A 121,754-nucleotide genomic window follows, 5' to 3' on the forward strand; every position below is an offset into this window, starting at 1 on the left:
GGAGGCACTCTTGTTTTGAGTTTAATTTTCTTTTCTACAAATTTTTTTTCTCTCCTAGTTGTATAACTACAATAGTCTCCTTATACAATCACTTCATTTATACCTCAAAAGAAGCCTTGCCTATTTGTGCAAAATTTCTTTTTGGAGGGCTTATGGCTCAAATCTTTCTGATTTGAGTCTTCTTTTGCAGCCAACTCTTGATTTCTACAAAAATGGCAAAAAGGAAACTACAATTGTTGGTGCTGATGTTGCCAAGTTGAAGAATACCATGGAATCTCTCTACAGGTAATTTCTAAGTGGACTAAGTTTAACTTTGCTTATGCTTCTGTATGTCAGTGACTGCTGGGTAAGTTCATTATTGCCTGTCCGTGAACCAAACTTTATGTATTTAGCACTAGTTGTTACCTTATGATATTTATATCTTTTCATATATCTATGCTTTGCCTCAAGGAACTTACACAGCCCGTGATTTCTATGGTCTCCATATCGGTCTTTCTTTAACCCAAAACTTTCTATATACCATTGGAGTGCTTGAAGGAAGTAATTTAAACTTGATCAATTTTATGTCTATATTTGATGCTGCTATGACTTTTTATTCCTTACAAGAGGATAAAAGAGTTGGAAATATTTAAATCTTATTTGATTATAGCTTTAAACCCCCCCCCCCCTCTTTTCTTTTGAGAATGATTAAGGCCTCTAACTCAAATGTTATTGAAAGCAGTTCCTATCCTGGTAGATTTGCATTGACTTATTTTACCACACTCGATAATTTGTCAAAATTCAGTTTGAAGGGGTGGGTGTGGTTGGAAATCTGGTTTCTGCTGAATCTAACCAACTGATACATTAGTGGGTTCGTGTAAATGGACCGAAAAGAGGGATCAATTTTAGGTTTTGGGCAAAGTTCAAAAAAGTCTCCCAACCATATAGGTCCCCTAACAATTTTACTTCTCAATCGGGTCCCCATAGTTTCATAAATTCTCTATTGAATCTCTTTTCCTTAATGGATTCCATCCAAAGGCAATCTATTTAATACTTTCCTATAAAAACTTATCAAGAGCTTATATGAAGAACTTAAATGAGAATTTTAAATGCTTCATGGATCCAATTGAGACCTTACGGCAGAAATGGCATTTGTCTAAGGGTACTTTCTTATTTTTATTTTCAGGGAGGATTAAGGGAAGGTGCCTAAATAAAAGGATTGGTATTGCAAATGGATCGTGAAGGTGTCTAGACGGTGGTGGTTATGCGGTTCTCTCTCTAGAAAAGTATTTAAGATGCTTTTGCCAGGCCTCTTGTCTCAGAAATTATTTTGCTGAGCTTAATGATCCGTTGGTAGAATATGCTGTGAAAAGACTTCGAGATGATCTGCCCATGCTTGTGGATGGGACTAACTAAAAAAATGAATACCAGAAAACGAACACATGTTATGCTTCTATAGCACGTATGTTTTTTATTCCTGGATTTGTTTTAATAAATTTACCTTGGTCCTTATTTTTTATTTTTCTTATAAAAAAGTCCTTGATTGAAAGTTTTTGTCATCATATTTTACAACAAATACAATTTAGTTCCTCAATTTGTTTTTTTCAATTAAATTCTTACATGTCAACTTATAAAACTTATTTAAATTCTCAAAATTATTAAAAAATATTCGCATACATGATCAATTAATCCAAACAAATAAAAACTATCAGGTATTGAGCTATTATTTAGAGATAGAATTCATTCCTATAATATCACATATTTATCAAGAAATATGTTTTTCCTTTTTTAATTCTGTCTTGATTTTCTTAGGTTAAACTTAGAGAAATAAATGTTTTTAACAAAAGAAAACAGAAGGAAAAATATAATAATAGATATTGATATCATACAAAATAAAATATTTATTTTTAAATGGGTATATCTATTTAAATTCACTTAATTTTTATCTGATCTATCAACCCATTTAAAATTTTTTGACTGATTTTGATCCGTTTTATAATTTAACATGTAGGGATGTAATTAAGAAAATGAAATCAAGGAATAAATTATATTTACTATGACAAAAAAAATTTCAATTAAGAACCTTTTTATTATAAAAAAGAAATATAAGGATCAAAGTAGTTTTTTAAAAAACATTAAGGACCAAGACATACATCAATGAAAAGTTCATGCTATAGGAACATACCACGTGTCAATAAATACACATCAACTAATAGAAGGTCTGAACGTACAAGGATGATATTAAGAAAGATTTTCTTGACCCTTCCTTCATTTGAGTGCGATAACATTTTACCTCTGTGTTTTTCAGAATTGCTCTTTATATACCAATTTAACGTAAGATTTAAATTTTAATAAAAAAGAAAAAGAAAAACCTCTTGCATATAATATAGCAACTAAATACCAAAACACATGATAGATGTCATTCTCTTATTAGCTTCTCGAGTTTTCTTTTCTCCCTCTCTGTAAAATGATTACAGCAAACAAAATCCAACACAAATCAGAAGAAATCGAATTACCCAACTTTTCAAGTAATCTTCTCCACAAAAACCAATTTCTTACACTAAGCTCGTCAATCCCGAATGACCAAAGCCCTAAAAACGCAATTGTTGCCTAATTGTTTCGGTTAAATCATAATATTTTAGAATATCCAACACCTTTTACGATTTGTAAATGAATTATTGTTGTTTTTTTTTCAAAATCCTAAAAAATTATCAAATTTTCGTATCTTCTAATTAATATTCTCATGATAGATTTAAACCCTGATTTTTTAATCTTTAATTAACTTTTATTTAACCTTTAATTGATTGTTTGCAAGATAAAAAGCCAAATTTTATCATACACCATGGAAGTGACACCTACATCTTAAAAAAAATATGCACTGGCTATACATGGCACATAAACTTATTATTCATGTGAAAAACAAGCATTCGATGGTGACCAAAAGGGATTTCAAATTCAAGATGATGAAGGTAATGAAATTTTTAATGATGTTTCCATTACGAAGATGTTGTCTTTGCATGAAGATGTTGAAGTCATACAATTATACATGCATGCAGACTCTAAATACTACTTAGATAAACCTAATGATGGTAAACCTCGTATTTTAACAATTATGATGATGATATTAATAGGAAAAACAATGTAGTGTTTTTAGTTAATGAAGATGTTATGGGTAAAGATAATAAGAATGCTAATTTGGGGTGTGAGGTTGATGATGATGTCATTATTGATATATAGGGTGATGTTAATGAAGATAAGTATGATGGTGATGGTGAGAGTTTGGATGATGATTATATTCCATCGGACGATGAGGGTTTGAATTTGAAAAGAAAGACGAGGATGAATGTATTAACAACACTCATAGTTATAATGATTTTGTATTAGAGAATAAATTAAATTATGACTTTTATTTTGAGAATGAATGGATACTGAGTAGTGATGATGATAATATTAATTTAAGGAACAAATTTAATAATAGTGAAGATGAAAACAATAGGGTAAATAGATTAACCTTCTAAATACAAATGTTGATTTAAGATTTCAATTGATGGGTCCATAGATTTTTGAAGTGTCAAATACTCAATGATTTATTTCACTTGAGAGAATATAAAGTTAAGCATAGTTATTATTAAAAAACATTGAAAAAAAAACAATTAATTAAAATGAAAAAAAGGTGCATATTATTTAGATAGTGGTTGCACATTGGGGAGTTATGTTTTTGCTTGTTATCTGGTAGCAAAACTATTATGATTAGGTCATTAAAAGGTAAATATAGTTGTCTTAGGTTAACCATCATTAAAGCAACTAACTCTACATGGATAGCTAAAAAATTGCTACCCCCTTGTTAATGTTTATCCTAACATATCCAATAAAGCTTTCAAGATCATTCTAGATAACAAGTTTGAAATAAAACTACAACTAATGCAGTGGTTAAGGGCTAGAAAAAAAAAAAACTAAGGAATTTGTAAAAGTTAGTCATAAGATGTCTTATAAAAACTTGCCTAGATATGTTTAGTCATTAAAAAGAAATCTTAAGGTTTGACCCTAATTCTAATGTTGATATCTATTTATCTTGAAAGGTATAAAGATTCTATATTTGCTAGAAATCTTTGAAGGATGACTTTGTAAGTGGTTATAGATCTTTTATGAGAATTAATGGTTTATATTTAAAGAGTCTTTATATAAGAGTGTTCTTGATAATAGAATGGATTATTTTCAATTACATATGTTATTATAAAGGTTGAAAATAATGCTTTGTATGGCTCTCAATCAAAACTTGAATCAACTACAAACCATGCAATGAATATTTATGCTAATTTTATAAAAAAAGAATTTCATAGCATAGAGCTCAAAATTAGATTTCAGGTGCATCTATGTCATTTACATACCTTAACTACTACAATTATACAAAGAATATTGGTGATATTGACAATAATGTTGTTAATTGCTTGAAGAACATCCCTTCTAAAACTTGGATAAGATAATTATTTGAGCTTAAAATAAAAGTTAAAAATACAACAAATAATATGGCTGAATCAATCATTATTGAGTTGGGAAGCATACCGATTGTGATATTATTCTAAAAGATTAGATTGATGTTTAGGTTGCATGATAGATTTGCTAAAGTTATTAGTTGGAAGACTAAAAGTACTCATTATACGAGGAACTAGGTGAAAAAAAGAAAAAGAATTGAGAATGTATCATTTGTTAAATAAAAAAAATCTTTAAAAAACATATAAAAGTTTCATCTAATATTCAAAAATAAAATAAAATACATAGATGAATTAACCAATTATCATTTGACGAAAGGTTTGAATTTCAATAGACAACAAAACAAGAAACTCCTATGCTATTAGGCTTCCTATTCAGGTCCGTGAGATTTAATGTCGGGATAAAATCTTGTGAACATGAATAATTTACCTTGAAGAACATTAAGAAAATTCATTTACCGGGAGGTGGAAGAGACTGATGCTAGGAATCAATCAACAAGCTGCCGCAACTCCAGATTTGGTCTCAATTTTCAACAAGGGATCTTCATCGTGTGTGTGTGGGGGGGGGGGGGGGGGGGGGGGCGCGGGGAAAGCCTGTAAGGTGGTGGAGTAGGGTGTAGGGTCAAAGGGAGGGTAGAAAAAGGGAGACCGGTGGTCAAAGAAATGGGACAATGATAGGCTCTGGAATATCTGGTGTCAGGTCCCTTTCCACACTCTCCTGCTTAGCAAGAGTACACAGAGAGTGCCCATCATCTGCATTTGTATCGTGCAATGCCAAGATCAAGAAAATCTTAAATAAAACAAACACTACTCCGGCTGTTAGTGGTGGTGGCCGGTGGGCTTTTGGACCCTTCCTCCCTCTCTTTATCTGAGCATCCTTTTCCTGTCACTCCTTTATTACCATCATGTCTACGCTGATGCAGTTAATTATTGGACGTGCCTCAAAATATATTAATATATATTTTTTATTTTTTAAAAATTTATTTCTAATATTCATATATCAAAATAATTTAAAAACATAGAAAATAACTTGAGATTAAAAAAAACTAACCACGATACTAATTAAACGCCGCCGGCGTGGTGTTGTGAGGTGGTAAACACCGTGGTGCTAACTGAGGAACAGGTTCCGCGGATGCCTCAATTATGCACTCGACACCCTTCTCAGTGCCAAGCTCTTTTATCCCAACCTCTCACTTACTGTGCTGGCCATTACTTAATGGTCAATTACACTAAAAACTGGGTATGACTCGGCTATGAAGTATGAACAGCTTTTTTCTTCTTTTATTTATTTATTTAGGAAACAATGCTTGCAATTTACAAAACATTTTGATATTAGATTGATCTCTGATTTTGCAAGTGTTTTTCTTATTATAAAATTTAAGATAGTTTTTTTTTCCATGATCACTATCTATGTAACATTTTACCTCCATTACAGCCATAGTATAGATTTTATCAAACTTGGAATTTAGGAAATAAAAGAATAATTCTCGTAACCAAGAAAGAAACGAATCCTAGTTAGATTTAAATGACGAGAAGATCAAGAAAGATTAAAACGTTAAATAAAAAGACAAATTATTAAAATATTATCGCTAGAAATTATTAAAAACTCGATTGATTTTGTGTTTTAAAAATATTTTAAAAAAAAATTAATATTTTTTTTAAATTAATATTTTTTTTGATATTTTTAGATTATTTTAATTTACTAATATTAAAAATAATTTTAACAAAATAAAAATTATTATTTTAATATATTTTCAAACACCAAACACAATTACTATCACACTATCCAACCAACCAGTATCACACTATCAAACATCAACTACGGCCACAGAATAAGCCGCCGGGAGAAAGAGAGAGGTGTTCTCGTTGGGCATGGCAGCAACAAGTTGCACAGCCGATCGAGGACGATAGGGATGTGTATTTATTGAGATTAGACTAAACCCTGCAACTCTCTTCCTTTCTTGCAAATTGCGTTGTCCCATCTCAGAATTCTGCAGTGCTTCATGGGGGAGGCTGGCTCTGCTTCCCTCTTTGTTATTGCTTTTTGGAACATTTCAATCATTAGGAACTTGAAGGGCTTGGCATCCTTGTAATTCTCATTTTCTCTGAAAATGGCACCTAATTTACAAAAAAAAAAAAAAAGGGTATCCAACTGCGGATGCCAAAATCTACCCATATTATCAGTCTCGTTTGAAGCTGGAGATTATTCCCTCGTCTCCTCTTGCTTTTGATGATCTGATGATGCAAAAGAAAAGGGTGGAAAGACCTTTCTTAGTTGTGGTTAAGTTAGAAGATAATGTTAATAGCATCGATTAAATCTTGTTACTGCTGGATAACTGTATGTTTTAAGAGATTAGAAAACTCTAATTACTAAATCAAGGAAGGAGGGAAAACTAAGTGGGGCATGGAGATTTTTGGAACCTACAATGTTTGACACGTGTCCGTTCGATAGAGGAATTACCCTTGCTCGAAAACAAAATGAATAAGGGAATTGTCAACGTGGACAGACTTGAATTATATTTTATTTTCAGTCCTTACTATAAGTCTAATTATTTTCAATTTATTTTAAATATAAGATCGCTTTTCAATCTATCACTTGATTGGATCGTTTCATCAAACTTTATAGAAACACCCTCGTATAAAAGACTTATATATAAAAAAAATAACCATGAAAAAAATCAACACTAAATTTTTTAATAATTTAGAAAAATAGAGCGTTAAGCTTTCCAGCAATTCTGTTATTGGTTTTCACAGGCTCAACGATGATATGCATATTTGTTTTTGTATTTTACAAGTTTTTTTAAAAAGTTTTGATTTTTTTTATTTTTTACTTTAAATTAATATTTTTTTAAAATAAAAAACAGACAATGTTAAGTAAATTAACGGTCATCGGTCATATCAAGTGGGGTTCCATACATTAATTGAAATGCTGGTCAAAAAGGTATCATGTTCATGCATTCCTCCATGTTCTTTTGGAAACTATCTTTTGTTTGATGCCCGCGCGAGGCCTTCTATTCCTAACCAAACCCTTGTGGTGCTGGACTTTACATGCATACATACATGTATGCATGCACGCATTTACTATGTATACGTACGTATGTACGCATATACTATGTGTATTTGTAATGAGTACTGAGAGAGTTTGTATGAAGCAGGAACTTTCCAGGAAGCAGCGAAACAAGAGAAGAGACACAAAGGCAATAAATAAGCAGGAAGAACCATTGGGTAAAGCGGTGTAACCAGTTACAACTGCACTCTTTACTGACTTTGGAACGTGCACATCCAGAAAACCAACAATCTACTCTGTTTGCTGTGTTCGATACTGTTATGAACTATGTAGTTGCTGTTATAAAATTATAATTCTTTTAATTAAGATTTTATGATATAGTTTTTCATGTAATTAATTTATAATATGTATTGATTAATTAAATATATTTAAATTTATGATAATTAAAGCAAAACTATCACGCCACTCTGAACAAAAAAGAAAAAGAAAACGGATACTAAGGGTGTCGACTGTCGAGTGCATGACTTGTTTTCACCCTGTGACGCAGTGACTTTGAAAGTTCATTGCTGATGGGAGCATCCCAAGAAGGGTAAGGTAACCTCTCCTATACACTCACGAGCCTCGCAGTTATCGGCAATATGAAAGTTTTGAGATTATTATTTAGATAAAATATTTATTATAATACATCAAAGATGAGATTATTTTAGTCTCGGTTAATGTTAGAAAAAAAGCCATGTGATCCTTTGAGTTAATTGAATTATATATATATAGTGAGGTGGAAGACTAAATTGATGCCATGATATTATCAAATTATCACATTTGGTTCAAATTCAATTATATGTTACATAAAGGGATAGATTCTTCATAGGTAGAATTAAATCACCACATTAATTATCTATATATTAAATCACTGTAATTCCTATAATACTAATTAAAATGATAGTTAATTAAGTCATTCCATGCCTCAAGAAATTAGCACATGGACCTCGAACTAAATCTATCAGACCCTAGGCTAAGCCCTAAACTAGGAGGGTGTTTGGGTGGGAGGTGTAGTTATTTTTTTAAAAAAAGCTACCACACCTCTTACTAAAAAAACATGTATATTTGCTTTTAGAAAGTGTAGTGTGTACTTTAAAAGGGTGGTACTTAAAAAAAAAAAAGCTAACACACACCCTAGAACACTTAAATTAGCACGTAATAACACGTGTTTGAATTACATCATTACCTCAATGAAGCCTAGACATGGAGGTTTTCGAGTGGAAAGGAAACACCGGTTCGTTTCATATTAATGTTTTGTTTGGTCTTAAATAAAAAATAATAATAAAATATTATTTTAATATATTTTCAAACAATTTTTTTTTTAAAAAACAACAAAATACACGATTGACTGACCAGAGGGAAGAGCCGACATATGAGGCATGCTATGGTCATATACAAGCAGGAAATACGAAAGAAAATGGAATTGAAATGGTGGGCAAAATTGAATCGACTGTGCAGTGGCAGGGGATCATCAGTAGGGGGCTGCAATCGTAGAATATTATTATATATTTTGTATGGGAGTTTAGCCACGACGTATATAATATAACTGCTTCCTTCCAATCATGACTGGGCACCCAAAGAGAAAATAACGGATGCCCCTTGTCCTGTATATAAAACGGCAACTGCACTGCCTATATTCTCTGCTCGTGGAAAGCTGGGAACTCAATGCAATGGGACAGCCCATGTGAGATATTCCATCTCAGTCTCTGATCCGTCCATCTAGTATGTATGTATATGTGACCATGATCATATATATATATATATATATATATATATATATATATATATATATATATATATATATATGTGTGTGTGTGGGGGGGGGGGGGGTTATAAACCATGCAAACTCCATTGATCACATGTGGCACCACATTATAGTGTTTTTAGAATATAATTGTGGTTGCTTGTAAAAATATTTTTTATTCAGAAATATATTAAAATAATTTTTTTATTTTTTAAAAATAATTTTTGATGTCAATGCTTCAAAATGATCTAAAAATATAAAAAAATATTAATTTAAAATAAAAAAATAAAAAAAATTTAAATTTTTTTTAAAATATTTTTAATACATAAAAACAAATAGAAACATAAAAAAAAAAAATTCATCCATCGGGCAGGCATGCATCATCACCTGAGATATTTACAATGAATATAGACAATTTCTTGTTTTCCTTTTGTTAAGCATTTTAATTACGAGTGTGAAGACATCCTATCTAGGGATAACTTACGCTTGACCCATCTTTCTAGAAGCTTTCGATCAAGTTGAGGTACTAACAAATTATTTAACTCGTGTTTTGTTGTAAATCTGGTAATTTTGTTAGAAAATAAATATAATCTTATTAAATGTGTGTTTTTTTTATTTCTTATTATAAATTAAAAGACTTATTCATGCATTTAATTAAATACATCATAAATAAATTATATGTGTCAATAAATATAAAAAATAAATTGTTAAGGTGTTTATTCAACTTATCTCGATGCAAGTCGTTTTCTAACGCAAAAGAATTAATTTGTAGGTGTTATTAACGTGTTTTTAACATCAAGTAAAGAATATAACCGTGATTTAAAAAGTTGGTCCTTATATATAATCAAATATAGTAAATATCATGTGTATTAATAAAAACATGTGAGGTCTCAAGCTAATTTTTAAGGTAACTGAAGAATAGAATATAATAAAGATCATTTCTATAGTACTTGTATAGTGATTTTTCAAAAAACAATATAAAGAAAAAAATAACAAATTATAAAAGATCAAAGATACCAATAACAAAAATGATATAGATAGTTGAAGTATAGAATAATAATTCAAAGTGTAAAAAACAAAATATAAAAAAGCTTTTAAAAAAACTCAAAATTACAATTTTGCCACCATTACATAAATTGTTTTGGTAAAATTTACAATTATATCATTTCTACAAAAACACCATTTCCAATAATTATTAATTTCTCCATTAACAATGTATTCAATGACATTTTTTATTGCTTGTGAACTATATTAACCACGAGGGTCGAGGCAAAACGAGACGTATTGTCAATTTGATTTATCATTTTACAAGCAAGAATTATCTATCAGTTTGATTTTACTATTAGTATTGATGAAAACTTTCTCTTAAAAAAATTATTTTCTTGTGTTTTTAACCAAAAGTTTCGTATGTCCTCATGAAAATTCAATTCATTTTTTTATAAAAAAAAAACTTCAAATTTTTTAAAGTATAAAATTATTTTTTAATTTTAAAAAAATAAAAACTCCACAAATTATAAAAAATATAAAATAAACCAGAATTATATTAACTCTTTTAGAAGTCATAAATAAGGATAATCTTAGTTTGATTCTCAAAACTTTTGCATATGTGATTCCTCAATCTATTCTTAGTTAGGTGCCATGGACTCAACCATTAAAGTATTTTAAGAATTATATTAAGACTGAGCATATAAATTTATATGATTTTTTTTAGATAATTTATAATTTTATTAATATTTATTTTTCTTTTAAAAAAACAAGAATGCTTCTTGACCTCAAAAGTTTTCGAAATTACTTTTTACAGTAGACTGGATTTTTATTAGCACGTATGAGGATTAATATTTCTGTAAGGGTCGTTGGTCAATGATAGCGATCAAATTAAATGAAAGTATGACACGATAGTACAGCTCCAATAGTTAACGGCCAAAAGATTGCCGTTAAACCGTTAACAATCCAATTAATGAATCGGTGGCTATGCTTCGGTGGCCCCCTTCAATTTAAACCAAACACTCCCCATCCCTACAGATCACTTCCATTCGTGACTTTTTCTTTCTTCATGACATATGTCCTCATTGAGTGTCGGTGACGACGGTGACTTACCCCCTTCGTCCCCTTTTGTCTGGTGCACGCTCGATTTTTTATTCACGGATGGAAATATCATTTATCATCTCATGTGTGTTTGAGAGTGTAATTATAATTATTTTTTAAAGTATTTTTTATTTAAAAATATATTAAAATAATATTTTTTAATTATTTTTAAATTAAAATATATAAACGATTCAAAAACACTAAAAAAATATTAATTTTACATAAAAAAATTCAAAATTTTTAGGAACACGGGTTAGACCGCGTTCTCAAACGGTCCCGAATTCATACGCGATATGTGATTTCAAAAATATCTCGTGTGTATATATATATATATATAACATTTAAAAAATTGAATATTTTTTAAATACACCATCCTGATATGAGAAATATATCCTTGAAATCGTTTTAAAAAAATTAATATTGATTAACTTGTAAGTCGGTCTAGAAATAAAAATACTCTTATCATTAAAAAAAAATGTTAACAAGATAGGCATGAACTGTTAGGATCTGAATTAACAATACATAATATTAGTTTGATTAATTAATTAAGTGATCTGAAGTTTGAATCTTAACTCTTCATTTATTTAATGATTAAATTAAAAAAGCATTCTCTTGAATTCAACCCACAATCTGCAATCTTCAATGGACAAAGTAAAATCAGAGATGAAAAGGATGCAGGAGTCCACTCGTTGCGACAAAATTTGAAATGTACATGCAATGTTTTCTTCGTGACACAGTTAATTTGGTCAGGAAATAATTTTGCTGTCTGCATGGAGGTGTAGTAACTGGGGAGCGGTGACAGGGAAGGGGAGGCCATATGCCCTCACCCCATCTTACTTCTAATTTTTTGGGGACTGAATTAACCCTTGCTTCTAATTTTATGGCTGAATCTTTAGATAAACATCATCAAAACAACACTCCTCTTAATTTTACGTTGGAAATACGATGCAGAAATTTTACTTTGGAAATACGATGCAAACCATAAATGTGTTTTTAATATATTAATATTAAAAATATATTTTTAATTTTTTTAATTTTAATATATTTTTAAATAAAAAATACTATGACACTATTACTACTGCAATCTTAAATACATTCTAAACCTAGTTATACTTACTGGTCAATCAAATAATCTCTTGGCCTGATTCCTGACTGATTCGGGTTATAAGTAAATCAAATTTGATTTAATTTGATTGATACATCAATTCATAATGAAGTTGTGTGTGAATAAAACTTGTTTTGACTTTTATATATATATATATATATTAAATGAGTCACTTTAATATTAAAAAAATTAAATTCGAGTGACTCAAATTAACTAGAATTGAATCTTTAACCCATACCTTGAATTAAATCTTTGTGAGACAATACTGAAAGATATAATGGATTGAATATATAGGTGTATGCATTGAATGAATGAGGCGGGGGTGCGATAGGCTGTAGAATTAGAGCTTGTTTGGCAGTGTAGTTGCAGATGTTTTTCAAATAACTTTTCGTGTTAAAATGCATGCCAATGATTTTTTTTTATTTTTTAAAAATTATTTTTGACATCAGCACATCAAAACGATCCAAAACGTACAAACCATATTAAATTTTAACAAAAAAAATTTCAAATTTTTTAGGAATGAGAGTTGAACCGCGTTCCCAAACGTTCCCTTAGTAGGATAACAAGTATGGGTAACCAAAAAAAAAAAACTTGGATAGAGTTGTTTGTTTTTGTATTTTAAAAATATTTTTTTAAAAAATTGAATTTTATTTTATTTTTTAAAATTATTTTAATTTAAAAATATTAAAAATAATTTTTAAAATTTAAACAATATTATTTTAATATATTTATAAATAAAAAATATTTTAAAAAATAACCTCCTACTACCTATTAAAAAAAGACAACAATACTACTTGTTGATTAGTTTAGGGGTTGCGGTAGGTGTTAGTAGGTGTCGTGTTTTTTTTTGTCCTCACACCGTCTTTTTGTCTGTTAGAAACTTGAAATTCAACAGTACCAAAATCATCCACTGGCTGCCCCCCCCCCCCTCTCGTACGAATCACGCATGAGATGACCTCCTGTTCTGCCTCTAACATGCGCCCTTTGCGTACCTCACCCCGAGAATTGTACTATACTACTATTTTGCTAGCTAGTGTCCAAAAATGTTTTATTTGTTTTTCTTTTAAATCATTTTCGTACTTCATTTTCTCAAAATTTAAAAAACATCGGAGCACTATATATTCCCAAATCAAAATAACCTAAAACCCTTCCATACCTTGAAGCACTGATTTTCCCCCCCTTTATCTGAAAGCTTTACACTGAATTTTAAAAGCATTCAAGTCTTTTTTTTTATGGTTCATTTATTATTTTTAAATTGATCTAAAAAAAATAAATATTTTCTTATCTACAATCAAATAACCATCTTAATTGCATAATAAAAAATCACTTTATAAATAGTGGTATGATTTGTCACTTGTGGATTTTTTGTAAAAAGTTTATTTATTTTTAATTTTGTAATTGAATTCTAATTTATTAAATATTATATTTTTTAATTTGGTTCTTATTTTTTTTTATTTCTATTTTTTTACGTGCCTTGGTATTTTTATAAAAACTTTATTGATTTTCAATTTCACCTTTCAATTCAAATTGAAGGTATTATGTTTTTTAATTTGATTATTATTATTTTGATTTTTAATTTTTTTGGCTCTTTTATAAAAGTTATTATTCTTTTAAATTTTACCCTTTAATTAAAAACATTTTTATGTCAATTTTAATCCTTATCTTTTTGTTCTTTTATTGAATTGTTTTTTTTTTAATTTCACCATTCGATTAGTATATAAATTTATTTTTATCCTTATTTTTTAATTGTTATTTTTAAAATTCTTTTGTATAATTGAAATTCTCTTTTCAATTTTATCATTCAATACATGATTGATTAATAATTGAATTTCATGATTTTTCCAGATTGGATACTTTAGATCTAATAACTTGAAAGTTAACTCAAGTTTTTTTTTTAAAAAAAAAAACTTTATAATCCTTTTTATTTTTTTATTGGGTTATTTCAATCATATGATCTAAGTCACGAGTTTAGTGAGATATTCAAGCTTGACTTATCCTTAATTAACATGGTTATGAATTTATTATGAATAATTTTTTATGTTATTTTTCTGATTCTATTTTAAAATCTAAACATCACTTTTTATATAAAATATTGTCCACAAACCGCGACACCAATCCCGTTCCTTGATTATCCATGACTTTGATCAAGTTCTATCTCAAAAAAAAAAAAAAAAAAAAAAAAAACCATCGCGTGCAGTGATAATGAAGATATGAAAAGTAAGAAAATCACAATCGGATACAATATATGGAATCAGCATACATGTATATAAATGTATACGTACAGATTCCATTACATGGATGCAAAATTGGTGGGGTGGAGAGCGTAGCTCGCCTAGATTTCAGATAGAAATCCAGTCTCTCTACAACCACCTAAAGTCAGCAATGGAATGCCCAGGCAAATTCCTACCCTAAAAACGATTACCAAAAAAAAAAACATGGAGGTAAATTCCTAAGTAAACATTCCATGCAATTGCCTAAGCCTTGCTAGCTAGCTATACTGATTGGTTTAATACCATGACCAACTTTAGTACCATAGCATTCCAGATAGTTATGAACCCTTTTTTTTTTTTGTCTAATTTAAGAGAGAGGAGCCCTGTGAGGAGATCCCTTTCGCCTGCTGCTCAAGGAGAAGAAATTCCCCTGAAGGAAGCCATTTTTTTCCTTCTTTTTCAGGACCTCGGGTTCATGTGCAGTTCCTGAGCTGCCCATGATGTCACTGGAGCACGATGATCCTCTGTATTGTAATGGGTTCTCAAGAATGGAGCTCGGGGTGATTTGACCTTCATCATCGATAATCTCGGAGCTGTCCATCCTCAATCCCTCAAATTGGGAAAATGCAAAATCAGATTCATCAATCCTGTAGAGAATAGCAGAGAGATCCTCCCCCTGATCCACCAGGTGATTAACCTGCATTGTGTGTACCTTTTCTAAGTCGATGAGCATGAAGGTCAAAAGAGAGAAGGAAAAAAAACATAAAAAGGGAAACGCGACATAAATGAACGTATACTATAGAGGTAGTAAAATTTACTTGCTGCAACTCCCAAGAAACAAAGTGCTATAATCTGGATAATTCTACAGGAGACAGCTAAAACCCACAAACCTAACAGGGAAGCTGAAAGCACATCCACTTAGAGGGGGGGAGAGAGAGAGAGAGAGAGTTTAGTTAAGATCACCCCCAGGCCCCAACTACTCCCTTTTTGGCATTCCTAGTGCAACCAAATCAATGTAGTAATTACTCCCTTTTCAAAAAACCCTTTTCAAAAAAAAAAACTCCTGTCATAGAAAAAAGACCTTTATAGTGTATATACATTTACAAACTTGGGAAAACCCGCAAGATTAAAACTAACTAATCAAAGAAATTAAAATGGACCTTGCACGAGAGAGAACAGAAGTGGAATGGGTCTTGGAGTATCCTGTCACAAGTGAAGCAATTGTTGGCTGAACCCTTACAAGACCTTGACTGTGGTCTCTGATTCAGAAATATCACCTTGGCATTGTTTATTGTATAGGGCTGTCAAACAAATAAGAACAGCTGATATCATAATCTCTCTCTTCTCTTTTTCAACCTAAAGATCGCTGGATTATCTTCAAGATTTATAATTACCTGAATATAAGAACAGTCAATGAGCTTCTCAAGATCCCCCAAGCGAACCACATCATGGTAAACGTATCTCCTTACCTGTTACATGCATGGTATCTAATTACGCCAATAATTAGTTCCATCTAAAGCTTATTAATAGATAGGAATTAATTAGCCACTATATTGTCATCCAATTAAGCCCTTTATATTGAATTCTACGCATGGAGTCAAAGATCACTAACAACGAGTGCCTATACGAACTATAATTGATGAAGCACAGGATAATGTTGGGAAGGCAATGGGCATCTTGGGGTAGATAACTGTAATTATTTCATGAAAGTGATGTAAGCTTTTACCCCACCCACCATTACCAACTTAAATTCTAGGTGAAACCTCTTTCCTCATAAGAAAAAACGAATAGCTAAGTAAAATAGTAAATGAGTTGAGCAGAGAATAAATTATGAACTTGGGTTTTTTATTCTAGAAATATATATAAATAATATAACGAACAAGAAAATGAACAGTAAAAAATATGGTCAAACTTTCGCTTTCTTGAAAGCAACAGGTGAGGAAGCTTTGCAGAGGAAATGGATAGAAAAGAAATCTTCCACATATGGGAAACAAACCAAATCAGAAAGGTGGGAATCAAGGGAGACAAGACAATCCATTTATGGAACATCATCAAAACTAAAATAAATAAGGTAAAGTTTAATTACATAATCAATCTTAGGAAAATCTTGATAGAAAGGAAATACGCTTAAGAGGATCTTGGATTCATGGACGACATCCATTGGTGGAATCATACAAAAGAAAGAAAATTTCCGAAAAGAAATTAAAATAAATGTTCAATTTGCTCAATGTGCTAGACCTACAAAAAGGAAATTGACCTGGATTTTTAGCTAGCTTGTTTTTATTCTAAAACTTTTAGCTGGTTGGTTTCAGAAGATTTTTTATATGTACATGTATGGAGGGGGGGGGGGGGGGGGAGTGAGAGAGAGAGATGAACTACATACATGGGAATATGAACAATAACTAAATAATGAGAAATAGAAAATAGAAAGACATGCCAATAATATTCAAAAGAAAATCTATGAAGTTCTTTGAAAACAAATTTAGTAGATAAAGAAAAGTCCACAATTGTACGTATACAATACAAAACTTCAAACCCAGATTTCATGTAAGGGAGAAGAAACATGACACCTAAAAAGAATTTTAAGATTTCTGAATTGCTTTCAAAAAATTCTCAAGAACCCATCAAATAATCCAGGGCGAGTATGGTTCAAAAGAAGACTCAAGTAATTCAAGGTGGCAAGTCAAGAAAAACTGTGCAAAAGTTAGAAAAATACAACTGGTAAAAAGGATAGTTCAAAATTGTATGTGAATCACATGGGTGTAATTGACTGTGTAAGGAAATTATAAACACAGAGAAGATTCCACTTTCACATGAAAAAAATCAGGACCAAAAAAAAAAAAGTGAAGAGAAATAACAGAAGAAATTTTAAATACCCACCGAGGAATCAAGGATATGTTTTTTCTCAAAAGGAAATCAAAGCCCTAAAAAAGTTCAGATTTAGAGTAAAAGGTACAATTATATGTGTAAGAAAGACATGCATATAGATATATACAAGGAATTCTGATAGCTAGCTATGGAGAAGAAGTAATAAATTGTGTACCTGGAGGAGGGGATGAGAGCGATGAGAAGGAAGGCAGTGAGGGCAGATACTAAGGCAACAGAGCAAGCAAAAGACGTTCTTCTCATTCTTTCTGCGATTCTCGTGGACCCCACAACCTCCAAAGAATGTCTCTGCCATCAATCCTTCAAGCCATGCAGGCTTCATACTATTACTCATCATCATCATTTCATCACCACCTCCATTTCTACTTCTTGATGATGTATTATGATTATGATTATTATAATAGTACCTTTTCTCCTCACCACCTCTAGCTCTACCTTTTTTGGAACTTGTAATTCAATATGGAGACTGATGATCTTGATAAAAACAAAACAACAAAAAAAAATAAAGATGAGTAGAGAAATTTTAATTAAAATACATATAAAGAGCTCCCTTCAAATTCTTGGAGAAAACCTACACATGATTCTAGTAGCTCACTGTGAAATGAAATGTAAGTGGTATAGGTGTGTGCATATCTTCTCCTCTATTTAAATTCAGCAGCTTCCAGAATTATTGTCGTTTCTAGCTAGAGCGAGAGAGAGGAGGGAGATAAAATGAGGGGAATTCACAAAAGTTAAAAACTTTTTGAGATGTGTTTGGGTACTGTGCATAGGAGAGAGAGTGTGTGAGTGCTTGTGTGTTTCTGAGAGAGGGAGGATGTGTCCTTTTAGGGCTGAGTCACTAGTCAAAGAGAAAATTGGCTATAGAGAGATCAGATGCCCCAATTACAGTAAAAGATTTGAGGTCTTCTGAAAGCTAGAAAGAGAATCAAAATAACTAAAAAGAAAAATTGAGAAAATTGGAGGATGATGAGGTGTGTGGTGGGGAGTGGTGTAGATGGCGGGAAGACGGCCCACCAATCTGTACCTTGTCTTCTTTTCTTCTGCCTAGTGCATCAAGGGTGAGGAAAAAAATTAAAAAAAAAAAGAAAATAAAAAAAATCGAATCATTAAAAAAATCATTAGAATATTTAAAAGAATATTCAGTTTGATTCAGTTTTGATCTTGTAAGTCTAAATTAAAAAACTAAACCGAACTGAATATTTTAAAAAAACCAAATAAAAAAAAACCGAAATTAAGCTCATTAGAAAGTAAAAGACAAAACCCAAAAAACAATATAGTTTTTGGTTTTTAATATAAAATAACCGAACCAAAACTAAACCAAACCAAACCAAACAGAACCAGAACCGGTCGGTTGGGTTTTGGTTTTTAATATAAAATAACCGAACTGAACCAAAACCGGTCGGTTGGAACTGGTTTCGGTTTGGTTTTGGTTTTATTTTTTATATTTTATAAAATTTTAGTTTAGTTGTTTTTATAGTTAAAAACCAAACCGAACAAAAAATAATCACCCTTATAATACCTATAATAAAACTTGTATTCAAATGCTCCAAGCATAAGCGGGAGCACCCAACCCCAATCGCACCATTCTTACCCACATTATCATAGTTTTATAAGACCTGGTTCAAGTTGTGAATTGGCTGGGTTAATTCATAAATAGGTAAATTAAATTTTTTTTTAATATTAAAATAACAATATTTGAGGTTTTTTTAATTTAAAAAAATTATCTTGGTAAAAATATCGGTGGGTCACCGGCCTAGCAAGGTTCTATAAGTATGCACATTTAAGATGATAATTTAATCTCAATCTAATGGATATTGATCCAACTTGAATAAATAATTAATTTTTTGGACTTGATGGATAATAGATAAGATATATATATTGTCAAACCCGACTTGAAACCTACCTGAAACTAACCCAATATATATATATATATATATATATATATATATATATATATATATATATATATATATATATATTCAAACTTTAAATATATAAATTAACTATTAATAAACAATAATAAATAATATATACTAATTGGATACCCGAAACCTGATGGATAATTTATGAATATCTAATTTTTTTAAAAAATAACCAAAAATAACACATAGATTTATGGATATATATCTAATTATGAAATCTAATCATGAGACCATGATAAACTCATAGAAAATAAAATAAAATAAAATAACTAATAAAACTCAATTTCCAATTAACCCAATGGTGAATGATGAAATTGAAAAAAAAATTAAAAAAAATACAAAAAAACATCACGGGTCAACTCTAGTTAACTCGTTAAACCCAAAAAATATATCATGAGATCGAGATAACCTCATAAAAAGTAAACAAAAAAATGACCTAAGTCAACTTGGGTTAAACTACCAAACCCACGACTCAAGTTAACCCGAGTTAAATTACCAAACTCATGACTGAGGTCATGAGGGTGAAATAACCCTATAGAAATCAAATGAAAACAAATTATAAAACATAATTTTCAATAAACCCAAAGTTAAAGAATGAGATTTAAAAAAAAATTAATTTTAAAAGAAGACTAAAAAAATAACTTGAGTTAAATTGCCAAAACCATGTCTCGGTTCATAAGACCATGATAACTTCATAGGAAGCAAACCAAATAAATCAAGAAATCTAATTTTCAATCAATAAAATATTCAAGGATAAAATTGAAAAAACAATATCAATTAAAAAAACAAAAAAAAACCTGAATAAACCAGGTTAACCAGCCAAACTCGTGATGCAGTTCATGAGGCTCGAATAACCTCATTAAAACCAACTCGAAACAAATCATGCAGTCTAATGCCTAAAAAATCAAATGTTGATTCATGAAATTAAAAACACAAAAAAATACATAAGGCACAATTAAAATGAATAGTGTTTTTGTGAGGTGGTGCATAGTGAAAACACCATTTCTTTTAGTGTTTTACTAGATTTGTGGACCGCGCTTCGCCACAAGTAGGTAAAGAATTTCTTTGGCATGAAAAAAATGCCAAGAAAAAATATTTAAAACCCAAGTCATCGAACCAATTGGTAATTTAAATAATATAAAAAAATATTAAAAAAATAAATAAAATGACAAAAAATGATAACAAAAAAGATAAAAAAAAATCCCCGACATGAGCTTATTTGGAGTATAAAAAACCCAATTTTTAAGGGTGAAAAAAAAAGCTAGAAAAAAAACCTTGTTAAAATGGGCCAACTCACAAATTTCGTGATAATTGACATAAGATTAAGATACTTTCGTAGAAAGAAAAACATTAAAAAAAAAAGAACCACTTGAAAGGAAAGGGAAAAAAAACACGAAGATCAATTTTCAATTCATCAAATGAAAAAAATATCAATTTTAAAAAGTTACAAAAAAATGAGGATTAAATTTGATAGAAAAAAACTCATGGAGGATGAAATTGTAAAATATTTGAAAAATCATCCAACACAAAACAAATAGCAATAAAAAGAATAGAGAGTGGATTTGAAAGATAAAAAAAATGAAGAGGGCAAAATTGAAAAACATTTGTGATTTTATGACACAAACGTGTTTTATTTTTTTTTAAAATGTGACTCGAGACATAAAAATGATCGAGGAAAGAAGGCTGATATATGGACAAAAAAAGTGAAACGACAAAAAATACATGGTTAAAAAAATCATATAGAAGGCAAATACAAAAAAAAAAAAAAGCTTAATCAATAATGATAAAACTGAAAAAAATATCAGTTTTAAAAAAGAGAAAAAAAAAACCCGAGAAAACTTGGGTGAACCTTTTAAACCTAAACAAAGGTCTCAAATTTGCAATCCACTAAATCCTAGACTTGAGCTGAATCAAAAATCTCAATTCCTAACCAATTTAATTTTGATTAACCAAAGTAAATCCAACAATTAAAAAACCCAAGAAAACCTAGTTCATTTTCAAAATAAGTGAAAAAACCTAATTTTTTTATTTATTTCAAATAAAACAAATAGTAATCAAAAGAATGAGAATTAAATTCAAAAAAATAAAAATAAAAATAAAAATGGATGAAACAAGAAAAGAATTCTAACCTTATAATTTTTTTTAAAAAATCATTTTAAATATCTAAGGAAGGGATAAAAAAAATAATTTTAAAGAATTAGGCAAAAAAAACCCAAAAAATAACGATAAACAAAAAGGACCCGAGATAACCGGGTCATTTTCAAGACAAACAAAAAATTCCACGAAAAGAAAACTAAAACAAAAGGAACCCAATCTTCAATTGAATAAAAATTAAATGATGAAACAATAAAATACAATTAGGTTAGGCGAAGGAAAAAACACTTAGCATGCTCAGGCAAACATCCTAAACTTAGTCAAATCCTAAAAATTAGCAACTCGTGAAACTTTGGATTCAGGTTCAATGAAAATTATGAACCAATTTAAAAAAATTGTCAAGGCAAAAAAATTGGCAATCAAAAGAATAAGGATTAAATTGGATAGAAAAAAAAATCAAAGGAGAGTGAAATCGTAAAACAAAATCAATTTAAAAAATGATTTAAAACAAAAAGATTACAATAAAAAGAATTTGGACCAAATTGAAAGATGATTTTTTTCGAGAAAGATGAAATTGAAAAGGCATACAAATTTTATAAATTAATCAAGATACAAAAAATAAATCAAAGGGCTGTTCTTGAATTTTTAAGACGCTAGCGCGAAAATCTTGGTGGAGAGAGAGAGAAAGGGGGGGGGGGAAGAAATGGTCGCTAGCGCCAAACCATCATGAATCTTGAAACATGCCTTTTCTCATCAGGTCAGGGGCATCGAGACCTTTTAAATGCCGTCCCTGAAGGCGGTGTTTGGTTGCTAGACATCCCAACACGCTGTAATGGTTCTCCACACACTAGTGCGTGCCACACAGACACCAACAATTTTTTTTAATTATATTTAATATATTTTAATTAGGAAAACCCCCGCTAAATAACCTTCTAATCTACAATAAAATCAATGTAAAATGATAAAAAAAAAGTCATTGTGAGAGAGTTAAGTTGATTTTGTCTTTAAGGGCATCAAAGAAATTACACTATTTTTTAAAAAAATTTTAAAAACAAAAACATCCATGAGTAATAGGCATTATCTTTTTTTTTTTATTCTAGGGTTAAATTATATTTTTACTATGCAAAAAAATGAAATAACCAATTTAACCTCATATAATTTGTATAAAATAATTGTGTTATGGTGAAAAGACCATCTTACCCCAATATTTTGTTGAAAGGTTTTTTTTGTTGAGCCAAGACCAATTTTATAAAATCATTATTTTAATGAATAATAATATGAATCTTGTGCTACAATAATGTCTCTTTCACCTTTAGTGTTTTTTTAATTAATTAATTAATAATTATTATTATCTTGCAATTAACATAACCAAGCAAAAAATGCCAGCAGTTGACCTGTGAATTGTTTGTTTATTTCGAGCTTATTTGATATTGTGGTAATATTTATTTTTCAAAGTGCTTTTCGTTTAAATTTTTATCAAAATAATATTTTTTTTAAAAATTATTTTTGATATTATCACATTACAATGATTTGAAAATACCAAAATAATTAATTTAAAGCAAAAAAATAAAATAAAAATTAATTTTTTTCAAATACACTTTCAAAACACAAAAATAAATATGTTATAAAGATTTTTTCCATTAAACTTTGAGAAACTTTCTTGAAACTTAGGATATGATTGGTTTTTATGATGACACTAACATGTAATGATTATTTCGAAGGGACAAAACTAATAAAATAAAATTTGAAAAAGAATTTGGAACAAAACCCATATATGTTATATATCTCCGCAAGTAATGTCCTAAAAAAAATGAAGACTAAAACTTAAATTATTATACAATATTGAAAGAGATTAGGCTTTTTTTGTTTACACTCTCTCACAAAACATTGTGAACTGGAGTAATGTTCTTTTTTAAAAAATTTAATTTAGTTTTTAAATTTTTATTTTATGTGATTTAGCCCTTTGGAACCTAAATTAGCTCCTGATTGTATATTTTTTAAGGAGGGAGGGTTGAATTGAAAAATAAAGAACTAAAGTAAAAAATGTGGGAAGAATAAGGGGTGTATTTAAAGTTTGTCGTTGAAGTTCATTTTCATCCCCTATCTTTTTGAGATATTAGGTTATCGGTCCCAGTAATTTTCATACATTGAGGGTGGCATGCCAAAAAGTTCTCATAGAGAGAGAGGGAGAGAAAAATCTTGGTAACGAACTTTATTTTCATTATTTTTCGGTCTTTTTTTGATTGGAGGAGAGAGAGGAGGCGCTAAATTGTGGTGTAGACAGAGAAAATTATCGTTGGTGTCGATTTCAACCACCAAAACGGTTGTTCTTTGTGTTAAATGGTTCCATAAGATGAGGGATGTTACAATTATTAATTTTTTTGTTACCATGAAAACACCTAAAAAACAGAATTAGACTTGGGAGGAGTTTTGGGTTTTAGGTTGATTTTGGGTTTTGGACCGGTTTTTTGTGTTTTTAGAGGCCATAGATTGGTTTAACAAGGTTCTTAGGGTGTTTCCTAAGTGTTTTGGGTCAAAAATGAGTTGAGAATGATTTTGTGGATAAACAAAAGAACCCTGTTTTTTCCTAACACACTAGTGGCCGAATTTTGAGCCTAGCAGACGACATGTCATTTTTTTTGGAAATGGTTGAGGCGGATGACGAGATTAAAAAAATAAAAGACTCGCGCGTGAGCCGTAGTTTCATGGGCCAAGTGCTATGATTTGTTTTTTTAATTTTATATAGATTAATTGTTTTTTGAAAATAATTATTTTTTTATAAGATTTATAATATGTGCAACATTGCATGATTATTTTTTGTCTTTTATTTAACATTGTTTTTTATTAATTTTTTTGTTGCCTTATATTTTTATAATATTATTAAATTAATCAAGATTTAACTCGGTTATCAAATTTTTCTTGCTTCTTTAAAAACATAAGCATTTCCTGAACTTTTTTCTTTTCAGTTTAAAAAAATTAGAGATCAGATGTTTTATGAATAGTGTACAAGTAAGATCATTCAGATATTTTATGAATATTTTATAAATATATTTTTATAATATAGAAAAGTGTTCATCCTTTGCATTAAATCGTTATTGTTTTTTCCTTTTTTATTTTTTGTCAATTTCTTATTTTTTAATTATATTATTAAATTAACCGAGTTTATTATCATTATCCAATTCAATGACCAGAATTTTAATTTTTTTTTTGTTTTTAAAAAATATTTGCATCATTTTGATATTTTTTTTACTATAAAAAAAATAAATAAACCTGTAGCGTAACACATGCCACCTAGCTACCAGTGTACTATTAAAAAAAAAAACAATGTTACAGGGTAGATACTATATATGCTATTAGTATCTATATATTTTTCTGTGGCATCAAGGAAACATTAATTATCCACAATTTAATTTATAAAAATCGACCTCACGATATTTGATATAATTAAACAGTTGAATTGGTTAGCATGTAACAGAATTTGATTTTCGTGATGATATTGTAAATCCATCAAATTAATATTTATTTTTAAGTACATTTTGGACATAGTAATTCATTTCAGGCTACAATTTAATATCAAGAAAATAAGCCTATTATAACAATAAAAGAAAGATAAAATTGTTTTAAATGTTTTCTATTATATTTAATGTTAATTTAACGGTCACGCCAATATTTATTTGATGGAATCTTATAAAAATGCTTTATAAAAAAATTAAAAATTCTCACATTCAAATATTCAAATAACAACAGAAAAATTCAAATAGAAAAAAAAAATCAAAAAGTTTATATCAACAATATGTAATAATCTTTATATATATATATATATATATATATATATATATATATATAAAAGATTGGGTGGTTTTTTGGGCATTTTGGTGTATCTTGTAGTATTTTCCTTTTTATTTATTTATTCAAAAGGAAATATTAGTAGTTGTTTTTATAATATACAGACGCTGTAGAAATAATAAATTAAATTTTTTTTTATAAAGTTCTAATAATTATAGATATAGAAGAATCTGTTTTTTTCCCCATCAAAATTTCAATAACTTGTATTGAATTTTTTCGAAGAACGAAGACAGCCACTAGAATATCTAAAGCAAAAGCTTGCTGGCTTCTACTGATCTATCCTAGTGAAGATCCTACTGAGAATTAGTCTTGTCTACTTTTTCCAAGACTTGTTGTGTGCTGCAACTTGCTGACAGTAACCAATAGGAATTGGGCAAAATCTTTGTGAGGGAGAGATGCTTTTTCTCTCTGGGAAAGCGCATTTACAAAAAGCAAGGAAGACAGTGGATTATCAAGTAAGCATAACCCATGTCCACAGTTCACCAATCATCTCAACACAACCATCCACTGAGGCCTCTTGTTCCCTGGTGTGTTATGTACCGCCTACTGTGTGCCCTTCCCCTCTCTACCTTCTCCCTTTCGATCCCCCATACTTGCCTTTCAATTTCCCCAACTTCTCATTCCCTTCTTCATGGCTCAAATTTCACCATCTCCCACACTCAGTCCCACCATGAGCACCCCTCCATGTCAAGATCAATCCCAGGAACCAACCATGGATTTCAATGTAATGGTCATTGTTGCTGCAATGATATGTGCCTTGGTTTGTGCTTTGGGCCTCAATTCCATGTTACAATGTGTATTTCAGTGCACAAGACGAGCAGTAACTGAACCAGCAGAGTGGATATCTTCTCGTAGACGGAACTCTGGCTTAAAGAAGAAAGAAATGGTAGCTTTGCCAACTTCAACTTATGCTCATCAAGGTTCACCATCATCAGCTTCAGGTTGTGCCATTTGCCTAGCGGACTTCACCGACGGTGATAAAATAAGGGTCTTGCCTAAATGCAACCATAGGTTTCATGCCGATTGCATTGACAAGTGGCTGCTCTCTCACTCTTCATGCCCTACTTGTCGTCATAGGCTCAAGTCCAATGAATCAGTGCCTTCTCTAGAGCAGATAGTCACTGCCTAATCAAATAAGAAATGAGCAAATGTTTTTTTTTTACAGAGCAAGTGTTTTTATTTGATATTATATGTTTCTCCTATTTCCTTGTTTTTTTTTTAATTTACATGGGTGTCTTGGTCAGTTTGAGTATACATCGACTAATTTTATGGGTCCTGAAGTTAACGACCATATAAATCTCTAGTGGCCCTGAAATTTATGGAACTCGAACTGTGGATCTTTGAAGAGTAAACTCAAACCCTCACCAGTTGAGTTACATTCTAATCTAGTTTCTAGTAAGAAATTAGTAAGTGTTGTTTCTTTGATATTCGCTTATCAACCTTGTGGCCTCATAACAACACTCCATTTCAATGAAAAGAAATCTAGTCTTGATAGAGATGTGAGCCGTATAACAAGAAAAAACTGAAAAAAATTTGATTTTTATTTATTTATTTATTTTTAAGAATATATAAATGATGGCCATCAAACAAGGATGGAACTAATTAAAAGGTGCTTAATTTGTTTAACTTTATTAGATGTTTATCCGCTATATCCCATCCTTCCAATTTCACACACACACACACACACACATATATTTCTTTCTATTAGCAAACGAAGCGCATCACTTCCCAAATGAGTCAAATTTGAAACTCATTATTTTAAGAAGGAAAATGCAATCTCGAAGTTGGGTTGGACAATTTGTTGCAGAAAAAGATACCATGAAAACTACCTCCACCTTCTATGTGTGAAGGACGTGCAATTACGATGCCTTTCGATATTATGATACCAACGCCTATAGAACAATATAAAGCAAGCAATTATAGCAGCAGAGGGCAACAAGGACCAGATTGTTTTTCTTCTGTTTGTCTAGTGGAGTGTTGATGTAGTATCATTTTGTTGTTGCACGTGTAAGGAATCCATCTCCACCACCTACTTTGCTCGCATTCAGTTCCACTTGCTAATTTGAATGAAAGGATTCTGTGGACGTGGTGAAAATGCAAATCATTTGAAACATTGAGGTAGGTTACCACTGGCACTACCTTTCTTGGCTTCAATTGACCAACAGTGCAATCCATGCTGATGATGTTCTTAATGCTTAGACATCCCAAGAAAGTAAAATCTGAATGAGGTGTGGCAACAGCAGCCGCGGCAGTGGCAGCGGAGCAATGCTCACAGTTCCTCCATAGTCTGTTAATAGACGGGTATTTATAACATAAGAAATAAAACATCATTTTAGTTTCAAAACCATGTTTTATCATTTAGATGCAAAATCAAGTTCAAGATTTTGATGCTTTGGAAAAATAAAAAGGAAGACAAGGGTGTCGTGTTTAAATGCACCCTAGTTTAACACGGAGGGTCCAGCTCAAATTATGGACTGCACGCATTTTGCAATCAATGTTTCATCTCCCAAGCTGAAATCGTCTACCTACTTCTTCAAAAACACCATAACTAAGTATCAATGCCCATCAATAGTAGTAAAATAAACAAAGAAGCTCTTAATTTGTCCTAGTCACTGTATTCTTCACCAGTGTCATCATCGTAGTAGTACTCATCACTATCACCATCGTATCTATCATACATAAGACCTATCAACTGCCGCTTTGTCAGTTTCTCTTGAATTCGCTCTCTGATAGCTGTTCCCTGATAGAAATGCACACCAAACGTGGCATGAGCATAGAAAGAGAGATGATAAATGCACATACAGACCACCACCCACTTAGTTCAGGCCAGGAAGGAAGACTGACCATTTTATGACAACGTTCTTCGAACATTTCAAGAAATCCAGCAACCAATCTATCAGCATTCTCCACCCACTCATTCCGATGCACACGGGCAGTTTTAGCAACTACTTGTATCTGCCGGATCAGAGCAGAACATATCAATCCAATTATAATGGGACATCTGCCAAGTGGTAATAATGCATATAATTGATTTCGAGTTATCTTCTACTGAATGAGAAGTAGAGCACAAACTTAATGGTAGCATCTCGCAAGAATACCAATTGGCTAGGCCTCCTCATCTTTAAGCTAAACCACCCCACTGGAAAAGCTAGGGTGTGTTTCCTAGGAGAAGCAAAACTTAAAAGAGGGATAGGGGGCAGGTGAGGGGTGAGTGAGTCTGGCTCCCAGGGCCGAAGTTGCTGACCAACTGGCATCATTTACAATAATAACTTGCATCATGCGTTTCCAAGAGGTATGCCAGCGTAATAAACAGATGGTTCAGTATAACAGGATTTTGCTTACAAAACACTTCTAATACTGATCTTAATAGCAATATGTACATGCTTAATAAAGTAGCTGGCTACTGTATAGTCTAATCTTAATCCAAATTACCAAACTGCTTCAACAATTAATTTTGAACATCAGACCTCAGCGGGATGGAAAGTGAGCAAAGATTGAAGTCGGATACTTTTGGACTAAAACATTAGTTCTAAATGGCAAAGCAACTTAACGTTAGGAACCCTTGCGCACAGGTGAAGCAAAAAAAATCTGTTTGGAGAGAGCAATCAGATTACTTTCTAATTACCCTCTCCTTAATTAATTTGTCAAAATTCATACTTACTACTTGACTACAGAAGTAAGAAATGTCAGGAAGAAAATGAATTATAGAGCAAGAATCCATAAGGCATCTTAATTCCCAATATGCTATCCTATATTCGCAACACCATTCGATTATGCAACTAATCAAAATAAAAGGAGAAATTTCTGTGTTTCAATATAGGATGCACGAAAAGGAAAATTTTAAAGTTTTATATTCACATAGCCATTCTGTCTATACACAAGCACTCAAACCAATTCTTACAACAGAATTATTGAAAATTACTGTTTGTAGGACAGACTAGATTTTGGTGTTCTTTCTAAAATTATTTTGTCTTCTACTGCTTCCACTCTTCAGCACGTGCTAAAAAATATTTAGATTTTCTTTATTTGTTCTGCACACATTTACATCTATCCAAAACAAGGGAGGGAAAACAACATGGCATGAAAAATAGTCTTAGTTTATCAAGGTTGTACCTATCCTTCCAACAAAGAAGCACAAAATCTCACATGCTACAAATAGTTAACACGCATGCCATGCAAGCTCACAACTAAGTATTAGCAACTTTGAAAACAATTTACATACCTTTTCCCCAACTATCTCTTGCTGTTTCTTCACCTTCTCACGGAACTTTTTAAGCCCCATGTTAACTCTCAGCCGCTTCTCCTAGTGGAAGAGGATAGGGAATGAAACAGATCAATTCTATGGAAAGTACACAATGGCCGGAACTCAAAAAAGAGAATTGCAAATAGAGTGAACCTTCACATAACTGACACCCAAATCTTTTCTTGTATATCCACGTGCCAAATTACGCATCACATACTCATTATAATCTTTAACAATCCTCATTATAATATCAGAAGTGGAGATCCCATCAGTCCGTTTTGTTTCCTTAAATCTCCCAACAGACTTGACCTGTATGAACATTTTTGCAGAAATGGATTCTAGTGAAACCATTCGTACTTCGTTGTGATAGTGATGAGTCTATTATGTAATCATGATTTGCCAAATCCAAAAAAATTATGTCAATCATTAGAGTATATCATGTTTTGTCTATTGAGTTCACGGCACATGAAAAGTCATCAAAACCATGAGAAACTATGGTAGCAATGAACAGAAAATTAGCAAATTACTTGGTCATGAACATTCAAGAAAAGCCTTGTAATGGTGACTGAGGAAATTGAAAGAGGATACAGGTCAAGAAGCAATGGTTTGAGTGAGGTAAAAGGTACCCCCCCTGATAGCAACATTTTACGGTTAGGGATAGAATTTGAAGGAGAATAATGGAGTTTTTTTTTTCCCATTGCCATTTGTGAAAAGGTTTCATATGTATGAGACAGTTAAATCAAGAAAACTGAGAAAAAACAATGGACTGGCCTTTACTGAGGCAAGTAATGCCAAAGTTTATGAAACTAATAATCATATGCCGCTCAACAATCAATCAACCAGCAAATTTAGGCATACTTCCCTGTTATGTGTGAGGATATGAGAGCAAAGAGGGTCATCATGACTGTGGAAAAATACAGGTAGCAGTGGTGATATGGTAGCACGAGCTTAAAAAATATTAGGGCACATAAAAGAATCAGTCATGGTGATGGAAGAGAAGATATAAGCTACAAAGTAACAGAGTGAGCCAGATAGGAATGATAAGCCACATAGAATAGAATTGCAGATTTTTATTCTCATCACCATTTATTGAAAGGTTTCATCAAGTCAAGGTGAGCCAGTGCTTGAGAAAAACAAAACTCAGTTATCACCAAACTTACAAATTCATAGACATCCTTTCCGGCTCCACTTGCATCAGCATAACTACAATTTTAGGGCAAACAGAAAACAATTAACATATTAAAAAGCGTGGGGAACTTCAAAATTCAAGGAAGAGCAATAGGGAGGCAAAGACACATAGGTGATGAGATTTTAATTCATCTACACGTGAAAACATATATTATGGAGCAGGATGCCAAATTGAAGTACTGCCAATAACAAGATGTCGAATGAGCAAAAACGAGAAAAAATTAAGTAGTAAAGAACATAGTGAAGTTAAGTGGACAACAATTTGTTGTAACAGAATCAACAATATACTTATTGTAACTTAGATGGTAAATGGAAGGAATACAAAATAACAACCACTGCAAATATGGCCAGTAAATTAATTAGAAGCAGGTCTTGAACATGTTTTGCACCAAAAAATAAAGAAGTAGAAAGGCATCAAACACAGCACTTGCTCATACAAAAGACAAATACAGAACATTTTAGTTTCCATGCAGTTTCACAAATCATTCAACTAAAAGTCAAAATATCATCTAATTCAGCAATGATTTTCTTATTCTTCAAATAGCCGAAGTGGAAGACCCAAAAAACACAAGCATGCAGTTTCCATGAATCTTTTTTAATTGTTGGAATGACAAGCAGATGAGTCCATTTGGACTGATTAACCTTACGGAAGAGAGTCATGAGCCACATAGTCGATCCTATGCTTGTCGAGAAACTCTTGTGTGATAACCCATGGCGCATCAGGGATAACTTCGTCAACCCACCTACAAAATTTATCGTCAATCAATGCTGCATGCACCCTAATCCCTAGATAGAAATTTACTCGTTCAAATTTAATATCCAAGATAAAAAAAAAATAATAATAAGTTTTTCCAACAGACAAGCTCCCCAGTATGAAACAAGTGCAGCAAATTAAAACTGTGAAAATAAAATGAGCGAAGAAGTAACCTGATCACTTTTTTTTTTTTAATTAATAATTATGCAATCTGCTACCAGAAATACCAAACAGAGATAAAACCCCGCACTCTTCAAAGGGAAGAATTTTTCGATGTGTATGTTATCTTGTGTGCAGTCTAAGCAATTCAGTTTGTGGAAAAATAATTGATGCCAGCAATCTAAGCTCATGGCCTAAATTTTATAGGAGGCAGTTAAAGTTCTTAACAGTTTTATCATTCTAATTCCTACACCTCATCAGATAAGGAAAGCTTTTTTGGAAATTTCATTTGTTTTGATATTTAAATAAGAGAATAGATGTTATTGGTTCTTTTTATTTAGAAAAAAGAAAAAAAGATCTTAATTAAAATATTTGATTCAGTAAGATTCCTTGAAAGGAAAGGGAAGGGAAGGGTTTGGATCGTTCTATTGGCTCCTACCCTGTAAGGTGAAGGCCTTTGTTTAGGCTGCAGTATTTACGAAGATAAGACTGACAATATATTGGAGGAACGAACACAGAACAAGGTCTTATCAAAGCCATGTGTACGTGTTATGCATTTAATAGTGGTGAAAGGCCGGGACACCCTTTCTCACTGCATTTACTTGCATGAGTTTGTGGAGTAAAACTTTTCTATGTTTGGTCAGTAAAAGATTTTCCAAGAACCAAAAGAAAAAGGCCTCTAATTGACGCAATTCACCCATGGTTGTAGGAAGGCAAGAAGCTCTGGAAGCATGCAATATTTGTTAGGATTTGATGGGTTTGAATGGGAAGACATTCAACAATCCTTAAAACACTGGTTTCCACCTTTCCAATCACTTGACACTGCCTCTGGTGCATTGCAAGCATGTCTACTACAGCCAAGTGATCATCCTTGATGGTTGTTATTCAAAACCCAAAAATCAGGCTCTTTAATCATAAACCTACCCTTTTAAAAAAAATTATGGTGATTTGTTATGCATCGGAATTTTAATCCTGTTTGAAATCAAAGAAATAGAGAAAAAAATTTGAAAAGATGAATAAAAAGCTAAGGTACCTGCAATGGCGAAGAGACTCGTAGCGTTCTTGATCAGTCATCACAGTTTTACCCTTATATCTGTGAGTCATCTCATCATTGCAGCATCCAACCACCAAATACGTATTTGGAAACCTATCCAATTATTTCTATTACTATTATTTTGAAGGAAAAAAAACATATGTAATTAAATTGAAACAGAAAATAATAATTGAATTCAATTAAAACAGAAGAGAGAGAGAGAGAGATTGTGAGAGTGATAATAATTAATTAATTAATTCAGATACAGTTTCTTGGCTTGCTCGAGAGAACGGGCATGGCCAAAGTGGAAGAGATCGTAGATGCCGTCTGCATATACTCGAACTGGCCTCTCCTTCTCCTCCTCTGCTGCTGCCTCTACTGTCCTCGAGCTCTTCTTTGCCTTCTCTTCCTCCATTTTTCTTCTTGTTCTTCTTCTTTAAACGGGGATTATCCTTGCCTTCTCTCTCGTAAAGGAAAGAAGGAAAGAATTTATTTTTTTAGCGGTGCTTAGAATTGAACAGAAATTAAGCGCTGCGCAGCGCACACAGAATCTCGCGCTGTCTTCCATGACATAACTTCTTCTTCTTTAGCACTATTATTTTAATTTTATTCGATTGGTTAACGACTTTTTGAGACGATGGGGAGTTCGCGAAAGAATATTCCTTCCCTCAAATGAAAAGAAGAAGAAGAAGAAGAAGCATGATTTTAATTTTTAAAGGGTTAGCTATTTTACTTTTTTGGTAGGAATTTTGTCTCTCGGCCACTGGTACCCGCTGCCGCCTTGCTTCGCTTTCGAGGCTTTTCTATTGTTCTCTTTATCATATACTTTAATGAGGCATTTATTAAGCAAATACAACGGTCCAAACCCTAAGGTCCATGTTTTCCAGGGCAAGGAAGGTATCGAATAAATGCATATGGTCCATGTTTTCCACAAAGCCGAGTCTTTCTCGTTAGCTTTAACACGAGGAACATGATCTTGAGATTTTATAGACTTGCCTCCCAGGACACTTGCCCAAATACTGTCCTTATCATGGATCGATGATACCCCATGTTGTTTTCATCATAAAAGCCTTATTAATCAAACTCATCTCTTTGATCCCCAGACATCTTCCTCTCTTGAGTGACACAAAGTCTTCCAATTAATGAGATGAATTTTATCCCTACCCTCATTCATTCCTCAAATAAATCTCTTGCATATCTTCTCAATTTCCTGGTAAATACTACTTGGGAGCATGGTAGCCTGCATTGGATACAGAGGAATAGAAGAGAGGACTAGCTTGTAGAGTGTTATCCCACCAGCTAACGAGAGAGGTTGTTTGACTTACCTCTTCTGCATGGCTTCAATCAAGTAATTATATGTTTGTTTTGTGATCCTTTGATGAAGCATATGAACCCTCAAATATTTACCCAAGTTCTCATTGACATTAAATCCACTTCGTCTGCTGATGACTCTAGCCAATGAGGGAGTTACATTCATCTTCTACCCTAAGACCTCACAAAACTCATTTAATCCTGTTATAATTCTTTCTATCTGATCTTCACTAGCTTCTGCAAATACTATGTCATCTGCAAAACATAAATGAGAAATACTTTAACCCCTTTTGCTCATTCTGAAAGGCTTCCGAGAACCCATCTCCACCTCTCTACTTATCATTTAAGAAAGCTTTTCCAGGTATAAAACAAAAATATACAGGGATATATAGCAGATCTCCTTGTGTAATTCCTCTTGAAGGAAGAAACTTAGACGAAGGAATATCATTCCATAAAATGCTTAGTGAAGCTATTTTAATACATTTCATGATAATCTCTACAAACATTTTAGGTAATCTCGCCCCTATTAGCGTTTCTTGAATGAAGTCCCACTTTAACCTATCATATGCCTTTTCAAGATCAACCTTAATAGTCATGACTCCTTTCCTCCTTTTCATCTTGTGCATGGAGTAATTACCCTCCTGAGCAATCATAATGTTATTCGTAATCTGCCTACCAGGCACACAACTGCTCTGAAATTTATTAATTAATCAAGGCATCAATTGTTTGAGCCGATTCACCAGCAATTTAGTCTAAATTTTGCAATTAACATTGCATAAACCAATTGGTCTAAATGGGTGCAAATATTATAGAGTGGGAACTTTTGAAATCAAAACTATATAAGAGTGGTTGATATCTATTACTTCTGAAGTCCCCTAAAAAATATCCTTAATAAACTTACACATTATCGGCCCCACCATATACCATTGAGACCAATAGAAATAAGGTTGATATCCATCCGGACTTGGAGCCTTAAAAGATTTCATGTCAAATTGAACCAAATCTACTCAGGAAAAATACTTTGTAAGCTATCTCACTAAACTACTCCATCCTCTTATATGAATAGTTTCTGGTAAAACTGCACCGCTATATCTTTCAAGGTGGCCTCATCTCACACCCATAGATTAGTCTCATCCTTTAGAGCCCTAATCATGTATTTTTGTCTCTTCATCATAGTCTTCGTATGAAAAAAATGAAGTATTCCTATCCCTAAAAGAAATCCATCGACATCTTGATTTTTAGTACTAATAGATCTCCTCCTGGTTAAGATTTTGATTATATTCACTAGTCAACTCATTTTTTAACTTGTACAAATGGTTATTACCACCCTTAGCAATAACCTTTTAGATCTAACCAAAACTGGCAAGAACCTTTATTTTCCTCTAAAAGATGTTCCCAAAAACTACTTTATTCCACTCCTTCAATCTATTAGTCATCTCCATGTTTATATCACCTGGTCTTCTATGTAAAAAAAAAAACTATCATTAATGCTAGCAACAAGATAACTTTATATTCTCATGCATGCATCAATTTTAATCTTATAAACATTTATTTTTCTATTACTAACAATTACAACTTTATCATTTTCAAGGATTACGCAACATACATGGTCAAACATAATTTTGTAGCCATTATCACACGATTGACTAATACTTAGCAAATTATATTTTAAACTATTTACAAGAAATAATTTTTTTATAGAGGGAAATGACTTACCTCTAATATTGCCAACTTCAATGATCTTTCCTTTTAAGTTGTCTCCAAAGGTGAATTCCACAATTGATTTTGGTAATGCTTAAGAACAATGAACCATCTCTGGTCATGTGTCTTGAACAAGCATTATCTAAAAACCACTTTCTATATTCCCTTGATTCCTACGCACACAAAATCAAGATGAGGTTTTTGGTACCCATATATTTTTAGGTCCTTTGTGGTTAGTGGTTGTTCTTTTTGGAATCCAAGTCATATTATTAACTTTGTCCTTTTTCATAGGAGATACATAAATCAAGTGATTAATGCTTCTACAATAATTACATGTTTAGTTTGGGTCATATGATTGTTTGGCTTTACAAAGTAATTTTTTAATTTTTTTTAATTCTTTTTAGGTTGATAGCCCAAACCTTTTTTTTTATGAGAACACATCTTTAACTAACAAATATGATTTCTAAAATCTTAGAACCTTAAGTGAATTTAACTAGGTAGTGTTCAACTTATCAACCTTTTCCTTTAAAGCCTTGTTTTCCTCTTTAAATTGGTTCATCTTAATGCAATCATCAATTACAATGCATGTTTTATTTTTTAAAAGTATCTTTCTTAACAAGTAAACATGTATAGTTCTTTTTCAATAAGTTATACTTGGAACCTAACTTCTTGTATTCATCATACAATGTCTCAAATAAATCATATAATTCATTATAAGATAGGTCGGATTTATCATCCGAAGAAATTACCTCATTATCACTTTCAATTGCTATAAAATACATGTTTGCAAAATGCTCTCCACCATCACTTGAGCTAGAGTCTGAGTCATCACTCCATAATTCTTTTATTGCTCGTTGTGATGAAGGTTCTTCCTTTTATTTTGAAGGAGAGGGCAATCAACCTTTATATGTCTCTTCTTGTTGCACTTATAGCATCTAAATGCTTCCTTACTATATTTTTCTTTATTTCCATCATTCTTGAAGTTTAATAACTTTTTGTTTCCTTACTTTTTTCTTAGGAAATTTTAGAATTGTCTCGTGATAAGTGCAATGTCCTCCTCCATTTCATCTTTATCATCACCATAATCACTATCAACATGATGTATGATTTTAAATACCAAATTCTTTTTTGGCTTCTTTTCTAGTTCTTGTTTTTCCATGGTGATTTCATGAGTCATAAGTGATCTGATGAGTTCTTCCATTAGATGTTTGGTGAGGTCCTTAGCTTCTCAGATTTCCATCACTTTTGCTTCCTAAGTCTTTGGCAAAGACTTAGGAATTTTGCTCATGATATCAACATTAGTATAAATTCTACCAAGATCATCCAAATTATTAGTGATAGTTGTCATTCTAGTAAACATACTAGTTATGGATTCATTTGAAAGCATTTTAAATAACTCATATTGATTCACTAACATGTCAATTTTTTATTCATTTACTTGATTCATTATTTTATGTGTTATCTTTAATGCATGTCATATATCTCCAGTATTCATGTATGATGTGATCCTATTGAATTCATTTCTACTCAATGCATAATACAAAGTACTTATAACTTTAGCATCTATAGATAACATTTTTTTTTCACCATCGGTATAATCACTTCTGGCTTTAGGAACCGTTATATCATTTTTAATTTTAGTAGGCTTGTGAGGTTCATTTTCAATAGATAGCCATAAATCATAATCAATAGATTGAATATATATAATCATCCTTGCTTTTCAATAGACATAGTCATTATAATCATTATCATCAAAGAAAAGTGACCTAAAGGTTGATGATTCTTTATTTTGAATATTAAAACTAGTGTTTGTCATTCTATTCAAAGTCTAAGCAAACTTATATAAATGAGAACTTAGCTCTGATACCAATTGTTATTCTAGGATTAAAGCAACAATAACATCTACGAGGGTGAATTAGATGTTTCACTAATAATAATGAATATTGCAATTAACTCAATTAAACACAATTAACCGACAATATAATTAAAGTGCTTAAAATAAAGAATATAAGGATAGAAATTGCAAACTCGGTTTTTAACGTGATTCGATAAGTCTACATCCATACCTTAAGTACCAAACTGATCTTGAGTATTGTATTCTTTACTAATTCAAGCCAAATATTACAGTGTCCTTGATGAATCCTCACTAAGCCCTTTTCACCACTTGAAGAAATACCATTTTCAAGATTTTTCACCTTGATGAAGTACCTCACTAATGATAAAGAGTTTTTCACTTAAACTCTTGAAGGATTATAATTATTTGAAATGTAACAATACTCTTTCAAAGAGTAGATAATATAATTGAAACTTATATCTCTATAGCTCACTCAATAGCACTTAGAATGTATGAAGGTGTTTAAGTGTAGTGAGTGTGAGAATTTATACTTTTGTGTAAGAATATGAAGGTTTTAATGCATAAATATAAGTATGATTTAGGATTGATGATTTGAAGTTGTTTTTGTTCTTAAATAGCTTGTATATAATATATATTCAAATTCTATTTTTAATTTTTTAATTATATATATATATATATATATATATATATATATATTAGTAAAAAATTAGTCATTTTATAGCTTATTGTTCTGCTGACAACTAAAATGGTCAACCGGTTCAGATTGATCAAGTCAAACGGTCGGTCAGTTCCTGCAAATTCTCATATATTCATCCCTAATGAATAAGTGGCCGACCAATTCACTTGATATGGTCAAGCAACCGACTAGTTCAACTTAAAATCTAGTTTAAACAATTTTAAGCATGGTAAATCTTGAACCGACTATAAGCATATCAATCCTATAATGCATGCAATGTGATTTGTGTGAATTCATTTTAATTTGTGCTATCAAGTAAGATATAAAAGATTTACATAATAAGTACTAAAATGAATCCTTAAAAACTAAGTCTTCATTTGCTTTGTGTCTTGAACTTATTGATTTATTTTTTCATTTAATTGTCCATGCTTGTTGATGATCTTCTTATAAATCTATTTAAATTTAATCTCAACCAAGCATATCATTATTTAATTTTTACTTAATTATTATTATAAAAATATATAAATATTAATATGTGACCCAAAGGTTAACACGTTAACCATGAGGCTTAGTAATATTAAAAGAAACTCGTATGATATATACATGTGTGTGTGTGTGTGTGTATAGAGAGAGAGAGAGAGAGAGAGAGTTGGGTTAGTATAAATTACATAGAAAAATAGATTAAAACAATAATTAATAAGAGAAATCTCTAGTAAGATAAAAATAAGAAAAAAAAAGATAAACATACTGGTAAAGAGACAAGTAAAGTAAAAAAAAAAAAATTAGAAGTTGAAACAAACTACGACAACGCAATTTTTACCGTAATGTTAATTTTATTTTAATTTCTTTGTTAATTGTCTCAATTAAAGATATAAAAATAGATAGAATATTAATCTTATAAGCTTAGCCATTTCTCCAAATTTCTATCAAGAGATTTAATTTTGTCAAAAATATGAAAAAAAAAAAAAAAGAGAAGCGACTGACGCCCCCTCGTGAGTCGTGACCCGGACTTGTTACTTAGACTGAGTGAAGCGCTGACTTTATGCAGAGGCAGAGAGAGAGAGAGAGAGAGAGAGATGGAAAGAACAGGGAAGGTAGTAGTAGAAAAGGTAGGAGGGAAATCAACAGTGACAAGATGCTTCTCTAAGTATCCTCTCAAATTCATCGTTCCCTCTAAGGTAACCAACTAACCTCCTCTCTTCTCGTTTGCTACTCTTATCTATTATGATCATGTCAGCAATCTAAGACTATCCTCCTGAATGTTATTGCTTTTCTTGTTAGGCGGGTCCTTGTAAAACTGATTCCGTTTGGATTTACTCCCTCACTTATGGCGGTGGCATCGTTTCTGTATGCTAATGCTCCTCCATCTCTTCTTCTTCGATCTATGCTTGATTACTGCTGTTGCCCTTATCCTGTTTTCGATATATATATATATATATATATATATATATATGTTCTTTTGGCCTTTTAATTTGTTTATTTATGTACTCTCTTTTGGGTGCAGGGGGACTCTATATCATGTGAATTTGAAATTGGAGATGGATGCACCACTGTCTTCACAACTCAAGCTTCCACTAAGGTTAATTGATTTTATTGATTTCCTTAGGGTTTTTTTTTCATTGATAAATGTGACTTTTCTTTTAATCCTTGATATTATATCTCTAATTTTTGCTTAATCCAATACATGAATGTTTATTCCCTTTGAACTTATTTGAATAATAGGTCTACAAGTCTGTGGGATCCAGATGTTCTGCACAATTCCTGGAGGTAGCGATCTTTCAAAAGCTGAATTAATTATCTTGACCAAAATGCATTGTTATCTTCAAAGCTTATGGTAATTACAACATCTAATAGAAAATCTTATGATATTCACATTATGCTCTCAGCGATGCTTTGTTGATTATACTGTGTTTTTTTCACTTGAAAACATGTCCCAATAATTATTTTTCTTCTGAACCTCTAGTTGTTCGTGGAATAAATTGGCTGCAAGTTAGTAATTTTTCGTTTTTTTTTTATTCGAAGCACAAGAAATGTTTGTTGAGTCAGGCGAGAAAGTTCATAAGAAACTCCACTATTTATTTATATTGATGGTCTTTTCAAGTGATAGTGGCTATTTCATGCCATGCAGTAGGTAACAGTTGGCAGCGATGCTCTTTTGGCTATCCTTCCAGATCCAGTGACCTGTTTTTCAACTGCAAGATACTCTCAAAAACAAGTATTCAGAGTGCTTCTGGACTCCAATTTGGTAATTGTTGATTGGTTTACCAGTGGGCGTCATGAAAGCGGAGAGAAATGGGATTTTGATCTCTATAAGAGCACCAACAACATATTCTTGGATGATAATCAGCCCTTATTTCTAGATACTGTAATGTTCTTTCTGCATCACTATAGTACAGATTGGGATTGTCCTTGTTCATCAATAGAAATACTGCTTTTTTAGATGCCATTGTTTTTTCCCTATATTTATCTTTTTGCATGGTCACTTTATTTCTGTTTTACTTTAAATGTCCAAGGCTGCTCCAACTTTTTAATGTGTCGTATTTTATTAGTTAGTTTATTTCTTTTAGCTTTCTTCCTCACCAATATTTTTTTTTTTTTGTCAAAGAATCATCTCACCTAACAGCTTAAGTTGTTAAAAGAAGCTTTAGGATATGATTTGCCCACACTACCAAGTGCCATTAATTAATTTCAATTAGAAGAGAGAATTGGGGTAATGAAATCTGAACTTGTGATCTTTTGATCAACAAGAATCTGATACCATACTAAATAATCATCTCACTTAAAAACCTAAGTTGTTAGGTGAGGTCACAGGATGTGATTTGTATTATTCTCAAACACTTTTGATGCTAGATAATAATGCACTTCATTTCTTTTCCGCTGTTTATATGATCTTTTTGTATGCATATTTCATTGGACCTGTCCTTTCACATTCATTTGGGAGAAGCCTACGTTCTAACTTTGTGATTGTCTTTTCCTTCTTTTCTTTTGTTGTATGTTTTTTTGTTTTTCCACTTTTTTTCTCCAGTTCTTCCAACAAAAACAAATAGCAGGAATTGTCTCGTCATTTAGCATAATTCAAAAGATATCCTCCATTCATTAGTTTTTGGTATCATTTTTCACCTTTGTTGTGGTCACATTTCATACTCAAATCATGTGAGTTGTTGCTTGAATTGGCTTACCATTCTATTACAGGTATTGTTGGAGCAACAAAGCATTTCTCCTATCACTGAACGCATGAGGGGCTACCAAGTTATTGCAATGATCATACTCTTGGGGTAGATACTTCATTATGTGGTGTAACTTGTCTGTAGTTTGGTGATTGATGAGCTGATGGTTTATGACCTAGTTATTTCTTTCTTGCAGGCCAAAGCTGAAGCATATTCAAAGTGAAGTTCAAGAAAATGTGAAAAGGATGATGTCTGAGCAATTGCACATTCCTTTCACTGGCTTAAGTGGCTGCGCACAATCAAATTCTAGGCATTTCACCAAACCATCATTTATTGCATCTTGCAGTGTCTTTGGTCCAAAGGTATGTTATTTTTTTTTCTTTCTGCCATGATACAATTTATATGGTGATATAACAGTCATTCTTGTCTCATTCTCTTTGACATTGAAAGAGTGCTGGAAATTGACCTTCTGAACTAGCTTGCTGATCTTTACCGTTGCTTGTTATGCCCTGTAGATATGAATGTAACAAACTAGCCTCTGGTTTTCTGCTGCTACAGGGAATAGGTGTTATTGTTAGAGTAGCTGCCATGACAACTGAATCTGTATACAAATTCTTACAGCATCAATTGGTTGGCATGGAGCCTCTGATTGGGGTGTTGCCCTATCATTGAAATGCCTGGCAATCCTTTTCTCCGTGAAAATTGTTACTAATGCATGGAATCATTTCTTTCAGCCATGATGCTATCTGTAGCTTCCTTCAAAGCAATAACTCGTAGATTCCTTCAAGCAGAGCCTTTTCAAGGACATGTTTCCTCAGATAAGAAGTGTATACCATGTAACATGTCAGATGACTTGTGTTAATAAATGTACAAGGCAATTTTCTTCTTGATCAAGTGATTCTTAAGTCCGATCTCTGCTTATTCTGTATGCTATATAAACTCGTGGATGGACTTGTAAACCCTGGTTTTTTGGAAGCCTTTCTAGCTGCTTGGAGAGAGAATCATCTTTCTTTGAAGTTTTCTGATGTCTAACATCCATGTTGGGTTGCATGTATGGGAGAAAAAAGTCGGTCCATGCAACTGCTGTCCTAACAAGAATCTGTTGTTGAGACCTATGGTCTAATTACACAAGGCATTCTAGTAATCTCATGTTCAGAATTTCATTTGGAGCTTGACAGAATCTAAAGAAAGTATGATTGGTGTCTCGCTCATGAGGTTTTCTCAGCAGAAGCAGTGGTAGAGCTCGAAGGTCCCTTTCTCTTTTAGAACCTGGCCTGCTCTGTTTCATGTTCCAAGTCATTTTGTGATGCTAGCAGGGAGCAACTACGGTATAAGATGCATTCTGTACTCTCTAGATCTAGGCTGCGTAAAATGCAGGTAGAATTTCTTCAATCCTGAGAGTCAGGCAGGGTTGGCCCTGAGTAGATGAGTGCTTTATCAATTGCTGCTATGCATGCTTGCTTGGGCCTTGATTCTAGGCTGCCGTGGCCTGCAGGTGACTCTATTCTATATTAGAATTAAAAAAAAAAAAAAAAAGAGGGGAATGCTTAATTTTTCTGACGTCTACGTTTTTTAATCGACGGTGGAGGGGCACAGAAGCTACAGGCATCAAATCGTCCATTATTTTGGCTGTGAAAAACAGAAAAACAGTATATAACGGAAAGCTCGATATTACGCTGGCAGATACAGGTAATAACCATTAGTCGAACTTCAAAAGGGATCATTGCTCACAAAAAAAAAAAAAAAAAACCATTGCTCAAACAATAATGTGGATGATATACATTAATAAAATTGCAACATTCCAATGATATAACAAATTACTGATAATAATATGCCCATATGATATAACAAAACCTGGAAACTCTCACAACTTTATCTCTCTCGCTAATCTATCATAACACATGCATGGGATGCATAACCTCATTCCAATGGGAGCCGCACAAATTAAGAATACTTGGATTAAATTCAACTAGAATGTAATCTCACAAGGTGCATGAAATGTTCTTCCCCGGCATATGGCTTCTAGATTTTCTCCAGCATAAGAGCAAAGTGGTGATACCTCCACACCTGTACACCAAGTAGGCAAAGAAATTGACAATTAATTATACTTTGGGAATGCTTCTTAGAAGCTAGAACTGTGATTTAAACCAAGTCATAACCTCTCAAACCACAGCTCTTTCCCACTTATCCCGCTGATCTTAGTTCTCAAAACTACAAAGCACAACTTACACAAGGCAGGACCAATCTTGAGCTAAATGCTACAGAGCAGACCTAATGAACCCGTACAAGGTGGACAACTTGGTATGAGTTTAAACTTTAAATTATTAAATTGAAAAGGCATACTTAAATTCACAATCCATCTTTTACTAGGTAATGATTAGGCTACGTAATGGGAGAGGTCTCCCTTTCTCTTAGAAAAAAGCCCCTCTGCTACTGGCAAAAAACAGAGGAAACCCAAATGATTGAGCAGGAATCAATCTTGTCTCTAGCGCAAACAAAAGAAGATAATACCAAGCTAGTCGGAGCCTTTGTTCCTGGTTAGCCTCCAATACCACTAAAAGAAGAAGTGATCTACGGGTCTTCTATGATCTATCCAGAATAACAAACATGTTCAGTTTAAACTCTTAAAGTACCACTCCTCTCCCTTCTTTCCCTTTTCCTCTATTATATTCCTATTGGTTTATTATAGGCATTCACTTGTTTTCCACGATGTTACTATGATTAAGCAAGCAAAATAAAGCATAAAATTACCAGTTGCATATAAAGGCACTGAATGTGTTACAAAGCCGCCTGCAGCAACTACCCAGCGAGTATGTAGTCGAAGCACAAGCAGCCGAGCACTCTCGGGGGTGTCAAAATTTGACCCATTGGCATTTTTTACAGGTGCAAACTCTTCTTCCCGTGGTACCTGCACTTCGGTTATAGCAATTTTAAAGTGTAGAGAGAAAAAGGAACAAGGGTTGATGAAGCAAGAGTTGTAAATAAAATCACCTCAAAAAGAGCAGTTGAAGGAGCATATGGGAATGCATCAAATATGAATTGCTCTAGTTTCAATCCCATTGTACCACCATGAATAGAAGGGATTTTTTTCTCAGCTAGATGGTAACTGCATTCACAATGCATGTGCATGTTAAAATCCTCACACTAATTAATAAATAGGTATTATTTCAAAATTTTAAAGCAAAGTTCAATTGGAAACCTAGACCTTAGTTCTGCAGCATCATCATCACATGTATTATTCTAACATGACAAATCATATACAGCATATTGATTGTATGCATTGACCAAACAGGTGTAGGTAGGATATAATATCACCGCAAAGGAGCTGAAACAATTTCCATTTTGGACAAAATATATATAGAAATTAGAAAGTACGTCAATGATGCAGCAAATATGAACTGCAGATGCAAACTACGTGGACCCGCTTGCTATTATGCGGTCCCAAAACGAGCATTAATCAACAAAATCATGCTAGAGGAGTGGTGTTCAGCCCAAAACATGTAACTAAATTGCAGGAAAGAATAGACATATCAGATAGTAATAGTTAAACTTTATTTAATCAAGAGTCACTAACATGCTGTCTTTCTCGAGGCCATTTGCCACTTGATTTAGAAAATCCACAGTAAACATGTGCAAGCACACCTGAAAACCAAAAGTCACAATAGTTCAGCTTCAGGAAGACAACATTCGGAGAATGTGATAACAAGATAGCACATAGTTTGATGCAAAAGAATGGAACTTCATTCCTGCTCTCTCTCCTCTCTCAGCCTTTTTGGAACTACATTCAATAGTTCACCTCAACAGAAGTCTATGACACGCTGCAATTTTCAAAGTAAATACATGACAAGTCTCGCCTAGCGTATCTAACTAAGACATTATGAGCTTCTAAAGCATAGGAACACCGGTTCACATAACTCCAAAAATCATCGATAGAAGCCTAATGCAACTATAATTGAAGTGGTTAAAAATGGTGAAATTAAAACCAATTAAATAGAAAAAAACTGAAGAAAATAAAGGCTGAAATTGTAATCTCATGTCTAACATCAAAAGTTATTGAGCCCAAGAAACTCATGAATTTCTAGCAATAAATGATTTGAATTTCTCATCTGGAAGTGCAATAATAAGAATTATGCAAACATAAGAGATTAAAAGAAGAAGATACAAATAGACTATACATTACTCCAACAAAAGCGAAGACGTCCAGTTTGTTGGTTGATTGCAGAAGCAAGTGACTGATCTAGCTCACTGTATTCAACCACAGTGAGAGGTCCACCTTTACCACGCCTTACGAAAACACCAACCTTTTCTTGGGGGTATGCCTGTAATCAAATAGCTTATAGTTATTAAGCAGCACTAATTTTGAGAATTTCTGTTGTACTAAAAAAAGACCAAATCCAACATTTGATCAAAAATATCCACAGAAGATTAGCTTCTAACTTTTCTAGATTAATATTCAACCACAGTTTATGTCTTTCATTCTTATGACCTATGTTGGCTTGTGGAGCCAAACTCTTGCAGCAGCAGCTTATATTTTTATTAATGATCTTAAATGAATCCAAATATAGATAAAGATTACTACCTTACGGACAACTTTTGCAGCAGCCGCTACACCTTTATCAATGAAATATCCCAGAAAAGCTGGATCAGCTACACGAACCTGCTTTCAATACCCTAATCATTATTTCTTTAATTAAGAAAATTTATAAAAGTTTATAGAATTGAAGCACTGAAAAAACAAATCACCAGTGCATTGTCAACTCCATAGCAGTCCAAATACTTGATCCCTCTTGAGGCCATATCTTCTAATAATTTTGAATATTTCAGTGCTGCAGAGAAATTAGGATAAAACCAAAGCAATAAGCAGCAATGTCATAATGTGAAAGCGGGGGGAGTCTCCAGCATGTTGCCCTCAATTTTGGAAGGATACCTGAATATACTCCTCCATTCCCATCCGGAGCTTTAGCTACCTGATTTTAGAAAATCAAGATCATGCAATTGAAAGTTGAAGTAAGATATAAATTTAGACCCTTCAAAGACATGGGAAGATAAAATCATTATTTTGGGGCAAATAGAAGTCATCAAAATGATCAAGAATTCCAGGAAAAATCCAGGGGACCGTATAATCTACACTGGATAAACAAAATCTTTAAAGACTCTAATTAAGCTCATTTACAAAAAGAGACCATACTTTGAATGGAGTCTCCATGATAAATCTACCATCCTTGGAAACACAAGGTATGGTGCCTTGCTGGAAGAAGGTAACCTGCATCCACGAAATGTCTTTCAAATTAAGCAAAAAAGTATAAGAAATAACTGATGAGTACTTTTAGATAGTTGATGAGATGAAGCTTCCATACCTGATTAGCTTCAAGGCCAAAGTACTTGTGATTTTCGAAAAATTTTTGTGTGGCTTCATCAGTGAACGGGCTGGTCATTATGTACCAATGTATTGAAACTGAACTACCAGAACCTGCACGTGATAAATTTTAGGGATAGCATGTCAAATAAGGCTTGCCATTCAGAGCTTTAAGAATAAAACCTCACCTTCACTTGAAGCTTGAGCTGCTAGTCTTTGGACGCACAAAATTCTCTCAGCTTGAAGTTGAAAAAGGGACTTGCCAGATGGAAGTCCAATATCTGAAAAGTTAATATATATCTGAAAATTTTGACATATATTTCATATTCAAATCACTAAAGCTCTCAGTTTCAGATATATCTAACTAGTATATATCAGATAGGGCATCCTAACATACTTTTTACATTAGAGAGGAGTTAACTTTAAAGTTATCTAGGCACATATAGCAAAAAGGAGGAATTCAAGGAAATGATTATTGTTATTTCTTTAATTAAAAAAAAATGCATTCGATTTTTTTTTTTTTTTTTTTTAAGAAAACTTGCAGACTTGCAGAGTCAAGAAAATTACAACCTAATGCTCCAGAATCAAATTTATAATTATTGAGTTGCAGAATCACCTATCCAAGCCATTCTTTACTTGATTTTTATCTTATAGCCAACTCGGACACTAAATCTTCTTCTGCTTCAACAATTGTACATAATAAATGAGTACCAATATTTAAATGCACTTCATTTTCTCTCGGACATTTACTGAGTGCATTTGCATGTGAGTATGTGTACATTTGTCCAATTGCTAGCTAACATGCTAACTAAACAAGACAGGATTAGCAAAGAAACTACAATTGCAGAAAATGGCAATTACTCACTGAAACATCCTTTTGGATCTGAACTTCCAAGCCTTGTCCCCTGGATATTTCAGTTATGAAAAACACACCAAAAAATCTGTCAACTCACACTAGAAATGATGCAACAAGTGTTAAAAAAGTACAAAGGAGTAACGACACGGAACATAAAAGATCATATGTACATGCAACCACAAGCAAGAATGTGTTATCTGCAACAATCCCAGCATAAAATACATCAATCCCGGATATTTTTTGTAATTCAACATAGTAAAGAGTTCTAGTATAAATCATGGGATGAAAGGAGGCAGTTAAAACCTTCTCTGTTGTGGTCCCCCAAAAGTTAGATGCTGGTCCACAAATAAATGGCCCCAATACATTTACAGATATATATATATATATATATATATATATATATATATATATATATAATTGAAGAACATCACTGTAATTGTTCCACTAGTTTCCGACGAAATTTTACTGGTATGGAACTGGATGATATATGTCTAAATTCGCACATTGTTCTATCTCAAGATAATTGGCATGTCAACATGCTCCCATCCACATCTAATGATGCTCAATAATTTTCTCCTGCAATAATTGATCCCAGTACATATGATTTAAAAAAAAGGGCACATCTGCCTACAAATCCTCTGTGAGTATATAAAATAGATATACGATACAGTATATTCTAATGAAAAAAGTGTGCATAATTGCCTAAAGCATCTTTTAGATATGTAATAATTAATCCTAAAGAACAAATCACAGCCCTTGCTTTCCAAATTATTATCTAAACATATCCATAAGCAAACTGTCAAAAGTGGGTTTCCATCGATAAAAGCAACATTATACCACCCGAAAGAAAGAGAGAGAGAAAGAAAGACAGGCAAACCTCATGGAACACTCATTCAATTAACAGTGTTTGATAAAGTAAACAGTGACTGGTTGCTCACTCATTCGTTCCTACTTTTACATCATTAATTGAACACACACACACCCAATCATCAAATTGTCTTCGTGTGGAAATCATCCCAAAAGTACACAGCATGCCATAATTATGCTTTTAAAGTGTGATGGATAAATTAATAAAAGAGATGTAGGAATGTATTTCATCAAGCAACAAACAACAACCACTTTTCAATATTCAAAAGTATAGAATTCACCAAAAAGAAAAGAATAAACGGAAAAGGAAAATTAACAACTCAGCGCTAATTACTAAATGAAAAAAAAAAGATAAATAGTACCTGGCCACCAGATAATAGCAAAACAGCCAGCTTGCCATCAGAGATTGCCTTCAATCCCATCTTCCACCATCTCTCTCTTTCTTCTATTGTTCTCTCCTCTACCGTCGACACGGTATTCTCCGGCACCGGCTCAATTGCCACCACCGGTAGCCCTGTAAATTAATCAACGAAACGAGACAGTAAATCACACGTTATGAACTACACATTCATATCAATTAGTTTCAACACGATTACAGAGGGAGACCTTGAGATCGAAGCGAACATCGAATTATCCGATCCAACCTTGGAAGATCTAAGCTCTGCAATTAACAATCCAAATTCAATTAACATTGCGAGAAAAAAGAGAGGGAAGATCTAATAGAGTGAGATAGAAGGGGTGAATTGACCTCGATGTCCTTGAAGAGAAGTTCTCGCTCTTCAGTAGAGAGCTCGTCCCAGAGGGCAAAAGCGTCTTCCTGGCCATAATCTTTAAGCCTCTCGAGCAACGCTTGTGGAGGTGGAGGAGATCCGTTGTTAGTTTCAATTGGTTCCCTCATTTCCAGTTTCTCTCTCTAAATCTGTCAGGAAATTATCTCCCTCTAGATCTCTCTCTCTCTCTCACTGTGGCTCTGTGTTTCGGTTTCGGTTTGTTGGTTAAAACGCTTATAGAGAGAAAAACGAAGATAGTGAGTGAGTGGAACAGTAGTAGCAACAAAGTCTGTTTGTTTGTTTGCGCGTCCTCTCTAAGCAACTACCTATTCCATCCATTTTCAATTACGGCATTAACCCAGGTTATTTCTCCTAATAATAGTTATTAAATTTGATATTACCCGGCCAAAAGGCTGAGTCAGGAGTCAAACCGCTTGCCCTAGATCAGCTCAAAAAAATTTTAAAAATATTTTATATGTATATAATTTATAATTTTTATATATATATAGTTATTCCATAAAAAAAATAAAAAATAATCTATGTAAATAAAGGTTATATATATATATATATATATATATATATATATATATGTACATGTGTGGATATAGTTACCCTACATTAAAAAATTAAAAAAAAACCCATGTGTATTTAAGTTATAAAAAAAATACATGAGGTTAAATATTTACAAATTAATTTTATATTTTTTAGATTTATTAAAAAATATAAAAAAAAGTATCAAGTCTCCCCTGAATTTTGACCATTTAAAACTCGATTAAAGTTTCAGGTAGTTCGAGTCTCGAGTAAACCCTCGAAGTCGAGCTGGGTTTTATGTCCATGCTTTTAATCACTATGTTAGGTATCAAATGACTGTTTCTCTCTTAGGCAAACCTCAGATCAGTCTCTTAACTATACATATATCTCCCCGTCTGAGTCCTCTAGCTATCAATTTTATCAATTAAGTCCCCGCTCAACATTTTTATTTGTCAAGTCAAAAATGTTAAAATACGCCCTTCCTTTCCATTTATGACATGCAATAATACGGGTGTGGTCGGAGCATGTAATTACCTTAATTGTGCCTTGATTTATCATAACTTGTCTTAAATTAAAAACAGCGATTAGACACTCTTAAATCGATTAGAGAAACTGATTAGCATGTGGACTATATTTAACGTCGCCTCTAATTGGTTTACTAGAATAATCTGGTGAGTTGATTGAAAACAGTGGTAGTGTTGGTTGAGAACGAGAGATAAATTTCACTACATTCAAGGAGGCACAGGAATTACGTGACTTTACCCTAGAAAAACTGGATGTCGGTCTGCCGACACGGTATTCTTAAATGGATCGAGATCAATGCATTCAGTTTTGTTCTTCTTTGCTTCAACAACCATATTAACCAATAATGATTGAGTTGCATGTAATATTAACGCAGAAAGTAGAGATCAAGAATTGTTCTCAAGCTGTAGCAGCTTCTTGTCGCTTGCAAGAGCATCATATAATATATAATTGAATAAATTCAAGCACTTTATATTATATGGGAGAAGGGTCCAGTGCGCATGCCTCCCACCCTCCATACCCCTAGTATCCTGATGGGCCATGATTAGTTGATTTTTTCAACTCAGCCCTCGCCGTGTGTCGAATTATAATCTAATGATACTTCTTTTTTTTTTTTGGATCGAAGCATAATGATGCTTTTCTCTTACCTATTAATATCGAATTGAGCCCTGCCCATATATCGAACTAAAAACAAAATAGAGGAGCCCAGGACATAAGCCACCATGAATTTTTTATTTTTATTATTATTTTGCCATTTGTGAAGAAAATTATTGAATTGACTTTGAGGGGTAATATGGTTTTTGATCATGGTTTATTTGTTATTATTAAATTGATTGGAAATAAATATGTATTTTTCTTTCTTTTTCAAGCACAATAAAATGATTGAATTAACCTTTAAAGAAAAATTCATTTTGCTAGCTTTTAGGGGTTTTGTTAGTCCTTTTCATTTTCAAAACACGGTAAATTAACCATATTACTCTTGAAAGAAAAAATTCTTTAATTAGCATCAAAGGGTGTTTTTTTTATTTTCATCCATGTTTTTTTTTGTTTTTATGGATTTGACTGAGAGGCAATTTTGTATTTTAATAAATATATAATATGATAAAAACAAAAAGGGTTGGCTCGTGGAAGTGCTTACGTCATTCCGGAGGTATGCTAGGCTCTATTTGGTAGCCAAACACTAGCTTTCACAATGGTGTTGGAAGCACAACAGACCTTTCTTCCACTTAGGGTGGTGCGTGTAGTGATTTAGACGATGGTGTGTCTTCGGTGACCCCTTCTTTTTCTTTTTTTTCTCTCTACCCTTGAAATTCATGCCATTCATTCAAAATTTTAGAGCTGTCATCTTATTTATTGATATTTCAACTTTAATCCTTATTTTTTTTCTAGTTTTAGTTCTTGGCTCTTTTGTCAAATTTTAATTTGTTTTCAATTTCACTATTGAATCCATAATTGTGGTTTGTTATTTTTTTAAATCTAGTCTTCATTCTTTTAATTTTGATTTTTTTATTCTGGATTCTTTTGTGAATTTGATTTTTATTTTTAATTTCATCCTTTAATTTAAAATCTTAAGTTTCCTCTCATTTATTTTTATTTTATATTTGGCCCTCATTCTTTTAATTACTATTTTTTATTTTTTATCCTTTTATATAATTGATTTTTTTTAGTTTAATTTTTCTTTTCAATTTTACCTTTCAATTTAAAATTCTAAGTTGGCCTCTTATTTACTTTTGTTTCACATTTGGTCTCCATTCTTTTAATTGTTCTTTTTTTTATCCCTTTATATAAATAAATTTTTTTCTAAAATCATTATTTGACATTTGATTTGTTGAGAATTGAGTTTCGTAATTTTTTCGAATGGTTTGTTTTTAGTCTAGCGACTTGGATCACGAGCTTGAAAGGTTAACATGGGGTTAACATCGTTGCTGTTTTTTTTGGATTTTTTTTAATTTTATCCTTCAACATTGTTTTTTTAATAGGCTTTATGATTTTCTTCGGTTTTCTTTCAATTAGGTTACCTGATCTCATGACCTGGTCAGCAGGTTTGGCCAGTTAACTTGACCATTTTTTTAGGATTGTTTTTTTTTATATATATATATTTTTTTGGTTTTGTCCTTTAAAATCAGGTTCTTTTTAAAATTAAGTTTTGTCATTTTTCTTGTTTTGTCTTCACATTTAAATGAACGTGAATATTTTTCCCCTTCTCTAAAACACGCTTGCAATGCCAGAAAATACTTTTTTTACATGATAGAAAAATTAACTCGGCTCGCGGTGAAGTGCAAGCCACCTATCTAGTTATAATGTAATGATAATTCTTTTTTGTTTTTGGATCGAAGCATAATGATATTGATACTTATCTCTTCCTTTTGTTTTACTATTATACTAGCTTTGGTGCATGTGCTTCGTCGCGGGGCTGAACCATTGTTTTGCGCAAAAAATAATATCCAGCTGTCATAAACATGTCTTTTAAAAAAACAAAAAAATTTAGAACTCGGGTCATAGAACCTAACTGGGTTGAATAAGCTAGCTTTAATTCAATTAGACAAAAAAAAAATAGAAACAACAATAGATGAATCAAATTTAAAAAGAAAAGTGATTAGAATAACCTGAGGAAAAACTATTTTTTTCAAAATAGGAAAAACGATGCATCTCAATTCATGGTCCATTAAATACAAAAGAAAAAAATGACATAAAAAACCGGTCTTGATTATCTCGAGTTAGCATGACAAACCTGTAACCCTGATAATTAGGGTTGAGCCAACCCGAAATATCTCGCTAAACTCACGGTCCAGATCATAATTTTGAAATAACCTCATAAAAAATAAAGAAAATTGTAAAGTCCTTTTTTAATTAAAAAAAACTCTTGTTAACTTTTTAAAGTTATGACCCGGGTCATTAAACTCGAAGCACTCTATTTGAAAAAACCTGAAGTTCAATTCTCAATTAATTATTAAATGGATAAAATTGAACAAAGAAATTGATTATGCAAAAGGATTTTAAAAAAATAACAATTAAAAGAATGAGAGTCAAAATTCAAATACCAAATAAATTTTATATTTGATTGAAGGGCGGGATTGAAAAGAAAAAAATCAATTAAGAAAAAGACTCAAAAAATCAAAAGAATAAGGATCAAAATTGACATATAAAATAAAAACAAATTTATAATTGAAGGGTAAAATTGAAAAGAATAATAACTTTTTCAAAAGGTCTAAGAAAAGAAATCAAAACAATAAGGACCAAATTGAAAGATATAATACTATCAATTTGGATTGAAAGATAAAATTAAAAACAACAAAACTTTTACTAAAGGGTCAAGGAAAAAAAAACTAGAAATCAAAAAATTAGGGACCAAATTAGAAAATATAATATTTATAAATTGGGATCGAATGATGAAATTGAAAACAAATAAAATTTCTACAAAAGGGTGAAGAACGAAAATTAGAAATTAAAAGAATAAAAACTGAAGTTGATATATCATCAACAAAGAGGGCAAAACTATAACTTTAAGGGGAGAAAAGAGAAAAAGAAAAAGAAAAAGGAAAAGAAAGAAAGACCCACCAACAATAAACTAGATCATCATCAAAGACACACACCACATCAACAAGAAGAGAACACAGTGACACTTTTAACGACATGGCAGAAAAGCATTTTTAGATGTCAAAAGGCACCGCACGCACCACTTGAAATGCGTACGTGCCTCCTGGTGCCGTACACATGCTTGTCCTTTCTTGTTTTTTTTTTTCTTATTTATCTAAATACCAAATTGTCATTAAGATGACTCATTAATAATGCAAAATCATTATGAAAAGACCAAAATGCCCATTGACTCCAATTTTAAACCTTTTTTTAATGGCATTTTAGTCGTTTCGTTGTGCATTTTTTTTATTTGTGCATATACCAAATTGTCCCTTAGCTGACATTAAAGTAATGAGAAAATCATTATGAAAATATAAAAATGCCCTTAGACGACATGTTTAAGTTTTTTGTTTTTAAGAGTAGTTTGGTCATTTAACTGTGCAATTAAGATGGAAAAGGATTTATTTGTTTCCAGTTAATTTAGTAATGACAAATTAACCATGCAAAAAAGACTTCAATGCGCTTTATATCTAGTGTTAAGTTTTTTTAATGGAGAAGTAAAACCGTTATTATATTGTTCCAGTTAACAATGTTCAGGTGTGGAGTTGCAACGGTTTTCTATGTGGTTCTAGCTTTTTAATAATTATTACAATAATAATTAATTATTAGAAGTGTTTTGATGTGTCTGGTTATTGTAATAATAATATTTAGGTAGTTGAAGGGTTGTGCAACAAGAGGACGTGGGAATTTATATGGACGTCCCAACATATTTAGGTTGCCTTGGGATGACCTACTTAATAAATTTGGTACGTTTTTAAAGTATTTCTTTTACCTCCATTATTATTCTCTCTCTCTCTCTCTCTCTCTAGTAACTGAAATTATTTGAAAGAAAAAAGAAGAATTTCATACAAATGAATTTCATACCAATAAAGTGGTAGTTATTATTTTTTATTGATTAGATCATGGATTTGTATGGAGTTTGGACCCATTTATGGTTGATAAAATCCCATGATGAGGAAAGCTTCTTTTTATTTTTTGTTCTTTCTTTAATGAAGGAGGAAACCCATTCTTTCGATCGCTCTTTCTTCTGAAGTTGTTATACATAAATTATGAAAGGGTCAATCAAGTCTTTAGTCAATTTTTAATTAGTATAATTTATGATATACATTAAAGTACAAAAAAAAAGATGAAAATAATTATACTATATGAAGCAAAACAGAGTCAATACATGAATAAAATAAGTTGCCATTCATTAATTCTTTCATCCATTGATTTAAAAATGAAAACTCCCATTAAAGTAGATTGAAAAACAGAATAGGGTTATTTCAAGAAAAATATCAAGATTTCTCTTAATTTCACATGCAATTAATATGTTAATTGCAATGATGTAATCACCGATAATTATTCAATAATGTGTGACTAAATAAAAGTTAATCAAATGATTCGGTCACTCGAAAATCTTTAAACTCCTATATCTTTCGTTGAACCCCAATTAGTACTTTCTGTTACCCCAATTAGTAATTTCACATGCAATTAGTACTTTCTGTTAGCGGCGGGGCCAACACTAGCTCTGGCGCTGCTAGCTGTGTGTCGCGTATAGCCAGCACCCTCCCACAGCAGCGCGGCAGCAAGCTGCTGCCTCCCACAGCAGCGCTAGAAGCTACTGGCACAGCTGTGCAGCCATACGCGAGGCTGATGCCTCACGCATGATGGCTAATGTTGGTGACGATAGCCTTTGTTGCCGTTGCTAGACCAGCAATTGGCGGTGGGCAGTGAGCCCATTACTAGCTGCGGTAGTTGAGAAGAAGATGAGGGGCAAATATACGATTCTTCCGTGCATCTTTTATTATATTACTTTTATGGGTAGCCCCTCACTTTATAACTTATAAGTTATAACATTAGAGTTTTTGGAGTCTAATTTACAAATTTACCCTTGAGTTTTATTGCTTATTACAATATAAGTATATTGGATAGAATTATCACTATGTCTCTCCTTATATAAGGTATTCATTTTTTTATTTTAAAATTGAAATTAAAATTAAATTAATTATAGAATTAATTTTTTTTAATAGGATTAGGATTGAATTAAACATTTTAATTCAAAATTTTTGAGTTTTGTAATATCCTAATAGGATTACTATTTAATTAAATAATGTTTAGAAAAAGAGTTTTTTAATCTGAAATTTTTATTTATTAAGTGTTAGAAATATTATTTTAAAATTGCACATAAAGCCAGTAATTAAAATTGAAGTACGCAATATATTTAATTATGCATATTCATATGTTCTTAAGACAATGGATGGTTACGGACATTTAAAGACCAATGTAATTATGTTTTTATGGTTGAATGCTTGTAATATTAAATATGGCATGCATGTCCTGTCTTTTCTTTAATTTTCTTATAGGTTGTTAAATTCTTTTCTCATCTAACTCCCATCGAATGTAACTCGAGGTTTCTTATACATTTATATAAATGTTATGTAATTTAAAATATATAAGAATTTAGATAAGAAAATCTATATTGTAATCCAAGACGAAGAAAGAACAACAAAAAGGGCTACAATCATGATGCTCGCTAATGACTTATAAAGATTTGCAACAACTACCTAAGTTTCACCATCTAATCTCCTTTGATGCCTCGAGGGAATTAATTTAAATATTTTTATGATCATCGAATTAGAATGACATGCTAGAGGTGTATGTTTATATATAATTTTTATGTATGATATATCATTAATTCCATGGAATGAGACGTAATTAAAATAATAAATCTCTCGTTAATATATTAATTACATGTTAAGAACATGATTTATTGCTTTTCGATTTTATATGCATAAAACCAGAGTTCTATTCATGGATAACTTGTTGAGCTATTCAAGGTTATCATTAGTTGAATATGTGTAATGCTATAAAATTAGGTCCTACTTAACTAACTTATATGATTTAGATGAGTTACATATGATCATATAAGATTAGAGGCAGTAGTAAAACGAAAAATATATGATATATTTAGACATAGAGTTATCACCTAACTAACTAAAAATCACATAAAGATAACCATCTAGGTGGTGGCCCAGTGGTAAGAACTTGGGACTAAGGGGTTTGCTCCCTCTGTAGTCTCAGGTTCAAACCTTGTGGTTGCTCATATGATGGCCACTGGAGGCTTACATGGTCGTTAACTTCAGGGCCCGTGGGATTAGTCAAGGTGCGCGCAAGCTGGCCCGGACACCCACGTTAATCTAAAAAAAAATCACATAAAGATGTAATTGATAAGCTATGTTATCCACCTAATTTAATTTATTTTAATTTTTTGAGTTACTTAAGGTTATATAAATTAAATAGGATCATAACCCACTAGAAGATCTAAGGAAGATTTCTCGAATTAATATTGAGGGCTATTAATTTGCAAGAAGAAAATGGAAGATCAAATTATGATTAAAGACCTTATCTAAATTTGGTTATAAATATTTATGCATGAAACAAATACTCGCTATCTTTACATGAATAGGTTGATAGATTACCATAAGTAAAATAAATATATCCCTATGTAGCATTTTTTATGCTAATAAATTAACCAGACCAAACTTCTTGGACTGATACCGAAATATGAGAATTGTTCTCAAACAAGAAAGAATGTTATGTGTTATTGAAAATCCAATTTCTCTTGTCCATAATGATGACACTAATAATGAAGTTATGATTGAATATAAATGTTATGTTGAAAACGATGAGCATGCTACATATGTAAAGTTAGCTAGCATGTTACTTAGAACTCCAATATTTGCAAAAGTTCCACCACGAGAACAAGGAAAGGGTGACTCTGCACCACTGCCGGCCCAAGTTCCAACAGCTCTAGTCCAATTCCAATTGTTCCATAAGGTCAACCTCAATCCCCAAATAAATATTTGTCTATTTTAAATCGTTTTTATTGTGTAGTTAAAATAAATATGGATGATGATGAAGATTGGTTTGCTTGGTTGGTTGACAGTGTGAATTGATTATTATGCTTTTCTTTTAGCATGAATAAATTTGTTTTTGATGTGATTATGTGTACTTCCTTGCATAATATGTATTAGTCATCATAGAATCGGCGATGATATAATTTTTAAAAGAGTTATTTCTTCGAAAAATGAATTATTTCAACTAAAGAGTTGATTTTTATTTTCGAGAAAAATATGTGTAAATAAAATTTTATTTTCACCAAAGAATCAATAAGTGGACGGTATAATCCTTAAAAAGGTTTTGTCCCTGATAAGTTGAGTTTTGTCATAAAAAATAATAAATATAACCTTGTTTCCTAAGAAAAATATGTAAATAAAAGTTTTGTTTTTTTATCAAATAATATCTTGTGAGTGGTATAATCATTAAAAGAGTTACGTTTCTATGAAGTTGAAACTTTGTGGTCTTTTTAAAAAACATAAGGTTTTGCTTTTACCAAATAATTAACTCAAGTATGATAAAATCCTTAAAAGGGTTATATCCCAGCGAAGTCAAAACTTTACTTTAAAAAAATAAAAATAAAAATTACATAACCAAAGAAAATAGGCCAAATCCCAATTTATCATTTACAATTCTTTCGGATCTCATACTCGTATTCTAAAAGTAATGATTAAACCATGTTGCTAGACTTGGTTACCAAATCATCGTCTTACATCCCAAAAACTTTTTACCTCCAACAATAAACATAAGTATCTAATTTAGATAAATTCTTAGCATGTAAGCACAATAGATAAAAATTTTTATTTAAAAATAAACACGAACAACTTACTTTAGCTAAGATATTTTAGGATGATTTTTCATCTTTTCTTTAGCATAACCAGCTTCTTACCTATAAATCTTTAAAGACCACTTAAGTTTTTTAGTTACCATAAAACTAGATAGTGAATCTATTTTTTTTAAGCTCTTTTACATAAATCAAATCGTCGAGAAATTCCAAAGGACATAAGGAATTGATAATTTACATAAAGTTTAGTAAAAAAATTTGATGTCACATTTAAGTTTATATTTGAGTAATTAAGTAATAGCCACAACATATGAAAATGTATAGTGACATTAATTTTTATCATATAAAGTTAATGATATAAACAATTGTAATTAATTATAGAAATGCAATGATTCAACCCCATAAGGTAATTATTAGGGATGACAATAGGTACTCATGGATTAAATTTTTTGATATTCATACCTTATTCATTACCAACCAAGTAAGAGATGTGGATATCCATAAACTATTTATCAGGTTTTAGGTATCCATTGTTGCTACCCAATTTTTGACCCATGTTTTAATAAATTTTCAGAAAAAATCCAAAAATAGCGAAAAGCATTGAAAACCCAAAAAATATATTTTTAATACATTTGCATCGTTTTTAGCATTTTCAGCGTCGTCTAAAAAGAATTTAAATTTTCAAAGGTCTTTCGAACGCGTTCAACTTTTAACAATCATTGATTTTCCTCATTGAGTCGACGTTGATATTGCTCGTTTTCAAAAATACAAAAAAATTAAGAAAAATCAAATTTACAAAAAAAAGAAAGTTAAGGAATCAATTTTGAGGCCCAAACAATATTTTGCCTATGCATAGGGAATTTTGAATGTTGGAGGGAGAGACAACACAAAAAAAGAGGAAACCTAAAATTTTTTTTTCTTAACCCGAAACCAGCCGCTCCCCCTGGCCCAAGACCATTTGATTCCTCTCTTTCGGCAGGAACTCAGCCCCCCACTTTTTTTAGCTCCAGCCGACAATGGAGGCTCCTCACGAGGGAGAACCCCTATTTCTTCTCATCCCCAGCTACACCAGAGGAGGGGGATTTTTCCATTTTTGCTTCTTCCCCACAGCAGTGGGCAGAGACCCACGAGCTCCTGTCTCTCATCCTTCCCCTGGCACACAAGCTTCACTTCTCCCCCTGCAGCCAACCAAAAGGTAAGAAACCCAAGCTTTCATCTTCTCTGCAGGGCCACCCTTGAAACCAAGACAAGCCACCACCTTCCCCCACTTTTGGCCTTGGGGACCAAAACCAGAGAAACCCCTGGCTGAAGGGGGTCCTGATTTTCAGTTTCTTCTCCCTTCAGCCGGGCAAGTCTTCCTCTCCCTCACTCAAAAAGCCAACACTCCCCCACCGTCTCTGCTCACTCTTTGGCCAAAACACAGAAGGAACCCAAACGGCTGCCCCCTCCGTGAGGATTTTTTGGCTCTTCTTCTCGCCAGCCTAGAGCTTGGCTCTTAGGGGGACTGCGTTCCCCTTCTCAGCACCTTTCCCTTCTTCTCCTTTTCCCTTCCACCCGACAACCCACACAGAGACAGCCCTCATTTCCAGCTCCTTCCCCCAAACACAGCCGCCCCTCACCTCCCCTCACCTCACCAGACCTCTCTCTCACAGAAACTAGCCGCCCCCCTCACCAGGCTCCCCTCTTCCAGCCAACAGAAAAGCTGCCGTCCCCCGGGGTCCTTGGTTGTTGTTTTCAGAACAGAGCCAAGGACCCCCCTGCCATTTCAGCTCTTCACCGTCGCCCTCTACCCACAGCACCGATCTTCCCCTCAGCCACAGCCTCTCCTCTCATAGTCGAACACCATAACAGCCGCCTCCAGCATTTCCTTCCTTCAGCAACAGCACCAGCACCAGCACCGACACCCACTAGATCTGCCAAGAGGAGTGAAGATCGGACAGCCATCCCCTCTCCATCGCAGCTTCACCCGGCTGACCACATAGAACCGCCACGCCCACAGCCACCGAGACACAGTCGCCTGATCTGCCACCTGAGGAAGGGAGAAAACAGAAGTGAAGCAGATTTGAAAAAGGAGAAGACCGAAACAGATCCAAAAAAGAAAGAAAAATTAAAATCAACTGCCTGTGTTGTGTTCGGTTGCTTTGCAGGTCACCGCCGGCGTAGGGAGACTGAGAAGAAGAAGTCGATCCAGACACCCCCTGTTGCTTGGTTTTTCTGTGGCGGCGCGTGAACCCACGCGCCGCCAGTGGCGGTGGCGCGTGGGAAGACGCGCCGCCACTGTTCTCGCGCCCAGAAATCCTGCTGAACACTGTTCCGGCTTGCAGAAGGTGTTCCCTGTAAATTCCAGATTGTTTTGGGGCTGTTATTGTAATTTTAATGTAATTTTTTGTTTATTTGTTTTGAAATTGTATTTTGTACCGTGGATGTAAAAAAAGAAAAGAAAAGAAAGAAAGATAAAACAATGATAGAAAAAGAGATGTGTGTGTGTTTGTGTATTTTTTTTTATGTATGTTATTGAATCAAAGAAAAAAATGAATTTAATATTTTAATTTATATGCACAAATATCTAAAGGACAGATAAAAATCATGTTGTATTTCCCATAAAAATATAGAACATGTTCTACATATATTTTGGGAACTAATAACTGATTTATCAAAGCCTTAGAATTGGGCTAAAACTTTATTTTTAAAACGCATCAAGTCCACGAAGCAGCTTACCTCAGGTAGGGTGCGTTAGGGGTGCTAATACCTTCCCTAACCACAACCAGTCCCTTACCCATGAATCTCTGACAAGACCAGTACATCCGGTTTCCTAGTAGCCCGCAATCAATTACTAGGTGGCGACTCCAACGAACCAATCAAATCAAGCAAAACGCATAACAACAGAAAAATCGCCAGCCGATGCCGCGCGGATTTTGACGTGCGACAGAATGTCGACTCCACTGGGGAAGGTATTGTTTTCAACATTATTGGACTAAGCTTCGTGTATTTGATGTGTTTATGTTTTTACATTTTTGTCTTATTTTATTTTTGTTTTATTCATGCATTGTATAAAATTGTTTCATGCATCACATATTTTGATTTTTTAAAGCACACACAAGCTTCAGGTTAGGAGGGGGACTAGCAGCTTACCTTATGACTTTTAGTCAAGGTTTAAGTTTGTGTAAACCCCAACTCTTCGTTGAGTGCTTAGACTGGTAATAGTTGGACATGTGCCATCTCATTGCCTTTAAGCCCCCATATTGCCTCCACGAGGACAATTACTGGGACAACAAGAGACCCTTTTTAGAGACCAAGTAGTAAACCTACCTTTTGTCTCACTTAAAAAGATTAGAACCTGCCTTTAGGATGTGTGCTCCGTATACATTGTTTTGCATCAGGGCAAACCCTTCTTGAAGCATCTTGAACTTAAGACTTTTGGGTGACCCAATGGCCGTCACTCAGAAAATTTTCATTGTAGAGTTTGGGCAAGAATCAAGATTCTTGTTTCATCATACAAGAGTTACGACCATATGTCACCCCTCGATGGGCGAGTTCATCATATAGTTTACATGTTCATACATTTATCATGCATGTACCAAGTTGAAAATAGGTTCCCCCATCCAAGGTTTACTACATTGGAATGAAAAGATGGATAATAAAGAAAGGGGTTAGAGAGAGGCTCATTGTCAAAATGAAGTTGAGAGCATCAAAGGTGAAGTAGCTAGACTCAGATCTCCCTGAACAAGTGTTGAGCATCAAATGGAAAGAGAATGTCTGCACGATCTTCTGTGGGAACACTGTTTGTCCACGTCCGATGGAAGTTGCACCTCTTCTTTTCAGCCATGAATAACCGCAGCAATGCCCTCAGTCATCAACTAATGACAACTTTTGTTCTTGGTCAGTTGCCCTGTTAATTGTTCATCACCTCCATATCTTCTAAATGACACCAAATAACTGCTAGCCTTCTGTGCATGGTGCATTAGCCTTCTTTGAAGTTACCCCAACTATGAGCTCAATTCCAGTTCAGTAGCACAAAATGTAAAAAACCATGATTATACACTGAACTTCTATGTGGCAGAGCTCTCTCTGTAGAGATTTGTTTGTGGATCTGCCAGTGGGGAATGCAAGAGGGGATGTATTAGTTTCATATGCTTTGAAACTTTCTCTCACCAGTGGCACCAGCAAAACATTGTAGTAGCAGAAGAGTCAGACCTGGTCTGAAAATATTAGTAGACATCAAACTTCTATGTGGCAGAGCTCTCTCTGTAGAGATTTGTTTGTGGATCTGCCAGTGGGGCATGCAAGAGGGGATGCAGTACTTCCACACGCTACAAAACTTTGTCTCATCAGTTTCAGCACCGAAACACTGGAGTAGGCCGAAGAGTCAAACCTAGTCTGAAAACATGAGCAGTCATCGAACTTTGACGTGGCAGAGCTCTCTCTATAAAAACTCGTTTGTGGCTCTGCAAGTGGGGAATGCAAGAGGGGAGGCAGTAGTTTCAGACAATGTGAAAATTTATGCCACCAGTTTCCGCACTGAAACACTGTAGTAGGCAGAAAAGCCAGACCTGAGCTAGAAAACAGGAACAGATATAGAACTTCACCGTGGCAGAGCTCTCTCCGCAGAAATCTGTTTGTTGCTTTGCAAGTGGAGAATCCAAGAAGGAATGAAGTAGTTTCAGATCACCTACAAGTTTCTCCTACCAGTGTCAGCATTAAAACACGGAAGTAGGGAAAAGAGACAGACCTCGGCTGAAAAATAGGAAGAAGATTCAAACTTCAACAGAGCAGAGCTCCCTCTACAGGTGTTGGTTTGCTGCATTGTCAGTGAGGGATCGAAGAGGAGACAAAGAAGTTTCATATTCAGCAGTTTCTCCTCCAATAAAAACAATGCATCATTTCACACATTGACAGTGATAGCGCTGCATGATTCTATGCACTGCCAAGATTACCTAGCTGTTGGAAGGTTTCCAACAATCCACAAACGACCACAACAACATGGGAAGATTGACATGATGTTGTGAAGATTGCCAAAAGAATAGAGCTAACTATCAAGATGGGAAAGATTGAAGGCTCTACCCGTGGATTCCATAACAGTGATGAGAGTTGAATCAGAAGATGACTCTCAATTGAGAAACCTCAGTCATTTTGCCTAGTCAGGTCTTGCCATAACATCAACTGCTCAAATGTCTTTGCCAAGATTGACATTTATCTGCCACTCAAGTTTGTCGACCAACATCTGTTAGATTCCAGACTTGTTGCACCCACTTCGATAAAATTGCATGCAACCACCGTGGTATAATTCAAACGAGATGTGAATCTCATGGTGGGTTCTTAGGCCATTTTAGTTGGACAGATGCAAGAGTTTCAAGAATCGAGCTGAGTTTGTGAAAGATGATGTCATCGATCATTTTGTCACCAGAACATCATCAGAATAACAAGTGATCGAAGTTGCTCGGCAACACACAAATATGGCTAGAAAAGCTGATCCAAGAATGGTGCTGAATTGTCCATCATTTTATTGTGGAGTTGTCATTCCGCATTTTTGTTTTGGGGTCACATCTCATCCTTGAACGAAACATGTATTTTCTTTGTCTTTTTGTTGTTTTGAAATCAAGAGATGCTTCTTTCAAAGGGTATTTTGACAAAAATATTTTGTTGATCAAACTCCAACATACAAAATTAAAGCTAGTCAATCCTGAAGATTAAAAGTGTTTTGATTGCGGAAATGACTTGATGCTTGAAAATGACATGAGGTGACCAAACAATTTTGAACTCATACCTCTTGAAACTGAGCCACACATCATGTAGCTAAATTTTAAGTATGCATAATGACATGTAGTGGATTCAGTAGTCATGGACTCGTGAATCATGATTCTTACAAGTCCAAATCATTACATTGGATGAGGTCAAAATTTATCGATTCTAACCGACCTTACTTGAAATGAGAAAAGGCCATCTTTGTTATCCTTTCACATTTCTTGAAATATTATCCCTTGCGGTCCCCATTTGAGCTTGATAAAATATTATTTTTCAAGAAAACCCTGACTAGGATCACACCCTACACCGGGGGCAAATGAGAGATATTTTGAAGACACTGATAGGATTGATGGATAAAAGAAAAGACTTAGAACAAAAGCTCAATGATCGAGAAAGGGCTAGAACAAAAAAGCCATAGATTGAGGGTCATCCAAGAAAACTTCGAGGAAGGTTATGTAAAAGCAAAAAAGTGGAAAGGAAGGAGAATTCCTATCAATTCTAAGAGGGGCAAAAGAGGTTTCAATTGAAGAAAGACAAAATAAATGCCAAAAGTCAACACCAAAAAAAAATCAAGTTTCATGTCTGTTGGTGTGTCTAAGATAAAGCCTCTAGTGTCTTCAAAAAGATTAAATTGATTATGCATCAAATTAAAAGTTGGATTTGCATTATGACCTATGTTAAGAGAATTCTAATCTTTGAGATTAACAAGGTCATATGTCACTTTCTCTATAATGACCACAAGAGAAAGAGAGTTGATGAGTAGTTGATGTTGATCCTAGGTCTTTGAAACCCTCAAACACCTTTTGAGCCTGTGAATTTCCTTTCTTTCATAGCCATGAACCATAGCCTGCATTACGTGCTTTTAAAAGCCCTTTTTGATCAAGTAAGCAATTTGAACCGATAAATGGCGCTCTCAAAACTTGAAGAGCTTTTCCATAAGAGTCGTGGCTTCATGAATTAAGCTACTGGTTATTATGCATGCTGATAAAATTGGTGCTAAAAAAAAAACAATCTTTCTTGATGAATCCTCAAGTTTTGACTTGAGCCTTTTGTTTTCCTAGAAATTCACAGAAGGTCACCTCATTGCAGACCGTGAAAAGATATACCCAAGATCAAAGATTAAAACTGACATAAAGAACCATGAAAAAAGTCATTTTAAACTTACAATGGGTCATTTCTGTTTTCAAAATACAAGACAATCAAAGGACTATATTGAATAGTGTGTGTTGGGTCTTTGACCAAAAAGCTTGATTTTCAAAAGATCTTTTCCAAAACTGATATCTCTTTGATTTCATTTCAACAATTAGACTTGAATTGACATGATCTTTGAAATATGAGAGTTGATTCCAGAACAAGAAAGATTGTTAAACAACAAGAACATCGATCGAATTTGCAAAATCCTTGACAAGAATGACATCAACATTTCTCGACACTCCTTGAAAAGTTGACCACCTGGAGGCAATACAGTGGATCATGGGTAGGAAAACAAACAGTATTCAGATCAGCTGGGGGCAATGAAAGATGATCAAATGATGAATCAATGCACTGAGGACAACGGTGTTTAAAGAAATGCTAATCAGCAGAATAAGCATTCAGATCATTATTAGGGGCAATATTGTTCAAAAACATTCCATGATCTAGTGAACTCTAGCAGCAATTGAAAACAACGCAGCAATTGAGGGACAACCTCGTATCTTCATCTTGGGGTTACCCTTTGAAACATGGCTATGACAAATGTTATCGCATCGTTGCATTGGAATGAATGTCAGAAAGATGCACACCACCAAGACTGACTGTGGGACCATCTATTCTGAAGCTCAAATGCGCACTTCACCGTATGAATATGGGTGATAACATGAACATCATTGATGATGTTGAGACATTTCTTTCCACTATCTGATTTGACAAGCTGAGAGGAATCCATGAGAAAGAACATTGAGCATATAACGATGAGTCTTTCACTGCAAGCTATGAGATGTATGTCTGGACGACTGGATGATTTCCATGAAGACTGGTGATAACATATACTTGAAGAGTATTGTTTCAACTTTAGGCAAGTTCATGACTGGTTGACAATCTTGATGGGTGTTGGCATGATGCACACAATCAATCAGAGGATAATTCTCAGAAGAATCCAAAAGAGAAAATCCTTCATGATGAATCAAGCAACACCGCACTTGGGGGCAGAGTCAAGCTTGATAAACAGCGAGAGCAGTAATTGTTGTGGACAGCCGAGGATGGGCACTGCACTTACAACTGAGTGGATGGCTAGCACATGAATGAGCCAATGCATCGAAAGAACCAATAAAGCTTTGGAATGCAAACAAAGGCACCCTATGACGATGGATCATCAAAGGGGGGGACCTATATTTCGAATCAGGTAAGGATGCATGCATGTCATCTAACGTTAAAACATTACACATATTTTTTTTTTATTTTGTTTTGTTGCAAGAAAAATCCTCAATGTAGTTCAGCAAGATTGGGGACCAAAAAAAAAAAAGAATCATTGAGCTGATAATAACAGAGAATCATGGTTGTGACCTTGGAACGGGAAGAAGATGAGATAAGCCTGTTACTGTTAGGAAAATCTCAAAGAAATGAAAAGATCAACCTTGCAATCAGGAAGCATCGAGTTTTCAAACCCTGCGATCAAGAATTATCAAGAAGCACCAAGTTTTCCGGCCCTTCTTCTATCATCCCTTCAGGACTTCGCCAGGTAAGTCCCATTTTTCACACTTGTCACATCACATCTTTCATTTGGGTAGGTCACCCATAACAATGAGACCATTTCACATTTTTTCTATCATCCACATGGGTAGGTCACCCATAATAATGAGACCGCTTCATATTTTTCTCATCTTCCATCTAGGTAGGTCACCCATTATAACGCGACCACTTCACATTTTTTCTATCTTCCACCTGGGTAGGTCACCTATAACAATGAGACCACTTCACATTTTTCCCATCTTCCATCTGGGTAGGTCACCCATTATAATGAGACCGCACTTCACATTCTTTCCATTTGGGTAGGTCACCCATCATAATGAGACCGTTTTCCACATTCTTTCCACCTGGGTAGGTCACCCATTACAATGAGACCATTTGTTCCACATATTCTTTGTTTTGGTTTAATGAGGTCGCCAGATGGGATCTCATGTAGCTTTGGTTAAAGGGAATCGCCAGATGGGATTTCAGGTTGACCGAGTTACGTAACATCTTTTGGTTTTGGTTTAATGAGGTCGCCAGATGGGATCTCATGTAGCTTTAGTTAAAGGGAATCGCCAGATGGGATTTCAGGTTGACCGAGCTACCACACATTTTTTAGTTCCAGTTGAATGAGGTTGCTAGATGGAATCTCATGTAGCTTTGGTTAAAGGGAATCGCCAGATGGGATTTTAGGTTGACCGAGCTACCACACATTTTTTTTTAAGTTCCAGTTGAATGAGGTCGCCAGATGGGATCTCATGTAGCTTTGGTTAAAGGGAATCGCCAGATGGGATTTCAGGTAGACCGAGCTACACACATTTTTTAGTTCCACTTTAATGAGGTCGCCAGATGGGATCTCATGTAGCTTTGGTTAAAGGGAATCGCCAGATGGGATTTCAGGTTGACCGAGCTACCTCATTTTTTAGTTTCACTTTAATGAGGTCGCCAGATGGGATCTCATGTAGCTTTGGTTAAAGGGAATCGCCAGATGGGATTTCAGGTTGACCGAGCTACACATATTTTTTTAGTTTTGGTTTAATGAGGTCGCCAGATGGGATCTCATGTTGGTTCTGGTTAAAGGGGATCGCCGGACGGGATCTCAGGTTAGCCCAACCACACACAGGATATTGGTTATGGTTAAAGGGGATCGCCGGACGGGATCTCAGGTTAGCCGAACCACACACAGGATATTGGTTCTGGTTAAAGGGGATCGCCGGACGGGATCTCAGGTTAGCCCAACCACATAGATTTTGGTTCTGGTTAAAAGGGATCGCCGGACGGGATCTCAGGTTAGCCCAACCACCCACAAGATATTGGTTCTGGTTAAAGGGGATCGCCGGACGAGATCTCAGGTTAGCCCAACCACACAGGATATTGGTTCTGGTTAAAGGGGATCGCCGGACGGGATCTCAGGTTAGCCCAACCACACAGGATATTGGTTTCGGTTAAAGGGGATCGCCGGACGAGATCTCAGGTTAGCCCAACCACGCAGATTTTGGTTTTGGGAAAGGAGATCGCCAGATGGGATCTCAAGATAAAAAAAAAAAAGAAGGAAGAGAGAACAGAAAAAAAGAGCAAGGTCTTTAGATGAGTTGATATTGAGCAAGTTAAGCAGACAGAAAGACAAGTTTTTCTTTACAAAGCTTACTACGCAAAACATTGAGGAGTTTTGCTTCGTAAGCATTGTAAAGAGGGGGCATCTGTTGCTACCTAATTTTTGACCCATGTTTTAATAAATTTTCAGAAAAAATCCAAAAATAGCGAAAAGCATTGAAAACCCAAAAAATACATTTTTAATACATTTGCATCGTTTTTAGCATTTTCAGCGTCGTCTAAAAAGAATTTAAATTTTCAAAGGTCTTTCGAACGCGTTCAACTTTTAACAATCATTGATTTTCCTCATTGAGTCGACGTTGATATTGCTCGTTTTCAAAAATACAAAAAAATTAAGAAAAATCAAATTTACAAAAAAAAAGAAAGTTAAGGAATCAATTTTGAGGCCCAAACAATATTTTGCCTATGCATAGGGAATTTTGAATGTTGGAGGGAGAGACAACACAAAAAAAGAGGAAACCTAAAAACTTTTTTTCTTCACCCGAAACCAGCCGCTCCCCCTGGCCCAAGACCATTTGATTCCTCTCTTTCGGCAGGAACTCAGCCCCCCACTTTTTTTAGCTCCAGCCGACAATGGAGGCTCCTCACGAGGGAGAACCCCTATTTCTTCTCATCCCCAGCTACACCAGAGGAGGGGGATTTTTCCATTTTTGCTTCTTCCCCACAGCAGTGGGCAGAGACCCACGAGCTCCTGTCTCTCATCCTTCCCCTGGCACACAAGCTTCACTTCTCCCCCTGCAGCCACCCAAAAGGTAAGAAACCCAAGCTTTCATCTTCTCTGCAGGGCCACCCTTGAAACCAAGACAAGCCACCACCTTCCCCCACTTTTGGCCTTGGGGACCAAAACCAGAGAAACCCCTGGCTGAAGGGGGTCCTGATTTTCAGTTTCTTCTCCCTTCAGCCGGGCAAGTCTTCCTCTCCCTCACTCAAAAAGCCAACACTCCCCCACCGTCTCTGCTCACTCTTTGGCCAAAACACAGAAGGAACCCAAACGGCTGCCCCCTCCGTGAGGATTTTTTGGCTCTTCTTCTCGCCAGCCTAGAGCTTGGCTCTTAGGGGGACTGCGTTCCCCTTCTCAGCACCTTTCCCTTCTTCTCCTTTTCCCTTCCACCCGACAACCCACACAGAGACAGCCCTCATTTCCAGCTCCTTCCCCCAAACACAGCCGCCCCTCACCTCCCCTCACCTCACCAGACCTCTCTCTCACAGAAACTAGCCGCCCCCCTCACCAGGCTCCCCTCTTCCAGCCAACAGAAAAGCTGCCGTCCCCCGGGGTCCTTGGTTGTTGTTTTCAGAACAGAGCCAAGGACCCCCCTGCCATTTCAGCTCTTCACCGTCGCCCTCTACCCACAGCACCGATCTTCCCCTCAGCCACAACCTCTCCTCTCATAGCCGAACACCATAACAGCCGCCTCCAGCATTTCCTTCCTTCAGCAACAGCACCAGCACCAGCACCGACACCCACTAGATCTGCCAAGAGGAGTGAAGATCGGACAGCCATCCCCTCTCCATCGCAGCTTCACCCGGCTGACCACATAGAACCGCCACGCCCACAGCCACCGAGACACAGTCGCCTGATCTGCCACCTGAGGAAGGGAGAAAACAGAAGTGAAGCAGATTTGAAAAAGGAGAAGACCGAAACAGATCCGAAAAAGAAAGAAAAATTAAAATCAACTGCCTGTGTTGTGTTCGGTTGCTTTGCAGGTCACCGCCGGCGTAGGGAGACTGAGAAGAAGAAGTCGATCCAGACACCCCCTGTTGCTTGGTTTTTCTGTGGCGGCGCGTGAACCCACGCGCCGCCAGTGGCGGTGGCGCGTGGGAAGACGCGCCGCCACTGTTCTCGCGCCCAGAAATCCTGCTGAACACTGTTCCGGCTTGCAGAAGGTGTTCCCTGTAAATTCCAGATTGTTTTGGGGCTGTTATTGTAATTTTAATGTAATTTTTTGTTTATTTGTTTTGAAATTGTATTTTGTACCGTGGATGTAAAAAAAGAAAAGAAAAGAAAGAAAGATAAAACAATGATAGAAAAAGAGATGTGTGTGTGTTTGTGTATTTTTTTTTATGTATGTTATTGAATCAAAGAAAAAAATGAATTTAATATTTTAATTTATATGCACAAATATCTAAAGGACAGATAAAAATCATGTTGTATTTCCCATAAAAATGTAGAACATGTATCTACATATATTTTGGGAACTAATAACTGATTTATCAAAGCCTTAGAATTGGGCTAAAACTTTATTTTTAAAACGCATCAAGTCCACGAAGCAGCTTACCTCAGGTAGGGTGCGTTAGGGGTGCTAATACCTTCCCTAACCACAACCAGTCCCTTACCCATGAATCTCTGACAAGACCAGTACATCCGGTTTCCTAGTAGCCCGCAATCAATTACTAGGTGGCGACTCCAACGAACCAATCAAATCAAGCAAAACGCATAACAACAGAAAAATCGCCAGCCGATGCCGCGCGGATTTTGACGTGCGACATCCATTATCTAACTATTATTTATTATTTAATAAAAAATAAAATAGTTAATATATATTCGAAGTATGTATGCATATATGTATATTAAATGATAAAATTATAAATATTATACGTATATGTGTATTTATGTCAATATATATTTACGTGGTTGATTAGGATGGGATAGAAATATTTTGTTGATAAAAAAATTATTAATCTAGTTGCCTATAGGCCTAGAATTCTTTTTAAAAAAGGCTAGTCCCATCATAAAGTAATTTAAATTAATTATGAGTTATAATCTAAGCCTACATGAAATATTATAATGACATGATGATTTATTTGATTGGATTGATTTACATGGATAAATATTCCATATTTAACTTCATTTCATGTTTTAGTTAGCTATGTTGTTTATCTGTAGTTGTTCAAAATTTAATTTTTTTAAATTTTAATTCCTCTAATCATAGTTATAAGACCTGACCCGGGGGTTCACCCGGTCAAGGAGCCGGGTCTCGAGTTACACGGGTTGACCCGAGTTAACCCAGAAAATTGAAGGAATTAATGCAAAATCTATGTCCAACTTCTCTTTAATCCTTCTCATCTGTATCCACGCAAATCATAGGCAGGAATTAATTGAAGGAAAGCTCTTCAAAAGCTGGAAATGTCAGTTACATCTTGCATCCTTTTTTTCAACTCCCCTTCTACACGCGCACAAACATACAAAAACATGGTATAAATTAAAGAAAAGCAAGGAAGTTGGTAGAACTTGAAGAGCAACTTTGAAAGCATATTTTCTGCCCCAGTCTCCAAGCACCAGAAAGGAAAGTGTCCCATTAATTTTTGCAGGTTGTTCAAACCTTCAAAGCTCTGCATGTGTCCAAACCAAACACAAACCAAAACTACTAATTATCAAAACAAGGCATAAAGCCATGTATTCATCAATATAGATAGAGGCAATTTTTTTGGCAAAAACTCTCAAAACTTCTGGAAACCAAAAAACTTGCCATAAATCATCAAAACTTTGCAGCTCGGAGGAAAAAAAGAAAGAAGAAAGAAAATTAGGAACGCAGAAACTAGAAATAATCCATATTCAAGCCAAAAAATTGCTTACACTATTATTATTATTATTATTATTATTATTATTATTTCAGAGGAAGAACAACAAGCTTTGTACTAAAAGTATTTGTGATAACAATTCTTTAAAATCATAACACAAGTTGCTAAAAACTAATTAATTATATTAATGCAGTTAAATAGTGCAGGAATTCTAAGTGATCTGCAAGCTAAATTAGAAAAATATGTTATGAGGCAAGCTAATTGCAGATGAGGCAAGCTAATTGTCATCTTTTCAATCTTGGTATGATTGGGGTGTGTTTACCATTATTTTCACAAACTCAAAAGCTGCTTCATGAAGAAACCAATTGTTCCATGAAGAAACCAACCTCAAACTCAAGATTTAAATGACATGAAGACAACATTTAAAATTAAAAGAATACATGATTCTTACCTTGGCTTGAAAATTTTAGGAAAGCAATGACTTCATTTACTGAATTACATATATCAGATCTCTTGGTTTTTCAAGCTTCGAAGAAAAAAATTAGGGCAAAAAAATGATTATTTCCCTGTGTTGATAGTAAAGTTACTCTATATATATGCGGGGTCTCGCCCGGGTTCGACTGGGTCGCCCAGGTCATGGGTTGACCCGCCGGGTCGACCGGGTTTCACCAGTTTTTTTTGCCGGTCTTTTGTCTAACCCGGGCCGGTTCAGCCACCAGGTCGACCGGGTTCAGGGTCAACCCGCCGGGCCGGTCCGGGTTTAATAACACTGACTCTAATAGTACTTTCCTAAGTGGTGATAACCATGCCAATTGGAAAAGGAAAGTAGTTATCCAAGTGGATGATCCTTCAAAGCCCACAGAATCAAGCACATGAGTTGAGAAAACATCATATGATCTTTAAAAACGATTCAATCACATGAGTTTGATGTCTATCAAGTCTTATATTGAGAAAAATATATATGAGATGTAAATAAACTTTATTAATTCTTTACTTATTTGTATATCTTAAATCTTAACAGTAATCTCTAAAATTAATTACAAGATATAAATAAAGATATCAAAATATCAATAGCAGTATAGCCATCTTTTCAGATTTGTTTCCCGAGCTATTATTAAGGTTTTAAATCCAAAAGAAGAATACAAGAAAATAATTATTTATAAATATATCGTCATTTATATGAGGTTTAAAACAAAAAGAAATTAATCTAAATATATAAAAAGCTAAACACAAGAATGTGGAAGACATGTCCTTAATTAAGCTTGGAAATTGGAGGCTCCAGGTTGTTTCCAATTCGTTCATGATTAGACAGCTTGGTTAGGCCAACCAAATTATTCAGATCTAAGATTTTTCTCTTAACATTTTCAAGATTGCTGACGGCAATAAATCATTTCACAAGCTATATATTTCCAAATGTTGTGGTGTGATGACAGCGCCGTGAAGCTCGTTTCAAATATTATAAGAACACATTTTCATGACTTTTGTTTTTATTAGTATTAATATTGAATATTCTCCCATGTACTGTTTAGAAATTCTTCCTTTCATCTGTATTCCTTTTTGCTACTTTTAGGATAAAAATGCCCATCAAACAACAAAAACAGATTCATGTTGTTAGTTCGTTAGGTTTTTCAATTTTTTTCAAGTTCTGTGGATTTTTGTAGGCTTTTTCATTTTTCTGAAAAAACTTTTAGAGTTAGATTCTTTTTTTTTTTAGGAATTTAGATTTTTTTTTAAATAATTATTGTAGGGTATTGTTTTCCCAAAAATAATAAAAGAGTGCATGGAAGAAAATATGAATTTATAAAGACATATAAGAGTGAAAAGTTATTTGAATAATATACGAAAAATACGCCCAACATATAATACGTAAGAGTAGATAAATAAATTAATCCATTTTTATATATAAAAATTGAAGGAAAAAAGAAGAAGAAGAAGAAGAAGAAGAACACCACCATGCAACGTTGCAGTTTTACATCGAAATTGAAGATAAATCAAAATGACCTTTGTAAATTACCTAAACAAACTAAAAGACTTGGATCTTGGATTATGTGATGGGGCTTCTGTGATTATATGACAGTGCTTTAGTGTTTATAAGAACCGTGAAGTACCTAACTATTTTTTATTTTTATTTCTTTTAGTTTTTCTAAAATCGATCCCTTAGTTTTTTTTATTTAATTTTTTTATCTAATTACATGAGATAAAGTTTTCAATTTAATTATAAATTAACTACTATACACTAAAAAAAAAGGATGGGTTCCCCGCCTACTTCATTATTTATTCGTATAGTGGACTTTTTTTTAATTTTATTTTTTAAAAAAAAAATTATCTTCTATGTTTTTTATTCATAATTTTTTTTTAATTTCATTCTTTAATATTTTATTGATTTTAAAATGATCATCATAATTTATTTTGATTTATTTTTTATAAAGTTATCACAATCTCAAACAAATATCCTGATATTTAGTTGATGCTTAATTTTATAAGCGTCTATTTCTATTATAATATCATTAAATAAAAAGTAATTTTAAGAAATAAGTTTTTTAAACTCAGTGGAGTCTATAATCTAGGTTGTGGGTTTGACAAATTATTCTGAGAAGATAGGATTGATCCAATATGTTATCGTCTCAACATTAAAAAAAAATGTCATATTAAAAAAAAAAATCAGGTTAGTTTGATCCAATTTGATTGAATCAAGTATGGACAACTTCCATGCAGGTTAGTTTTAAATTCAGGTTAAGTAAATAGTCGACTAAAAAGATCTCAAGGTGTCAAATTTAATAAAAATATCACATAATTACTTTTCGTTTAAATTCCAAAAACAAAGAGAGATAAAGAGTTGGAGCTGCATATATTGTAGTATATAATCCAACAATGACAATAATAATAAGAGAGATAGGAGAAGAGAAGAAGGCATGATTGTTAGTTATTGTCAAAGAGAAAGAGCGATCAAGAATCAATTTCAACTGATAGTTTTCATAAACTGTATGAAGGTACGTATTTTTATCATTTTCTCATATTTAGTGCACAAATTTTCAACATTAATTCGGTAGTTCTTGATGTCGTGTTTCACATTTTGACCACAGCAAATATTGGTCAGAGGGAAAATCATTTTCGAAGAGAAAAAAAATATATAATGAAGTGAATTTATCGTGATCAAATCAGGCAAGGGATGGTCTAATTGCAGAAGCCAGGATAGAACATAATTCTTGCTTATGTCGTATTATAATTTATAAGTTGAAGTATAGAAAATATCCAGCGGGAAACTCGACGGAAACTTGTTCAGTCTATGAATAAGGGTCAAGCTTCTCTCCTTTTCACGACTGTCCATTCGTATTGCTGTAAACCCTAAAAACAACTCCGCTTCAACTTGTGCTGCCCTGCTCCACCATGACGAAAACGCTCGCCGCCACCGCGATGTCGGACTCAATCACAACACAGTCTTCCAGGAGAGGTGTCGTTTTGCTTTCCAAGTCATGCATATTTTCCAAGTCCATATTAGAAATAGATCAACCAATATCTGGAAGTAGAAAATAGATCGATAATCCTAGAAGCCTGTCCTGCCACGTCGGTTAATTTCAGATCGTCACGTCGACCCTTTTGATTATTGAAGCAAAATGTACGATCACAGATTCACACTTAGATTTTTTTTTAATAAAAAAATATTTTTTAAAAAAAAATACACGAAAAATAATACTAGCAGCCACCAGCTCCATGACATAACCTCCAAGCAAACTCGTTTCTGAGAAAAAGAAAGTCTTAGCATAGACAAGGGTTCGTAAGGTATAATTTTCCAACAAAATTGCTAAGTGCTTAGTATTATTGAGGGGCCATTGAAAGATAACCCATCAGTTTTTAAAATTTAACTGATTATTATGAAAAAATACACATAAGCTAGAATTAAAACCCTCAATTTCATGGTTAACAAACTATTTTTGAATTTAAATTATAAAGTCCTTCAAAATAACCTCCTAATTCCAAAATGATTTGTAATTAAATGTTTTTTAATTTTTTGAGATAAAATTACTCAACGCACGTACGGTATATATTGTGGTTATTCATAAAGAATGTATACACAGCTAGCTGTGATAGTGTAAGTGCTTTTGTTGTGGATTACTATAATACATTATCATCAGAATTAATGGTCTAATTAATTACTTTTCATTACATGAGACTTTCTATGCTTTAATTTGATGAAAAATCTACGCCCTCAACTTCTACAATTGAAAATGTTATGTTGGAACCATGATATTTAGCAATAAATAAGGAAAGCATGATAATGACACTATAGTTTGTTTAGAAGTGTGGTAGTGATTGCTTTTTAAAGTGCGTTTTACTTGAAAATACATTAAAATAACATATTTTTTTTAAAAAAATATTATTAATATTAGCACATTAAAATAATTTAAAAACAAAAAATCTTTTCAAATTAGAGTCGTTAAGATTAATACATGTTATGCTCTTTTCTTTATGAAAAGAACCGGTTGTTCTCATAAATTAGAGTATGAGAGATACCTAAAACTAATATGTAGGTGTTTATCAGATGACATGTACATTGAACTGACCTACATGAGAATTTCATATGGAAAAGTCACTTGTGTCTATAGAAAAAGCTCATGTTAAGGTTGTGCGAGTGATTCTTAGACTTGAGATCACTAAATTATCTTATATAATAAATGATATTAGGTATAACATGAATTATATGAAAATATTTAAATAATCAAGAGAGTATCCATCACTCTAGGTAAATTAGAAAAAATAGAATATTTTTTCTAAGATAATATTGATTGCAAATCCTTGTGTAATGTGGAATAAGATTTGAAAAGAGTTTTCAAATTTTATCCAAATAATTATGATTATGGTATTGAAAACAAACATAATTTGACAGAGTAGACACACTTAATGCTATAACATGTAACTCAAAACATTGTTAATGAAGAGATAATAATTACAATTAGAAACTACTTACTGAGATGTTAGGTCAAACCACTTATAACTTTTCTAATATTTAGAAGATCATGACGTGTTTTTAGATATTATATTTAATCTTTAAATATAAATAATTGATAATAAATCAAATTGTTTTATTTAATTTTATTTTATTTAAAATCGATAATTACCATTGACTTTAGTCGATTGGAAGCTTCTTAATTTCTCCGTGCTCCTGGTAGTTTCCAATTCATTCATGATTATGTATCGAACGTTCGCATTGCACAGAGTCCGTTATCAAATTGAGTAGGCTCACCAACTTTAACTAATGTCCAAGAAACAAAACATCAAAAATAGCAACGGTCCGTGAAAACAGGCTCACATTGACAGACTCTGGGGTTCAATCTAACTAAAACTATCAACGTTAGACAGCTTGGTTAGGCCAACCAAATTATTCAGATCTAAGATTTTTCTCTTACCATTTTCAAGATTGTTGACGCGCGCCAATAAATCATTCAACAAGCTATTTCCAAATGTAGTCCTGTGATGACAGCGCCGTGAAGCTCGTTTCAAGTATTATAAAAACACATTTTTCATGACTTTTTTTTTTATTAGTATTAATATTGAATATTCTCCCATGTACTGTTTAGAAATTCTTCCTTTCATCAGTCCTTGTATCAACTCATGTCGGTTATAATATGTGTGGGTATTTTATTTATTTATATTTTTTAATTTTTATTCATATAAATTATAATTTTTCAAAATCCAATAGATAAATATAATTTTTATCAATGCTAGGAGTAATTTTCCTCTTAAAAAAGAAAAGAAAAGAAAATCAACCGATTGAAGCTTGGAGCTTGTGTTTTTAGTACACGTGTTTTAGAGGCCCACTGGACGCAAGTTCTTTTAACTTCTCAGTTTCTCTATCTATATTTTTTATTAGCTCTTTAATGGTTTGTCATCGAATCATTTTCTTGGTGCCCAAATTTTCAACATTAATTCGGTAGTTCTTAATGTCCTGTTTCTCTATCTATCTTTTTTCTTTTTTAAAAAAAAATCTATCTTCCATGTTTTTTTGTTTTTTCTCTAGTAATTTAATATTTTAATATTTTATTAATTTTGATGTGGTCATTATAATTTATTTTGATTTATTTTTTATAAAGTTATCGCAATCTCAAACACATATATCGATATATAGTTGATGCTTAGTTTTGTAAGCATCTATTTTTGTTATAATATCATTAAATAAAACATATTTTTAAAAATAAGTTTTTGAAATAAGTGAAGTCCATGATCCAAAGTGTGGGTTTGACGAGTTAATCCGCAAAGACCGAATTAATTCAATATATTATCGTCTTAATATATAAAAAAAATCATATTGAAAATAAAAATATCAAACCATAACCAATCATTCAACTTGTTTTTTAACATGTCAAGTTGATTGAAGTATAAACAACTTTTATAAGAGTTAGTTTCAAATAAGTTGGGCTAGAAAATTTTAAGATTAATATATTGAGCCGGATTTAATAAAAATATACTTACTTTGTAATTCAATCCCAAAACCAAGGAGAAATAAAGAGTTGGAGTTGCATAGATTGAAGTATATAATAGAATAATAATAATAAGAGAGATCAGAGAGGAGGAGTAGGAGAAAAAGAAGGAATGATTGTTTGTCATTGTCAAAGAGAAAGAGCGATCTAAAATCAATTTCAACTGATAGTTTTCATAATATGTATATATGAAGGTATTTTTATCATTTTCTCATATTTTGTGCACAAATTTCAACATTAATTCGGTAGTTCTTAATGTCGTGTTTCACATGTCGACCACAGCAATTGGTCAGAGGGAAAATCATTTTCGAAGAGACAAAAAAAAAAATATAATGAAGTGAATTTATATATCGTGATCAAATCAGGCAAGGGATGGTCTAATTGCAGAAGCCAGGATGAGAACATATATAATTCTTGCTCATGTCGTATTATAATTTATGAGTTGAAGTATGGAAAATATCCAGCAGGAAACTCGACTGAAACTTGTTCAGTCTATGAATAAGGGTCAAGCTTCTCTCCTATTCACAATTGTCCTTTCGGATTGCTGTAAACCCTAAAAACAAGTCAGCTTCAACTTGTGCTGCCCTGCTCCACCGTGACGAAAACTCTTGCCGCCACCGCGATATCGGACTCAATCACAACACGGTTTTGAGAAACATTCCTTAAAGCATGGCTGGGAAACTTCGTGCCACTTGAACTTAATGAGTATTGTACATGATTGATAAGGTTAGGAAACAATAGAACTGGACTGAAGTCTACAGTCCATGAAGTGCCATTCCCTTGCGCAGAACCTCTTGCAGCCGTTGCCTTCAGATTCATCCCCTCTACATTATTCCTATCCACCACAACTTGATCAATCTTCTTAAAAGGGCCTTTTGATTGGTCCAACTGAACAATCTCAATCCCCTTGTCAGATCCAGCAAACATGTTATCAACAATGTTGATTCCCTTTGCCAAACCATTAATTGATTTGAGGAGGATGTATGCATCACCGAGGAAAAAACAGCTAGAGATTGTAAGCTGCACTGGGTCTTCAGCAACAATGCCAGTGTAATCCAAGTAACAATTCACAATCCGGGTCTGTGTCAGACTTGGCAGCTTCAAATAAATTCCAGTGCCACCAAAACCTGTTGCCTTATTATAACAATGTACACCAGAAAGTGTGTTAGCCTGACCGGAAACCATTACTCCTATAGCAGCTGAAAATATAACCACATCTGTAACAGCATTATCGTTTCCCATTAGGTTAATTGCAGTGCCTGAAAATTTCCTTTCGCCCGGATCGCCACCTGCAGTAATATGCTGTCCAAGGAAGGAGTTGCGGATATAGGTCTCGTGGCCATTTTGGACTGAAATTCCTTCAGTGTTGAAATGTGTGATGTAACAATTATCTATGCTAGTCCGAAGTGAGTTTATAACTGAAATGCCTCCTCCCCTAAACTTGCAGTCCAGCATGAGGTCTTTAATAGTTATATACTCGTAGTTATAGGACGATGAAGACGATGATGAGGCTGATAGATCAATAAGGTATCCGTCTGTTGGGAAATCATCCGATGCTGTTAATGTCCCTCCGCTAATCTGGTCACCAAAAAATGATATTAAACTGGTCGTAAGTCTTCCAAAAAATCAAAATTCATACATGTAGTTGACATAGTCTACAACCAGCTTGATATCAGAAATTGCACCCACAAGAAAGAAAAGAAATTAACAGAGTCATAAAAATCAACGTTCAAGCTTCCAGGAGAGGTGTCTTTTTTCACTCCAAGTTATGTATATTTTCCAAGTCCACATTAGAAATAGATTAACCATTCAAAACAGCAAAACATCTAGAAGTAGAAAATAGATCGATCACAAGCTGGAGTCGTACAAAATGTTGACTCACTTGTACCAATCTTAGAAGCCTGTCCTGCCACCTGGGTTACCCTTATGATTACTTTAGCAAAATGTATGATGACAGATTCACACAAGTAAAACAAACAAGCCAGGAGTGACATAGATTGTATTTCTATGAGAAATTCAGAAATCTTTGTGGGGGGTGGGCGTACCATTAGGTTCCCAGCTCCAGCAGCCGGCAGTCGCAGAGGTTTGCTGATCAAGTAATTTCCACCTTGAAGATTAATGTGTGCGCCACCGAGATTAGTGATTCCCTTCATCAAGAACCCTTCACTGGGACCATTAAACGCGTCTGCTATAGCTTTTAAGAGTGCCTCCGTGCTGTCTACTTTCCCTGTTGGATCTGCACCGTATGATGTCACCTGGTATACACGTGGACGAGACCCAGTTGGCTGGAGCGTAGCCTGCATCATCACAACAATTAACAACAATAAGTACTTACCACACTCTATGCAAACAATTATTTTCTTTACCAAGAAAGAACCAACCAATTAGATTAATTTACCTGTGGTGCCGGAGCTGGAGAGGAAGAGATTGGGGGAGTGGCCAATTGTCGACGAGTTAACAAAGAGTGCTTGAAAGCTTGCATTTTTTGCATTTGATCATGATAACGACCATCACTGATGAGTTTTTGATGATCAAGCGGAAGAGAAGTCTCTCCATTGACATGAACAATGAACAAACTAGCCAACCCCATAAGAATCGTGAACATTTTTCCTTGCATTGCAGGCTCCATCTCTTTGATGCTCTTTGCTATGTTAAAGAGAAGTTGTTGAGAAATAACAAAGCACTCGTGTATATATTTATATACAAAGAGTTAGGGAGAGGGAGGAGGAAAAAGGAGGGGGAGAGAGACAAGTCAGAACATGGAAAGAGAAGGGCGTAACTAGGATTTTGTAAGAAAATGAAAGAATTTCTTTTCATCCAGGCATCATACATGTGGGCACCTACGTTTGGTTTTTCCTTCTTCCTGTGCTGGCTGGCTGGCTGGCTTGTTTTTAATACATGAGATGAGAATTAGGCAATGTAAATGAATTCTTTTGAAATAATTCTTCCTCTCTCTGAAAGAAAAGGTTAGAGGGCAAGTTACCACCTTCTTACTTCATGATCCTTGCAAGTTTGACATTCTGTGTAAAAAAAAAATTAGAGTATTTTTACAAACCAAGGCAATTCGGTGATGCCAGGGGAAGAATATCTTCTGGCTCAAGATTACTTGATACAAGACAATCATCGGGTGGCATCTTTTATCCCTATACTTTTTGTTTTTTTATTTTATTTTAAATTAATTTTTTATGTGTTTTAATATTGTTTTGATTGTTAATATCAAAAATTATTTTTTAAAAAAATATTATTTTAATATATTTTAAACAAAAAAAAAATTAAAAAAATATTAGTAAATAGTAATGTTTATATTTTTGTCCTCCTGTTCAGTTTTGTTACATTGAGTGACGCATGTTAATTGTCTTTGCCTCAACAAAATAAAACTACACGTGGGGATTTAAAGTTTAATCAAAATAGAAAACCCAGGAAAAAGAACCCAGATTTGAATGTTAAGATATTCAATTAAAATTATAGAAAAACTTTGGTTTCTCAAATTAGAAATCATCAAAATATTAAATAAATTAAATTACAATTATTGGCAAAGTATCTTTCTTCCTCTAATTGAAAAACAAAAGTTGATTTTTGTTTATTAAATTAGAACTTAAATTGATATTAAAGAAATATTATATCAATTAGTTAAAATAATATTGTAGAAGTTAAATCAATTTTTTGGTTCCTATAATTTTATTTCAATTTCTTTAATCTTTAAACTTGGGATTTTTCTTCTATTTTCTAAAAGTGATGTTAAAGAACAATCTCAACCCAATAACTTAAGCTGATAGGTGATATCTCAAAATATTATTTATATTATTCTCTAACACATATTCTCAAGTAAAAATTCTTTGAAGTTGAAACTTACACAGATACACGTTATATCTCGTGCTTAATTTTTTTATCAAATAAATAAGGATAGTGAGATTTGAACTCATGATCGTTTGTTCATTAAGGCTATGATATCATATCAAAAAATCATTTCAACTCAATAATTTAAATTATTAAATAAAATTTAAGATATAATTTATATTATTATCTAACTTATAGTAACCTAAAGACTAATTATAATGATACCTAGAAGAATTAACGACTTATCTTTATCTAATTTTCACCTGCGACAGTTTTATTATTCAGCCATCTAACTAGTAGCATGACCCCCAACCCTCCCTCGCAAAATATTCCACTCGTTGACTGACTATCCTTGCTCGACAAGAGAGACTTTGGATCTATTCATTAATTAATAGAAAAACATTTATTTTTCTTTTCTAGTCCAATTATTCATTAATCGGACTTGGGTTTGAACGCTACTCTCTCTTCATTTGACTAGTAAGTATACTGTACGAATTAAAATGAAAATGAAAAAAATTTCTTGTCAAGATCCAATTAAAATATTTTCCTCTTTTGATGAATCCATTTAAAAATCGTTGACGTAAAAAACGAATTAATGATTTGTAATTAAATGTTTTTTATTTTTTGAGATAAAATTACTCAACGTACGTACGGTATATATTGTGGTTATTCATAAAGAATGTATACACAGCTAGCTGTGATAGTGTAAGTGCTTTTGTTGTGGATTACTATTATATATTATCATCAGAATTAATGGTCTAATTACTTTTCATTACATGAGACTTTCTATGCTTTAATTTGATGAAAAATCTACGCCCTCAACTCCTACAATTGAAAATGTTATGTTGGAACCATGATATTTAGCAATAAATAAGGAAAGCATGATAATGACACGAAACCTAACTTAGATCACCTTAAAAAGTCTACATATATATTAGTCTTTCTTTTATGAAATAAAATGATTGTGCTGAGGTATGAAGGATATCTAAAATTAATATGTAGGTATTTGTCAAATGATATATACACTGAAATAACTCATATGAGAATTTCATATGGTGAGATCACTTGTGTCTATAAAAATACTCACGTGACGATTGTGTAAATAATCCTTAAATTTGAGATCATTAAGCTATATTATATAAAGAATGTTATATTTTAATCTTGTTACATGTTATTCTAATCAAGGGTAACAATCAAGCAAGTAATGAGTATAACATAAATTATATGAAGGTATTTGAGTAATCAAGAAAGTATTCATCACCTTAGGTGAATTAAAAAAAAATGTTCTTAAGTAGTATTGATTGTGAATCCTTATGTAAGGTGGAATGAGATTTGAAAAGAGTTTCATAATTTATTCAAATAATCAATGATTATGGTACTAAAAACAAACATAATTTGACATAGTAAACACACTCAATGCTATAATATTTAAATTAGAACATTATTTATAAATGGATAATAATTACACTGAAAAATTAATCATTGAAAGGTTAAGTTAAACAATTTATAACTTTCCTAGTATTTAGAGGATCATGACATGTTGTTAGACATATATTGTACTTGATCTTCAAATATAAATTAATAAATTATTGAATTAATAATTAATTAACTTATTTAATTATATTTTATTAAGGAATGTCATTTTTATTTGGGCTAATTTATTATGAAATCTAATGGGCTACACACATAAAAATCTTTGGTAAAAACTTAATCTGAGATAATTAATCAAGTTTGACTTGATTGTAAATAAGTTTTAGGAATTGAAAGGTAGAATGTAATTAACACAAGAGATTATAATTCTAGACCTAAGAAAAAAAATCAACTAGGGTCTTGATTGAATAAATTTCTAAAATCATCCTAAAATAATATATGTGATATTATTCAGGAAGCAAATCGATATTTTATCATTTATATGTTTTAAGATTTATCGATAAATATAATATTATACTTCTTATTTTCTGCAAGTACTAAATATAGACAGAGAGAAAATAACACACATTATAAAACACCTAAAAAACATAAAAGAAAAGAGTTAGCACTCAAAGACATAACAATCTCTCTCCTCTCAAAAGGTTTAGAAGATTTTTTATTGATGGTTTATTTGGATTACTTTTAAAAACTAAATATTTAAATAATTTGTGATTAACAATAATCTAATCTTGGAACAAATATTTAAAATTAAAAAAAATATTTAATATTTAAATTATTTTCATATAAATCTTAAATAATTTTATATCTGTCTAACAAATTCTGTTGTGGGAAACTCAATACTTATAATTAAGGTTGTATCCGCCGGATAAAGAGCTTGCAATGGGTCGCAATTATAGCCAAAATAAGAGCATGTTTGGGAACGCGGCTGCGGCTGCGTTCCCAAAAAATTTGAAATTTTTTTTTTTTTTTACTAAAATTTAATATGGTTTGTATGTTTTGGATCGTTTTGATGTGCTGATATCAAAAATGATTTTTAAAAAATAAAAAAACATCATTGTCATGCATTTTGGCACGAAAAGTTATTGAAAAAAGCACCCGCAACCACACTGCCAAACACACTCTAAATAAATACACAAATATTAAGAGAGGACCAACCCTGTACCCTACACTATCTCCACTCCTTTTTATTACCAAACTACACCGGTACCTTTCACCACCTCCATTAGGACCAACCCTGCACCCTCCACTACCTCCACCAATGCCTATGGTGGCGCTTCTTTACGTTACCTTAGTGGGATCATATGGGGTATGTTTATTTTGGTGGTTAGGGTTGAGTTTTGTGTATGAAACTTATAAGAAAAAAATTTTAAAAAAAAAACAAGGTTTTTTTTTATTGCATTTTATGCATAATTAAATTATACATAATCTCAAGGTTGTCAAAAATGTTTTTTTAACACGACATGTAATATATAATATTAACTCGAATTGTAAAATCGTAACTAAATATATATTGACAATTCCAATTAAGTAATAAATAATAATATAACACAATTAAAATAAAAGTGAAATAAACAATACAAATATTCAAATATTTTAAAATACATGATTCAAATAAAAATTCATACGTAGTTTAAATAATTTAACAATAAAATATAATACAATTATGTCCATAGAATTTCATTAACTAAAAATTAACAAACTTAAAACAAACAACCTATTGGTGTGTCATGTAAACTAAACACAGCTTCATTACCTTTATTTTCCTCGTTATTCTTAAAATATTCATTAAAATCATTACCTTCTAAAAAATTATTACTGCTACTACTAATATCAGCATCATATTATGAACATTTATGCTACTCTACTAATTAAACCACCTTGAACTTTCTTTATCGTCCCAGTTCATTATATTTATGACCTAGTTCTATAGGAAAACAAATTCTAAAGGCAATAATTAATATAGGAAACTATGATGATCCATCTCTCCTTTTATTTTCTATAAAACACCTATTTATATTTAAATTCAACTTGACTACATCGGTCAATCCAATAACTTATTTATCCAGATCATAATTTATATCGAGGCTTATATTAAATCAGATGGGAGTTAATTGAACCGATTATAATTAAAATAAAATCTAGTCTGGCATTTTAAGAAAACAATAAAAATAATATTGTTTTAATTTTTTTTAAAATTTTAAAATAATATTATTTTAGATTCATCCCAAAATCTGTAGCATAAACTTTAAATGTAGTCATATATTAAACCGAGATTTATAACTACGTCTAACTTAATAAGAGCATGTTTTTGTAAGATTTTCACTAAACACCTATCATAATTACCTGGATAAAAAAACACGGGGGCCTTTCTGTATTGCTATATATTAGGCAAAATGGAAAACATTTAGGACACCGAATGATGAAATGACATTTAAGAATTAAATTAAATCATTATAATTAATAATTATTTTAAAAAAAAAAAAACTATACAAATTAAAGGCGAATGGTACATTTGGGAAAGCCTGCCTAGCAAAGCCAAGCTTGGAAAGACGATCTAAAGCTAAGATTCCTTTTGGTGTTACTCTTGAGAGAGAGAGAGATTAACATAGTGTAGAACACTAGAAGTTGTGGTGTTGCTAGGGTAAAAGAGGAAGGAGAAAAGGAAGTGGGGATCATAGTTTTGAAACTTGACCCGGCTTGACAGGTCGACCCGGGACTTGGCCGTCCGGGGCCGGAACGGGGGCGGGTTGAAGAAAAAACAGAGGAAGGAAAAACTCAGTGTGACCCGGCTGACCCGGCAGGTCGACCCGGTCAAGACCCGGTTGCAAACCTGTTGACTTTTTTTTTTACTAAAATGACGTTGTTTTGATTTTTTTAAAAAAAATTGACCCGGCCGACCCGGTCAAACCAGGTGACCCAGTCAAAACCCGAAACCCGAGCCTTGGACCGGGCCGGGTCTTAAAACTATGGTGGAGACTCGGGAGGGACTAGGGAGAGTACAGAGCATTCAATAAATTTTGTAAATTGTAACTTTTGTTAAACTCGTAAACTCGGTTCGAGTTGATTGAGTTAACAGAGTTTGACCGAATTTATTAATTTTTCAGTTTTTAATCTAATTTTATACATTATATATAAATTAATCTAGTTTGATTGCTATATATATTTTTTTTTGAATATTTATTTTTCAATTTCATCTCTTAAAATTTAATTTTTAAATTAACTTTGGTCCTCATTTTTATAATTGTTATTTGCTTTTCCCTTATCATTTTTCTATTGAAATTTTTTATCTATCAAATTTGGTCCTCATTCTTTTGATTGTTACTTATTTTATTTGAAATAATTTATGAAATGTTAATTATTATTATTTTGATTTCTTCATCTTTCATTTTTTTTTTTTAGATTTGATCTCTATTATTTTGATTATTATTTATTTTATTTGACATAATTTATGAAATTATATTTTTTTTTCAATTTCAATTTCATTCTCATTCAACTTTTTAATTTGTAAGATTTATTCCTCATTATTTTAATAAACTTGAGAAAAATAAAAAATTAATAAATTATTTTCCATCTCATTTTCTATGACATAACCAAACACTGGAAAATGTTTTCCAACTTATTTTCCATTACACTACCAAACATCAGAAAATAATTCACTTTCCCGGAATTCACTTTAAAAAAAAAAACTACTTTCCAGCAAAGAAACGGGACCTTAGTACTATTTAGATTTTCGTCTTCATGTTCAGTTTTGTTACATTGAGTGACGCGTGTTATTTATCTCTGCATCAACAAAATAAAACTACGGGATTTAAATTATATTCAAAATTAATAGAAAAGATCAGGAAAAATAACCTAGATTTGAGTATTAAGAAATTCAATTGGAATTATAGAGAAACTTTGGTTTTTCAAATTAGAAATCATCAAAATGTTAAAGAAATTAAATTACAATTATTGGCGAAGTATCCTTAATTCTTCCTCTAATTGAAAAACAAAAGTTGATTTTTTTTATATATAAATAAGAAGTTAAATTAATATTAAAGAAATATTATCTAGATTAGTTAAAATAATATTGAAGAAGTTAAATCAGTTTTTTGGTTAAAGTACACACAGTATTTGTTCCCATAATCTTATTTCATTTTCTTTAATCTTTGAACTTGGGATTTTTCTTCTTGCTGGTGAAATATTAAACATAACGTGACGAAAGGACAAAAACCCTAATTATGAAATCTATGGTAAAAAGAAGAAGAAGAAGAAGGGATGAAATATGCCATCAACCCAACAATAAAATGACCAAAAGACTGTGATCAGTTCATTTCCAACCACGGATTGAAATTAAGAAAAGTGATGATGAGATCTATTCTAAAATCATTTTACATGCTGAGAGGTCATTTATGTTTATAAAAATACTAACGTGATTGTTATATAAATTATTTTTTATATTTGAGATTATTAATTTATATTATATAAAAAATATTATGTTTTCATCTTATTATATATTGTTCTAATCAAGAGTAACAAACGGGCAGATACTAAATGTAACATGAAATATATAAAGTTACTTAAATAACTAATTGTTGAATTGATAATAAATTAATTTATTTGGTCATATTTTATTTAGGATTGTCATTTCTATTTGGACGAACTTATTAGGAAACCTAATAAGTCACACACATAAAAGTCATTGGTCAGAAATTAAATTGAGATAATTAATTAAGTGTGACTTGATTATAAATAAGTTTTAGAAATTGAGGACCATAATGTAATCAATACAGGGGATTACAACAGTGGACCTAGCAAAAAAATTAAATAGGATCTTGATTGAATAAATTTTTAAATTTATCCTGAAATAATATATGTGATATTATTCAAATGGTAAATTAATATTTTTTTCATTTATAGGGTTTTCAGGTTTCCCTATAAATATAATATTATACCTCTTATTTTTTGTACAATACAATATATAGTCAGAGAAAAACAACACACATTACAGAACACCTGAAAAACACAAAAAAAGAAGCTAGCATATAAAGGTATAACAATCTTTATCTCCTAAAAGGATTTAAAAGATTTTTTTATTAGTGATTTATTTGGATTACCGTTAGAAGTTGAACACTTAGACAACTTGTAATTTGCAATAACTTAATTTTAAAGTAATTATTCAAAAATAAAAAAAAGAATTTGATCTTTAAATAATCTTTGTATAAACTCTAAATAATTTTATATTTATCTAACAAGATAAATTTAGTATTTATTTTTATTGCATACATGTATTTCGAGCAATAAGTGCAATTATATCCCAAGTAAATAAATAAATACAAAAAAATATTAAGAGGGAATTAGCTGTGGTTCATGGAAGTAGAATTTTTTTTTTTTTTTTTTTAACGAAGGCAGAGGAATCTATCGCCAAAATTAAGTTATATAATTTGATCTCAAACTGCAAACCAAAGATTACTGTATCTGTCCGTGAAAGTTAATTTTTCAAGTGTACGGTTTAGTTTTAACTTCGAAGTTCTTAGTTTTAGGAAAGAGAGAAGCGTAGTTATACCCAGGCAGACCATGAACGAGGTCAACTCGTGAGTTGTCAACGAAATTAAAAGCATATATTAATTAACCCATTGAAATTCAAGCGGTCCATTTTATTGCGCACTTGCCCCTGCCAAATGAACCAACTGCGTCATAAATCAAATATTTTAAAGATTAGGTAATTGTAGATATGCTGACCCTCAAAAGTAACATCTTTTTTTGTATTTTTCCTCTGCCTTGTGAACCATCCCACAGAGGTGCAGAAGCCCTGATGATTCCCCACGGGGTTGTTCCTTCAATGGGTACGATGATAAATGGGGAACAATAAACATAAGAAGAATTAACTTTTGGATAATATAACCAGCATGGGGCGATTGAGTGGGAAAAGTTTCTTCATCTTGAAGAAATTATAAAGCAAATTATAACAAAACCGAAAAGGTGATGGCCATCTTTGCTGGAATGGGCAGCAAACCACACTTACGTTTTTTATTGAACAAAAAAACAAAAAAAGAAAGGGGCTGCGGCCACCTAATTTTCTTTTTTTCTTTTGCTGGGTGGAAGAAAGAGGGTGAGCAACACTTAATTTGAGCCAACTCCAAGTTATAAAAATACTTTGGGTGGAAGGAGGAGGGTACTGGGCAATAAATTTTTTAAAAAAATTAAATACATTTTTAAAACACTAAAAAACAAACGTGTTCTTCAGAGCTCGGGCAATCACAAAAATACAAGCCAACGAACTCCATCTTTATCTATATAAAAAGAAATTGAATATTTTGTTCCTGGTGTTGCCATTTTGGGATTCTTGTTTCAACTTTCAAGTGGGTGGCTGGAGTACGAAATGTTAGCTTCACTAGCTAATATAGTTTACACGCGACAATTAATATTGTAACAAAAGCCATGCAAGTACATTTTGATTTCCTGGTTAGTTTGAATACTAGTTACATGCCCCGCGCGATGCCGCGGGTCAATTATTTTTTGCATTTTAAAAATAGTTAAGATCTAAAAGTGTTAGGTTTTTTTGCAAAGTTATACCCAAGAGTTTCAGGTTTGGTTGCAACGCCTGACCCAAGAGTAATGTTTATAATATTAATAATAACATTAAACTTGGGTTAACCCTTAGCATAAAAGTGTCTGGGCTGCAATACCAGACCCAATAGCATTGGACGTGGGTCTGGCTGTAAGGTCGTGTCATAAAAGTGTGATAATTAAATAGATTAGTTAAAAAGAAAAAAAATCAACAGGAAGAAAAAAACTAATGAAAAAAGAAAAAAAAATGAATTAATTGGGTTAGCCCTTCAAACCAGGTTAACCCGTCATACTTTGAATTCGCATCGTGAAAGTTTGATAATTAAAAAGAAAAAAACAAATTAATGGCAGAATTAACTGGGCTAACTCGTCAAACCAGAATTAACTGGGCTAACTCGTCAAACCAGGTTAACCTGTCAAACCCGGAATCCGTGTAATGAAAGTTTGATAACTAAATAGAAAAAAATTTAACATTAACAATTTAAATTAAACAAAAAAAATTAATTAAAAAGAAAAAAAAACTAAAGGCATCAGCCGAGAACTACTTATAAAAAAATTTAACATTAATAAGCTAAATTAATTAAATAAAATTAATTAAAAAGAAAAAATAAAAGAAAAAAAACCTCTAAGAAGAAAAAAAACTAAATAGAAAGAAATTTAACATTAACAAACTAAACTAAACGAAAAAAATAATTAAAAAGAAAAAAAAAGCAAAAGATAAAATAAAATTCAGGTTAACTCGTCAAACCAAGTTAACCCTTTAAACCCGGGATCCGTGTCATGAATGTCTGGTGACTAAATAAAAAAAAAGTGAACATTAATAAACTGAACTAAACAAAAAAAATTAATTAAAAAGAAAAAAAATCCGGGTTAACTCGTCAAACCATGTTAACCTGTTAAACCCAGTATTTGTGTCATGAAAGTCTGATAACTAAATAAAAAAAATTTAACATTAACAAACTAAATTAAACAAAAATATTTATGAAAATAATAATAAAAAAAATTGACGGGTCAACCCAGAATTAACTGGGTTCACCCGTGAAACCAGGTTAACCCGTGAAACTCGGGATATGTGTCATGAAAGTCTAATAACTAAATAGAAAGAAATTTAACATTAACAAACTAAACTAAACGAAAAAAATTAATTAAAAAAAACAAAAAAAGAAGGAAAAAAAATCCCAAAAAGCATAAAAAAACAGCTAAAAAAACTTAGACAACTTAAAAAAAAAAACAAAAACAAAAACAAAAACGCCTAAGGAATTACTGTCTTACTGTGGACTGCACTGTGCAGTCCACAGTAAAACACTGATTCCTTTTAGCTATTTATGAAAGTTTGATAACTGAATAGGAAAAAAAAATTACGGGTTAACCCAGAATTAGCTGGGTTAACCCGTCAAACCCGGAATCCGTGTCATGAAAGTTTGATAACTAAATAGAAAAAAATTAACATTAACAAACTAAATTAAACGAAAAAATTAATTAAAAAGAAAAACCAGAAAAAAATCCGGGTTAACCCGTCAAATCCGGAACCCGTGTCATGAAAGTTTGATAACTAAATAGAAAAAAATTTAACATTAACAAAAAAAAATTCATTAAATAAAACAAAGAAAAAAAACAGCTTAAAAAAACAAAGCAAAAAAAAAAAAAAAAACAGCTCAGCGTTTCACTTTGGACTGCACTCGAAAAAATAATTAATTAAAAAGTAAACCAGAAAAAAAATCTGGGTTAACCCGTCAAACCCGGAACCCGTGTCATGAAATTTTCATAATTAAATAGAAAGAAATTTAACATTAATAAAAAAAAATTAAACAAAAAAAATCATTAAAAAAATCAAAGAAAAAAACAGCTTAAAAAAATAAAACAAAACAGCTTAAAAAAAATTTAAAAAGCAAAAAAAAATAAAAAAATTGAGGGAAAGCATCTGCTCAGCGTTTCACTGTGGACTTGCACAGTGAAACACTGAGCAGTTTTAGTATATTTTACAATTGGTGGTTGTTGATTTGCAGACCAATACCCTAACTTACTTATCATTGCTTTTTACAGGAGTTTAGCTTGCTAGGTACGTACGTAGTGCGTCCTGGATAATATTTTTTTGCGCATCAAGTACTAAAATAAAAACTCTATCCATAAGAAATCTTGCAGCAAGTTAGTTTAGATGCACAGGATCATTAGCATATGCATAAATAATTAAATATTAAATCCATCGTTTTGTCCTGACTTTGTTACCAAATACACAGACTAGACGTAAAGGATATGAAGTTCATAGAGGCGGGAGTGGAGAGAAGCTTATAAAGCAGTCAGAATTGCATGCGAAAAGAAGGGAAGGGAATTCACACAAATTGCATTTATATGGGATATTTTAGTAACGTGCTATTTGCTAGGCAGGGAAGTGCTCTTCGCGTGATCCGTAATTAGTCCCCGGGAAGGCTCGAGCTCTTCTCTGTGTTCAACTCCCTGCTAACCTCCATATTTGTTCACAGCACTACTTTTCCAAACACTCTATAACTTGATCTTTGATCACAGAGAACAATAAGTATTACTTTTTAAAATAAATACTCATTTATGTTTTGATAGATACCGACAGGGGTAAAAACCGAACAGCAACCAATGGATAAGAGAAGATGCCCAAACCAGGCCCAACAATTCCATGCCGAACAACCACAAATGATGGGGAAGAGGAGAAGCCCATACAGGGCCCACAATGTCAAACTGAACAGCCACAAATGATGGAGGAGAAGAGAGGCCCAGAAAGCCCCCGAAACCGAGCACCAGGAGAAGGGGAGGAAGAGGATATAAATGGCCCAGCCGAGGAGGAAAAGAAGAGAAAAGAAAGGAGATAAGAAGAGAAGAAGAGGGCCAGAACAGGCCCATCCATAGATAAGAGAAAGAAGAAGACGAGGCCCAACTGAGTAGGAGAGAAAAGAAGAAAAGAAAAGGAGAGAAGAAGAGGGCCCAGAATAGGCCCAGCTGAGGAGGAAAATGAGAGGAGAAAGAAGAAAAACATGGAGAAAGAAGTCCCAAAATGAAGAGGTGACAAACAAGGCCCAGCCAAGCCCAATCCATGAGGAGAATAAAAGGGGCAAAACCGAGTCCATCAAGCCTAACACCAAGCAAAAACATGGCTGCAAACCCTAGATTCATTTAAAGAATCTTCGACTGCATCATATATACGACAAACTAATTTTTATATTTTAATATGTAATGATTTGTTTTTTAATTAATATTTTATTTGAATTATCCTTAAAAACCGAGAACCATCCCACCATGTGCATAATTCATGGTAATTGTATGGATGACAGCTCATATACTTTATAAATATTTTTAAAGAGATAGACTAGAAATTATAATTACCCCCCTCAAAAAAAATAAAAAAAATAAGGATAAACTATAAAAACAAATCACAAATCTCGCCGTATATTATATATAGATAATTATATATATAAAAAAAAACTTCTTATATCTTGATTTTAATTCAAGACCTGAGAAATCACTGTTTTTAATTTTCAATGGTCAACGAGACTAATGCCCTCGAAATTATTTATAAGAAAATGCCAGCAACGTCAGCAGTCATTAGCGGGTACAAGATTCCAGGTCCACATGAATTATTCGGCAAAATTCTATGAGGACCTTATTATAAGTTGATCGTGAATATATATATATATATATATATATATATATATATATATATATATATGGTTTTTGTTATTAAATGAAGCATTAAAATGCTCTCACCTCACTCCACTGCCATATTCTCACGTGCATTCAACTATTTGTTTTTTATTAAATTGCACAATATTCTAAACTTGTGCTCCTGTTTTTTTCCCTAATGACAACCCCACACCTCTTTTCAAAACTTATCATAAAAAGTTGAATATTTTCTTAGTCCTATGATATTAATTAAATCACAAGTAATATGTTAACGGGGATATATAGAGTGGTAGCTATTTTATCTTAAGGATATGTTTGTAAACGTAATTTGCACCGTGTTTCAAAACATTTTGAAATATTTTTTTATGTTTTCAGATTGTTTTGGTGTGCTGATGTAAGAAATAACTTTTAAAAAAATAAAAAAATATATTATTTTAATATATTTCTAAATAAAAAAACACTTTAAATTATTATTATTATAATTTTAAACAGCTCTAAATAAATAAAGCCACGGAGATAACATGAGATGACTAAAATTAACATGGTGGTGATGGATGACTAAGATACGCAATTACATTAAAATCAAGATCCAGCGCATCTTCCACCTCCATAAGTGGTCGTGTGTATCATCATGGTTTGTGACTAGGAAAATTCAACCAGCCACCAATTAGTCTTTGAGTCCTTGTTAAGTTTCATCTATTTTTTTATTTATTTTCTATGGTTTATGACAAGGAGTGTTTTTGAATTATTTCCATGGTGATTGATTTTTTAAAAATATCCTTTATACCCGGCCGTACGTAAGTATATTGAAAAGAATACTTTTTTTCTTAATTTTGATCATATTAATGCTCTATGACAAACTTTTTTTTTCAACCAACAGATTATTAAGATTTTACCGCTTGCTCGTTTAGAGTGTGGTTGTTATTAATTTTCAAATAATTTTTCGTGTTAAAATACATGCCAATAATATTTTTTTATTTTTAAAAAAATTATTTTTGACATTAACAAATTAAAATAATTTAAAAACACTAAAAATATATTAATTTGAAATTAATAAAAATATAAAAAAAATTTAATTTTTTCAAAAGAACATGAAGAATCATATATTTCATCGATCACCTAGATTAAGATTGGATTTGGGTGCTTTCATATTTTATATGGAACATGATCAATCATGTTTTAAATTTCAAATTTCATTATTAATTTTAATTTCATTTAGATTAGGTGAGAAAAATATGTAATAGACAGTACTTATCATTTATATTATGCACTAAGTTCTATTCATTATATCTAAATTTAATAACAAAACAAAACAAACATAATATAAAACAAAATGACAGAATCTTAATCTTATCCTAAGAAAATAATCTCGATCCGCTAAAACCCAGGAAAAATCAACGAATCCACCAAATTTAGACGGAACTATATATTTTATGCGGATAAAAAAAATAATATATATATATAGGCTTTTTATATATGTTTTTGTAGTTAAAAAAAATCTTAAAAAATTAAAAAATTTATGTATCTATGTAATCAAATAAATTTAGAACTATATATGATAATAAATAAATAAAAATAATAAATGATAACAAAAGGTAAAACTAGAAAAATCAAGATATATATATAAATCAAGATATTTAATCTTATAAGACGAGATATTTATTCAATTGTATTTGCTAATTTTTTTTATTTAAATAACTTTTTTTTCAATCAAACAATAATAAAAATAGACATACATATTAAATCGACTGAATAAATTAAAAGGAAAAATAAATATCATGCAAGACTATACATATTAGAAATATTATCTAAAAATAAATATTTTTTATTTTAAAAATAAATAAAATAAAGTTCAGCCATCAATTACAGGCTTTGGTACTAAGCTCACTACTCCTGGTAAAGTCTGAGACCAAAATTGATTTTTCCATTTAATTTTAGAAACTAAAAAGGCCAATATTTATAATTTATAAAGTATAAGAACTACAATAAGTATTTTGCCTAAAGTTTTTAAAGTTAGTCATTCTTTACGGGTTTTTTATTTTGATTTTTGTTTTTCAATCTCATCCTTTCCCAACAAATTAACTTATAATTTGTTTCAATAACAGCAAAAAAAAAAAAAAAAAAAAAAAGGAGAGAGATGGGAAAAATAGCATTGTGAACAGTGTTCAAAATTTAATGTGAGAGAGGATCCATAGTGTATATTTTACAAAATGAATCCCAAATGAGCTGTGATCCTATAGATTCCAAAGCAGCATAAATTAGGGTATCTGCCATCTGGCACCCCCCATACCCGTATTCCTTTTCAAATACCTAAAATACCTTTTTAATTTATTTTTGGCATCTGAGATGGGAAGATCTTAACTTAACTATAGAAACGGAGAACAATTAATTAAAAAAAAAACAAATAAACGATTTAATAGCTTAACAAAATTGACTAAACTTACATACAAATCTAATTATTGTCATCGTCGCTCAATAGGATTGGATGGAAGAGGCAAAGTTTGATAGTAATTTGCATGAAAAATGCATCACACGTCATGCCAACTTGCAGCCGCCAAGGAAAAGGTGAAAGGTTCCTGCTGCAAGCAATGGCAGTTGGCAGAATGGAGGTTCATCACGTGGAATCCAGTATCTCTTCTGGTGGGTCCATCTATCAATAAACGAGTGGAACTGACTGAACCACACACGACTCCCCTCTCCTCCCTCTCCTCTCCTCCCTCCCTGGATAGCCTCGAGCGAAACAAAACAGCAAGCTGCTGCCGCCTCCTGCTGGTTGTTTGGCTTTGCATATTCTCTCCTTTCAACATTTTTGCAAAGCTAATAATAATCGCAGTTGGTCGTGGCAATCTGTAATAACAAAAACACACATCAAATCATATTTTTCTTAGATCATGATAACTCCCCTGCTGTTCCTGCAACTCTGTGTCTTATCAATAGTGTTACCGACAACTAGTTCTGCTTTCATGCTCTCTGGTACAGTTTTTTAAAAACTATTCCTGTTATTATTAACTGTTGAAAACAACAACAATAATAATCACAATAAAATGATGGTATTTTTGAAGGTAGAGAGGATGATTTATTCGCTGAAATCTTGAGAGATGAGGCTGTGTCAAGACTCAATCAACTTGGAAAGGTACTTTAAGTTATTTTAACATTTGCTTCTACTAAACATGGGAGATGGTTGACTGATTGTTTACTTAACAAATAACCATTATTATAATATTTCAATTAAAATGATTGGTATTAACTGAAGGTTAGAGGTGGAGATGGAGATTTTCTGTCTTGGCAGCTATACATAGTCTTTTATTATTATTATTAGTATTCCTATTGTTAATGTCATATTCTTGGGATTTTTGTCATTTCAATATCCAACATGGTAAATAGAATTTCTTATTTCAAAATGTACAAGTAATCAAATTGATGTGGATTGCAATTTTGATTTCCCTCTGTTGTTTCATCTGAAGGATAGCAAATTAAGTGTTCCTGAGTGTCAATGTTATTGCCTGAACTGCAGGTGAGTGATGCTGATGGCTATCTTGAGAGGACATTCATGAGCCCAGCTTCTGTGAGGGCAGCGAATCTTATTCGCGCTTGGATGGAGGACGCTGGTTTGACGACGTTAGCTTCTCTTCCTTCTGTGCAACGCTCTAAAAATTATGTGTAAAACTCTTCATTGATTTAATTTGTTTATATTGGTTGATTCCAGATGGGTGGATTATATGGGCAATGTACATGGTCGAGTTGAGGGATTGAATGCAAGTGCTGAGGCTCTATTGATTGGTTCTCATTTGGTAATCCTTTTATTTTGTATCCCTTACACTAATTTTTAATTGTTCTCTCATTCCTTTGATTTTACTATATTTTGATTTCTTTTTCATTGGTACAACATATCGAGAAAGTGTATAATACTCTATATAAGAACTGATTGATGATTGTTCCTTTGACATTAAATAGGATACTGTTGTTGATGCTGGGATATTTGATGGGTCACTAGGTATAATCTCAGCAATATCAGCTTTAAAGGTTTTGAAAAGCAATGGAACTTTGACAAATCTTATACGGCCAGTCGAGGTGAGCGAAGTACCTGCTTCCACTATTATCCCTGTTAACATGTAACCAGAGGTCTTTCGAAGTGTTTATTACTGTTCTCGTGATCTCATCTGGACAAGCTAGAGACAGATTTGCATAAAATTGCCAATTCTAGGCTGCAGGGGATTTATAATGTTGAGCATTACGTTGATGCTGACCGATATAATTGCATGCTATAATAATTGGGGAATAGGAACCTTTCAAGAATAAAATGTCTTATACCCGCTTTACATTCTGGGAAATTGTTTCCACTTGAAGAAGATGACCACATTATGTCTTGGGATCTAATGGATTCCAACTCTCCAATAATGGCGTAGCTACTGCAGTCTCAGTTCTCTGAAATAGGCCGGTGGGTTGTTCGAACAAAGAAGGAAAAAAAGAAAAAAAATTCACAGAGCAGAACATGTTCTAGTTGGATGATTGGTGTGGTGGTGCATAGAAATGAGGCTTAATAACCTTAACATGCGTGTGTCGTTGAAGTTCAAATACCACTTTCCATCATATCTTGTTGAACTAAAACTTGAACAGGTGCCAGAGTTACTCCAGTCTCAAATCCTCTGATCTTTTAGCTACTTAGGCAGTCGCCAGGCCCTAAAATCCTTCCATAATGCTAACTGAGAATTTGAATATTGGGGCAGCCTATGCAGAAGTCCCACTTATTGATGTGATTTTGTTCTTGGCTTGCGCCTTCTGTGCAGGTCATTGCATTTAGTGATGAGGAGGGAGTGAGATTTCAATCTACTTTCCTAGGCAGTGCTGCTGTAGCCGGTATATTACCAGTTTCAGCATTGCAGATATCTGATAAGAGGTTTTCTTGATTAGTCTACTAGACCACATCTGCCTGAACATTGCCTGTTATAGTTATACTTACGTGTACTCCTTGTTCAGTGGTGTAAATGTCCAAGATGCTCTGAAGGAGAATTCCATTGCAATCACAGAAGAAAGTCTATTTCAGCTCAAGTATGATCCACAATCTGTTTGGGGTTACATTGAGGTATATTATCCAACATTGGTATCTTGGAATTCTATACTGACAAGTCAATTCAATTTTGGTCATGCAGCTCAGAATTCTAACTTCTCTGTTTTTAGTATTCTAAGTTTGCGTTTCTTAATGCTGCAGGTTCACATCGAACAAGGACCGGTACTAGAATGGGTTGGTTTTCCCCTCGGTGTGGTTAAAGGCATTGCTGGGCAAACACGGCTAAAGGTACACTCTGTTTTCACTTTTCAGAATAAATATAAAAAACTCTTGTCAATTTTGTTCACCTAGGTAAGAAAGAAAGACTGTTGAAGGCTTGAAGCTTGGAACTTTGTTGTATAGCAACAGTTCTTACTGGAATTTACAACTACTTCTGCGAAGGAATCGTTTTTTGAAAGGGCCAAGGCCCAGAACTCGGAGATGTTTGAAGAGTAGGCCACTGAAGGATAGAAAATAGAATTATTTCTGTTTTCCCTTTATTTAAGGGTTATCTTCTTTTTCATATATTCTCAAATTCAAGATCATTTGGTCGATAGCGAATAGAAGAAAAGAATTATGCTAATTCAAGTCAGTGATATTTATATGTTTATTTGGTAGTAGTTCTACCTCATTTCTTGTGATAACACATCGCGTATTTGGTCCTATAGTGTCTAAATGTCCATCTGCAATTCTTTTTGATTGATTAGTCCTCCTGGCACAAACTTTGCAGGTCACAGTGCGAGGTTCACAAGGACATGCTGGAACAGTCCCAATGTCCTTGCGTCAGGACCCCATGGCTGCTTCTGCTGAATTAATCATGTTGTTGGAAAGTTTATGCAAAAATCCTAAGGATTTTTTATCTTATGATGGTCATTGCAATGATTCCACAGTGGAATCTCTTTCTAATTCCCTTGTCTGTACTGTTGGTGAGATATCCACCTGGCCAAGTGCAAGCAATGTCATTCCAGGCCAGGTAAGATTTTAATTCCGGGAACTGTTGATTTTTACAGCAAGCGCACATGGGGTGCACTTCCAGCAATTCAGCACTTGTTAATTTCCAGCTCAAGAACATCCTGATTGCAGGTTACCTTTACTGTGGATTTACGTGCAATGGATAACATGGGACGTGAAGCTGTTCTTTATGAACTATCTAATAGAATGTATGAAATATGTGAGAGGCGTTCTGTTTCTTGCATCATTGAACGTAAGGTGAAGACTAATATCTTATCATGCATTTAGTCTGTTGCAAGAACAAATACTGTGGTTTTTCTTCTTCTTTTTCTGACGATTGGCTGGCAATTGTTTCAGCATGATGCAAATGCAGTGATCTGTGATTCAGAACTAACTTCAGAGCTGAAGTTTGCAGCCAATGCTGCTCTCAAGAGATTAACCGGCGAAATTCAAGATGAAGTTCCCGTGCTAATGAGTGGAGCAGGACACGACGCAATGGCTATGTCTCATCTAACAAAGGCCAGTTCCTTTTAGCTCCATTAACTTTTTGTCTCCCATCAGTTTTTCCTATTCACATCTACATATAATAATCATATTCATGGTATGCTTCATTTTGGACAGGTTGGAATGCTATTTGTCCGCTGTCGTGGAGGCGTAAGCCACTCTCCTGCAGAGCATGTGCTGGATGATGATGTTTGGGCTGCTGGTCTGTCAATCTTAGCATTTCTCGAGACGCACATGTAAATAAAACACAATTCGACGTTCTTGTACAGGGAAATAACTGTTTTAGCGCCATGCACTAATGATGATATTTGTCAATTGCATAATAATCTCTCCATGATGTCATGCACTAATGATGATATTTGTCAATTGCATAATAATCTCTCCATGATGCCATGCCTCTATAAGTTTATTATAAAAGGTTAGTAAGAAATCTAGAATTACGGTCCATAGTAAAAGTTACAACATGGAAAATATATGTTGATTTTCCTCTCTGGTAAAACAGTTTCAAATATAAGAGGAAAAGAAAAGCTTTTTAGGATTACCATTGGATGGTTAAATACATATTATCAAAACCCTTCTCCAGTACTGAAATGAAATTAATCAAATCCTGAGCTCAGATATGGGCAAGTGATACCAAGCCTTGTCGCTGGTTTGGTATTATAATAATAATAGTTTTTCAAATCGCTTTTCATTTAAAAATGTATCAAAAGTAGCTTGTAAATACCTTTGTCGGTATGAAGGCAACTATGCGCAAGAATTGATGTGCAACTGTTCCATTGCCACTCCTTGGTCAGTATGAAGGGGCTGTTGATCCGAAACGAATCCTCAAGATAGCCTATGAAAATACCGGTTGCATTATGTGAGCATGGGAGATAGTCGATTGATGTTGTTTAGAGGCCAAGAAGTCATACCCAGTGCAACGATGAGGCATGTCAGCTGGGAAGAAAAAACGATAGGAAAAATTCCTGGTACAATCAGGAGATACCATAGTAGTTGGGACTAGTGGAATCTTTGACAATGTTTATTCTTCTTAGATTGCAGAAATTCCCAGTCAAGAACAAGGCAAATCAACCGAGGATTTGGCTCACGTACTTGCAGAGTTGGCAAGAAGCCTTTCCCTTGACGACAAGTATTATTCTCCGTTTGCAAGAGCTGCTGCTTTGGCTGAAGAATCACACACGGAGGGAGGAAGAGATGATGATATTACAGTAGGTGCTGGAAAGATCAACTCAGTGTAGTGGTGATTATAGTGGGACTAGCTGGTTGTTCTAATTCGAAGTTTAATTTCTTTCTACCATGATTATCTGGCTGGTATGTTATAATTTTCAAATTTCTGTTTCACAATGTTTTTCACATTATTAACCTTTTATGCTTAGTTTTTTAACCTTTTTTCTTAGTTAGAATCATATCCTTTTAAGTTCAAATTCTTTATTTTAACAAGAAAGTTATCATTGCAGGATCATCAGAGTTCTAATAACAGAAAGGCACTAGAAATTCTATAGTAGCTTTGCAGCTTCTTCTTTCATGTCATCTGGTGCCTTTACTAATTATAATTGTTTGTTTCAGAGATTACATCGACCAAGTATTATGCAGATGAGAGCCGAAGACGAAACAGACGCTCGAATCCAGTTTTTAGAGTGCCAGTACCACGATACTGGGCCACTAGCCCGAGGAACTCAAGATTGCTTTAAACTAATATAAATTAGGTTAAACTGCTGAGAATTAGTCCTTGTAATTTTAATTTTAGTTTTCTGTTTTTAACATTTAACCTAACCAATCGATTTTAAACTTTCTGTGAAATTGACTTTATATTTTATAAATAAAATTTAATACATAATTTTAATTCTCCATCTAGAAAGTTTGATTTTGATTTTTTTTTAAAACAAAAGATATATTTTAAGGCTATTTTTGTCTTTTTAAATCACAAGAAAGGTTATTTACACCACTAGTTTTTTTTTTTTAATAAAATAATGATATTATATTTTAAATTTATTAGTTTTATTTTCAAAATTTAAAGTTAATTCTATAAAAAATAAAAATAATGAATTAGATGAAAGATTATTGATGTTAAAGGTGTTTAAGTCATTTTTATTAGTTTTTGATGCATAATATGAAAGAAACCTTGAAAAAAGTAACAAAAAGATGTCAAAAAATAAAATTAAGAGCACGACTTTAACTTTGGAAGAGGTTTATTAATCAGATTAGCCCAAATAAGTCAACTAAAAAGTGGCTCTCCAAGACCTGCAAGAGCCTTTTGGTTTTGCTTTGCTTTGCATCTTTCGGAGTTTTACTACGGTTCAAGGTCCGCAGCAATATTTATATTAATCTACAAAGCAAATTTACTCTTAATTAAAAGTGAATATACATTTTAAAACAACAAAAACAGTGAGACGGCATCTAAGTTAGTAGTGAAACTATTGCATCTCATGAAGCTGCACAATTAACCTCAGCCCTCGACCACTTGGATAAAAATGGCGTTGCAGATATCTAATATTTAGTAATTCATTTCAGCTTAACTTACTTCAGAATGGGTGGCTCATGGCTGTGCCAACTGTTGTAGCTGATGAACAACGTGAGACATTCTTGGGCGCATTGATGGCACATGCTGCGTGCAAGCATATACAAGGTCCACAACCTTCTGAATGACTCCAGCTTCTGGAACATCCGAGGAGGGTGGGGTTATGAGAGGATCCAAGAGCTCAGGGTAGCGGTGCGCCTGCACCAGAGGAGTGGCCCACTCAAATATACTCTGCCAACCCACCGAATCAACTGCTTGCATAGGCCTACGCCCACTGACTATTTCAAGAAGCAGCACCCCAAAGCTGTAGACATCACTCTTTGTAGTAAGTTCATTTCTGTAAACAAATTCTGGAGCAAGGTACCCATATGTGCCACCTGCCATCATTGTTCTCTCATGCATCACTTCCCATGGCATAAACTTGGAAAGACCAACCCCCATTAAATGGGCTCCGAACTCTTCATCCAGCAGAACACTACTAGCACGAATATCCCGATGCACAACATGAGGCTTAACCTTGTCATGCAAGAACCTATTCAAGATATGTCGACATGCACAGGTGAGCCAACCGGATGAGAAACAGATTATAGCAAATATACCACCGGAGAGACCAAAAATTCCTGAAAAGAGAACCAATCTATGGAATGCACAAAAATTATTGATACCCATTAACCTTCAGTGCACTTTATCAGCTATAGTAGCTTTTTTTTTGGGTAATAGATGCTGAGATATCTAAAATCACAATTGACAAACAACTAAGCATTTCAAAAAATGTGTTATGTTGTAATTGATTTAGATTGCATGTAATTTTTAAATGGCTGTAATGAGAAAGCAAGCATAAGCACCTTCACAATAGAACATAATCGTGTCATTAGCATTAAAGTTGACATAAATTTTATCCAAAAACATCTTTCTCCATTCTATCGGTTGACCGCATGTGCATTCAGGAATCAATTTGGATTCAATTAGCAATAATCATTAAGGAATGAAATCTCATTCCGCATGGTTTCCCCATACAGTTAAACTTGGTACATAATCAGTGCAAACATAATGAAAATAGTAAAGGACATTTTTAAAAAGTCTTTCTCCATTTTCTTGTTCAACCCACAGTGAGTGAAGTATTAACCAATATTCAACTGATAACAATCTATAACAGGTGAAAGTTAGTATGTAAATTACACAGCATTTCTGATGCAAGCACCAAGAGCTAGGATCAATAAAACAGCAGTATAGGCACTTTAAACATAGCAACACATTAGATAAAATGAAGGTTTCAAATGAACTTATCAGTTGAAGGTATTAAAACTAAAGCCAAAACAACTGTATGCTACTGCATGACGACAGGTCTGATGGCGTGTTATCTAACATGCTAATATTGCCCTTAATAAACTTGAAAAACAAGGCAAACAACCTATAAATGAAAAAACCACAAATCTCGTTACAAAAGAAACAAGCATATACCATTTAGCAAATCCAACAAAATCTAATAGCAAATCGAGCTTCCTTTCCAAATTGTAACTCGAATGAATAAATATGACTTCTTAAAATTCAAATTAAATAAGTGGAGGATAAAAATTTTCATCAAAGCTAAGATATTTGCAGATAAGAAATTAATCAAAGATTGCAAAAAAAACTGTTTAATGTAAGAAATAACCCAAAGGATCTAGTAATAAGTGATGATATTTTAAGAGCATAACAGTGATGGTGGTTATGATAACAATTCAACTCTACCAACATTAGACAACAAATAATAGTACTCGTGTATATGATAAAAATAGCAATAACAGTATGTAGTCCGCAAATACCCAAAAGAAAAAGGTTCAAGGATATATACGTACGCAATTCCTTGGGCAAGCGTTGTAGCGATTTTCATCCTCATAGCCCAGTCCAAGCTCCTGCCTCCTCTTGGCACATGGTGAAGCCATCTATCCAAGGGCCCATTAAGTATAAACTCATAAACAATGTAGCGGTCACCATGATCATAACAACATCCCTTAATAGCCACCAAGTTTGGATGGTGGAGCCTGGCAACCCTTCCAATTTCAGAGTAAAACTCCTTCTTCCTCTGGAAACTAGACCTTTTTAACCTCTTAACCGCCACCCTAGATCCATCAGGAAGAAAACCACTATATGTGCCACCAGTTTTTGCATCTCCAAGAAGACGATTTCCTTCACTAAAATTCTTGGTAATCGACCTCAGTTCCTCATTAGTGAATACTTTCCATGATGGAGGAACCAATGCAGAAGCTGCTGGATTGGATAACTTACGAGACTTTCTACGCTTCTTGCTTCGCCTGTATGCAAGGAGCCAAATCACAACTGCTAATGTTGTGCAAAGGATTAATCCACTCACAACTGCAAGGATAATCAGATATTCCCGGTGGCAGTGCATGTGGTAGCATTTCTTCTCTGGGAACCAAAAGAGGAAAAGAGAAAAGTAAAAGTTTTTATCAACACAAGCGATAAAATGGCATTAAGGAGTTGATAAAATTCTGAACTCCCAGAAAAATCAAATCTACAATATGGCAACATATGCATGTGTATCTTTTGTCAATAGATATATGAATTGAAATATATAACTGTAACAAATTGCAAAAGAATCTAGCCTTGATGCATTAGGCAAGGGCATACCAACATCAAGCATGCAAATAAAAGCATGAGAACTATTGCATCTCTCAGCCACAAGATCGGCAGTTCCATTCACCACTGTACATAAATCAGCTGCAATACTATTGCGGCATGACAAACTAGTGCAATTCAAAGGAAAAGGCTCAGGAACTATTGACTGGTTCATGTGTGAAGTGCTATCGGACCACTTCCAAATGAAACCTATAGTAGAATTCATCACTCTTCCACCAGCCCAACAGCCATTGGCAGTTTGGCCACACAACTTCTGAGCAAAGCTAAGTTCTTCAGATGATGTCAGTCCTGCCACGTGTCCACCATAACGCATACAACGGTTCTCTGATTCATTCCATGACTTGAATCTCCGTATAAGTTTGAAGCACTTACTCTTATTTGGACTTATAGCCCATCCAGAAGGGCACCATGCTGTCAAACAGAATACAGTCACCTTCAATATATTAGCAAGGCACATGTTCCGAAAAAAAGCTCTGAGAATTTTAATATTCTATTATTTATTATTACTTATCAGTAAAACTATCTTAAAAGGGGGGAGGAGGGGGATTTCATTTTATGATAAAAAGTTCATTCATTTCAATTATTTCACAAGAAGACAAAAAAGAAAACAAGGGATCCATTGAATTTCAAATAGCAAGTTCACTAATAAGATATGAAGACTTACATCACAATCATTGCAGTTCATTATACGATATTACAAAAGCACAGATGAACAGCTAAGTATGTGCTGAATTCTATGAGAATTTATCAGGAATTTGAACGTGTAAAAACTAATGTAAAGGATCCATAAATTCTTTAAGCCCTTTTTCTAAGAAAGTCAGTTGATTCAGTCAAGCATTCTTGCAGTGCATTTTTCAAAATCAAATCTAATTATACTGGAAAGAAGAAATTTTGATCAACTCGGCGCTTCTGCATAGTACCCATTCCGATGCACAGGTGCACAACACACAGAGGTGGACAAACTTGTAATGTTCCAAGCATTATAAGGATCTAACAATTTCACTCTTTTATTGAAAGGGAATTGTTAATAATCAAAGTAAAGAAAACATTTTACTACTGGACCTCATATCATCCCAAATCTCTACACTGATTATGTTACAGCATGCTCCGATACCAAGATCAACTTAAACATTCATTTGCAAATATCTATCTAAGACATTTGTATATCAAGCCATTATTCTTTCTCTCTGCTAACCAAGTACTCTCCCATGAGTCACTTACAAGCTCTCAAAGTGATTTATTCATTCCAATGATCAACTACAACATCCCCCTTTGCATCATAACACATGCTATGAGACACATACAGTAAAGTGACTAACATTTTCTAAATATCTGAAAAATAGATATTTAATAAAGCAATAATGCTCACACCTCTGCTGGTTTGATTGTTGGAAGCCACCAATTGGACCTGAATCGTCTCATTTTTTGATGTCTAAGAAAATAAAAAAAGAAAATGAAGATAAGTCCACAATGCTTGCAGAAACACAAATCCACAAGAGTTGGATTCTATAAACTTACAGTTTGAGATGCCACAAGGCCAACAAAAGTAATCAAAATCACAGCAAACTGCAGGCAGATCAGTTTCATTTTCCTCCAAAACAAGCTTCAAGAAACCCTAAAATCAAACAGACACTGGTGGTTAGAACTGATCCCTTCAAAAAGAAACTTCAACCCAGACTAAAATCAGAAAATCACCCAATTGGGAGCATTAGTTTCATGTTAGATTTTTGCTTTTCCTTCATTTAACAAATGAAAGGGAAAAAAGAAAAGCCTTAACTTTCTGATCGCTAAGTAACCCAGAAATGAAAAGAAAAGGAAAAACTTGAGAGAAGATTTTACCAGTGAAATGGGTTAGAGCAGCTTATTCATGTAACTATTAATGAGCTTCAGCTTCTAATAAACGGTTTTTGTCTACTGTTTGTCTCGGTAGCCTAGAGACCCTACAAAGCCATCCATACTCCATAGTCAATTCAATTGTCAAGTCTTTTTGGTTGGAGGAGGTAGTTAGCAGTTTATGACAATCTTCCACGCCCTTTATTTCTTTTCTTTTCCTCTTTTTTTTTATTTTTTTGTCTGCCTGCCCTTTCTTTTCCCTCTGTTTTGTGGTTTTATTTTTACTCCATTATTTTGCAATTAGATTATAATTAGCATAAAAAAAACCTGGATTCGTGTTGTGCTGTGGACCAAAACTAAATTCATTGTAATATAGATTATGTTTTTGTTTCTTATAATGGTTTTCGCGAGCTTCATTTAATATTATTAAATTGATTAGGATTAAATTGATTTTTTATTTATTTTTTTAGTATAGTAAAAAAACTTAATTATCCTTAAAAAGCAAAAAAAAAAAAAAAACCTAATATCCAAGGGCTTCTTGGTCCTTTTACTTTTTTAAAAATAGTTAAATGACTGAATTACTTTTAAAAACAAAAAAATATCAAACTTGTTGTCAAAGGTTTTTTTACCTTTTTATTATGAATTTTTTTGTTAGTATCACATGGATTGATGGATGATTGGTAATTTATTAAATATAAATATTATTTTTTAAAAAAAGAGTTGACGTATTCAATGCACTCGTCAGTGAGTTGGTTGAGCCCGCAAGTTTAGGGCCACGCGTGCAGCGTCGCCTGGTGGTCAAATGCAAGATTCAAGGGTGGAATTAGAATCTCCTCGTTGCTACTCCATACTTGGGTGGCGCATGAGTTCAACGGACCTCTGATTTTGTGTCAACTGTCTTTTTTTTTTATTATTCCTCTTCTTTTCTCTCTCCTCCTCAATTTCAACGCTAAAAACTTTAATTTTTTAAAGCAACCATTCAATTTGCTTTTCCTTCAAATTTTGTTCTTTTTTATTATTATTTGTTTTATTTGAGATAATTTATAAAATTAGAATTGTTTTTCAATTTCATCCTCTTTTAATTTTTAATCTATCATATTTAGTCCCAGTTCTTTTTGTTGCTATTTTTTATCCGTTTTTTTCTTTAGTTTTCAATTGTATCCATCGTTGTTTTATTTCATTTAATTTTTACACTAGATTTGATCATTATTATTTTGATTGTTATTTGTTTTGTTTTTTAAGTTTAGATGATTGAGAATTTTACTTTGTGATTTTTTTTGTTTTCCTTATAAGGGGTAGCCCAGTCTAATGACTCGGGTCATGAGTTTCGAAAATTAACCTAGTTTGACTTTGATTTTTTTAAGTTTTTTTTTAAATTGATTTTTTTTCAATTTTATCCATATATATTATATTATCAGGCCTTTAGATTCACGACATAGCACAAAACACAAAATATTGGATTATAGTACTAGGTCATAGCAAAGAACACTTATCTCATTATGTTATGAAAATATATATTTTTTAATTTTCTTTTATTATAGTACTAGGTCAATGTAAAGATTATTTCTTTTAAAATATTCGGGGAAAATTTAATATTGATTAACATACAAAGTAGTTTGATAATATTTTTATTCTCAAGCTAATAAATAAAAAAGAGATTATAACTACTTTTTTTAAGTAGGTGTCCTTAATCATGTTAAATTATAGTATTGTAGTATGATTTCAGTTTTATTTTGATTAATCATAATGTTTTCCATAAATGTATGTGAAGATTATTGGATTTTGGAACCGTATGTGTGTTTTTCTATTTGAATCGAATTTGGAAATAGATATATTTTTAATTCAATTTCTAATATCAATATCATATTAAATTTATAAGTATGATTTTTGTTTTATTTTGAGTAATCATATTTTGTCATATATGTATGTGGAAATTATTTAATTTAGAGTATGATTTTAGTTTTATTTCAATTCATCATAATTTGTTTATATATATATGCAAGTGAAAATGTTTGAATTATAAAATTCAATAATTAAAATAAAAACTATCATTGCTGTTATTATTAATTAAACACGATAAAATTATATAAGAAAATAATCAACATGAAGTGCATGGGAAAGTTATTAATATTACATGTTAATACTTTATTAATTTGAATACCAATGAAGTGCTTGAGAAACCAGTTAAAATTGGTACTTTGCAATATTAAATAATTTAAACACCATCACCACATGATTATATGAATAACGAAAGAGTGAAATTTTATAATTATTTTTAAAATATTAGGGAATTTAAAATAATGCGATGGGGAAATTCATGTATTGTTATGCTCTTACCTAATTAACACTGTGGTTAAAAAGAATAAAGCTAAGGTTATTAGCTGGCTAACTTTTCGTTCAAATGTTAATGTGAAATTGAAATTGTAGAAAAACTTCTACAGTGTAATTGGCAATTATTTCCAGTAATATTGCACAACATGAAGTTTAAGAATGGAAAGGAAGGACTTTCATCCTGTTTTTTTATTAAAATTAAATTATTATTTAAATATTTTTAAATCATTTTAATATGTTGATATAAAAAATAAATTTTTAAAATAAAAATATTATTTTAATATTTTTTAAAATAAAAAATATTTTAAAAAATAATTACTATCATAATATTATCTTGATTCTTGAAAACGCACCATGACTTTCGTTTATGATTGTTGGCACCTCATGAACTCAAACGTTGGACAATCAACACAATCCTATCTCAATGCTTATTTCAGTTATTTAATAATGTTTTTTTTATGAAATTTAAACTTATAAATACATAACTCATCACCTTTAAATGATTCAATGTCCATCTAGTAGTATTGCAGTTGCATTGGGTTTAAAAGTGTTTTTCAAAATAAATTTCAATTGAAAAAACATAAAATTAATGATTTTTTATAATTATATTATCAAATTATCAAAGCCATAAAAAAATTTCAAAACATATTAATTTATGTTTTATTTTAGCTAGAAACCACTTTTATAAAAACACATAAATTACCCTACCAAACAAACTCTTAATTTCACGACCAATTACACTAAGGATTTTATCATTAATCCAAATTAAAAATATAATCTAAAAAGGACATTGACAGTTCACGCTTCATCGATGCATTGAAGGGGACAAAGAAAAGGACTAGAGAAAATTTATTACGGCCACCTCCAAAGAAACGAGTATCTTTTTTATTTATTTATTTATTTATTAAGCTACCACTAATATGTCCAAGCCAGGTCCTATGGGTTGTGAATTTTAGCCCAACTTTTGAGAGCTCACCTGTCAACTCAGGCTCAATCGAGAGTCTAGAATTTATGCTCAACCAGGCTCAAAAACACTGGCGTGCCTGAACTTTGAGCTTGTTTGATAATGTGGTTGTGAGCGCTTTTTAAATAATTTTTCGTGTTAAAATACATGTCAATGATATTTTTTCATTTTTTAAAAATTATTTTTAACATCAGCATATCAAAATAATCCAAAACGTACAAACCATATTAAATTTTAGCAAAAAAAAAAAATTCAAATTTTTTGGGAACGCAGGTTAAACCGCGTTCCCAAACGCTTCCTTTGCAGCCAGGAATAACAATGGTTTTTGCAACATCCATGAACTCAAACCCTCAAAATTTAAAATTTTTTATCCGAACATGACTCAAACATGATCGAGTATAAATCAAATTCAACCTGATTAGGGTTTTGGTGTTCAACGAGTATCTACCATGTATTCATTAAGCATCTATACCTAACCCAACTTCCAGTCTTACATAAACATTTTATGTACAACATATATTACTCAAGTTTACAAGCAATATTCCACCTTTTCATTTCTAAAATACATGTTCATTCAGGAAAAGGAAAAATTATCCTTAACATCTCATAATTTGATTTAAATTACATTGGATTACCGGGTTTTGAAAAACTACAATTTACATTATAAGTCAACACAGATTTTTAAACTTGATGAAAAGATAAAACTACTATCTTATATAATATCAGAAACTCAAATAAAAGATAAATAAAAATTGCTCTCTTCAAGGTATAATTTCTCTCTCTAAATATCATTTTATCTCTCCTATCAAGAGGATTTGAACCCAAATCAAAATTAAAATTTAGTATTTTTAATATTTTTCTCTTCTTATGATGATTTGAACCCAAATGAAAAGCAATTAGTCATATTAAAAAAAAAACCCTTAAAAAACCCAAATTGAAGCTAAGTAATAACACAAATTTTTTAATCTTTCCTCTATCTCTTTTTATTTATTTGAGCTTTGTAAATTGTGTTTTGGATAGATTGTGTTATTTTGTTGTTTTTTAGTTTGAAATCGAGAAGTTTTATCATTTTTTTATTTTTTATCTATGATTTTTGTGCTGTTGAAGGTTAAATATGAAGGTTTTTGACGGTTTGATTTTGATAATTTGATGTGAGAACTTGATCTGGTTATGTTGAATCTAGATCTGTATGTTTACTTTTTTATATATTCAAAATACGATAATTATGGCCTCATTTGTTTGTTGGAAAGTAGTTTCCTTTTGGAAAGTGAATTCCGGGAAAGTGAATTATTTTCCGATATTTGGTAGTGTAATGGAAAATAAGTTGGAAAATACTTTCTAGTGTTTGGTTATGTCATGGAAAATGAACTGGAAAATAACTTATTAATGTTTTATTTTCTCAAGTTTATTAAAATAATGATGAATAAATCTTACAAATTAAAAAGTTGAATGAGGATGAAATTGAAAAAAAATATAATTTCATAAATTATCTCAAATAAAATAAATAATAATCAAAATAATAGAAATCAAATCTAAAAAATAAAATAAAAATGAAAGATGAAGAAATTAAAATAATAATAATTAACATTTCATAAATTATTTCAAATAAAATAAGTAACAATCAAAAGAATGAGGACCAAATTTGATAGATAAAAAATTTCAATAAGAAAATGATAAGGGAAAAGCAAATAACAATTATAAAAATGAAGACCAAAGTTAATATAAAAATTAAATTTTAAGAGATGAAATTGAAAAATAAATATTCAAAACAAAATATATATAGCAATCAAAAGTTTGAGGACCAAATTTGATATAATCAACAAATAATATGACATTTCTAAATTTTTCATAATTTCTGGAAAGTGTTTTCCGCCCAAATTTTCCAGGAAAACACTTTCCTGGAAACCAAGCCAAATTTTTCTTTGACTGGAAAGTGTTTTTCGTTGACCAACTTTCATAATGACAAACAAATATAGGAAAGTTTGGAAAGTGATTTTTCAGAAATCACTTTCCGAGAAACAAACATGTCCTAATTATCATAGACTTTTCCTGCCATTTTGTATTCACAACGCCAAAACACCCGGAGAGCACCTCGTTTTCCTCCTCCTCATTTATCTTCTTTTTCTTCTTCTTCCATGATTTCTTTTAGCATTCAAAAATGGCTTGTGCATATCAAATTCCAGCTATGATTCTAAGCCTTTGTGTTTTTATATCTCTAATCTTACTCGTATATTCACAAACATGTGCCCACACGAACTCTTTCACGAACAACAATTTATACGCCTATTGTTTAGACCTTCCTACTCTCACCTCCTACCTTTATCCCACCTATAATTACACAAATTTAACACTCTTTTGGTGAATTAGGTGTGGCAGGTAGAGTCAAGTGTGGACGCTCACAAGGATTTCTTAACATCGTATAATATGGGTGGTCCAAATTTGAATACTAAAGATAGGGGTGATTATTTTCTAAAGATAGGGGTGATTATTTTTTGTTCGGTTCAGTTTTTATAAAAAAAAGTAACCAAACCAAATTTTTTTTTTAAAAAAAAAACCGAAACCGGTCGGTTTCAGTTCGGTTTTTTAGGACAAAAACTTGTTCAAACCAATTTGGCTCGGTTTTTCCGGTTTGGCTCAGTTTGGCTCGGTTTTTTTCGGTTTGGGTTCGGTTCGGTTTTTTCAGTTTTAGGCTTATAAAACCGAAACTGAACCGAACCGGTTGATTTTTTCAAAATTTTAATCAGTTTTGTTTTACAATTTAATTTTTTTAGTTTTTTTTTTCTGATTTTTTTAGTTTTTTTCCTCATTTCTGACCAGAGGGATTTTGGATTTGAATGGAGGAAAGAGTGTTAGCATTGAAGGCGGTGTATATTCTAGGATGAAAAGGAAAAATATGAGCTTTTTGGTTTTTATTTTTCATCCACCTATTGCTGCAAAATCAAGCGGGCTTCCTTCCTTTTCATTTGGACTTGTATCTGGGTATTACCCAAATGATTCAAGCGGATTAAGCAATTCAAGGCCTTTGTTTGCGTTTGAAGAGTTAGTCAAGTCAATAAATGGGTTTTCATACCAAAACCTTTTGGGAAAAGGTAGATTTGGTTCTATATATAAAGGTTGTTTAAACCTAAAATTTAACCCTTTTTTCTAAAAGACTTTTCAAAAATCCAAAAAAGCAAAAAAAAAAAAAAAAAACAAAGTGTTGTCACCGTGTTTGTGTTATTTCCATAATTTTCAACCCTGATGTTATTTTTTTGAATTACGTTAAAATAAAAAAAAAAACAAAACAAAATAATGGTCCTGCCAGGGTTTCCTTGCCTTTACATCTTGGGTTCAAGTCTCAGCGTGCATGTTTGTCACCACCACGGTGCCTTACCTGTCTACTGGGCTTGCAGGGTGTTTAATAGGTCCGGAAATTAATCGTGGTGCGCGTAAACTGGCCCGTACACCTCAAGTTATCAATAATAATAATAATAATAATAATGTTCGACATGCTTGACTGAATTATTGATGGGCCCAGAAGTACCTCTGGTTTTGGCTGCTCTCGCTCCCGAACCACCTTCTATGCATCCCTTGGATTCCAATTAATCTTTTCGTGGAGACAAATTTATCTTCTTCTGGGTCCACCCGATCCAATAGTCCCGACTCTCAACAACAGCAACTCTGAATGGTTGATAATTGATACGGGCTCTCAGCCATTTATTTGTTTTTTTTCTTTTTCTTATAAAACAAATATAATACGAGGATTTTATAGCAGGCTGAGCTAATTAAAATTAGATGGCATCAATTTATCAATTCCTCCAATCCAAGCCTATCTACTCCTTCGACATGCTGCTTTCTTTATAAATCTGTTTAATCATTTAGAATAGGACTAATTTACAGGCCTTGCCCACTGCATATCCAATTATTTATTTAATTTAAATTTAAAATTAAATTATTTGGAGTGTTCAAAGATATCTCGGCCGGCCGGTAAAAAATTAAATTCTATTCATAGATTCACGTTAGTATAAGAGAGAGAACATTGAGGCTGTGTAATTTTAGCCATACCTTTCAGTATTTTCCATGATATAGTAGTATTTGAGCGTCAATCATTCATTATTTACATGAGTCACACACACTATTCATAGATTCACGTTAGTACGCAGTTTCCTTTCATTCCATCGTTAGACAATGATGAAGCATCAATCTTGTTCGTGGAAATTCTTTACCATCTCCTGTCTCCTTCTTCTTTTGCCGGTCTTCGTCTGCTCAAAGTGCACAGGGAAAGCACACGACAGTCATGATCAAAACACATCTGAAGCACTCAAATACAAACTCATTGCAATATCTTCAATTTTATTTGCCAGTGCACTAGGAATCTGTCTCCCATTTTTTGTCAAAAACTTGTCATACTTGCACCCAGACAGAGAAGCATTTTTCCTCATCAAGGCATTTGCTGCTGGTGTGATCTTGGGAACCGGGTTCATTCACATACTTCCTGATGCTTTTGAGAGCTTAACTAGCCCTTGTCTTGGTCAAAATCCATGGGAGAAATTTCCCTTTGCAGGTTTTGTGGCCATGTTATCTGCCATAGGGACTTTGATGATGGAGTCTTTCGCCACAGGGTACCATAAGAGGCTCGAGTTGAGAAAACCTCAACCAGTCAGTGGCGATCACGAGGAGAACAGTGATCAAGATGATAATGGGGCTGCTGGGGTTCATATTCGTGGGCCTGCTTTCGCACTGAAGAGAACAAATTCATCAGATCTTAATCGGCACCGCATTGTTTCTCAGGTAAGGTTTATAGTACCGATAATAAATTAATGAGTATAATGCATTCTTATTAAGCACTACCCTTGCTATTTATTTATTTATTTATTTTACTTTCGTTTTCTTTATATTAATCAGAGGATAGATATCTTAACGAGTAATTATTATGCTTATTATACATTGACTGGTCCACTCCACATGCCACGTAATCCCACCCCCACAAGATTTATTACAAATATTTGTGGAATAAAAGGATTAAACTAATAAGATGAGCAAAATGCAACTTAAAATGCTTAGGAAATTAGAGAGAAATCAAGTTTCAAGCATCCCAGCACCAACTAAAAAAAACGTTTCGCTTCCCCTTGTTTATGGTGTTGTCAATAGAAAATGAATCTTCGGACCCACCTTTCATATCACGTATCCATCAAAGGAGAGAAGAAAGTAGGACCACAAATGGACCTGGCTGAAATGTCTGTCGTGGACAATTGTAGTCGGGCCAAACTTCGTCAAGTTTGTTTTTTTTTTAAAAAAAAAAAATAGTTAAACGGTTTAAAATTTATTTTAAAAAATATAATACTTTAAAAAATTAATTTTTTAAAAATATTTTTATATTTATAACAACGAGTTGATGAGCAGACATTATCAATAACATGACTTTCTAGTATATGAATCGTCTTATCCTTTTATACAACATCATCTAAATATAATATCTTTTCAAGTATTTTAATGTTTTACAACATAAATTAAATTAATAAAATAAATAATAATAAGTAGTGCATTATCTTTGATATCATGAAGATTAGCAATAGTTTTTTCACCATCTTATATCAAATCATCAATCTAGTTTTGAGTCAAATATAATTATTAATCTATAAATAAAATATAATTAATATCAAATATTAACTTAAAAACTTATAGTATTTTGAATCCGACTTGTACCGGGATTGGTGTGATAATATGATGAGTAGGATAATAGGATACATCCATCAATGCATAAATGTTATCATTGTCTTTAAGATTTGATAATATTGTAAGTGGGTGTGTTGAAGTGTATATATATATATATATATATATATATATATATTATTTATTGAAATTTATTTTAAACTTATAATCACCATGTCTCTATATGAAACGGATGCTTCATCTTCGTGATAACGTTTGTGGCCTCTACATGCAGAAGAAGTAGATCCACATGTACATGACACCCTATCCAATCGTACCTGCCAAAAACATTTATTATATAAAATCAGTATAATATAATAACAAATTTAAGTTTTAACATAATATCTCTTAATAAAATAATAATTAACATCTAATGTGCTAACAATTAATTATTAAATTGTTTATATTCACAAGTTTTATCCTTTGCTTGCGAGTCGTGTTGTCGGCGCATCCTAATTTCTTCCCCTCTTTCTTCCTCATCCTTCATCGAAAATCACAATTGAAAACACACACACACACACACACACACAGCAATTTCTTTGCCAAGCCCAGGTACCAAGGAAAACTCTTGAAGAAGACTTTCTTCTTCTTGCATTCCTGGGGGTACTGCTGCTAATTAACCAAGCTTCTTCTTTTTTTTTAATTTATTCTTTATTCATGAGCTGGGAAATTATTAATTATTTTTCTTGTTCTAAATTTATAAATATTATATGGGCATATATAGAGTGAAATTAGTAAGAAGTTGGTAATGTTTATAACATTGAAATTTAAAAGTAGAGTTGGTCTTAAATTGTAGCACAAGTATGTATATATTTAACTTGATCTTTGGTGATATAAGTCTTAACAGTTATATAATTGGCCAAAAGTTACACGGATTGAAGTATTTGGACATTGTTTCACAACATAGCCAAGCTCTTAAACTATTTATATCCTTAGTTAAGACAAAAAAAGTAGTTTTAGTTTACATGACATTTTAGCAATTTGTTTATTTTAGGTTTTTTAATTGTTACTTAATGAAAATATATGGACATGAATAATTATATTGTATTTTTAAGTTACTTAAATTATATATGAATTTTTACTTGAACCATGTATTTTAAGGTGTTTGAATTATATATATATATATATATATATAAATTCATTACAATTTTACGATCCGAGTTTACATTGCATTTATAACAACTTTGGATCTATTTGCACAACATGTAAGAACATGTAAATAAGACCGATGAAAACTTTGTCAATTACTACATGTGCATGTTCTTTTGACCAATTTGACTATTCATCAAATTTCTTTTTGGACACCCAGGTATTGTTTTTGATGTACTTAAAAAGTCTCATCATCAACATTAAATAGTCATGCAATGTGATCTCTAGATCTGTTCATTTTCGAGTCCAATTTAATTTGTACAAATGGAGGCTATAATACCCCATGCGTAATATAGTTAGTGACATACTCTTTTTATTTAACAAAATAAGCATTACTCTCGTAAAATGTTAATTAGGCTAAACTAGAAACAAACAATGCACATGCACCTTTCAACACATAATAAAAAAAAATTAAAAAGATTTGTTGTCATATTTCATAAAAAGAATGCCTAATTGTATAAATTAAAACCTAAAATATCTCAATTGAAATATAATGCCCAATTACGACAATTTATTCCAAAACTTAACGCAAAATCTAATTGCAATTATTTTGACATTCATAACACCGATTACGATCAAACATACCTAATTACATTAATTAAAAACCAAAATATCTCAATTCGAACATAATACCCAATTATGATAATTAATCCTAAAATTCACTACTAACCCTAATTACAAGTATCTAGACATTCATAACACCAATTGCTTAAAAACATGACTAATTGCATAAATTAAAACCTAAAATATCTCAATTGAAACATAATACCCAATTATAACAATTTATTCCAAAACTCAATGCAGACCCTCATTGCAATTATTTAACCCAATTACAATCAAGCACACCTAATTGCATCTATTAAAATATAAAATATTGCAATTCAAATATAATACCTAATTACAACAATTATCCTAGAATTCAACACAAACCCTAATTTCTCTTAATTTTTCTAATTTCGGCCTAATTGATTCCACAAATAACATGAATTACATAAAAACACTCCTAATTGCTTCATTTAAACCCTAAATTATATCATTTAAACAAAATTCCAACTTATCAAACACAACCCTAAAAAATAATAAATAATAAATAATAAATAATAAATTAAAACTAAAAATCTAACAATTTAACAATGATACCCATAAAATTAAGAGAAATGTAGTGTTTTTACCGTAAGTTGTCGATAGCTAGGTGGTGGTCATGATGGGGAGACTGAAAGAGGTGATTGGGACAATTGGTTTTATTGAAAAAACACTAGAATGATGTGTAGGGAAAAGGGGAAGAAGATTATAGTGTTTTGGTGGAGGATTTGTGGCTATTTTCTGCGATCTGGGTGGAAGAACAATTGGCTTTTTAGGTTTTTTTATAACAACTGCTGGAGGAAGAAGAAGAGAATGCTAGGTTTTATATTTATCGAACATGTGATTATCAAAAATAGTTGTGTTATGTAATTGTGATTTATTATCGCTTCTTTAAATAAAGATGCAATTGGTGATCATATGTTTGAATAAAAACATGATTGGTAATTGTGTCTTTGTTAAAACTGTGTTATTTCTTAAATATTTTTGAAACCCGTGTATTTTTTCTAAACTTTTGTATAACTTTGTTATTGTTAAAAACAAATTGGCATGCAAAGCTATTTTGTAAGGCCTCGTTTGTTTTTGTGGTGGCAAAATGCTTTTGCAAATCTTTTTTTTAAAAAAAATTTTACTTCAAATTAATTTATTTTTATATTTTCAGATTGTTTTGATGTGCTGATATAAAAAATAAATTAAAAAAAATATTATTTTAATATATTTTCAAATAAAAAATACTTTAAAAAGTAATTATTACGACAAACTTGCTGTAAAAGTACTATTATGTTAAGCATACATGTTCTATTTCAATCAAATGGCAGGAAATTGACTGTTTGTCTTTTCCTTTGACACCTAATCTTTGACATGACACATTCTACAGGTCTTGGAAATGGGAATTTTAGTTCATTCTGTGATCATTGGATTATCCTTGGGTGCTTCCAAAAGTTCAAAAACAATCAAACCTTTGGTGGCAGCTTTGAGTTTTCATCAATTTTTTGAGGGTGTGGGACTTGGTGGATGCATTTCTCAGGTAACAATAAAAAGTTAATATTTAGATATGTATCAATGGGTGTCCTATTCTTGCTCTTGTAGCACCCTTCTAATAAAAAGATACTACTTTGTAAGTATTTCTAGCTAGCATATTTTTCCATGCAAAAATAAAATAAAATTATGGGTCACAAAATAGAATTATTAAATATCTCACAGCCCAAGATCCAAGATTAAATTATGAAATAAATTGTGAATATGAACAAGTATATGAAGTTTTTGTTCATCTTTAATGTTGAATATTTTAAAATTTCTTTTATTTAATTGTGAAGGCAAAATTCAAGCTTCGAGCGAAGGTCATTATGATTCTATTTTTCTCCCTTACCACCCCGACTGGCATTGCTATTGGCATATGGATATCAAGAAGTTATAATGAAACCAGTCCAATGGCATTGATTGTTCAAGGCATTCTTAATTCAGCGTCTGCTGGGATCTTAATATATATGGCACTTGTTGACCTTCTTGCAGCTGACTTCATAAATTCTAGTATGCTATATAGTTTTTGGCTCCAACTTGGAGCATACCTTACCCTTCTTCTAGGGGCATTTAGTATGTCACTTTTGGCCATATGGGGAGGAAATTAATAGTATGTGAGAGATTTGTCAATTTATTGGAGCTCAATTAAAAGAAATTGAAACTGACTTCCATTTTCTTGGCTAATTTATATTTGTTATTCTTCTTATTTACTTTTGCCTCCTCTTGCTAAAATTATCACATCTACAAGCAATGAAGCAGAGTTAATTGAAAATATCCTTCTTTTTTCAAAAAAAAAAAAAAACCTCTTGATCCTTTTGTCAAGATAAGGTCCAACTATCTTTGTAAAGAATTAAAGAGAGCCCCCCGTTTATGTTTTTATTGTTTTTCTTGTATGCAAATATTAAGTTTTGTACTGTACCACTACAAAATGCAATATACAAAATATTATTTTAAATCAATTGCATTTGAGGATTAACAGATCATCTTAAAAGATTATGTAAAAAACTAAAGCATGTGGTGTTTTCATAGTATGTATTGTTTTACAATTCATGGATTTAATTAGTGTCTTTTTATTTAGTTACCAAACTTTTTTTCTCCTCGATTTGATTCTTAGATGGCAAAATTGGTAGTCAATTGCTTCTAATTTATTAAGGAATGATAAAATTCAAAGATAAGAGACCAAAGTAAAAAAGACAGGAAAAATAAGTGTTGCTTTCAAAATTGATGTGAAAAGTTATGTTTGGTCCTCATACTTTCCAATGAAAATATTTCCAGTCCTTTTAGATAAAAAAAACTCACTTTGATCTAAAACTTTATTTTTCTTATTTTTTTATCACTGAGTTCGGGAGTGGGGAGAGAGAGCTGGATTTCAATTGAAGAAAGAGAAAATCATTGGTTAACATTGATTTCGACCACTAAAATTGTTGATCTTGATGTCAACATATTCCATTTTTTGAGACTTCTAATGGGGTGTTGTTCGTCCTTAATCTTGCTTGAAATAGTAGATTTGGGCTCATAAAGTTTTTTAGATTTGGGGTTGATTTTTGGTTTTTAAACTGACTTTTTGCTAATTTGAGTCCATATATGAGTTTATTTAGTTGTCGTCCTCCTAGCCAAGCAAAACAAAAATTAAAAATGCCATGCATATGGGTTTGTCTTTGATTTTGGGCCCAGGGGCTAGCCCTATTAGGCTTGGACTCCTAGATTTCTTTTTAAAGGGCTTTTTTTTTTTACTTCATTTACAAAAAATCAATAAAAATATTTTTTTGAAAATTATTCCATTAAATGCTATTTGGCTCTAGTTTTTTA

General features: G+C 32.6%; 11 protein-coding genes across 16 annotated transcripts in view; 6 read left to right on the top strand and 5 right to left on the bottom strand.

Annotated features, from left to right (window-relative positions):
* LOC18094635 (thioredoxin O2, mitochondrial) overlaps positions 1–1,528 on the top strand; it is a 4,156-nt gene extending 2,628 nt beyond the window's left edge. The window contains exons 6-7 of the mRNA XM_006368977.3: positions 191–285; positions 1,166–1,528. Coding sequence (XP_006369039.1) covers positions 191–285; positions 1,166–1,175 — 105 coding nt within the window. The 3' untranslated portion in view covers positions 1,176–1,528. The remainder of the gene's footprint in view (positions 1–190; positions 286–1,165) is intronic.
* A 13,132-nt stretch (positions 1,529–14,660) lies between these two features.
* Positions 14,661–18,418, bottom strand: LOC18094636 (protein RGF1 INDUCIBLE TRANSCRIPTION FACTOR 1). Of its 2 annotated transcripts, XM_006368979.3 has the most exons (5): positions 18,121–18,418; positions 17,703–18,019; positions 16,054–16,128; positions 15,820–15,960; positions 14,661–15,356 (listed from the first exon to the last, which is right to left on the bottom strand). In XM_006368979.3, the coding sequence occupies exons 2-5, from the start codon at positions 17,886–17,888 to the stop codon at positions 15,027–15,029; spliced, it is 732 nt and encodes a 243-aa protein (XP_006369041.1). In that variant the 5' UTR covers positions 17,889–18,019; positions 18,121–18,418; the 3' UTR covers positions 14,661–15,026. The 2 variants fall into 2 exon arrangements, with proteins under 2 accessions (XP_006369041.1, XP_024437376.1); XM_024581608.2 differs by having other exon boundaries at positions 17,703–18,416.
* A 7,227-nt stretch (positions 18,419–25,645) lies between these two features.
* On the top strand, positions 25,646–26,688 carry LOC18094637 (RING-H2 finger protein ATL73). The gene has a single exon (XM_006368980.3). It carries the CDS (start codon positions 26,039–26,041, stop codon positions 26,534–26,536), a length of 498 nt encoding a protein of 165 aa, XP_006369042.1. The 5' UTR covers positions 25,646–26,038; the 3' UTR covers positions 26,537–26,688.
* Positions 26,689–27,737: 1,049 nt separating this feature from the next.
* On the bottom strand, positions 27,738–33,621 carry LOC18094638 (choline-phosphate cytidylyltransferase 1). 3 transcript variants are annotated; one of them, XM_024593642.1, is made up of 8 exons: positions 33,518–33,621; positions 32,785–32,898; positions 31,486–31,581; positions 30,811–30,853; positions 29,804–29,959; positions 29,630–29,710; positions 28,252–28,362; positions 27,738–28,147 (listed from the first exon to the last, which is right to left on the bottom strand). In XM_024593642.1, the coding sequence occupies exons 1-8, from the start codon at positions 33,604–33,606 to the stop codon at positions 28,013–28,015; spliced, it is 825 nt and encodes a 274-aa protein (XP_024449410.1). In that variant the 5' UTR covers positions 33,607–33,621; the 3' UTR covers positions 27,738–28,012. The 3 variants fall into 3 exon arrangements, with proteins under 3 accessions (XP_024449410.1, XP_024449409.1, XP_024449411.1); XM_024593641.2 differs by lacking the exon at positions 33,518–33,621 and adding an exon at positions 33,051–33,476; XM_024593643.2 differs by lacking the exons at positions 29,804–29,959; positions 33,518–33,621 and adding an exon at positions 33,051–33,479.
* Positions 33,622–39,334: 5,713 nt separating this feature from the next.
* LOC18094640 (urease accessory protein D) lies at positions 39,335–42,403 on the top strand. The gene is made up of 8 exons (XM_024584791.2): positions 39,335–39,505; positions 39,609–39,674; positions 39,832–39,906; positions 40,050–40,094; positions 40,459–40,692; positions 41,520–41,602; positions 41,691–41,856; positions 42,053–42,403. The coding sequence occupies exons 1-8, from the start codon at positions 39,404–39,406 to the stop codon at positions 42,164–42,166; spliced, it is 885 nt and encodes a 294-aa protein (XP_024440559.1). The 5' UTR covers positions 39,335–39,403; the 3' UTR covers positions 42,167–42,403.
* An 843-nt stretch (positions 42,404–43,246) lies between these two features.
* On the bottom strand, positions 43,247–49,650 carry LOC18094641 (UDP-N-acetylglucosamine diphosphorylase 1). Its single transcript, XM_006368985.3, has 15 exons — positions 49,322–49,650; positions 49,180–49,234; positions 48,936–49,087; positions 47,716–47,755; positions 47,039–47,131; positions 46,852–46,964; positions 46,683–46,757; positions 46,422–46,461; positions 46,238–46,320; positions 46,074–46,151; positions 45,670–45,813; positions 45,069–45,136; positions 44,486–44,600; positions 44,246–44,402; positions 43,247–43,561 (listed from the first exon to the last, which is right to left on the bottom strand). Exons 1-15 carry the CDS (start codon positions 49,469–49,471, stop codon positions 43,464–43,466), a joined length of 1,461 nt encoding a protein of 486 aa, XP_006369047.1. The 5' UTR covers positions 49,472–49,650; the 3' UTR covers positions 43,247–43,463.
* Positions 49,651–59,711: 10,061 nt separating this feature from the next.
* LOC127905394 (vegetative cell wall protein gp1-like) lies at positions 59,712–70,867 on the top strand. The gene is made up of 4 exons (XM_052453414.1): positions 59,712–59,890; positions 60,024–60,043; positions 60,150–60,498; positions 70,217–70,867. The coding sequence occupies exons 1-4, from the start codon at positions 59,712–59,714 to the stop codon at positions 70,542–70,544; spliced, it is 876 nt and encodes a 291-aa protein (XP_052309374.1). The 3' UTR covers positions 70,545–70,867.
* An 8,289-nt stretch (positions 70,868–79,156) lies between these two features.
* LOC18094642 (polygalacturonase QRT3) lies at positions 79,157–81,528 on the bottom strand. The gene is made up of 3 exons (XM_006368986.3): positions 81,151–81,528; positions 80,798–81,049; positions 79,157–80,330 (listed from the first exon to the last, which is right to left on the bottom strand). The coding sequence occupies exons 1-3, from the start codon at positions 81,379–81,381 to the stop codon at positions 79,323–79,325; spliced, it is 1,491 nt and encodes a 496-aa protein (XP_006369048.1). The 5' UTR covers positions 81,382–81,528; the 3' UTR covers positions 79,157–79,322.
* Positions 81,529–96,818: 15,290 nt separating this feature from the next.
* Positions 96,819–101,045, top strand: LOC18094644 (allantoate deiminase). Of its 2 annotated transcripts, none has more exons than XM_006368988.3 (12): positions 96,819–97,190; positions 97,280–97,350; positions 97,732–97,835; positions 97,924–98,008; positions 98,172–98,288; positions 99,005–99,114; positions 99,195–99,300; positions 99,427–99,513; positions 99,995–100,237; positions 100,348–100,473; positions 100,573–100,734; positions 100,837–101,045. In XM_006368988.3, the coding sequence occupies exons 1-12, from the start codon at positions 97,109–97,111 to the stop codon at positions 100,957–100,959; spliced, it is 1,416 nt and encodes a 471-aa protein (XP_006369050.2). In that variant the 5' UTR covers positions 96,819–97,108; the 3' UTR covers positions 100,960–101,045. The 2 variants fall into 2 exon arrangements, with proteins under 2 accessions (XP_006369050.2, XP_024452487.1); XM_024596719.2 differs by having other exon boundaries at positions 96,822–97,190; positions 97,284–97,350.
* A 1,845-nt stretch (positions 101,046–102,890) lies between these two features.
* Positions 102,891–107,885, bottom strand: LOC18094646 (C-type lectin receptor-like tyrosine-protein kinase At1g52310). 2 transcript variants are annotated; one of them, XM_006368991.3, is made up of 6 exons: positions 107,717–107,885; positions 107,396–107,492; positions 107,249–107,309; positions 105,869–106,288; positions 105,076–105,646; positions 102,891–103,769 (listed from the first exon to the last, which is right to left on the bottom strand). In XM_006368991.3, the coding sequence occupies exons 2-6, from the start codon at positions 107,462–107,464 to the stop codon at positions 103,256–103,258; spliced, it is 1,635 nt and encodes a 544-aa protein (XP_006369053.1). In that variant the 5' UTR covers positions 107,465–107,492; positions 107,717–107,885; the 3' UTR covers positions 102,891–103,255. The 2 variants fall into 2 exon arrangements, with proteins under 2 accessions (XP_006369053.1, XP_024449414.1); XM_024593646.2 differs by lacking the exon at positions 107,717–107,885 and adding an exon at positions 107,573–107,703.
* Positions 107,886–114,796: 6,911 nt separating this feature from the next.
* Positions 114,797–120,651, top strand: LOC18094647 (zinc transporter 1). Its single transcript, XM_024610084.2, has 3 exons — positions 114,797–115,775; positions 119,803–119,952; positions 120,242–120,651. Exons 1-3 carry the CDS (start codon positions 115,173–115,175, stop codon positions 120,551–120,553), a joined length of 1,065 nt encoding a protein of 354 aa, XP_024465852.1. The 5' UTR covers positions 114,797–115,172; the 3' UTR covers positions 120,554–120,651.
* The last annotated feature ends 1,103 nt before the right edge of the window (positions 120,652–121,754 follow it).

The sequence above is a fragment of the Populus trichocarpa genome, chromosome 1 (genome assembly GCF_000002775.5).
Source record: "Populus trichocarpa isolate Nisqually-1 chromosome 1, P.trichocarpa_v4.1, whole genome shotgun sequence".
Taxonomy (NCBI): domain Eukaryota; kingdom Viridiplantae; phylum Streptophyta; class Magnoliopsida; order Malpighiales; family Salicaceae; genus Populus; species Populus trichocarpa.

Coding starts and splice junctions, on each gene's coding strand:
- LOC18094636 (XM_006368979.3), bottom strand. CDS start 17,888: ATGATGATGATGAGTAATAGTATGAAGCCTGCATGGCTTGAAGGATTG. Junction 16,129..17,702: donor GCTCTCATCCCCTCCTCCAG/GTACACAATTTA, acceptor TGCATGTAACAG/GTAAGGAGATACGTTTACCA. Junction 15,961..16,053: donor TTGACTGTTCTTATATTCAG/GTAATTATAAAT, acceptor TTTGTTTGACAG/CCCTATACAATAAACAATGC.
- LOC18094637 (XM_006368980.3), top strand. CDS start 26,039: ATGGCTCAAATTTCACCATCTCCCACACTCAGTCCCACCATGAGCACC.
- LOC18094638 (XM_024593641.2), bottom strand. CDS start 33,199: ATGGAGGAAGAGAAGGCAAAGAAGAGCTCGAGGACAGTAGAGGCAGCA. Junction 31,582..32,784: donor GAGTCTCTTCGCCATTGCAG/GTACCTTAGCTT, acceptor TAAATTTTGTAG/GTGGGTTGACGAAGTTATCC. Junction 29,960..30,810: donor GAAAGGATGTCTATGAATTT/GTAAGTTTGGTG, acceptor ATGTTCATACAG/GTCAAGTCTGTTGGGAGATT.
- LOC18094640 (XM_024584791.2), top strand. CDS start 39,404: ATGGAAAGAACAGGGAAGGTAGTAGTAGAAAAGGTAGGAGGGAAATCA. Junction 40,693..41,519: donor AGCCCTTATTTCTAGATACT/GTAATGTTCTTT, acceptor ATTCTATTACAG/GTATTGTTGGAGCAACAAAG. Junction 41,857..42,052: donor GCAGTGTCTTTGGTCCAAAG/GTATGTTATTTT, acceptor CTGCTGCTACAG/GGAATAGGTGTTATTGTTAG.
- LOC18094641 (XM_006368985.3), bottom strand. CDS start 49,471: ATGAGGGAACCAATTGAAACTAACAACGGATCTCCTCCACCTCCACAA. Junction 46,321..46,421: donor GAATGGAGGAGTATATTCAG/GTATCCTTCCAA, acceptor ATTTCTCTGCAG/CACTGAAATATTCAAAATTA. Junction 43,562..44,245: donor AGTGCCTTTATATGCAACTG/GTAATTTTATGC, acceptor CTTGGTGTACAG/GTGTGGAGGTATCACCACTT.
- LOC127905394 (XM_052453414.1), top strand. CDS start 59,712: ATGGAGGCTCCTCACGAGGGAGAACCCCTATTTCTTCTCATCCCCAGC. Junction 59,891..60,023: donor CCCCTGCAGCCAACCAAAAG/GTAAGAAACCCA, acceptor CCTGATTTTCAG/TTTCTTCTCCCTTCAGCCGG. Junction 60,499..70,216: donor CCTCTACCCACAGCACCGAT/CTTCCCCTCAGC, acceptor ACCAGCACCGAC/ACCCACTAGATCTGCCAAGA.
- LOC18094642 (XM_006368986.3), bottom strand. CDS start 81,381: ATGGAGCCTGCAATGCAAGGAAAAATGTTCACGATTCTTATGGGGTTG. Junction 81,050..81,150: donor CTCCAGCTCCGGCACCACAG/GTAAATTAATCT, acceptor GTGATGATGCAG/GCTACGCTCCAGCCAACTGG. Junction 80,331..80,797: donor CTGGAGCTGGGAACCTAATG/GTACGCCCACCC, acceptor TTTGGTGACCAG/ATTAGCGGAGGGACATTAAC.
- LOC18094644 (XM_006368988.3), top strand. CDS start 97,109: ATGATAACTCCCCTGCTGTTCCTGCAACTCTGTGTCTTATCAATAGTG. Junction 98,289..99,004: donor ATCTTATACGGCCAGTCGAG/GTGAGCGAAGTA, acceptor CCTTCTGTGCAG/GTCATTGCATTTAGTGATGA. Junction 100,735..100,836: donor CTATGTCTCATCTAACAAAG/GCCAGTTCCTTT, acceptor CATTTTGGACAG/GTTGGAATGCTATTTGTCCG.
- LOC18094646 (XM_006368991.3), bottom strand. CDS start 107,464: ATGAAACTGATCTGCCTGCAGTTTGCTGTGATTTTGATTACTTTTGTT. Junction 107,310..107,395: donor GCCTTGTGGCATCTCAAACT/GTAAGTTTATAG, acceptor TTATTTTCTTAG/ACATCAAAAAATGAGACGAT. Junction 105,647..105,868: donor TATTTGCATGCTTGATGTTG/GTATGCCCTTGC, acceptor TTTGGTTCCCAG/AGAAGAAATGCTACCACATG.
- LOC18094647 (XM_024610084.2), top strand. CDS start 115,173: ATGATGAAGCATCAATCTTGTTCGTGGAAATTCTTTACCATCTCCTGT. Junction 115,776..119,802: donor GGCACCGCATTGTTTCTCAG/GTAAGGTTTATA, acceptor CACATTCTACAG/GTCTTGGAAATGGGAATTTT. Junction 119,953..120,241: donor TTGGTGGATGCATTTCTCAG/GTAACAATAAAA, acceptor TTAATTGTGAAG/GCAAAATTCAAGCTTCGAGC.